General features: G+C 48.3%; 3 protein-coding genes and 3 long non-coding RNA genes across 20 annotated transcripts; 3 read left to right on the top strand and 3 right to left on the bottom strand.

The window, feature by feature from the left end:
* Positions 1 to 30,104: 30,104 nt before the first annotated feature.
* Positions 30,105 to 34,295, bottom strand: Irf2bpl (interferon regulatory factor 2 binding protein like). The gene has a single exon (XM_076921582.1). The coding sequence runs from the start codon at positions 33,299 to 33,301 to the stop codon at positions 30,965 to 30,967; it is 2,337 nt and encodes a 778-aa protein (XP_076777697.1). The 5' UTR covers positions 33,302 to 34,295; the 3' UTR covers positions 30,105 to 30,964.
* A 2,471-nt stretch (positions 34,296 to 36,766) lies between these two features.
* LOC143436932 (uncharacterized) lies at positions 36,767 to 48,818 on the bottom strand. 6 transcript variants are annotated; one of them, XR_013106677.1, is made up of 5 exons: positions 48,557 to 48,818; positions 46,059 to 46,180; positions 39,232 to 39,369; positions 38,303 to 38,764; positions 36,767 to 37,665 (listed from the first exon to the last, which is right to left on the bottom strand). It is a non-coding gene; the product is annotated as an uncharacterized LOC143436932 (long non-coding RNA). The 6 variants fall into 6 exon arrangements; XR_013106676.1 differs by having other exon boundaries at positions 38,645 to 38,764; XR_013106680.1 differs by lacking the exon at positions 39,232 to 39,369 and having other exon boundaries at positions 38,645 to 38,764.
* Positions 43,813 to 50,810, top strand: LOC143436933 (uncharacterized). The gene is made up of 2 exons (XR_013106681.1): positions 43,813 to 44,729; positions 50,514 to 50,810. It is a non-coding gene; the product is annotated as an uncharacterized LOC143436933 (long non-coding RNA).
* Positions 50,811 to 66,695: 15,885 nt separating this feature from the next.
* Positions 66,696 to 90,196, top strand: LOC143436931 (uncharacterized). 3 transcript variants are annotated; one of them, XR_013106672.1, is made up of 4 exons: positions 66,696 to 67,131; positions 77,471 to 77,646; positions 80,738 to 80,865; positions 87,926 to 90,196. It is a non-coding gene; the product is annotated as an uncharacterized LOC143436931 (long non-coding RNA). The 3 variants fall into 3 exon arrangements; XR_013106674.1 differs by lacking the exon at positions 66,696 to 67,131 and adding an exon at positions 74,159 to 74,759; XR_013106673.1 differs by lacking the exon at positions 66,696 to 67,131 and adding an exon at positions 74,822 to 75,735.
* Positions 90,197 to 91,405: 1,209 nt separating this feature from the next.
* On the top strand, positions 91,406 to 110,550 carry Cipc (CLOCK interacting pacemaker). 7 transcript variants are annotated; one of them, XM_076921576.1, is made up of 6 exons: positions 91,521 to 91,653; positions 93,141 to 93,230; positions 97,525 to 97,712; positions 98,776 to 98,820; positions 105,684 to 105,853; positions 106,984 to 110,550. In XM_076921576.1, the coding sequence occupies exons 2-6, from the start codon at positions 93,190 to 93,192 to the stop codon at positions 107,890 to 107,892; spliced, it is 1,353 nt and encodes a 450-aa protein (XP_076777691.1). In that variant the 5' UTR covers positions 91,521 to 91,653; positions 93,141 to 93,189; the 3' UTR covers positions 107,893 to 110,550. The 7 variants fall into 7 exon arrangements, with proteins under 7 accessions (XP_076777695.1, XP_076777692.1, XP_076777691.1 ...); XM_076921577.1 differs by lacking the exon at positions 93,141 to 93,230 and having other exon boundaries at positions 91,473 to 91,653; XM_076921575.1 differs by lacking the exons at positions 91,521 to 91,653; positions 93,141 to 93,230 and adding an exon at positions 92,228 to 92,250.
* A 15,276-nt stretch (positions 110,551 to 125,826) lies between these two features.
* Positions 125,827 to 136,538, bottom strand: Zdhhc22 (zDHHC palmitoyltransferase 22). Of its 2 annotated transcripts, XM_076921574.1 has the most exons (4): positions 135,498 to 136,538; positions 133,212 to 133,751; positions 128,346 to 128,652; positions 125,827 to 126,563 (listed from the first exon to the last, which is right to left on the bottom strand). In XM_076921574.1, the coding sequence occupies exons 2-3, from the start codon at positions 133,735 to 133,737 to the stop codon at positions 128,387 to 128,389; spliced, it is 792 nt and encodes a 263-aa protein (XP_076777689.1). In that variant the 5' UTR covers positions 133,738 to 133,751; positions 135,498 to 136,538; the 3' UTR covers positions 125,827 to 126,563; positions 128,346 to 128,386. The 2 variants fall into 2 exon arrangements, with proteins under 2 accessions (XP_076777689.1, XP_076777688.1); XM_076921573.1 differs by having other exon boundaries at positions 125,827 to 128,652.
* Positions 136,539 to 141,294: the final 4,756 nt, after the last annotated feature.

The following is a 141,294-nucleotide window of genomic DNA, read 5'->3' as shown; positions in this document are numbered from 1 at the left end:
ATGGTTGTATGCTGAAAACTGTTGAGCATCCAAACCTCTAGAGAGAAAAGGTCCTAAAGAGAATTCTGTGCTGCAAATATTCCCACCCATTACCAAGTTCACGCTAGCAGAGGGAGGTTCCTAAAGGTGGAGTTGGGAGGAGAACACACACCCCTCAGCTCTAGGATTCAGCACACCTGCACACGCACACACACACACACACACACACACACACACACACACACACATTCAGTGCAAGCCGATGTCTGGAGAACCCAAGGGGAGGGAATTTGGGGGCGGGGTATTTTTAATATAATTTGCAACTTTTACATAGTTGAGATCCTTCCTTTCCCTCCTTGTCTCTTTTCTTTTTCTCCTTTTTTTTTTTTTCTTTTTTTTCCTAAGATTTATTTTATTTTCTGTGTTTGGCTGTTTTTTTTCCTGCACTATACATTTATACTACACATATGCCTGGTGGGCACAGATGTCTTGTTTGATTGGTTGGTTTGGTTGGTTGGTTGGTTGGTTTTTGTTTGGTTGGGTTGGGGTTCTTTTGAGACAGGGTCTTACCATGTAGCCCTAGCTAACCTGGAACTCTCTACATAGACCAGTCTGGCCTCAAACTCAGTGATTTGCCTGCTCTGCCTCCCAAGTGCTGGGATCACAGGTGTGCACCACCACACCTGATTAGCAGAGTTATCAAATCCTCTGGAAATAGGGTTAGGGTTGGTGATGAGCTACCACACGGATGGTTGGAACAGAACCTAGGGTCCTCTTTGCAAAAGCAGCAAGTGGTCTTAACTGCTAAGCTGTCTCTCTCCAACCTACCTCTCCTTTCTTCCTTTCCCCTTTCCTTCCTCCTCCTCCTCCTTCTCCCCTCCACCCCCTCTTTTCTTTCCACAGGTCTCACGTGACTCAAGCTGGCCATGAACTCCTTGTATAGCAAGGATGACCCTGGACTTCTAATCCTTCTACCGAAACCATTTTTATGTCTTCTCCTTTGGTCTGTGCGGTGCTGAGGATTGAATCCAGGGCCTCGTACAGGCTTGACAAGCGCTCTACCAATCCAACCACAGCCCCAGCTTTCTCTGAGATAATGTCAGAAAGGTGGTATATTAGCACATACCAGGCTTGGGGTTTGACCTCTAGAGCCATCAAAATGAAAATTTTTACAAAACTTGAAATTGTTTCAAGATGAGACGTTTGGATTTTTTATAAGGGTGACTCTCAACTTGATGAACTACATGAAGTGGAATGGGTACAGGGTCATCTTAGGAAGGAACTTCTGTCCCAAGTGTGCAGAGCTGTGGCTAAAGGAAGGTTCATTCGAAGATATCAGAAGGAAAGCTGAGTGGCTGGGGCAGAGAGGTACAGGGGACGATGATGGACAAGCAAAGATCCCAGGGTTTGTGGGACATCCTAGGGTTTGAGTCCCCAAGCCCACAGCAGAAGCCATCAGGGCCCTGTAATCAGGACAGGAGACATGGGTCTATTGGCCTTCATGCCTGTTTGCTCTTCCTGGCCCTCCAAAAAAAGGGCGATGGATTGTGTCTTGTCCAGTTGGCTCTGCTGTCCCTTTCCCCCCAGGGACCTTTTTGTATGATTTGAGCACACAGCACCTGGCAGTGACAGCAGTGACCCCACACCCACAGCCTGTCACATGATTCTAGCTAGTCCACCACCAAGCTCACCTTCTCCCTGCCCAGATCATCTCTCATGTCTCTGCTTTTCCATCCATTTCTGGATTTCATCCAACTGCTCTTTTTGGAAGTCCGGAGTCCTGCAAGCTCGGATGTGACTCCATTCAAGATGGATAATCAATTTAGGCTATTTGATAAAGCTCTCCTGAGCAACCTGCAGGCTTGGTAATGTCTTAGTGGCTGTGGGTTTTTGCTTCTCCAGATGAATCACAACACTGTACATCTGTGATAGACCCTCTCTGCTGGGCAGGGCCAGCACAGTAACAGTGGACTTGCATGCACCTGGCCCGGAGTGATGGGAACTACCTGCAAGCTGAGTATCGCCCAAGCATCAGTATGCACTCCCTTCTTTCCCTGTGGTACCATAGGAACAAGTATACTCTCCCAGCCATGTTGCAAGTGAGCAGACTGGGGTCAAAAGTGTTCCTGGAATATTCAGGTTTGCACAAGTGATTCCTAAGGATGTAACTCAGGCCTTTGATACTCACAGTGTCACTGTGTCTCTGTCTTAGAGTAGACATTAGTGCTATAAGCATCTGGGCCATGTAGACAAAGGTCCCTGCTACATTGGAAGGAGTTAATCCGGATGCCCTCAGTAAGCTCTGGTTTGGAGGGAGGCCAGTTGCTATGGGAACAGGACGGATTGGTGATGGAGGAGGCCAGCACAACAGGCTCTTCTGAATGGCTGTTTGTGGAGTTCGCATGTTTGTTTTACAGCAGATCTTCTGCCATTACACATGTTTTCCAGCAGTGGTTACTGTGCCTGACAAGGGAGAGGGTATGAGTCTCCAGGTGGGCAGATGCCTTGGCTCTGTGCTCACCTCTCACCGGCCGTGCTCTCATTAGCTCTACCCGGACAGTCTCTTCCCCCAGGCAGGTCCAAGTTTCTAGCACTCATCCTTCAACAATCCAGAATAGGTGAAAACCAGGACAGGGCTACAAGGAATCCATCAGTCACTCCCCAGTTTATACATCTGCATTGCTTACCAGCAATGCACTGCACAAAGTAAGGAGAAATATGCAGGCATGACATCAGTGCCTGCAGGCTTCTCACTTTTTCCTTCAGCTTCAGGAAGTGTCATACGATGGCAGAACGGGAGTTCAGAGCCCCCAGGGAACCAGTGCAAGCTACACCTTCAATTACTGACCCAGTTAGCAGATCTAGCATTACCGTCCTGTATCTATGATTTTGCTGCTATTTCTAAAGCAGATCTGACTCTCCACCACTAACGGGAGGCAGTGGGTGGCCAGCACCCGAAAGGATGCTTGGCCATTGTGTTCTACTCTCTGGGCTGACCCCAGATCAGAGGATCCCTAAGCCATTAGAGGTTATGATGTTGGTCTCTCGTTCTAGCCCAATTTTCGTTGCCTGTGGATGGAACCTAGTAGTCACTGGTTCTATCCAAGCTTGGCTTTCCAAGCTAAACTCCCCTAAGCCCCTCCCTAGTCCAGCCATGTAGGACTCTGCGAGCCTCCCTGCTGCAGTTCAACTCATGTCCAGTAAGCCTGAGTGGTTTGCCCCAGAGTCTGAGGTAAGCCCCCTAGCCTTATTGACAAGGAACTTAACCCTCTGAGTAACCTTGCATTCACAAAAAGACCCTTTAGGTCTTTAAGGTCAGCTCTGGAACCTTCCTGTTATAGCCCCAGCACAGGATAGGGAAAACCAGCCAGGCATGAGAATTCCTAACAGATGACAAGGGCATGTGAAGTATTTGACCCACGCAAAGGCAATCATCAAAGGAGGGAATCATCTGAGAATTTCATACTGTCTCTTTGAAAAAAACAAAAAAAAACAAAAAGGAGGGCTGGAGAGATGGCTCAGTGGCTAAGAGCCCCAGTTGCGGTTGCAGGGGACCAAGGTTCAATTACTAGCACCCACATGCTGGCTCACAACCATCAAAACTCCAGTTCCGGGGATCCCATTCCTTCTACTGAGCTCATCAGGCACCAGGCTTACACCCAGGATACACATACATACATACATACATACATACATACATACATACCACACATTCATATACATAAAATAAGACAAATCTTTAAAAAAAAGAAAGAAAGAAAGAAACAAGAAACAAAGAAACAACAAAGAAACAAAGAAAGGCCTCCACATGGTCACCAGGAATAATTTGAAGTTCTGAAGGTTTTCCTCACGTTTACTTAGCACTGATTTTATTCTGTTCTGTTTCTGGCTATGGAGAAACAGTCTGTCTTTTCAAAGCTTAATGCTTCTGAGCTTTAATCAAAGCCTAGGGTAATAGAAGTGGGACAGGCACAGTCGGTGGGCTCCCCTTAACTATATTTCACATGACAACCCCATCCCTACTAGGAAAGGGAAGGTTTTTTTTTTTCCCTCGATCCTGCCTGACTCCAAAGGAGGCCAGAACAATCCTGGCTGGAGGGATGCTAATGGCTTCTCCAGGATTTTTCTTCTCCCAGTCTGGGAGCAGAAGCCTCAGGTGGGTGTGGGGGTCCATGTTTATCTCAGGATAGGGCTTGCAAGCACAGGTCAGAGCTCTTGTTTGCTTATGAAATTCATTCGAGAAGACCAGCAAGCTGACCGGAAGCTGGAGACAGGGTGGCAGCAGGACTGCCTGCCAGGAGGACCACAGAAATCTAGAAACTTCAAGGTGGGGAAAAAAAAAAAAAAAACTTAGCAAGGGATGCAGCAAACTGGAAAGAAAGGACAGACAGACAGACAGACAGACAGACAGGCAAGCCCTGTGAATATATCCATCTGCTAAGGAAGCCAGGACTCCGAACTCAAGGAAGAATGAGAATGGATCCCAGGGAGGAGGTCTAGATTCTTCTCCTTCATCCCTCCCTCCCTGACTCCATTCACTGGCCTTTGTTTTTAAAACAGGGTCTATCATGTAGCTTCAGCTGGCCTGGAACTCTATGTAGACCAGGCTGTCCCAGAACCCACAGAATTCTACCTAACTTTGTCTCCCTAGTGCTGGGATTCAAGGCTAGCTCACCGCCTTGCCCCATTTCCTTTCTTTTAGACAACACAGGCTCTCAGGAATCTCAAGCCGACTCACTATTTAGCCAAGGGTGGCCTTGAACTCCTGATACTCCTTTCTCTACCTCCCTGATGTTGTGATTACTAGTGTGGACTATTACACCCAGTTTATACAGTTTCATGAATGCTAGAAAAGTGTCCCACCAACTGAGCCACATAGCCAGCCTTTTTTATTCTTTTGAGTGAGCTTTGAGCAGTCTACGTTCACAGCAGAGCTGAGCGAGAAGTTCAGAGGTTTCCCACGTGCCCCTTGCCTGCCTGTGTGCCGACATTCCCTGCCAGGAGTATGTGCTTCTTATCGTTGATGGCTCTGAACACAATCAGCATTGCCCAGACCTCATGACTGACATTAGGGTTCACCTGAGGATGTGCACTCTGTGGGTCTCCCAAAGTGCGTTATGTCCTTTGTCCTCCATTTTAGCATCCTACAGAATAGTGTCTTCATGGCCTTCAAAATCCTCTGTGTGTGTGTGTGTGTGTGTCTGTCTCTCTCTCACTCTGTGAGTCGTATGTATATGATAGTGTAGTATATGTGTGTATATGTGCACATACATGCAGTTGAGTGTGTGTGCTCATGTGTGGGGTAGAAGTTGATATCGGTTGTCTTTAAGCGTCCCTTGCCACTCGACACTCGCACTCACCAGCTTATCTTTCTTTTTCCTCACCCTCCCCCAGCTTATCTTTTGAAACAGGGTCTCTCACTGAACCAAGAACTCAGCAGTTGTCTACACTAGAGAGCTTCATCTATCTGTCTCCGTCTCCCAGCACTGGCCATCGATCTTTTTGCTGTCTCCACCGCTTTGCCGTTTCCAGAATGTCATATAGTTGGCTTTGTGTACTATGTCGGCGTTCCAGACTGGCTTCTTTTATTTAGTAACATGCGTTTAAGTTTGTTCCATGTCTTTTCCGGACTCGATAGCTCATTTCTCTTTGGCACTGAATAGGACTTTATTGTCTGGCTTTACCGCAATTTATTTATCCATTTACATACGGAAGGACATCTTGGTTGTTTCTGAGTTCTGTCGATCGTACTATAAACATCTATGTGCACATTTTTGTAGACTTAAATATTCTATTCTGTTTTTTGAGATAAGGTTCCATGTAGCCCAGCTCAGTATGTAGCTGAGAATGGCAAGCTCCTGATCCTCCTGCCTCCACTGCCCAGAAGCTTCCATGACAACATGTACCGTCTTCCCCAGCAAGTGTTTTAGTTATTTGGGCAAATACCAAGAAACATGTTGGCTGGATTGGGTGGTAAGAATGTGTTTATTATATCTTTTTATTAATCAATCAATCAATTAATTGTTGGTTTTTCAAGACAGGATTTCTCTGTGTAGCCCTGGCTGTCCTAGAACTTGCTTTGTAGATCAGGCTGGCCTCAAACTCCTTAACAGAGATCTGCCTGCCTCTGCCTTCAGAGTGCTCGTACTAAAGGCATGCACTACCCCCACCTGGCTTGTTTTTTTGGTGTTTTAAGACAAGATCTCAAAAGCCCACGATGAACTCCAACTCCTATGTTGAATTCTTAGTTCTTATGCTTCCATCCTCAAATTTCTGGGATTACAGTGCCTGGTTGAGTCTTAAGAGTTCTTTGTATATTTTTGGATATCAGCCCTTTGGCAGATGTGTTTTTTACAACTAGCTCCTCCTGGCTGAAGCTCCTTGTCTCATTCTCCCAAACAACCTTGGCTTCTGAATTGGCAGCCTTAGCTCCTGCAGTAACCTTGTCAGGTGGCCACTGTAGTCTGAGGACTCACCCCACTCAGCCAAGCATGCCTTTCCTTTCAGACCTTGCTTTGGTCCAACAGTCAGCCTTAGTCCTGAAGAGGAGCTCACGTAGAGAGGTAATGTGGAGAGGGACCAGGGCCACCAATTTAAACTGGGAGCCCAGAAGCCAGGCAAGGTAGTGCATGCCATAATTAGTCTAGTACTCAAAAAGCAAAGGCAGCAAGATTGCAGAGTATGAAGCCAGCCTGAACTATGGAGAGAGACCCTATTTCAACACAACACACAGAGAGGGGGTGGGGGAGGGGGTGGGGGAGGGGGTGGGGGAGGGAGATATTTGGGGTAAGATCCCACTATTAGCATCTGTATGTTGGGTGGAAGCCGGGATTAGAAATGAAGATAGCAGTCTGCATCAAAGGAATACAGAAAAGAGAATGATGGGTATTAAAGCTCTTGGCAGTGTGGCTGCGGCAGGGGGCTGCCCGATGGATGAGGAGGAGAGGAAGAAACCAAGTCTCAATCACTGGAGTCCTGAAGGCCATATTCCAAAGTTTGATTTATTCTAAATACAAAGAGAAGCCATGATCTTCAGGGGGTTGGGAGGCATGGTTGCTTTTGTTTTTGTTTGTTTTTGTTTTTGTTTTTTCAGGATGAGGTTTCTCTGTACAGGTCTAGTTGTCCTGGAACTTGCCCTGTAGACCAGACTGACCTTGAACTCACAGATCTTCCTGCTTCTGCCTCGTGGGTGCTAGGGTTAAAGGCATGTGCCACCGTGCCACAGCCTATTCTGCACTGTTTAAAAGCTTGCACTGGCTGCTGGATGGGGGACAGATCAAAAAGGAGGAAGAGGGCAGCAGCCGGCATGTGCTTTATAGCTTTGGTGGATGTAAACATTCCAGTAAGCAACTTCTCTTCTGCAAAGATAATCACGGTGCTGGAGTTGTAAAGCTGCATGCACGTTTGTACACACACATGTACACACACATCTCATATTCCTTGCCTGAACTCATAAGTACCCCATGCTAACTTGTACATCCATGTTCCGCACATACTCAGGGAAACATGCACGTCTCATACATGTTTGCATGTGCACATTGCACCAGCAATGATTATTTCTGCACACATATAAGCTCCCCCCCCATGTGTATAGGATTCTATGTATCACACACATATACAAAGCAGTATGCATACATTCAGGGACACACCCCTCTGTGCACTTCCTGCTATACAGAAGGGAGCCGGGCTTACCAAGGACTTGACTGGGAAAAAGAGGTTAGGAAGTTTAGGAGAGGAGTTGGTAGCGGCAAACCTACTTCTTACTTGGTCAGAGAAGCTAGAAGATTCCAGAGAGCCTGTTTTACTGAGCAAGCCAGTTCTCAGGGAGACAGCATTTAAGCCTTTATTCAGCAGGCTGGGGGAGGGGTGGTCCTGCTCTGCAGCTCCTCCTCTCTCAGCTCTGCCTCCCACCTCCATCCGTGGCTGTCATCAGCTCTCTCTGCACTCCTGGCTTCTAGGGCCACTGAAGTCCTAGGACTCACGGGAAGGGAGGGGTGGCAGAGACTTTCTATCAGGGTCCCACCTACAGTATCAGGCAGGGGCCAAGCTGATATGGGTTGGGGACTGTGTTTAAAAAAACCCAGACCTATCAGCTTCTCTTTTTCTTCTTTCTTTCGCTGAGCCGTGTGATATGTGAGTAGTATATATATATGAATGTGTGTATGTGTGTGTGTGTGTACTCAAGGGCACTCCTGTTAGTGCCATGGTGGGTGTGTGGAGGTCAGCTGGTGGTACAACATCATACATCAGTCTTCACCTTCTGCTTTATTTGAGGTGGGGTCGATTACTCACTGCCATGTATCGAGCTAGCTGCCCAGTAACATTCCTCGAATCCTCCTGCCTCTACCTCTCATCTCCTCAAAGATGCACTGGGATCTCAGATGCCTGCTACTGTGTCCAGCTTTACATGGGTGCTGGGGATCTGAACTCCAGTCCCCATGCTTGTGGGGCAAGTGCTTTATCCATTGAGCCATATCCCCAGGCCAAGAAAGGACTTTGTCAGGGCACTGCAGACTCGGCCTCCTTCACACATTCTCCTCCAGTTCAGATCCCAGCCACAGTGACCAGCAGCTGTTGGAAAACACACCTTCAAATCTCTGCAGGACAGTCTCTTGCATGACTGCCCTACCGTGGTACCTTGCTCAGAGTCCCTTCTGTTCTCATTCTGTCTTGGCATCTTACGGCACTGCCCAGACTCCCTGGGTTCTGTCTCCCTTCAGTGCCCAAGCATATCTGTTCTGGGCACCGGCACAGAACGGATGCTTTAAATAGTTCTTTTGTGAATGAATAAATGAGGGTGGCTCTTGTGTGTGAGTGAAGCTAGAAAGATGTCATGCTGGGGGTTGAACTTGAGTCCTCACACTCTCTGGACAAGCTCCGTACCACTGAGTTACACCTGCAGGCAGGAGACCACAGGTTTTCTTTGGGGAAGGCTTCTCTGGACCCAGGAGGCCCTGTGGAGATCACCAAGGCTCTAACATCCACCACAGAGTACCTGTGGCTTCATTTCTCTTCTACTTCTTTGACCAACTGGGCTACATGTTGCTGGATTGTTGTCAGGCTTCCTGACCTAGAATGGGAAATCATACTAGGAGTGGGGTGCCATGGAGCAGAGCCATCCAAGTTACTGTGCGTATGTATCTCCTTATAACTTATTCTGCACAGACAGCACATGCAATGCCAGTCAGTGTGAGTGCGTGGCTTGGATCTGTGAAGGCAGGGAGCATCAGCCAGGGCATCTGAGGATCTGAAAGGGTTGGAGAAGTTCCCAGGAAAGAAGACCTTAAACAACCTGGCTGGTGCTGGAGCTGACTGCTGATTAAGAAAAGGGCTGGAGGGCATCCACTCTGATGAAAAGGAGGTGCTGACCCAGGGGAGGTGGCTGGATGACTCAGGACTTGGACAGCGCTGTTGGGAATGGACGAGAGTGTTCCTGGCCTTTCTGTCTCCAGAAACATCCTTCCTAGGGGCCTAAGAGATGGGAAAATCGATACCTATAGTAAGGGTCTACTAAAGATGCCTAGGACAAGTGTCACCAGCCCACATGAATGTCCCCATCACCCCCAGGCCAGGGAAAGGTATAGAATCCTCCCTCTGCATAGTGCTCCAGGAAGCTCGTCACCAGCACCATGAGCTATTGTCAGGCGGATCTTTTTGGCGGTCACTGGCCTAGTTTATCTTTATTCTAGTGGTGTGTGTGTCTGTGTGTGTGTGTGTGTGTGTGATATTCTACATGTGGAATCCAGAGGTCTTTCTCTATGGCTCTCTCTCTCTCTCTCTCTCTCTCTCTCTCTCTCTCTTTTAACTTAAAAAAATTAAATGTATATAGGTGTTTTGCCTACAAGTCTATCTGTGCACAGTGTACATGCATGCCCGGTAGACTTGCAGGCTTGAAGAGGGCATTGGATCCCCTGGGACTGTAGTTACAGATGGTTGTGAGCCACCTTGTGGGTGCGGGAAGTAGAATCTAGGTCCTCTGGAAGTCGAGTGGGTGCTCTTAACCGCTGAGCCATCTCTCCAGCCACCTGACCTTTGTTGTTGTTGTTTTGATTTTTGGATTTTTGTTTTCCAAGACAGGATTCCTCTGTGTAACTTTGGATGGCCTGGAACTTGCTTTGTAGATCAGGCTGGCCTCAAATTCAAAGATCAACCTGCCTCTATCTCCTGAGTCCCACGACCATCACTAGGGGCCACTTTTTTTTTTATTTTTTTATTTTTTTTGAGACAGGGTCTCTCTCTCTCTCTCTCTCTCTCTCTCTCTCTCTCTCTCTCATTGAAACCTGGAGCTCCCTGTTTCAAGTAGACTGGCTTGCCAGGATCTACCATGGCTCTGCCCTCCCAGAACTGGGTTTGCTGAAGGATCCTTGTGGCCATCTTTTTTATGGGTGCTGGGTGTTTGAACTCTAGAGTCTCACTTTACCCACTGAGTGACCTCCCCAGTGCCTCATGGTCTTTTAGTGCCAACTGCTTAGCGAATCACTCTCATACAGTTCTAGAAATTTGTTTGTTTGAGAAGGGTTTCTCAGTGTAGTCCTGGCTGTCTTGGAACTCACTATGTAGACCAAGCTAGTTTTGAACTTGGAGATCTGCCTGGCTCTGCAAAAAAAGCTGGGAATTCTGTGCCCTGTATCTGCTAGCAACCAGGATGAGAGCACATGACCCGAACCCAGTCAATTAGAAAGTCCCCTGAGGCCCATAGGTTTGGAATTTGAGGAAAGGGCAGGAGAGGCTGGGAGCAAGGGATTTTGGAAGTCCTTAGCCCAAGGTACAGCCTAGAGCTTGCTAGGAGATGGGACCAGAGAGAGTCAGGTGGCTCTGACTTCTTTCCCAAAAACAAACAGAAGGCTGGAAGTTCTACAGCCAATGAAAGCTGACCAGGGGCTTGAACACACATAGTCAGAAGGCCATGGTGAGGGGAAGCCTGAGTGTTTGCTCCCTGCCCTTGGGAATCCTGGAGTTTACAGGGAACATGGTGGGTGAGTGAGGGAGGTACAAACATGGAGCAGGGGTGATAGAGAGGAGGCACCCCTTTTTCCTTCGCCTCCCTCCTTCTCGCTCTCCAGAGCCCATAGATTTTAAAGCCTAGGCCTCATTTCTGCCTGCTCTCTGCCCTGAAAGTGAAACTGGAAATAGGCTGGAGTTGATCTTGGGAGAGCCGCTGAGAAACATCCTCATCCCTAGAGCCAGATGTGTGTACACTCCTAAGAGGGGGGGGGGGGTCCCCAAGAGTTTTGTGTGGAGCCCATTTGCCTGTTCCCTGTGAGACCTTGGAAAAGGCTCAGTACAGTATGTAAGTGAGAACAGGAATGAGGATATGATTGGCCCCAAACCATTTGACTCTTAGCCACCTGTATGCCAGCCAGGAACACCATGCCCCTCCTTGAAGCAGTTGAGCAAAATGTGGCCCCTGGGCAGAAAGGCACCTGCTATTCCCTCTGCGTCGTCCCCCCCCCCCCCCCCCGACTCCCTGATCTGCCTTTCTACCCCAGCCACTGTGCCAAACTATAGCAGTTCAGTCTGCCCAAGCCAAGGTTGGGGTCTGGTCATTGAGGGCCCCCAAGAGCTGCCATCAAGGTTCTACATGTCAGAGGAGAAACCCAAGAATGCAGAAGCCAGCTGGGGCTGAGGGACCACAGAGGCAAAGAAAGTCTTGCTTCTTGGATTTTAAAGGCAACCTGTCCCCCAAGCCCTGGCTGCCTGGCATCAGCATGCGCCATAAGTCTCCAGGATGCCGCAGCTGTGCCTGGGTTATTTATAGCTCCAGACTTGGTTTTTTTTCACAGGAAAATCTCACACAAAGGGAAAGGGATCATAGAAAGGTAGTCTTCTCCTTCCTCACGGCAGATTCCCCACTGCACTCGGCCAGGCTTGCCAGAAGCCAGATGGCTGGGCAGAGGAAGAACAAGCCACTCTCTATTTGATTCCTTCCTCTGTCTGTCTGTCTGTCTGTCTGTCTGTCTGTTGTCTGTCTGTCTGTCTCTGCCCCCCCCCTCTCTCATACACACACACACACACACACACACACACACACACACACACACACACAAAGGCACATACACACACACCACGGGTAGGCACCTCTCCCACCACACATCCTCCCAGACAGGTCTTCCCAGACACGTTCTCACACATCCTCACACACAGCCACAGATTCGGGTTGTTCTGTTCACTTACCTCTTCCCTCTCTGCTTCCTCCTGACTGCTGCCCTCCCCAAGATACTCGCCCTACAGCCCTAACCTTCCCACCCGTCTCTCACACCCACTCTTCTCTCCTGTTTGCTTTTTTGCTTTGTCAATGAAACTACAGGCACAGTAATTACCAGGCTGGTCCTCGGCCGGCTGTGTGTGTCAGCCCTTCGCCAGTCACTAGGGGAAATGTCAGTTCACATTCATCTCCCTTTGCCTTCAAGAATCCCGTGACCATCTCCTTCCCAGGGAGACTACTTTATGTCACATGGCAGGGAAAGACAGGTGTCCCTGGGCTTGACAGGCACAGAGAGTGCAAGCCACTGAAGCCACTCTAAGCTGTGGGCAGATACAGCTAACTGTTCTGTACAGGTCTTGGCCAAGCCCCTCCTACCTCCATGGCTCAGTGTTATGAGGTGGCATTCCAGACCTGGATTACACCAGACACTCTAAAGAGGTCCCTTCACTTATCCTCAGTTCCTGGGTTCACAGAGGCCTTCACAAGAAGGCTGGTCCACCTGACACAGCCTTGGCCTATGGAGGACTGCCACTCACACAAAGTGTACAGTCACAGTTGTCTGTGTATATGAGTTTATGCCAGAATACAGGAAAATCAGTGTTATACCCCGCCTTCTCTACCCCAAGACAGGGTTTCTCTCCAGGCTGTCCTAGAACTTGCTCTGTATACTAAGCTGGCCTCAAACTCACAGAGATGTACCTGCCTCTCCCTCTCCCAAGTACTGTGTTTAAAGGCATGTGCCACCACTGGTTGGTGGTATTATATGCCATTAACTTTGGCACTCAGAAGGAACAAAGTGGGTGGATGTCAGGGCCTGTGTTTGAACCTGGAGCCAAGCTGAAGTACAGATAAAAGTAGGTCCTGGCTTTTGCTGGGTGCCTCCAACCAGGGAAAGGTATGAGGGTGCCCTGTAAGGGGTTGTAGCAGGCCCAGAGGGCTGGAGAGGGCTTGTAGGCTCTCCAAAGGCAAGATGAATAGGTGGCCTCTCTGCTGACAGGAGCGGGGTGGGGCAGGTACCCAGGCTATGGATTCTGATTGCCCTCCACCTCAGGGGCTCTCAGCTACCAAGAAACTGGATGATTCAGTCAAAGATAGAAATGTGATTTGGGTCAAGTTCTCCTCTAGTCACGCCTAAGGAAAAGCTGGAGACCTGACCAGTAGGGCAGAAGCCGAATTATCATATCATATCATCAGATCCAGAATGGCCTCATTTCTGAGTCACGCGGTTCCCTCGCCTCAGAGCACCTCCCACCACTCATAAATTTTGTGCAGGGGCGGTTCCTTACCTTCAGCCAGCTAGATAATCTAGACCAGGGATTCTCCTGTTCCTGTTCAGTGAGCTCCTACTCAGTCATCAAAGCCCTAAGCCAAACTGGACAAACTGAAGCAGCTCCCCCCACCCTCTCCCATTACCAAGTTGCTTATTTGCAGACTCTCCTCCTTCTCTAGACTTGAGCATAACAATAATGAGTTGGGCTTGTTTATGGCCATATTCCCAATGCTGAATAAATGATGATTAACCAAATGGCCTAGCAACTCAAGGACAGTCTATTCAGTGTGACCGTAAGCCTGGTTGTATTTCCTCATTCCTCTCCTGTAACCCAGGGGTCAGCTTCTGCTCAGGGGGCTGGGCATTCCTGTTTGGCAAGGACAGACCAGATTTTGATGACCAGTCACAACCAGATTGGAATTTAGTCCCAGGCAAGGACCCCATGCTCTATTAGATACAGGTCTCTCAGCCCCTCTCCAGCTACCAGACTTCTCTTAGTCTCCCATGCTGACTGGATTAAAGGTCTTGGGTGGGTCGGTGGGTGGGTGGGTGGGGATGGAGCCAGAGTCAAGGAATTGGGTGCAAGCTAGCTCTAGGTTACTCTAAGCCCTGTGGCTCTGCCCTAGGGGAAGTACGTGTCTACAATGAACCCTCAGGCAACGGATGCCCTCAGCTCCCTTCTGCAGGCTCAGGGCCAGAGCACAGCAAAGCAAACCCAAACCTTACTTCCTATTGGCACTGAGCTCTCTCTACTCCCCAGCTCCTCTGTCACTAACTCTATTGTTTTTTTTTTTTTCTTCTTCTTTCTTTTTAAAGTCTTATTTTTATTTATGTGTGACACATAGGGGATGTGTCTGTGTGTAGGTTAGGTATGTGCTCTTAAGTACGGGTGCCTGTAGAGACCAAAGGTATGAGATCCCCTGGAGCTGGAGTTACAGGCAGTTAAGAGCCATCACCTCATGTGGATGCTAGGAGCACTTTTCTCTAAAAGAGCACTGCACACTCTAACTGCTCAGCCTCGGCCTCCTCATACTAGGATGACAGGCCCTGGAAGCTGATAGCTTTGTCCTTTAAGAGGATAACAGTAGGTCTGGGTGTGGTATTATACACCTTTGATCCCAACATTCCTGGAGGCAGAGGCAGGCGGATTTCTGAGTTTGAAGCTAGCCCAGGTCTACAGAGTGAGTTCTAAGACAGTCAGGCTATAGAGACCCTGTCTCAAAACACACACACACACACACACACACACACACACACACACGGGTTGGGGCGGGGAGGCTGTGGGGAGAGAACACAATGATGACAGAGGCATGGTTTCTCCCAGCTCACAACTGTGGAGGGCTTCCCATTCTAGACTATTGCACACGTAACCTCATTTTGTCCCTTCACAAAGCTTCAAAGGATACTCTTTTTCCTACTCGATAGAAAAGAAATTCAAGAAATTCGAGCCAATGTGACTTGCCCAAGGTCATCAGTACAGAGGAAATTTAAACCTGTTCCATTCACCACATTTTCCCCTAAAAATCCAACAATACCTCACAGTCTTCTCTGGAGAGCATTTGCTGAGGGAGAAAGCATACAAGCTAAGCCTGGGACGGTGGTGATAAAATTAAAATTGTAAATGGCTCAAGAAGGGGACAGGTTGCCAGGTGGTGGTGGCGGCTGCGCACACCTTTGATCCCAGCGCTTGGGAGGCAGAGGCAGGCAGATTTCTGAGTTCCAGGACAGCTAGGGCTACACAGAGAAACCCTGTCTCAAAAACAAAAAACAAAAACAAAAACAAAAACAAAAACAAAAAACAAAAAATAAAAAAAAAATAAAAAAGAAGGGGACTGGTATGCATAAGCTCCCCAAGAGGGGGCAGGACTTGTAAGCTCCTAAGCTCAACTCTCAGCCCCACTCAGCCTTCTCCAGAGTCAGCTGTTTTTACTGAGCACCCCACCCCCATCTGTCCTGACTTCCAGGTGACCCCACACACAGTCTTGTCCTCCCTAGGAAGCTGCCAGACACTTCTACCTGAACCTCTTGCCCAAGACTGACAGAAAAAAAGGATGAGGGACAGAGGAAGGACACTGGAGAGATCACTGGCCAGAAGAGATGAGATGAGAGAGGAGAGATCAGAGCGGAGCTGACTGATGAGTCTGGGCTCTAGATGGTGCAGCGATGAAGAGCCTAGGACACTAGGCAGAAAGCCCTGTGTTCCAATTCTAGTTTGGGGTTCAGTTTGGTTGACATGATTCCCTAAAAGAAGAGAGAGGGGCCTGGAGAGATGGCCCAATGGTTAAGAGCACTAGCTGCTTTCCAGAGAACCACTGTTCAATTCCCAGCACCCACATAAGTGGTTCGCAATTCTTTGTTAACTCCAGTTCCAAGGGATCTGACATCTCTGGCCTTCACAGGCACCAACCACACACTTGCGCATGATTAAAATTAATAAATATACATCTTTAAAATAACCACATGTAGCCCTTATTCCCAGTCTCTAGCTCAATTATGTCTCAGTTTCTTCCCTGCTGACTAAAAAGGGGTTTTGTGAAGATCAAATGACCCCACAGCTGGGCAGCATGGTCCCAGCCTTCACACGGTGCCTTTCAGTTCAAGGATGGTGCCAGTGTTGTGGGTGTTTCTCAGGTTGTGAGGTCTCCCTGAGGCTAGCAGCCCCTGTGAGAGGCAACTAGCATAAGGGAAAATCCTCAGCACACACGTTCTCTCCCTTTTCCTCAAGGGTGGTGTTTCCCTCAGACAACAGCCAGCTTCCTGCCTTTGGCCTGTTAGCCAGAGGAACCACTTGGTGTGATACTCAAGAGTACAGGCTAGCAAGGAGAGAGGGACCAGAGGGGTGTTCCACCATGGTGGGGATCACTCCAGGGGGGGAGTTGGAAATCACAGTAGGAGAAGGGAACAAAGACAAGAAGGATACCACCCAATTCCTCCTGACAGCGGCGGCCTTCAGACAGGGTTGCTCTTTCTGGGTGGCAACCTGAAAGGAACCTCCTGCTGGAATTATCCAGGATGGTCCCATCTGCCCTGTTCTCTGGGGTTCATTACCACCGTGCTGTGGAGGCTTGTTCCTCCTGCCTGCTTGTCCTAGCCTCAAGCGGGCTCTAAGCCTCCACCCTCCCCTCTCCTTCCTGGACACGTGGTTTTATTTTTAACCTGAGTTTACAGGCAGGATCTGGAAAAGCCAGTTTGTGGCAGCTCCTAGTCTTTCTGCTTCCCTCCCCCACCTGAAGAGTAAGTGGCTGGACCATGCCAGGAGAGGAAGGGGGGCCTGGCCAGCAGGTGTGGGTAAAGGGCAGCCTGCTTGGCCCTTGCCAGAGGACTGAACATTCCAGTCCAGCTCTTCTCTGACACGCATGCTCCTGCGGCCCCTTCCTCCCCCCCTGCTCTAGTTGGGTGGGGTGGAATCAGCCGAACCTTCTGGGCTTTTCTGATGTAACCTCCCCAGCAGAGGCTGATTGGCCCAGGGCCTCCATGTATCACAGAAAGTCTCTGGGCAGAGTGGCCCAATGCCCTGGTATTTCAGGCCAGCCTCTGGCACTAGAGACAGGGCAGGCAAGGTCAGAGTACCCAAGAGGCAGAGGACACACAGATGTATGGTACTGGTAGAAAAGAGGTATCAGAGCATTTTGATTTCCTTTGTTTTTTTTTAATTGGGTGTTTATTTAATTATGTTTATGTATGTGTGCCTGTGTGGGGCTATGGTCACATGACTGCAAGTAGCCTCACAGGCCAGAGACGTGGGTTCCCCTGGAGTTACAGGCAGCTGTGAGCCACCTGATATGGGTGCTGGGAACTGAACCAGGGTCCTCTGGAATAGCAGAAAGGTTTCTTACCCTCTGAACCATCTCTCTCCATCCCCCTCCTCCGCCCTTTTTTCCTCTTTAGTAGGCAAACTCTCAGTGCTTCAAAAACAGCAGAAGAAGCATTCTCTTCCATCCTGAGAGGTCAGTGCCTGGTGGGCCATCCTCATGGTATTTACTTTAAGGCTCCAGTGTTTCTGCTTGAATTTTCCCTTGAAAGGAGGTGCATCATGATCTCTGGGCTATCAGGATGCTGAGAGTCTTAATCCATCTTAGAAATGTCAAGGCTAAGAATGGAGGTGAGGACCAGAAGTATCAAAGAGAAATAAGCATGTGGCCTGGGACAGAGGGCCTCTGGGAAGAGGGGCTGCACTGGTAAGAAAAGCCAAGAGAAAGTGGATCCGCTGGTCAGGGCTTGCCTACTGTGAACAAGGCACTGGGTTCCAGCCCTAGCCCCACTTAAGCCATGTGAGGTAAGACATCTTTATAATCCCAGCACTCAGAAGTAGGGGTAGGAAGATTGGAAGTTCAAAGTTACCAATTACATAGCAAGTTTAAAGTCAGCCCTATAGATCAGCTAGAGATCCCATATAAAGTACAGACATACAAACATTCGTAATATCTTTAAAAAAGAAAAAGAAACTAGGGGCTGGAGAGATGGCTCAGTGGTTAAAAGGACTGATTGCACTTCCAGAGGTCCTACGTTCAATTCCCAGCAACTACATGGTGGCTCACAACCATCTGTAATGGGATCCGATGCCCATTCTCTGCTGTGTCTGAAGAGAGCAACAGTGTACTCACATATATAAAATAAATACATCTTTTAAAAAATGTGGTGGTGCATACCTTTAATCCCACACTCAGGAGGCAGAGGCAGGCATATCTCTGAAAGTTTGAGGCCAGCCTGGTCTACGGAGTGAGTATAAGGACAGCCAGGGTTCTGTTACACAGAGAAACCCTGTCTTGAAAAAAACAAAACCAGAAAAAGACAGCTGGGTCAGGTATAGTGGGGCATGTCTATAATTCTAACAGCCTGTAGGTTGGGGCAGGAGGATAGCGAGTCTGAGGCCAGCAAAGGCTATCTAGTGAGACTCTGTCTCCAAAATATAAAATAACCTAAGATTTTCAGGAAGTAAAAGATGGCTGGGCCATGGTTTAGTGTCAAGCAATTGTCTACCATAAGAAGTCAGCAAAGGTTCAAACTGTCCTTTTAAATGTGGGTCCCCATGTGACCACAGAACCCAGAACCATGAAGCCAGCTCTTCCTGGAACTCACGGTACTCCCAAACTGCTGCTTGCTTGGGAAATCACGTAGCCTAGACCAAGTCATGTGGGCTTGGCTTCCAGGGCCAGAGAGCATGACTTAGAGAGGCAATTTCCTGGGTGCACAGGGCCTCATGCTCTGTCTTTGTCCTCTTCCAGATCACATATGGAACCTGGGAGACCCTGAAAGCCTATGGTAACAGTGTTGGATGAGGCAGGGGATGGATGGTCCTGTGATTCAGCAAATAAGAAAAGCCCTTCCTCACCCTTTCTTCCCCCTGCTGTATCATCTGATCATTGATTTTCTCTGAAATCACTTGTCTGTTTGTTCGTTTAGAGACAGAGTCTCACTGTGTAGCCTAGGCTGAATCTCACTGTATAGACCAGGCTGCCTCCTGAGTTCTGAGACTAAAGGCATGTATTAACTAATTTCCTTCTTTCCTTCCTCCCTTTTTTTCTTTTGCTTCAAGACAGAGTCTTTCTTAGGCATTTTGGACTGCCCTGGAACTAATTAGGTAGACCAGGGTGGCCTCAAACTTAGAAAAAAATCCACCTGCCTCTGCCGCCAGAATCCTGGGATTAAAAGTGTGCACCATCACACCAGCTTCCCTCTGTTGATTTTTATTTTATGTGCATGAGTATTTTGCCTGCACATAAGTATGTGCACCACATGCATGCAGTGCCTGAAGAGACCAGAAGAGGGCATCAGATCCCCTTGACCTGGAGTTACAGACTATGTGAGCCACCATACTTGGTGCTTGGAACCCAAACCCGGTCTTCTTGCTAGAGCAGCGGGTACTAGAGTCATCTCTCTAGCCTTACCCCTGTTCCTGATCTCCCATCCCCATCCCTACACACACACACACACACACACACACACACACACACACACCGCAAACCAACAAACAGAAAGTCATGGCTAATCATCACTGCTAGCCACAGATCCTAGACTGGCAATGAGCATGAACTGTTTTTCACCCACACTGTTGGAAGGAGGCAATCTCAGTCCCAAAGGAAGACACTAAGGGCCGGAAGAGATTTGTAGTTTGTTCAGAGCTGATAGCAGAGCCAGAATTTGAACTCAGACACCTACCAACAGTTATTTGTTAGAAGTAAGATGGGCTCCTTGATGAGTGTTGGAGGACCAAGTGTGGGGGAAGGGATTAGAGCAGAAGCAACTGTCTTCTCAGAGGGCCACCTCTGCCATCTCAAGGGACCCCTGCCCCGTTCCAGGCCATCGACCACAGCATGGAAGGAGAGAGCCTGGGAAAAGGCCTCAGCAGCAGGTGGGACAGGAGTTGAAAGGATTTAGAAGCCACAGGTCCTGACTAAGCTGGTTTCCAGTGACAAGGGCTTGACCTGGACTGTACAGAACAAAGAAAATGGAGACTGCCCGTGCAGCCCTCTTGCCCGGGATTGCTAGAAGCTGAAGCTGTAGGTGGGCAGAAACATGCTCACCCCCACTTCTGCCTAAGTAGGATGGGAGGAATCTGAGGACAGGCAGGAGTCACAAGACTAGGGGCTGGGTCCCTGAGGCCTACCAGGAGTGGTTGGTACTGGCTTCCTGCCCTAGGGTGGCTTTGTCTCTCCCAGGCCTCTTTCCCAGACACTGTCTGGAGGCCCAACTGGGCAGGACAGGCTTGGAAACAAAGAGGCTGCTTTCTAGCAGGGGGCCGTTGAAGAGGAGGACTACCACCCCCTGCTGCTGCTTCTTTGACTCCCTATCGACCCCCTTCGACTCCCTAGCGACCCCCTTCTTCTTCTACCTCAGAGATGCTCTCAGCCACCGCCCTTTGTCACCCAAAACTCTGTTTCCAGCACTCCAACCCAACCCCACCAGGAGTGAGCCTGTTGGCAACTCCCCAAGGATGGATCAGCTACATAAGTCCTGATCCAAGACCAGTAGTGCTCCTAGCTTAGACTCCAGGAAGACAAGAAGTTAGGGGTAGGGGAGCTTGTGGGAGGTAGTCACACGACAGTCTGGGCTGAGACCCAGGGGCATTGAGTTAATTCCTTCAGGTCCACATGGCCAGCATTCCACAGCCACCTCTCCCAGGGCGCTGGCCCTCAGCACTTCAGGCATCACCAGCCACCCAAACCTGTTCTCAGCTGTGGCCAGGCCTCCTGGAGCTGCTAGAACTCCAGGTAGGCCAGAGCCTGGACCCTGGCTTGGGACTTCAAGTGCTCCGCCTCACAACCAAAACACCTGGCTCCTGGGAAGACTGGGGAGCTAGGCTGGGGAGCAGAGCTAGGGGAGGGTATCAGAAAGGAGTGAGGGTAGGCCTTGGGAAATAGGGAGAGACACTGACAGGACCTACTAGGAATAAACATTACCACTGCCAACCTCAACGATGAATTGTGATAAGAAATTACATATGATGATGGAGAAATTACATATGACACTGTTATTCCATCTTGAGTCTGAAGGTTACATTAGATTCTTTTTCTTTTTTTTTTCTTTTTTTTTTTTTCTTTTTTTTTTTTTTTTTTTGGTTTTTCCAGACAGGGTTTCTCTGTGTAACCCTCGCTGTCCTGGAACTCACTCTGTAGACCAGGCTGGCCTCGAACTCAGAAATCCACCTGCCTCTGCCTCCCAAGTGCTAGGACTAAAGGCGTGCACCACCACTGCCCTGCGACAAGATTCTTTCTTGCCTTCTTGCCCTGTTTGTCTCTTATTGGTGTTCTTAATATACATAACTCAGACTGGCTTTTTAACTTTCTACGGAGCTGAGGCTGACCCTGAATTCTTGATCCTCCTGTCTCCCAAGTGCTTAGAATTCAAACATACACTACCATTCCTGGCTTGCCTTGTTATATATTTTTATTTATTATTCATGCATACATTTGTTTGCTTATTTATCTACATATTTATTTATTGGTGCCGAGGGTAGAATCCAAGGCCTCATGCTTGCTAGGCAAGCTCTCTACCCCAAACCTACACCCCCTCCCTGTCCTTCTTCTCTCCTTTCAGCCAAGCTCCTCCAGTGGTCCCCTGGAGCACAATTCTGCCAGCTGTTGGGTAGTGTGTGTTTGTGTGTGTGTGTGTGTGTGTGTTTGGAGGTGGGGGTGTAGTGGTTGGTGAGAAAGGCTCTGGAACATTGCTGGGGATACCGGACCCTGCTCCATGCCCTGTCCCTGGCCATCCTTTCCAAAGAACACCCAAGCTACCATATAGAGGCTAGTATAAGGAGCCGGACCATACAATATGCAGGTGACCTGTAAACGCACTGGATGTGAGCTGAAGACAGACATATACATATACATACATACATGTACATATCCACACGTATGCATATACATGCACCTATACATACATTCGGGCACACTCACCCTTTGCCCAGAACTTTATAGGGAGTATCAGCTAACCCTTGCTGTGGGGATGGGGACTCCCCAGATTCAGGTAGAGAGTCTCTGTGACCCAAGTCCACTTCTCTATCCTGTACTGTTTTCCTTGTCTCTGGTGTGTGCTAGGCCCCAGGAGAGCTGTACGATAGATCTCAGCTCCTTTGAGCACCCAGTACTGATGAAAGCCCTCACACAGGCCTGCACCTCGATGCCTTCCCTGGAGAACTGAAGATATGGAACAAAAGGAGAAGGCCTACTGTGTTCTTAGTAGCTTTTCATGCTCTCTCTCTCTCTCTCTCTCTCTCTCTCTCTCTCTCTCTCTCCCTCCCTCCCCCTCTCCCTCTCTCTCTCCCTCTCTCCCTCCCTCTCTCTCTCTCTTTCTCTGTGTGTATGTGTCTGTCTCTCTCTCTGTCTGTCTTTTGAGACAGGGTCTCTATGACCTGGAGCTCACTCTGTTGACCAGGTAGACTTCAGACTCACAGAGATCTACCTGCTTCTCCCTCCCAAGTGCTGGGAATCATATTTTCTCTCTCTCTCTCTCTCTCTCTCTCTCTCTCTCTCTCTCTCGCTCTCTCTCTCTCTCTCTCTGTTTTGTTTTTCGAGAAAGGGTTTCTCTGTATAGCCTTGGCTGTCCTGGAACTCACTCTGTAGACCAGGCTGGCCTCGAACTCAGAAATCTGCCTGCCTCTGCCTCCCAAGTGCTGGGATTAAAGGCGTGCGTGTGCCACCACTGCCCGGCTTTTCTTCTCTTAATATAAAAAAGTGTGGTGGATTTTTTTTGTTTGCTTCCTTGTTTGTTTAACATACCTCTTGGTTAGAACTCCAGTAAAATGGCCTCATCTGAGATTTACTGAGTGGAGGGATTGAAGGCATGTAATAAGTTTTAGTTGAGTGCTTTGCCTGTGTGTTTGCATGTGCACCGTGTGCATGCCAGAAGAAGGTGTCAGATTTCCTAGGCCTTGAGATAGGAGCAGAACTCGGGGCTTCTGGAAGAACAATAAGTGTTCTTGACCACTGAGCCACTCTATGATTCTTTCTTAAAAATTACAACACTCAACTGGGAGGTGGTGGCAAAAACCTTTAATCCCAGCACTAGGGAGGCAGAGGCACGGGGATTGCTGAGTTTGAAACCAGCCTGGTCTATGAGTTCCAGAATAGCCAGGGCTACAGAGAAACCCTGTCTAGAAAAACTACCACCACCAACAACAACAAACAAAACAAAACAACACTCCCCTCTTGGGATCAAGAGGCTTGGTCCATGTGCCCAGGATTGGAATATAGCCAAGGGAGATGTCTTCTTTTTTCCTTTTCCTAAAAAACAAACAAACAACAACAAAACTTTCCACTTTAATTTGATTTACTTTTATTGAGACTAAGTTTTAGGTAGCCCAAGATGGTTTTGAATTCCAGAGTTAGCCAAAATGACATTAAACTTCTAATCTTCTTCTACCTCCTAAATGCTTACATTACAGGCTCTCACCACCATGTGTGGCTTTATTCAGAAACCCAGGGCCTCCTTCATACTAGGCAAGCACTTTACTGACTGAACTATATATACCACCCCCTCCAGGGTCTCTTATAGCCCACGCTGGCCACTAAAGTGCTAGTATAGCAAAGGGTGACCTTGAACTCCTGATCTTCCTGCCTCTACTTCCCAAATTCTGGGATTACAGGCATGTGCCACCTATGTCCAGTCTCAAGCAAGGGAGTGACATATTAATATGGAAAAGGATTGACTGCCACAAAATCAAGGCCTGAAGTGGGGAGAGACCAAACAGAGCCATGAGGACATCAGCTGGGAGGCTAGGGGCATGTCTCTCTAGTAGTGTCTAAACTAAAGACTTGAAACTAACAGTTCTTGTAGAAAGGTGAGCTTTCCCAGGACCATCAGAACCTGGACTGTCCTGCTCTGGGATGCATTTCTGAGAGGTCCACTAAAGAGGAAGAATGACCAAATAAGGCCCAAGAATAAATGAGCCAATTTCCCACTAACACAATTGGAAATGTCAGGGATCGAGATGGTCAGTGGGGTTGATGTTCCTCACAGGAGCCATAGCCGTTAGAGTCGAGACAGAGCATCTGCTCCCTGCCCATCTCTGTTTAATCAGACACCACAGTAGGAGTAATGGAGGGAAACTCCAGGAAAACAGCTTGCTCCAGGGACCCAAATGAACCTTGCTGGGACGGTGTGTCACCTCCAGTCTTCCTGAAGTTGGCTCTGAGGTTCACACTGAAACCTGGGAAGAAGGCAATGGGAATGGCTGGAACTCATGCTTAGAGCCTTGGCTTCCAGGGGCCAGAAGGTCAGAAGTAAAAGGTGCAGAACAACGGGCTTAGGAAGAGTGCCGGATCTAGGTCAGCCTGGACTTGAACTTGGGGTAATTCAATCTTTCTGTGTTCTGTTGATCTTTGTATAAAACAGGATGACACATCTTCCTCTCAGGCTGGCCTGAAGGTTGGCAACTCAGTGTGTGTCTCTCTACCTGGCACCTGGTTCGTTACTGTCTCTTTCAGTTCCCTCTTTACAGTGGGAGAATCAGCCAGGCAAAAAGAATGATAAGGAGAGAGCAGAGAAGCCCCAAGCTTGAGAGAGTGAGAAAGAGTCCTCAGTGTTTCTCTCCCTCCCCCTCTTTCTTCCTTACTCACCCCATGGATGTCCCTAGTTGGTTTTGCAGTCCATTGTTGGTCTTTAAACCTCCAGAAGTTTCCAATTAGCAAATGGGGAGGAGGTGTGGCAGTACAGAGATGAAAGGTTAAGAAAGGGCTTTACAATTCAAGCCTGCCTGACATTTATAGTCAGAAATCTAGACACGAATGTTGCTAAGGTATGATCGAAAACCACGAGACTAACGCTGGCTGCCATTTTCTAAGAGTTAACAAAGACAATGTGCCCCACTCCCTGGGGACTTTGCCCACCCATAGTCATCCCTTTTGGTAGACAGCTATGGTTAAACCAAGGATCTTTAAAGGTTTTGTTTGGTCGGTTGGTTAGTTGGTTTTGTTTTCAGTGTCTACTAAGGCTGTTTCCAAATAGGAATCTAGTTCAGTCTCTGCCAGAGTGACCACGGGTAAGCTGTATCTCTTCTCCTTGCCTTGAGTTTAAAAGCTGGATCATGCACAGGCCTGAGTTCTAAACTCAAGTTTCATCGATGGGCTGCAGATGTTCCTAAACCCCTTTATAAACAGTCATGCTGGGCATGACCTTCAATCCTGGCACTCAGGAGATAGAGGTAGGTCGATCCCTCTGAGTTCAAGGCCAGTCTGGTCTACAGCAAATTCCAAGCCAGCTGGGGCTACTATATAGTGAAACACTGCCTGGAAAATTTAAAAAAAAAAAAAAAAAAGGTTTGGAGCCAGGGAGTGGTGGTGCCTTCCTTTAATCTCAGCACTTGGGAGGCAGAGGCAGGTGGATCTCTGTGAGTTTGAGGCCAGCTTGGTCTACAAAGCGAGTTCTTGAAAAGCAAACCAAACCAGAACATGTTTGGATCATCCTGGACATTTAGTGAGTTCCCTGTCTCAAAACAAAGACTAAAAAAGGTGCTAAGGTTGCACCTCTGCAACAGAGCACAGGGTTGCACCTCTGCAACAGAGCACGGGGTTCCATCTCTGCAACAGAGCACGGGGTTCCATCTCTGCAACAGAGCACGGGGTTCCATCTCTGCAACAGAGCACGGGGTTGCACCTCTGCAACAGAGCACAGGGTTCCATCTCTGCAACAGAGCACAGGGTTGCACCCCTGCAACAGAGCACGGGGTTGCACTTCTGCAACAGAGCACAGGGTTCCATCTCTGCAACAGAGCACGGGGTTCCATCTCTGCAACAGAGCACGGGGTTGCACCCCTGCAACAGAGCACAGGGTTCCATCTCTGCAACAGAGCACAGGGTTGCACCTCTGCAACAGAGCACAGGGTTCCATCTCTGCAACAGAGCACAGGCTTGCACCTCTGCAACAGAGCACAGGGTTCCATCTCTGCAACAGAGCACAGGGTTGCACCTCTGCAACAGAGCACAGGGTTGCACTTCTGCAACAGAGCACAGGGTTGCACCTCTGCAACAGAGCACGGGGTTCCATCTCTGCAACAGAGCACAGGGTTCCATCTCTGCAACAGAGCACAGGGTTGCACCTCTGCAACAGAGCACAGGGTTCCATCTCTGCAATAGAGCACAGGGTTGCACTTCTGCAACAGAGCACAGGGTTCTACCTCTGCAACAGAGCACAGGGTTGCACCTCTGCAACAGAGCACAGGGTTGCACCTCTGCAACAGAGCACAGGGTTCCATCTCTGCAACAGAGCACAGGGTTGCACCCCTGCAACAGAGCACGGGGGGTTCCATCTCTGCAACAGAGCACAGGGTTGCACCCCTGCAACAGAGCACAGGGTTCCACCTCTGCAACAGAGCACAGGGTTCCATCTCTGCAACAGAGCACAGGGTTCCATCTCTGCAACAGAGCACAGGGTTGCACCTCTGCAACAGAGCACAGGGTTGCACTTCTGCAACAGAGCACAGGGTTGCACCTCTGCAACAGAGCACGGGGTTCCATCTCTGCAACAGAGCACAGGGTTCTACCTCTGCAACAGAGCACAGGGTTGCACCTCTGCAACAGAGCACAGGGTTCCATCTCTGCAACAGAGCACAGGGTTGCACTTCTGCAACAGAGCACAGGGTTCCACCTCTGCAACAGAGCACAGGGTTCCATCTCTGCAACAGAGCACAGGGTTGCACCTCTGCAACAGAGCACAGGGTTCCATCTCTGCAACAGAGCACAGGGTTCCATCTCTGCAACAGAGCACAGGGTTGCACCCCTGCAACAGAGCACGGGGGGGGGGGTTCCATCTCTGCAACAGAGCACAGGGTTGCACCCCTGCAACAGAGCACAGGGTTCCATCTCTGCAACAGAGCACAGGGTTGCACCTCTGCAACAGAGCACAGGGTTCCATCTCTGCAACAGAGCACAGGGTTGCACCTCTGCAACAGAGCACAGGGTTGCACTTCTGCAACAGAGCACAGGGTTGCACCTCTGCAACAGAGCACGGGGTTGCACCCCTGCAACAGAGCACGGGGTTCCATCTCTGCAACAGAGCACAGGGTTGCACCTCTGCAACAGAGCACAGGGTTCCATCTCTGCAACAGAGCACAGGGTTGCACCTCTGCAACAGAGCACAGGGTTCCACCTCTGCGACAGAGCACAGGATTCCATTCGTGGAGCCCCAGGGATCAATCACCAGGATTGCCAAATAAACAAGGTTTTTCACTAGGCCTTAGGGTCATTCCCCAGTCCAACTTCCTCTTCTTGATGAGGTTTAGGAAGAAACAAAAGAGAATTTCAGAAAGCTGGGCCTGGGGCCTCATTCCTATAGCCCAGTACCCAGAGGCCTAGTCAGGAGGAGGGTCGAAAGTTCCAAGCCAGCATTGGCTACCTGAGATGGTCTAAAGTATTCAAATACTGAATCTCATTTTACCACCAGTCCGGGATACATTGGAGAATGTACCTGGAATATCTGGAATGTTACTATTAAGGGTTTGAAAGTGTGAGTTCTCCCACACACAGATAGAGCGCCCATGGTATTGCCCTCAGAATCAAGAATGGTTCATCTACCCATCAGCTTATTCTTTCAAAAGCTGTTACATTTCCACAATTCCACCCCAACTTCACTTAAGGAATCATTAGGATTGTATTAGACCCACAGGTAAGGCATACAAACAGTACAGTACAGACTGTAAAATGGTGGCCACTGTCTATGGTTCTGAGACCAAAGTGAGATGGATGGGCAGCTCCCAAGTAACACGGGGATAAAAGGAGCTCACAGTCAGCAAGCTAGACACTTGGCTATGAGTCCCTGAAATACACAATAATCCTTGGGGCCAGAGAAGGAAATGCTTCCTAGGTGTCCATTGTGGACCCCTTCAGGGAAGGGAGAATCGACCTGAGACCAAATAGAGAACTGGTTAATGCAACCACACAGGGTGCTGAACAATTCCAGCAAGGAGAAGGGTCTTATCACTCTTTGTGCCCCACCCCAAGAGAGCTAGCCTTTAACAAGCGGCCCATGGCTATTGTAAACCTAAATTAACTGCACCAGTTATGTATGATTCACTTGCAGCCAGAGTTCTGCCCTGACCTCTTTGAGTGCTTCCTCCAGTTTACTGCTCTCTGCTGAGTCTTGTCAAGTCAGGCTTCCTTAAGTGAAACCAACCCAGGCTCCTTTGCTTCATTACTACAGCTGTTGCGTCTCCTAATAATAGCACCCAGCAACAACAGGGGGAGAAAACAACACTGTTCTCAGCTCTTAATGACAGGCCGCTTGCCCATATGTACTAGTCATCAAGGGCTTTGTAATCCTAAAAGTTCCTGAACATAATAGCAAAGCAATGGAGAGAGAGAGAGTGGCAAGCCATTGGGAGCCTGTGTGTGCATAGATAGGTAACAGGACAGACACTACTCACAGCGTTCACACCGGGACAGGCAATCCTCACATCCTAGCAGAGGAGGGGAGGCCCTTTTCCCCGTAGATTCACCCATTTCAAGAGAGCATGTACATTTGGTGTGGGGGTTGGGAGCACCTTGAAGAATCTTCCAGGCGAAACCTGCTCAGGTTTTTATTAATGAGGCTGTAAGAAAAGCCAGCCCAGACCTTTAAGTGATTGGTCGTTGGTCCAGAATGCGTTTTAGAATTAACTCTTCCTACAGTCTACGATGCATTACCGCCACCAAGTTAATTATCCCCGAGGATGAAAATAGGTTTCATGACTCATAAGCACCAATACAACACTTGGCAACAGATGAAAACGCAAGGACACATTTGCAGGGAGCCGACAGGAATGAACATCTATTTATATGTAGGGAGATTCTTAGAGGTGAGCCAGGCACCTCCCATGTATCACGCTGCAGAACCATCAAGAGCACCCTGGATCCTCATTCCCAAACATACACACCCACACAGGCACACGGGGTTCTGGGTTCCACTTCAATATGGTGGCAAAGCGGGAAGCAAAACCTAAAGGGTATTATTAACTGAAATCCCACCCCAATCAAACCTCCATATTGCTGGGGGGCTCGGGACCATCCCACGATTTGATTTCCCCTGGCCACCCATTCCCACCTCCCTGCGCTCCTTCTCCTCCTTAGGGATATCATTTCCACCCAGGCAATCCAGATTGGGTCAGTTCTCTCAGGCAGGAATGGGGAGTGGCTAGGAATTAATTTCAGATCAGATCACCCCTGTTGTTTTGCTTCTTTTCTGTTTTCTAGTCCTCTGTTGCCTCCAGGAAAGGACAAGGTTCAAACCGGGACTGTTTGCTTCACTCTACCTAGATGAAAGGCTGAAAGTCTGGTGTCTGCTGGGGGTTTCTGAGTTCCAGAGGGTGCCTTAGCTACTTCTCTAACCAGCCAGAACCTCACAAATGCCGGCAACAAAGTTAATAGTTGTTTCTTTGCCAGTAAAATGGATTCCATTTGGTGCCTAAGCAACCTTTGCTTTTCTTTCCCTCTTACCCCCATCCCCCAAGTCTGCTCTGATCAGCTGTGTCCTGACTTAAGAAACACTCATTAAGGGGTGGGATATAATGAATGAGGTGAAAACCGCTTTGCAATCAACATGCATTTGCCTCCCAGATGCTCACACCCTTCCCTGCCCCCACTCCTACCTAGGCTTTTTTTTTTTTTTTTTTTTTTAATTTTTGAAGAAAGGGTTTATTTTGGTCTATAGTTCCAGAGGGATAGTCCATTATGGCAGCTTAGAAATGGTAACATTTAAGGAACACATCCATGACAGGAAATGCAGGAAGACAGCTAGTCAGAGTCACAGAAAGCAAAGCCTAGCCAGGTACCTTTTGTTTCAAGTGTGCAATGACAGAAATTTTTGCCCTGCCTGTAGAGGCAAAATAAACTCCCTTCTGTTCCCACTTGTTAAGTCACAGCTGCATTGGGTACCAGGTTATACTCATTGCCCCAGGGAAAGACACCAAAGAGCATTCCTGACAATGCTCTTTGCAGCTGGGTCCTGTATGGGGGGCGGGGGGAAGGATGCTTAAGAAATCGCTTAGTCAGCAACTGTAGATTACAGGGGAGGTAAACTAAACAGGCTGGTACCCAGGGGGGTGGGGCAGCCTGCTCTGAGAGCCTGCCAAGGAACCAGGATGCCTTTTTTCCATCCAGGTAGGAGGTAAACAGTTGTCCCCTTAATTGGAGTAGGGTGGCCTCAACCCTAGAAAGACAAATTTGCTGACTCAGGGCAGAATTAATATCAATTGAATTTATTACAAGTTACTAAGCTCCAAGGCACATTACAGTGTTCTGTTAACTACAGAAATGTATAAAGGACAAACAGAGCAAGTTCTCCATGTCTAGCATTTCGCTCTACTGTTCAAAAGCATCCGTGCATCAATAAAGGCAAAACGAAACGACACGTGAAGATCCAACACATTCAGGTCAGTAGAAACAAACCGAAACATTTTCCCCCTTCACAAACTTGCAACAAAAAAAAAAAAAAACACCCATCCCCTCCCAACACCCCCCCCTTACCATTTTGCAAACAAAACAGGAAAACAAAACAGAACAAAACAAAATCAAGTGAAGACTTCCAACACTTGGGGCTGTTTAGAAGAAGCTTTTACCACTTTATAGCATCAATTTATTTTTTTTATTTTTTATTTTTTTATTTTTTTTAGGCAGCAACACTGGCCTTGGCAAAACAAAAACAACAAAATCTTTTTCTTTTGTGTTTTTTTTTCCTTTCAGAGTGCATAACATTTACAAAAATACACACCAGCGGCAGTCGTGGCTAAGGGCTATTAATTCTGTACCTAGGCAAACACGCTGCCAACCAAATAAATGCTAACGAATATGATGCGAAAGACCCAATCAATATTATACTGCTTAACACAAACCAGCTTATCCTTCAAATGAAGAAGTTACATACCTGTTTCAAAATATAGAAACATACGACGAAAATAATGTCTATACAGAAGACTAACTTTTTGCAGTTATATTCACAATTCTACATCTTGGTGGATAGGGAAGGTGGAGGCAGGTGGGGGGAAGGGCCCTCTAGAGTGAAGAGGTGGCGGTCTAGGGCAAAGGAGGTCGCTGCCCTGCGGTTCAAGGGTCTCTCTCTTTTTTCACTTTAACATCCCCAGCTAAGATAGTTGCAATTTCGCCCTGCATGAAGGCCCAAGGTACATTAGACCCGACTAGGGGGCATTTCTCTCCGCTGGGGCAATATACCTCACCTGTGGCCCCCTGGGCTTTGATACTCTCTCTAGAACAAGGGAAACAAAACTTGTGGCTAGGGACAGACGGACACTGAACGAAATGCGTGTCCTCCAAACGTTCGTGGCAAATGGTACAGCAGAGGGGTCCGCTGTTGGCCATAGGGGAATCCGGAATGTTTTGGGGGTGCACTTGGTCCATGCCCGGGTGGGCGCTAGGCGGCGGGGGCGCCACCGGTAAATTCAGGTCCCCATTGCGTGATGCCAAGCGACGCTGCCCCGGCACGGAGGCGGGCGACACCGGGCTGCTGCTGTTTCGCCTAGCAGATGCAGTGGTAGAGTGCACTGAACTGCCATCCTTGGGCGAATGCGCTGTGCCCAAAGTGTCTGCTACTGACATGAGCGCGGCCATGGGGGACGGGCCGTTTTGGGGGGCTGACTCCGGCGGGGTGGTCCGATTGGAATGAGGTCCCAGAGGTGGAGGGGGCGGAGGCGGTCCCCCTGCTGCGTGTCCCGGAGCCGCAAAGCCCCCAGCGGACATAGTGAGCTTCAGCGCCTCGCTCTGGTTTGCCATCCACTGCTGCCTCTGCTGCTCCTCACCAAGCTTCAGTGCGCTTTCAGCTGAGTCTGGAGGCTCCGGGGATGCCTTCCTTTTGCGCAGGCTGGACGCTGCACCCCGGCCCGTGGGCGCCGCGGGTGGCAAGGCTCCAGTTCCTGGAGGAGCGCTGGGGGCGCGGCTGAGACTCACCAACGCCGTGGGTAGCATGGGACAACTGGCATCTAGGTAGGGCTGGGGCAGCATGTCCGCGCCAGGCACGCCCTCCTTGAAGAAGCGCACAGCCTCGGGCAGCAGGTCCCCAAGTAGGCGCCAGTCGCCAGAGCCATGCTTCTTCTCGTACTCCAGGTACTTGAAGCCAGAGGACAGACCCCGGCCAAAGTCCTTCATGCAATCCTGGTACATCTGTTTGGCCACCCCAGACGCGCTGGAGTACACATTGCCAGAGCCCGTGGGATACTCAATGAACAGCTTTAGCTCGTAGTCCATGCCGGGCTTAGAGACCGCGTCGAAGGCAAAGACGCGACCCAACAGCGAGTGATCCTTCTTGAAGCGCACCTCGTAGGGCGTGCAGCCAGCCAGCGTGAGCAGCGTGTCCCGGACCATCTTGGGCTTGTTGGCCCACTCCTCCGCGCGGTTGCGCAGGCTCTCGCTCAGCTCGGCCAAGGCCTCAGCGTTGCGCTGCTTCTCCTTTAGCTCACGCTCCTGGTCCGTGCTCGACACCGATCCAGGCCTCTTGCCAGCAGCACCCACGCCCACCTCTGCCACCGTCGAGGAGGTCGATGATGGAGCGGAGGATACGGTGGCCGACACACCCGGGGGACCACCGAGACAGGCGGGCCCCCCGGGAGCACCTGGAGGTGCTGGAGTCGGGGGCCCTCGGCTTCCCCCCAACCCGTGGGGCGGAGGCAGTACCGCGGCGCTGGCGGGGCCATTAAGCAGCGTCTGCGGCAATAGGTTGGGGGGCACAGTGAGCTGAGGTCCCCCACCACCACCCGGGTTGGGCAGTCCGGTCACCAGCCCACTATGTGTCCCACGCCGAGAAGCCACCGATGTTGCCGCTGAGGATGAGTTGGGGCTCTGGCGGTTCAGCTCCGGGGGGCCCTCCTCTGGTGCCGGCTTGGGGAAGCCGTTAGGACCTCCCAAGCCGTTGGGCAGCCGGGCGGCGTGGCTGCTACTCCCCAGACTCACCGGGGGAGGCGGATACTCGAAACGGCTGCGTTGTTCCACCGCGGCGGCGGCGGCGGCAGCCGCGGCGGCTGCTGCGCTCAGGCCATAGCGTTCCAAACCGGACGGGGCGGCCAACACTGCAGGCTTGGTGGAACCGTCGACGTGGTTGAGCTGCTGCTGCTGCTGTTGCTGTTGTTGCTGCTGCTGCTGTTGCTGCGCCGCGGCAGCTGCTGCCGCCGCTTCCTTGGCGGACAAGGCCACTGTCTTGACCCCGACTGGCGGCGGCGGCCCGGGGGAGCGGCCGTCTTGGAAGCATCCGTGCGCCCGCTTCAGCTGGCGTGCTGTCTCGATCACGAATTCTATGCGGTCGGCGCCTTCGTAATTGACGCAACCACGGCATACGGGTTCGGAGAAGTCCCAGATCATGGCCCAGGGCATGCGAGGCAGGTCGCACAGGTAGCAAGACTGTCTTCGGGACGAGGACACCTGCGCCGCCGACATGATGCCAGCCTCGGGGAAGGTAGGCCCCCGCCCGGGCTGTCTCCGCGGCGCCTTCTCCTACGGGAGGACTAGCTTGGCTGGGGAAGGAGTTCGGCTGCGGGGGAGGGGGGCGAGAAAGTTCTGCCCCAGGGGCTGGAGGGAGGGATCGCGAGTCTCCACTGCCGGCGCTGTAGTGCCTCTCGGCGGGGGCTCCACCGCCCAGGCGGCCGACGGGTTCCGCACGCTCCTCGCCCCCACCTCCTACTGCGGCTGTCTCGTCCGGAGAGGAGCACCCGGAGCCTTCTTCCTGGTGCGGTGGATCAGGGCTGCGAGCTCCGGGCCTGGGGGGAGGGGGCTAGGGTGTCCGGGACCGGCCGCCAGTGGCCTCTTGGCCCCCTCCCCGGAGTGATTGAAGCGTGGAAGCGCGAAGGGGGGAGGGAGTCCCCCTACGATCTGAATCCTCTCTAAGCCAGGCGCCCCGGGGAGAGGGTTAGAAGGTTGTGCCACCCGGTGCCCAGGTCCAATCTTGCTGAAGCCGCTGATTCCCCGGGAGGTTCCGGGGGAGGAGGTGGCTGCCAAGAGAGGAGCGTTTCCCCTCCGCAGCGACGGCCGTTGCGCTGGCGGCGCCTGGGTTTGCACGCCGGAGGGAGCCGCCGGGGCCACCGTTTCCAAGACACACGAGAGCAGAGGAAAGGAGCGCACGCACACAGGCTCCCACCGCCCCCTGGCCTGACCACCTCTCCGGCCACCAGAGGCTGGCGGCGCTCACGTTGGCTGCAGGGCGCTCGCTCGGCGCCTCCACCCGGGTCGCATCCCTTCCCGTTCGCGCTCGCCTGGAATGTGGGGTTGTGATTGTTACTCTACGTTCCGGAGGCGCAGCTCCGGCTGCGGCTTGCGCTGTCCCCGGCTTGGCCGCGCGGGATGCCGCCCGGGCGGAGCGCTGACGTCACCGCCATGCTCTGCACCAGTCCCCCACCCCCCCTTTACACTTCCTCTGTCTGTGGAGCCCACTTGTTGCTCGCGAAAGGCGCATGCGCGGCAGCATGCCCAGATTCCTCCCTGTCGGCCCCTCCTCCGAGCCTCCACCCTCCCCTCCCCTCCCCCCCCTCGGCCGTGTGTGTACCACAGCTGAGGCCCGGGGAGCAAAAGCTGCAAGTCCAGGGTTTGGGTGCGGGGGAGGGGGGGTTCGGGGCGGGGAGTCGGGATGAAACAGGCGATGACCTTTCCTTTTCCTGCTTGGCTTTCCCAAGTAACAAAACATTTAAGAGCCACGAGTGTTGTTTCCGATTCCCGTTCCCCACCCCACCAAAACCCCAGGCAGTAAAATTAAATGCCCTGTTTGACGAGTCTCACTTTGAATTTCATATAAAGGTATTACCTATTTGATCTGCGATGAGAGCTCCTTCCCCCGTTAATGTTACATACCTTGCCACCACTGGTGCCCAAACACCTGCAGAATTAGCATTTCTCCAATCTTCCAGAAATTACTGTTTAGATTTGCTTTTGCGACCCAGCCTAAGAATGGAATCGGAGTTGCGAGAAATGGCGCTAAATGAGCCACCCCTCTCCCTGGCCGAATTCTAGAAAATATTTTGGCTGAATGTCTAAAGAAGCTATGAGCACTCGGAGGCCTTCTGACTACAGCTGCAGTGGAGGGCAGGGAAGGGGAATGAGGAATTGGCCAAACAGGTGAGTGGTTTTCTGGGTTTCATAAAGGGGGGAGGGGCATTTAATAATACTGAGTGCTAGAGCTGGGAACATAGCGCATCGAGGGAGGGAGCGCTTGTTCAGGATGACCCAGGCTCAGAGCTCCATCCTTAGAACCGTAAATAAATAAAGCACAGTTTTCGAAGTTCCTTCTGTGTGTTGTGATTTCCTTCCACACTGCCCCGGTGCACTCTGGGAGGTCATGGTCTCTTCTCCCTCCTAAGATCACTGCCCATCATTATTGCTTACTGTAAAAACTGATAGGGTTGGTCTTAGCTCTGGCTGGAGCATTTCACTTGGTTTTTCTATTTATTGAGTTTGCTTTTTTCTTATGTAAATTAAGATAATCCCTGTGGAAGGCTGGTGGAGGGGAGGGGGTTGGATAAAGCTGAGTTCAGCCTGCAGGGTTGGAATTTCTTCACTATTACTACTGGCTCTGTAACCCTGAGCTCTGTTTATATAATATTTTCCTTCTGCAAAATGGAATTCTCTCTCTCAGCTTGATGGATTGTTGGAGATTCAGTTTGCGCCTTATGTTTGTGACAGGTTACTCTAAGACAGGTAAAAGGATAGGTACTGGGAAAGTAGTTTCTTTGCGTATTTTCATTATAGCCATTATAGCGTAGATACATTATATAAAGCGATGTTTACATCATTAAACCTGTAATGTCTTCTACAAAGTAGATTCTATTCCACTTTACAGACTAGGAAAATAGAGAGACTGGAATTACTGCAGCAGCTGGCCTGGGGTCTAAATCCAGTAAGTTTGGTTTGAGAGGTGGTGGTGCACACAAAGCTAAGACTCCCAGAGATGGTGTGGGGGGGCTGAGATTTTCCCATCAGCACTCCATTTTTTGTTACATACAACTTTATATCTAAAGTGCTATGCAAATGGCACCTTCATAATGAGCCCCTAGGATCCCCTTCCAGACTGTACTACTGAATTCTTCCGCACAGAGCTGTGTCGCTGTGCAGACTGAAGTATAAATGAACCATACAGTATGAAGATCACATTATTGCATTCACAGGAAACAGCCACAGTTGGACACTAGTGTTGATGATATCGATACTGTCACTGGCTAATCTGTGAAAATATTAAAGTGCATAAGGCATTATGATCATTATTTATGATCACTATTACAGTCGGTTGAAGCAACAAGAAATACTTTTATTTTGACAGAAGCTATTCGGGTGTGTTTTCCCAGCAGCAAGATCTTCATTCTGGGTTCTAAGTGCAAAGGAAAGTAGAGCTCCCAAGGATAAGGAGAAGAGCCCTTAGGGAGCCCCTCTTTCATCTCAGAGCAACCCAGTTTCTGTTTTTGCAAAAACAGTGAGCTCACTGTGTGCTCCAGGGCAATAATAAACTTGGCCTGGCTGGCTTGGAGCAGAGTCCTGTATGCAGAGCTCAGTGAGTGTCTCCGCACCCTTAGACTTCACCCTTCCTCATGCCAAAGCTAACCTTGAGTGAGTCAAAACAATCCATCCCTACCAGCCTGGGACTCCCTGAACTTTGGCTTGGCTGGATGACCCACTTCTTTACATTATTTACCTTTCTCTTTATTAAACCAAAAATACTTTAGAAATAACAGCTTAGCCACAACCCTCCTGCCAAACAACTAGAGAAAGTGAGTTCCTTGTCACAATGTTATATTTGGTGCACACACACACATCTATTCCCAGATCTTTGTCTCCTTCTTTTACCAAAGACACACACACAAAGGTATTTGTGAACACAGTGAGCCAGCCATCAGTATGCATTTAAACAATCCCATTATAGGCCACAGTCTCATAATCCTTTTATTTAAAAATCACAACTCTCCATACCCCCGCAGAAAGTATCACCATCGTTCTTGGTGATAAATTGCTTCTTAACTGCTTGTCTCAGACGACCCTGTTTGGGGATGCATCAGCAATTGGGGAGAAGAGAACTCCAGTGTTTGGAGATCCATTCTGCTCCTGCAGCAGTACTGTGATCTCTTGGGAAGAACTGATCAAGCAAGGTGAGAAGTAGGGGGAGCAGAGACCACAGAATTCTGGTGCTATGTTCTGGGGTGCAACCGGCTGCAGAGACTTGTAGAGCACAAAGTACAAAGTGTTAGCCCGAACCCCAGAAAGCCCAGACAACACTGTTCTAAACTGGAGCAAAAGTCAGCTTTCCCCTTAGCCTTTGCGGAGCAACATAGCCCAGTGTTAGGCGTGTGAACGGTTGTCAGGATCTTAAGCACTTCTATGCATCCCGGCGACTCCAGCCCGTCCTCAAAGGTCCCCATAGTTTGGAACCCAAATGGGGCGGGGTCAGGAGTGCTCTTGGCTTGCTGGCTCTCGAGGCCGAGGCTGAACCTCGCGTCACCCCGCTGCAAAGCGCGCCGCCAAGCGCTCCGCAGAGAGAAAAGCCTTTTTTGGTAACACACAGCCGGGCAGTAAGCAGTGCCCTCTTCTTTGGCCTGCGAGCCGTTTAAGAGTAGATGAAAACAAACGTGTGGGCTGGGCCCTCCTTTGGCCTTGGCGAGGCCAGGAATCGCCTTGCGCCAGGAACCCCAGGGGTGCGGCCGGTTACTGAGCCTTGCAAACCCCGCGCAAAGGGGCCGTGGGTGCTTGGAGGCTGCTGTGTGATTTACACATTTACTCCTCAGTCGGATCCGTGGCGGAAGTATTTGCCTTTCCCTAAAGGATTAATCCTGGTATTAAAAAAAAAAAAAGTATTGAGTTAGGCCAGGGCATAGGGTTACACAAGAGCCGCTAGAGCATGAAATCCCAGGAACAACGTGATTCGCTGAGAAGCCCTGGGGAGCCGAGCCTGCACCGCCCGCCAAGACCTGCCCAGCCTCGGGCGCATGGGCAAGTCGGGCACTCAAAGCGAAATTGGGGAGACGGCAAGGGAGGGCGGGCATAGTGGTTGGGGTTGGCACAGTGGCCGAAAAACCGATCCGGTCTCAGGCTGTTTTCTTCCTGGAGGGGCGGAGACCGGGGAGGGGAAAAAAGGCGCAGGAGATGGGGTAGTCGAGTCTAGTTCCTGCCTCTTCTTGCCACCGTGCCAGGGCTTGGGGGAGCCCAGCGCTGCTCTCAGCAAACGCTGGTGTTTCTTACTTGGAAAAAAAAAAAAAAAAAAAAGCCTGGAATGAGCTGTCCAGGGAAACGGGCCTAGAGGAAGAGGGTGGACGAGCCAGACAAGGGTGCTATTCACTGATTCAGTTGGGACAAAATCTCAAACCCCCAACAAGGAAACTTGAGAGGAAGGAGAGTAGGCGGGATCTGTCGCGGTGGTCAGTGGCCATGAAGACCACAGGTGTGCCTACCCTTGACCCTCTACTTCACCTGTGAGCCTGGGCCCATTAAGGGAGGTTTCCCACCAGTCTACAATAATCCTGGGATTTCCACAAGCCAGACTCTGAGACCCATTGCCGCAGGCACTTTTCTGCTTGGACAGCGAGAAAGTGTGGTCACCAAGCAGGAAGCTCCTCCCAGTCCTCGCCGTTCCTGGGTCAAGGCTGGTACCGGCAGCCATCATTGCTTTCCTTGAATTGGGTCCATGGGTCTATGGGCTTGCCTGTACTGAGAAGTTCAACCTGGAACTCTGGAGAGGGGGAGGGAGGGGAAGAGAGGGAGAGAGAGAAAGAAGGGGCGGGACTTGGTACATATTTACATTATGCTGTTCACCTTGGACTTGGCTGACTTTGAGCAAATCATTTGCACTTCATGTTCTGAGTAAAAGCGGAATTATTACTCCACTTCCTTTGCCTGTTTCATTGGTCTCTGTGGATGATAGCGCATTGTAATCTGTTTAATAAAAGGTGAGAGATTATTACCAATAACCGACATTGGTCAAGGTCGCCAAAAATGCATCTCCAGACATTATCTCACTAATCTCCACACAAGCCTCTGAGGTGTTTAGTTTCGTCAGCCTTTGTACAGGTGAGGGAAGCTGAGACAGAGGTAGTCCAGAGTTAACAAAAACTGGCCCTTTAGGGGGTCCCAGGTTCATCTAGGAAACTTAAACAAGAAGTAAAAACCCTGTGCCCACAGGACTTTACAGGTTAATGGTCCCACTGTATCTTTAGACTGCAAGGTAGGGTGTAAATGAATGCCAGTTGTTTTGGAGTTAAAAATCAATCACCAGAGAGCTCTGAGCAACTCTGAGTAACCACCCTTTCCTGGTAACCCCCAGACACCTTTCTCTTACTTCTCTGTATTTCTATGCCCTGTGTGCAGGCAGGGGAGGTAGAGGAAAATCCAGAGTTCTTGACCTTGCTGAAAGGCTGAGGAAGTCGCTCCAGTTGCCATGTTTTAAATGTTTTAAAATGTACTTGTCTGGGACTAGAGAGTGCAGCTGAGTGGTAAAGCTTAGCCTAGCCTGTGCAAGGCCTGGATTTGGATCCCCAGCACTGAAAGGAAAAAAGAGTAAGAAAGAACTCAATGAACCACATAGACGAAGGAGGAAAATAAGAAACATGGGTTGGAAAACACATCGTGGAAAAGGTCTCTTTCCAGATCCAAAAGTTACATCACGCACACAACACCCCTTTGCTCTTACCTAAGTGCGCTGAAGTGTGGCTGCCTCCGCAGCCTGGGGGGTTGTAGCATGTTAGCCCCCTGCCCTGTATTCAATTAGTCAATGATTTACCTAGTGAGCACTGCCCCCTAGCCAAGGACAGAACCTAGGGCCTGGAGCATGTTGAGTAGTGCCCTGTCTCCAGCCCTTTTTCTAGTTTACATTTGCTTGCTTAGAAATTGACCAGGCTTGCGGGTTGGTGGTGGCGGCACACGCCTTTAATCCCAGCACTTGGGAGGCAGAGGCAGGCGGATTTCTGAGTTCGAGGCCAGCCTGGTCTACAGAATGAGTTCCAGGACAGCCAGGACTACACAGAGAATCCTGTCTCGAAAAAAAGAAAAAAGAAATTGTCCAGGCTCACCCCTCACCCTGAACTCATTCTGTGGCCCAGACAGGTTTTGAACTTGTGGTCTTTCTGCCTGGCCTTCCTTCCACAGTGGCTGTGGTCTAATAGATCTCTTCCATCAGGCCTGGTTTTTAGCACGAGTGCTGGGGCATCTAAAGCCCAGAATGGAGCCAGCTTCCATTGCTCCTAGGTGTCCTAGTTTCCTGATGCAGTAGCCCCCAAAAGCCGGAAGAGGCAGCAGCTCTTGTTCAGGACTTCCTGCAGCAGCACGACAGACTCCCGGAGCAATCTGTTCATTCTCTTGAGCTTTGGTTTCTCACCTGTCCAGTCTTAAATTACGTTCTGCCTTCAGAGCATCCCTGTGAGTTCCTGTCTGCAACGCTGAGGCCTGGAGGGCCTGTAAAAAGGCCAGTCCTGACCCAGATCTCTTCCAGCACTCAACCCTTCCAGGTGAAAGAGGAAAGCCAGGCCTGATGCTACACCCTGTCCACACTCTTTGTCTTGTCCTTGGCAGGTTTACTCGAGGTGACCAGCCTAGCACCTTGTGCCGGGGTGACAGACAGGAGCTTCAGCTTCTGCCTCTCAGCCTAGGAGCTGAAGCGAGACAATATAGCACAGTTGGGCCCTTCCTTCTGGGCTCTCCTAGAGACAAGGGCTTCCCCTCCCTAGTTCCCTAGTTCCTGCCTCTATATTCTCTCTCTCTCTCTCTCTCTCTCTCTCTCTCTCTCTCTCTCTCTCTCTCTCTCTCTGTGTGTGTGTGTGTGTGCGAGTGTTGTGGGGATGACAATGAAGACAAAGCTGTTAAAGGTTTATTTATTTGGTGCTTTTAGGGGTTTTTTTGTTTTGTTTTGGCCAATTTGGAAAGAAAGAGGCAATGACCCCTCTTTAAAAAAAAAACAAAAAACAAAAAAACAAAAAAAAACTAGGCAGGAAGTGTGCAGGGCCTGAGTGGCAGGGACTAAGGGTGTAATTACAGGGTTTTGTTCAGCATTTTCGTGTAATTAAATCCGAAGGAAAGGGAGCCTGGCCCTGACTTCTTGGATACAGGGGAGATTAGAGCTGCCTGGATGTTGGGGCTTGAAAGCAAGCAGTGAGGACTGGATTCGCTTTTCAGCGAAGAGGCGGACTTCTCACCTTCATTACTATTTTTATGTTCGTTTTCCAAAAGGTAGCCTGTCATTCATCTTTTATTCGGTGCCACTGCGCTCTCCTTGGTGACATTTCCCAGCCGTGCGCAGCCTTCTAGGCACTGATTTGCCTTTCCGCCCACTCTCTCCCCCTTCCCACTTTTACATATTGCCAATTTCTGCCTGGTTGCTCACACAATATCCCCGCTGCAAAATCCACAGCCAGCTTTCTTGCCTCGGGAGTTTCGATCCCAACGACCTCCGACTCCGCCGAATAGTCTCTCGCCTTTTGTTTTGCCCACAGCCTGCCTTTCCCCGTTATATGCTTTATAATAAGATCTACAGAGGCCGCCCCAACTCGGCTTTCTCTGCCTCTGCCTCGGTTTCCCTTTATCGCGAGCAGGTTTCTGCGCACACGCGCTGGGGGATGGGATGTAGCGCCTAGAGCAAAGCGTTGTTGATGGTCCGAAACCGCGTGGCGTACCGGCTTTGCTCTCTTCCCTTTCTTTTGAGCCTTCGGTGGCCCAGGGACGCGCCCTGGACATTAGGAACTGGCAGTAAGAAAGGATCCACTGTCTACTCACTCTATTAAGGGCAGGAAACCTGACCTACCCCTAAACCACGGGTGCGGGAGGAGGGGCACTTGCATTTCTCCCCGAGGGCAGGTCTTGCGGTGGTTCCCCGCCTCCCCTTTATTCCCACCCCTTCTCCCATGCCCGCAGATTACCTCCGGCAGCCCCCTTCACCTACTCTTCCCAAGAACAGATTGTTTATCCGGACAGGCAGCCAAGAAGCCTACTCCTGTTTCTGGCCTCTGCCAAAGATTAATCACACTTGGGAACCTCACAAAACTTGACTGTTGGGGCGGGGCGGCGAGAGGGAGAGTAGTTTAAAAGGAGAGACCAATGAATTTGACATTTGACATTTGACAAGCAGACCAAATGGGGCTACTGACACCTCTTTCCTTCTCAGCGTCTAGGACCTAATTGTATTTCGTTCCCACTCCCTCTCCCTCTCCCCCACTCCAACCCCACCCCCTCTCTTTCTCCAAGCCCTCCCTCCCCTTTCAACTCTTCAGATTTGATGCTTTAATAGTACTGACTTGCTTTTAATTCTTATTAACATTCTCAGCTGGTGTTTTGTGTGTGTGTGTGTGTTGTGTGTGTGTGTTGTGTGTGTGTGTTGTGTGTGTGTGTGGTGTGTGTGTGTAGTGTGTGTAGTGTGTGTGTTGGGGCCTGGCAGGACACACTCACAGACTGGACTGCCTGACAAATCCCTTCTTTTCCTTCTTTTCATCCTTCTCTTTGAAATGACATCAAGATGGACTGGGGGGGGGTGCTGGGGGATGAAGGAGAAGGCATGGAAAAAAAAAGAGGGAGGGGGAGTAATTTATGTGCTTTTCTACGGCAGCTAGTAAAATTCCTAAGGGAGAACGAATGCCAAAATTGACTGTCTTGGTGGATTTAGACCCAATCGTCAGGGTGAATCATGGCAGGGCTTTGCCCTGGACCTGCAGCCTGAAAGGGGGGAGAGGGGGTGGCGGGCACAGAAAACATCCCTGTGACTGAGATGAGCCTTTCTGATGAGGGGAAGGGATGGCTGTTATACACTCACCAGGTTTCTCTCCATCAGATTTGTTTTTCTGTAATTCGTTGCAAGATGATTTTTTTTTTTTTTTTTTTTTTTTTTTTTTTTTTTTTTTTTTTTTTTTTTTTTTTTTTTTTTTTTTGGTAAAGGCTCTGATAAAGAAAAGCGAGGGGTAGAGAACTCGCTATTATACATGACCCCCAACGGGAAGGTGCAAACTCATTTGATCCAAGATAGAGATATCTCCACCCCAGATTCCCCCTCCCCTCTGCTTTGCAACTCAGCAGACATCAGGTTAGCAAAAGGTAATAAATAGTGCTCGCACAGCAGGGTCTGGACCAGTGAAAACAGTTTACTGAAATTAATGGGCCTCACTTGAACCAAAACCTCCACTTTGGAATTAATGCCAGACATAGTTTTCCTGAACTCTATCCAACCGCCTAAGCGGCAGACAATTTTTGTTCTATTTGTGCAGGAAATAAAGCTCAAGCTCTTGATCTCAGTGTAGATTTTCATGTAAAGAAAAAAAAAATTAGCACAGTGAAAATTGTGCCAGGTTCCACTTTCTGTCAGTAGAAACCCGGGTGCTCTGGAGGCTCTTGGATGGTGCAGGGTCAAAAGTTATCTGGTAAACTTTCCATTGAAAAAAAAAATCATCTCTCAATTCCCTCCCCATCTCTAGCTTGTGAGCTTTCATCATGACATCTGAGAGAACCAAGAAAGCGCCAGAAACAGTTCGGCTCTCAGTAACAACCCTCTTCCCCACAGCTTAGAAAAGCTGGATGTGGACATTTTGTATTCGTTTCCAAGACTCTCCACACCCCATGCAGCTCCTGTCCATCCACCCAGCACCTCCCCTCCCCCCAGTCTCTGCCCCACCCAGTACTTAGGGTGTTCCTAGTTCTGAAGCTGCTTTTTTATTTTTTTTAAATTAATGCACTTTTTTTAAAGGTTGAAAGGCACACACGCCACGCGTTTCCATCCAGTGGTTATGGGGTTATGGCAGGTACAGCGGGAACCTGCTGTCAGAGTCTGAACCTACCCTAAACCTTCCATTATTGAGAAAAGCCGGATCGTGGGTAGCCGGTGTTCTGGTTCTTATTGTACAGTCTGCACTGGTGACACAGGACATGTGGAAAATTTTGAGAGCACTGCGGTGAATGGTGTGGAGGGGGGAGCGCGAGCAGGGGGAGAAAGAGAAGGGGAGGGAGCGAGTTACTTTTTAGCTTCCGCTAAGTACTTGGCAGCTTGCCAAGCCCGGAGGATTCTGGGAAGTGAAAACCTCCCCAGTATAAACTGCTAGCTTTAAGCAGCCCTGACAGTTCTGCTCCTTCCAAACTTGGCAGCCGTTCAAAGTGCTCTTTCATTTGAAATGCTGGAAGCCTGCCATGTGCAATGCAGATTTGCGGTGCCTGTGCGCAGAAGGAACTGATAAATGCCGTTGCAGTTGCCATGGGGACAGGAGGCTATCAGAATGGCCTTGTGATCCGCAGCCTCTCAACGCGGCAGGCTCTCCCGCCCGCCCGCCAGCCAGCCCCTCCTCCCTCTCTAGTCAGTGAGATGGTGAAATAAATGTTCTGGAAAAAGGTTAACCCTCCCGGCTCTGGCTTGCAAACGGCGAGGAGTTTAACCCCTTAAGACTTCCCTGGCCCTAAATGCTTGCCAGGAGCACAGAGCTGAAAAACATCTTTGGGTGGGTTACCATCCTTCTCCCACCCTCCAGTCAGTCCTTCTGCTCCCCGTAGGCTTTTCGGAAAGCTGTGTTTTTAATAGAGCTTTTCAGCAAGCCCAAGTGTAAGGCTTTGAGTCATCAGAACCCGGATGTAAACACAGCAGCCCTACATTCTGCACAGTTTGCGTGTATTTTATCTTTTTAATAATATTTAGCTGGCAACTTAAAACTGCAAGCGTGCCAGCTATTTTAGCCAGCCGCTTGCATCATGCAGCCTCCATCTTAGGGAGAGTAGTTGCCTGTCCTCGCCTCTTTTCTCAGGTCCCCGCCCCACACTGCAGGCAATCTGGGTCCTTCTGAAGGCATCTTGTTGCCACTTTGCAAACCCAGTCCCTTAGAACATGACATCAGCTTGAGCAACAAAGACAGAGGACAGGTTCCTGTCAGAGACAAGACATTGGGTGAGTCAAGGTGAATCTGATCTGTCTTTTATGCTGCAGTTTCAGGTGACTTCGTGTGAGGGTGCACAAGCCCGGATAATCCCCCCACCCCCACCCCATCTTCTACAAGCTGCCATTTGAAACACAGCCTGATTCAATGTACAGAAACAAAACAGTGTGTTCAAGATCTGGTATATTTTCAGGTCCATAATGCCAACTCTCCGGGTGGCCTGTTTAATGGGGGGAAAATGAAATACCTCAGCCAAGGCCTATGGAAACCAAAGAGCATTAGTGATTTATTTACACTGGAGTGGAAGAGGTGAGCAGGATTTCTTTTTTGCTCACTATTTCCTGAAGGCTTCCTAGACATAAACCTTCGTTAACATCCCAGAAAGAGGACATATTTTTCTCTGTGGTTTTCAATATTTTCTGCTAAATATATTCCAGTGAACTGTTTACCCAGGGTCTCAGCTTTCATACCTTCACGTACTTGTAACACCTTGAGGCTATTCCTCTGGTGGTTAGGGGAAACAGTGTATGTTCATTAAAGAGGACTTTACGTGCTGTGCTGGCCGGCCTAAGGCACAGGGGAGGGTTGTAGTTAGGTCTGTATGCATAAGGTGGTTTCAGAGACCTTTTTGGTTTCAAGCATTGGAAGATTACCACAGAACATGGGACCAGTCTAGGTGTTTCTTCCTAGGTGCACACTGCCATGGAAGCCCACAAGGCAAAAGACTAGATCTGTCCCAGTTGGTGGGGGCTTACCTGCAAAGTCTTTGAACCTGACTCTCTGGGCGGCTGTACATGATTGCCTCTGCTGTTTGGTCGGGGCCATGTGTTTGGTCTCAATGGAATGTTCCCATTCCTACATACCCCCTTCCAAATAAATAATCAATAAAACCCATCTGCTTCACCTTCCTTGGAAATCCAGACTTGAAGGGTTAGTGTTCAAACACAATTTTAGGAGCAATTGGCCCTTGAGACATCTCAAGATGGTTCTGGCATAGAATTACACTAAAGCTGAGGCAGAAGTCAGGTGATTCAGAATCCCCCCCCCCCCCCCCCCCCCCCCCCCGCCTCCCCAGACGGGCCAGGCAGCTGGGATTTTGGCTTGTGCAGCTGCTAAGCTTTGGCAAGCTAAGAGCATCTTCGTGGCGGTGATTCCTTTCCCAGGTTGACGGACACGTTTCTGTACTGAGCACAGCCATGTTTCCTGACTGTGCGTGAATCAGAGGCTGTATTTTTAACTCAGGGGCTGCTGGTGACAGTTTTAAACTGGAAGCAGATCCTGATACGTTCTGTCAACAGGGTCCAGGAATAAAGAATCTGTCTGAGGTCCTTGTCACTTACAGTTTGGGCCTGTTATCATCCTGACAGATGCAGCCAGGTGTCCCAACAGGCAAAGGGTCCCATGTTCACCTTTCTATCTCATCCTTCTCAAATCCTCCTGATGTTTGCTTGTTTGCTGGCATCTGGGAGAAGAATTGCAAAAAAAAAAAAAAAAAAAAAAAAAAAAAAAAAGACAATTTGGAGCCCTAGAGTGACTTCCCAGACAAAGCAAGCTTCAAGATTCCAAAAAGCATCCATACTGTGTTCTGCTTGCTCTGTTACATCAAAAGCCATCCCAGAGGGCAGCCTGTGGTGTGGCCTCTCTTTTACCAGGGGAGAGTTAGATTCCCAGAAATCCACAGATTAGGAGGGTCTGAGGGGCTACTTCAGGAGTGGCTAGGGGAACAATTCCCCTTTGTTTTGTTGTCTGCCATGTGACCAGAATGCTGCCAGCTAATTTTAACCCCACCAAAGGACTGCTGAAAAAAAAAAAAAAAACTATCTTGCATCTGGAGAGAGACTCTGTGGCTGGATAAAAGCTTTCTCAGCCTGTGTTCCTTCCTGTTTCGCTTTCCAAACTTGCATTATCGGTAACCTGAAAAATGATGAGTTTCACCAAATTCCTGGATATTGCACAAGAGGACAATGAGGCTATTTCGGGAGTTGTGACTGTATCTGGCACAGACCCCGGAAGCCATTGTTTTCAGTCAGGGAGAATGTTTTAGGGTTTCCTGGTGCTTTCCTTGTAGGGTCTCAAGGGCTCAGGGGACACTCTCAGAGGGCAGAGGCAAGTGGAGCTTCCATGGGTAACCCTCTAGACTGTATTTTTGAAAGGACCCGTATGGGAAGTGCGTGGTTAGACCAGTGGATTGGGGCAAAACTCTCCTTTTAAACAAAAGAGGGCATATTTGGAGCATTTGAGGTGGGAAAGACAGCAGGAAGGAGTAAGAAGAGATACAGTACACAAAATAGTTCTGTGGCCTGATGTCTCCTGGGACAGAGGCCACTTCTTCTCCATACTCCCTTTCAGCTGATGGAAGAATGTAGAAGACCCCCCTCTCTCTTTCTCTCTGGAAAATAGAGTCCCTCATCCTTGCCCTGATTAGTCCCACGCCTGCTGAGATGGAACATACTTGGGAGAGTGTGGCTGTACATGAGGTTGGACTCCCAAATCACAGGCGATGAATTGTCGCTGTCTGTCTGGGTGGCCAGTGCTCTTAATGAGAAGGCACAGACTCTCAAAATCGAGAATAATCAGCCAGCACGGAGCCAGGCAGCCAGCCACTGCCACTGTTCTAAAGCCAAGTAGTGAAGTAACTGCCATTAACCTGAGTATCCACCACACAGTCCCAGAAGATGGTATCAGGGTCCAGCACCCCCACCCACCCTGCCACCCTAACCATGGGAGGGAGCTTAGTGACAGTTGTGCTGACAGCAGCCTAGGTTTCAGCTGCCTAAAATGCCATTTGTTCCATTCTGCTCTGTCTGGCCAACATCTACATATTTAAAGGACTCTGCCTCCCAGGTCCCTTCCTCATCCACAGGCAAGGGACATTGGGCAGGGCAGTGGATCTACAAGGGGACTGATACTTCCCTTTCTTCCTCTAGCAGAGGCACTGTCACCTTCTGGGAGGAATCCAGATCCATTGGCAAATTAAGGGTTGTGTGTGTGTCTGTGTGTGTGTGTGTGTGTGTGTGTAGAGCAGTGGATTTATTGAGCATATTTAGAGGGCCTGGATAAGAGACTATTTACAGGAGTGTGGGTGACCCCCAAACAGCTGTATCATTGCAGTGCCCCACCCCATCACAGGAGCTGCATCTCAGAGTCTCACTTGCCATTAATCTTCCATTTCCCTCGTTCTCTAGCATCTAGCAATATCCCTTTTACTATCTTGTTGGGTTTTGAGACAGGGTCTCCCTCTGGAGCCCAGGTTCCTAACTCAGCCTTTTGCACCCGAAAGGGGCAAATCTCCAAATTAAGGTTCTGTTTACTGTGGTGTTGCATAGACTTGTTTTTGTTTTGGTTTGTGTTCTCTTATGTTGATGATTGAACCCAGGGCTTCAGGCATGCTGGGGAACTCTACCCTGGAGCTACATTCCCCAGCCCCAAGGACTTACTTCAAGCAAGATGTCATGCTTTGAATTACAAGGCCCAGAGGTTGGGCTGGAGAGATGGTACAGTGGGTTCCTAGGACTCAGAGGACCTGAGTTCAATTCCAGCACCCATACCAAATGGCTCACACAAAGGTCTAAGGGATGACCATCTCTTTTGGCCTCTACTGGCATGTGTACTCAGACACACATATCTATCCGTACACACACACACACACACACACACACACACAATACATCTTTAAAACAAATCTCAGAGTTCATGAATAATCGGAAATATTTCTGAATCTTCCCAAAGAAATATTTGAATTTCACTTTTTGCATTGCCCGTTGTATATAGGGGTGGTGGTGGGGAGAACCAGGCTGGCCATGGCCTTTAAACTCTGTAAGACCTCCTAGAATCCTACCTGTTTTCCGTAGATCAACAGCCGCTCCACAGCTCCTACTGTGGCGTTACAGGCCTGCAGAGGTCAGCCAGAGTCAACTCTGGGCTTCCGGGACTTCCGACAGGGCCTCAGCTGTCAGGAGGCGCATTCCTCCTTACCTTACAGCCTTAGGAAGAATGCCACAGCTGGAATCCAGCTGCTTGGGGTGGAGTAAGCAGAACACTTGGTAGGTCAGCAGGGTGAGCGAGGGGCAGGGACTGTTGGAAGGTTGGGAAAGTCCTCGCCTGAGCCAGAACTCAGGAATGTGCTGGGGCCTCTGCTGAGAAAACCTTCCAGATGGGGGAGGGAAGGGAAAGTGTCTGCCTTCTGGGTAGATTTTTTTTTTAATTGCCCCAGGGAAGTGGACTGTTTTGAAACTGTCTTTTAATGTGAATGTTTAAATTGACCTGGAAACTTCCTCCTTTTTCTGTCCTTAAAGTCGTAATCTGTTCCAGACTGAGCCATAATCAACAGGTTCATTTGCCTTAGGGCCTCTCTTCCTTTACCTCTTTAAATTTTTTTTTTTTTTTTTTTTTTTAAATTGTTGTTGTTATCTTTAGTTCGGGGAAACTTTTGGATGCTTTCCAGCCTTCAGCTATAGAAGTTTCCAGGAAAATGGAAAAGCAACATTAGTGTTTTGAACCTGTCTGGATCGGGGATGTGGGGGGGGGGGGGGCGGGGTAGATGTGTTTTTATTTTTATTTTAGAATGCACACAATAAGGGCAGCCAGGTCCTGTGAGAGAGGGCAGCAAGGCAGAAAGAGCCTGAAGATGCTGACAGAACGACCTGAGAACATCCTTAAGCCTCGAACTCAGAAACCCACCCACCTGCCTCTGCCTCCCAAGTGCTGGGATTAAAGGCGTGCACCACCACTGCCCACCCGGCACGTGTCCAGTTCTTGGTTTTTGTTTGTTTGTTTGTTTTTGTTTTTTGTTTTTCGAGACAGAGTTTCTCCGTGTAGCCCTGGCTGTCCTGGAACTCACTCTGTAGACCAGGCTGGCCTCGAACTCAGAAATCCACCTGCCTCTGCCTCCCAAGTGCTGGGATTAAAGGTATGCGCCACCACCGCCCACCAGATGAATTTTTTTCTTTTTTTCTTTTTCTTTTTCTTTCTTTTTTTTTTTTTTTTTTTTTTTTTTTTTTTTTTTTTTTTTTTGGTTTTTCAAGACAGGGCTTCTCTGTGTAGCCCTTAACGTGTTCAGTTCTTAACCTCTATCTTATGGGTGAAAAAACTGAGACTCCATGATTAAGGAACTGAACTCAGAACACACAACTGGTAGGTGGTAGGCCAAGTTTGAATTCAGAGTTAATTTTGCAGACAGATCTGGGTTTGAATCCTGATTCATGAGACGTATGATTCAGCAAGCTTGTGCAGGGACAGGTGTTCTCAGCTGATTTCATATGTTAAACCGGTGGAGTGGAATGCTGGCCATTTCCTATAACTAGGGGAAAGCTTTGTTACAACTTTGCTGTAGGCATGAAATAAAAACATTCCTCCATCTGGTAGAGTGGCTGCAATACAGTAAGCACTCAGTAGATGCTTGAGCACCCCTGTGCCGATGGAAGTACTCATCTTTGTACAGCATCATGTAAGTCTTCCCATGACCCTACACAGGTAGGTGGACTGGCTCTGAGTTCAGTGGGACCCGGTGTCAATGCCAGGCAGGTGCCTTCTTGTTCTTTCACATTTGTATCCTGCCTGGACAGATCCTCCTTTCCGCTTTAACCAGTCCTCCTGTTCATTTGTGTCTGCTACAATGTTTCCCCCAACCATGCTCTGCAGACAGACCACTTAACCTGCCTGCTTAACAATCGTCCAGTGTCCTCAGCCTGGAGCACGGGGCTCCTGGGAATCCTCCTACAGTTCTTTCTGTTTTCCCTCCTCCTCCTGACCTGACTACTTTCTGACTACATTAAAATTCCTCTTTTTCCCTTTAGCACAGTGGGAACATACCTGTCCTTTGCCTTTCCGTGACTTCTCTCTGCCTGGAAGAATGTTCTCTCCCCGTCATGTTCTTTGAGCAGACCTCTAGACATCTTTCAAGACTCAGCTGTTTAGCCTTTTTGGTGAAACTGGTTTCCAGCATTTCCTGGCTTTGTGCTTCAGTGGCAATCCACATACATCACAAGGACTCTCCCTCACTGGGGACTCCTTGAAGTTCAAGGCTAGGACAAGCCAGTCTATCACCAAGCCCACCTAAAAGGCCCTCAAAAAATAAAACTCAAATAAATGAATCAGGAGGTAATCTTTTCTTTTCCTTCCTTCCTTCCTTCCTTCCTTCCTTCCTTCCTTCCTTCCTTCCTTCCTTTCTTTTTAAATTTGAGACAGGGTCTGTGTAGTCCTGGCTGTCCTAGAGCTTGCTATGTACACAAGGCTGGCTTCACACTCACAGACATTCTCCTGCCTTTGCTTCTTGGGTGCTGGGATTAAAGGCATGCACCACCACACCAGGCCAAAGTAATTTTCAACTGTTGTTTTCAGAGTCTCCTATGTTCCAGACTGGCCTCAAATTTGCTATAAGGCCAAGGATAGCTTTGAACTTCTGATTCTCCTACTTCTGCCTCCAAAATTGCTGAGCTTGGAAGTGTGTACTACCACACCTAGTTTATAAATGTGAGATTTTATAATATACTCCTATTATCAGTAAAACAATACAGGTATTATTAATATCCTCCTTTGTCCCAGCAAAAAATGTCAACAATCATAAATAAAACAGTACAGTAGAAAGAGCTGGTTCTGAGTTCAAGTCCTAGCATGGCCTCTTGCTATGCCTTAAAAATCAACAATACGTCTGTTTTAGTTTTCAGTTTCCTGCCTGTACGTGGCTTTAATAATTACCCATGTGGCATATACTGTTGATCACTGTCTAATAGTCACTCTGGTTGACATAGTTAATATTCATGTCAGCTTGATAGATTTAGTATCACCATGGAAACATATCCCTGGGTGTATCTACGGGAGTATTTCCAGGAAGGTTTAATTTCTAGGAAGTATTTATTGCACTTCCTGCTTCCTGGCTGCCGACACAGTATGACCAGCAGCTGCCTCAGACTGTGGCTGTCCAACCTACCCATCATGATGGACTCCACCTCTGCTCCTCAGCACTGTGAAAGCCGGACATGCTGGTACACTGTAGTTCCAATACTCAGGAGGTAGAATCGGGAACACCAGGAAGATCAAAATCACCATGGAGTTCAAAGCCAGCCTGGGCTACATATGACCTTGTCTTAAGACAAAGCCAAACAAAATCAGAAGAGGCACAGACATCCTCCAGCAAGGGAGCTGGTGAATGAAAACGGGATACAACCACTCCTGGGTGTGGTTGAAGAGAAGGTTTTATTTTAGACTTGAGGGAGAACACACCCAGAAGCATCTGGAAAGGTCCAGACTGAACCTGGCTCTGGGGCAGGGGGTTGGGTAGGGGAGTCCGGGGAAACAGAAGGAAGTGGGGGAAGCTGAAAACCAAGAGGCCCAAAAGAGGGGGGCTGGAGAGATGGCTCAGCAGTTAAGAGCACTGACTGCTCTTCCAGAGGACCTGAGTTCAGTTCCCAGCAACCACATGGTGGCTCACAATGATCTGTAATGGGATCTGATGTCCTTTTCTGGTGTGTCTGAGGACAGCTACAGTGTACTCATATACATAAATAAATAATTCTTTGGGAAAAAAAAAAGAGGCCCAAAAGAATGAATAACCCAAATGACTGAGTTTATTATGCAGGAGAGAGAAGCTGGGGGGAAGTCTCTGGGCTGGAGGGGTTAGGGTAGGGGGCAGGGTAAGAAGTGCTGAAAGGAGTCACAGGTCATAGGTACTGAATCAGACTTGTCCTGGGTTTCTTTGAGACCTAACAGCTGGTACCACACCAGACATCTTGCTGTGAAGATGGCAGGCTACTCAGGAGCATTAAAGCAACACAGTGAACAGGGTAAAACAGAAGGGAGTCTGGGAAGTTCCTTAGTCCCTGTTGCTAGCTGGATTACCCTGGATCCTGGAGCTAACTAACTCTCTGCTGGTCTGTTTCTCAAGATCCATCCGTTGTTTCTTCATTGTTCAGTGAAGCACCCCACCCCCTTCCCATCTCAGTCCCTGGGTACATGGTAGGCCCATAGAGACACGTGCATGGGGATGAGAAAATGAGCCTTCTTCTTTGTGCCTTTAAAAAAAAACATGGCCCAAGTTAAACATCCCAAGTGCAGGCCTTTCTAATTGCTGGCGCCCCACTTTCGAAGCTGGGTGGTCCCTCATCACCCTGGGGCATGGAAGGCCCACCACAGGACGAAGGGGAAATGTGATGTGTTGTTCCAGCAGACGGTGGGATTTGGAAGCTGACCTAATAGTCCAAGGAGATGCAGAAACTTGATTGGAGCCCACTGTGCCCAGAGACTCGTGTAAACCACTGCTGGCTTAGGAGGCCTGCCTTCGGTGTGCTTGGCCGCAGCTTGGCCTTTGGCTGGCTGACCACATTCAACTGTACGGTCTCCACTTCTCAGTTCCTGGAACTCCTGTATCTTCAACTGTGACCTGCACAGCCTTGTGGTATGGCCATGGCTAAAGAGAACTGGTATCTTTTGGATGATATGTAGAGTCAAAGCACCGTATGGGAGAGGGCTAACCCAATGTATGAGCCACAAGAGAACCGGGAGAAGGGGGGAGGGCGTCTGAGGATGCCCTTTCAAAGAGCATGGCACCTTAGAAGTCTGTCCCAGGTTTTTGTCCTGTGGGTTTCCTAAAGCAAACACTCAATTCTTCCCAAGGCTGACAGTATTCCATTCTAGAGTCCATACTCCTCTTAGCCACTGGGGGGCGAGATAGCTACAACGAGCAAGATCAGAGTCGCAAAGGGCCCTCTTGAAGTTTCTTTCTGAACTTCAAAAAAGTCCAAATGTCAAGGAAAGAAGCAGGAGGAGGACTCGGTGGCCTTTGAATGTGGGGCAACAGGGCCACAAATCTCTGGTCTAGACTAGAGGGGAAACTGAGGCACAGCTAGGTTCAAATCCTTCTGTCTGGCATGCCAATCCCAGGTTTGAGCTCTGGAGTCCAAACTAGGTGGTGGACAGACACAGAATAGGAGAGCTAGGAAGTAATTACAGGGATCCAGTGACTCTAACTCAGGGGAAAGACTCTGAGTTGGCACTGGGAGTTTGGCTTGAAGCAGGACAGGGCAGGGCAAGGCATGGTGGGAGTAGAGGGATAGGAGGAAGTAATTCCCCATCCTTCCAAAACATGATTTGCTGGGGCCCAAAGAAAAACTTCCAAACCAGCCTCAGCTTTGCCTCTGAAGTACAGTAGCCTTAGGCAAGCCACCTCCTCACCAAAGGTTTCTTTTCCTCCAAGTCAAATAAATGTCCAGGTCATGAACTAGCTGGCCCCACTGTGAGAATGTGAAGCCTTTCTCTTCCCTTCTGGCAGACCCTCACCTTCTCAGCATCCAGGACAGGCCCCTACTGTGTACCAGGTGGCTGGAATGAACTCCAGCAGGAAGTGCCCTCGGGAGCCCCAGGTGGGTGGAAGTGAAGACCTGGCCAACCTCCTCAAGGTTACCATCTGAGAAGTTTAAGGAGGGTGACAAACCCGGAGGATGCAGGCACTGCTTGGGCATAACTGGGTAGGAACCATTCCTCTGAGAATCGTGGTTTCCTGGATAAAGTTGTGGAGGGGATCAAAGCGAAGGGCTCCAGCTGGGTATTATAAAATGGTATGTAGAATCGTCACATAATATCAGTATCCAGTACCCGTAATATCTGAGATGTTTAGTGAGATAGCGGGGTTCAAGGGCCTTGAGCAGGATCTGCTGTTTGGTCAGCTCCACTCAGAAAGCAGTAGGTCCCCACCTTAAGAGGAGAAGCGCACAATTTGTAATTTCCTGGGGAGGCTGGGGGAGGCTCTCTAGAACACAATGCGCTCGCGCCCCCTACTGCCTGGGATCGAAAGTCCCATCTATTGGTTTTCGGTGGGGTAAATGGCTGCTGAGCACACACCGGCAACCACAGAGCACTCACCAGCTTCACCTCTGCCCCCATCCCTACCCTCATCCCCACCCCTGCATCTGACCCCGAGGAATGCAACTTTAAGATAAAGCAGGTAAGCCGGGCAGTGGTGGTGCACGCTTTAATCCCAGCACTTAGGAGGCAGAGGCAGGCGGATTTCTGAGTTCCAGGACAGCCTGGTCTACAGAGTGAGTTCCAGGACAGCCAGGGCTACACAGAGAAACCCTGTGTCGAAAAACCAAAACCAAAACCAAAACCAAAACCAAAAAAAAAAAAAAAAAAAAAAAAAAAAAAAAAGCAGATAGAGCCCGACTTTTGGAACTAGGCAGTTCTGGAGTCGAGGATTCATTGCTCAGAATACACCTGGGAACAGACATCAGGTATTTGGATTATTATATAATTTTTTCAGTTATTATTATTTTAAACTTATGTGTGTGGGCGGGCACTCGTATACATATAGACGCAAAATAAGAATGAATTTTTAAGCTTCCCGCAGACAACCCCGGCTAATGATCAGAGATTCTCAGCCCAAGTAAGAGCAAGGGCTGGTGAGACTCCTCTGTGGGTGAAGGTGATTATTGTCAAGCTTGAAAGCCTGAGTTTGATCTCTGGGACCCACGTGGTGGAAGAATGAATTGACTCCTGCAAGTTGTCCTCTGAGCATCCAACACATACTATGGTGTACACACATGTACTTACACACACATCACACACCACAAATAAATGTAAACAACAACGACAATGAGATGAGTTGGAGGCCTAACACAGAGGGCATTGGACCTAGAATCTCATTTCAACTTACCTTCGGGCCAGAAGCCTATGCCTGATGTGTACACCAGTCTTGCCTGCGGGTGTCAAAATGGCATGAGTGGGGCTGGGGGTGTGATTCAGTTAGTACAAAGGCCTGGGTCTGATAAACCAGATATGGTGACACTCACTGTAATCCCAGCATTTAGGAGGTGGGGCAAGAGGGTCAGGAGTTCCAGGTCATCCTTGGCTACACAAAGAGTCTGAGGCCAGGTTGGGCTACATGAGGTCTCATCTCAAAACTATTTAAAAAGAAAACAGCCAGGCAGTGGTGGTGCATGCCTTTAATCTTTTAATCCCAGCACTTGGGAGGCAGAGGCAGGTGGATTTCTGAGTTCAAGGCCAGCCTGGTCCACAGAGTGAGTTCCAGGACAGCCAGGGCTACACAGAGAAACCCTGTCTCGAAAAACAAAAAAAGAAAAGAAAGAAAAGAAATTAAAAAAAAAAAAAAAACAAACAAACTGGAGACGAGAACTAGGGCACTTCCCGAATCTCTCCCCATGTAAAGGTCGACCTCAAGTATAACAAGTTTGAGACAGGGCTGGAGGGTGGCTCAGTGGTTAAGAGCACTGACTGCTCTTCCAGAGGTCCTGAGTTCTATTCCTGGCAACCACATGGTGGCTCACAACCGTCTGTAATGGGATCCGATGCTCTCTTCTGGTGTGTCTGAAGACAGCAACATCGTACTCATATTAATTAATTAAATAAATCTTAAAAAAAAAAAGTTTGAGACAGAAGCTAATAGCGAGTTTCAAGAGAACTAGAGCTATACAGGGAGACCCTGTATCACCTACCTCCTGCTTTAATTAGGGTCTTTATGATGAAACAGCATCACCAAAAATCAAGTTGGAGAGGAAAGGGTTACTTTGGCTTTGCTTCCTCATCATAATCCATCATTGGAGAAAGTCAGGACAGGAACTCAAGCCGGGCTTGGAGCTGATGCAGAGGCAGCCTGCTTTCTTATAGAACCCAGGACCACCAGCCCAGGGATGGCCCCACCCACCATGTCTGGGCCCTTCTTCATCAATCACTAATTAAGAAAATGGCTTACAGCTAGACATTATGGAGGCCTTTTCTTAGTTGATGTTCCCTCCTCCCTGATGACTTTAGCTTGGGTCAATTTGACATAAAATTATCAAGCACCACATGTGTGCACACACAAACACACACACCCACACACACAAAGACAGAGACTTGGTATTTCTCATAATTCTGTGGGTGAGGGAATTTGGGCAGAGGAGTCTGCTTCACATGGCCTAAGCTGGTGGCTAGAGTAGGCAGGAAGAGGTGATAAGGCGTCCTTGGAGGCCTGGCACCCCAAGGCCTCTTGCATAGCTCCTTAAGTGTGGCCAGTGCAGGACTCTTAGGACAGATGCATCTCTTCCGTGGCTCTGGCTTCTCAGGACTGTGAAAGGCTCCCTGGGGCTGGTTCCCTATCAGTCACATGCTCCTAACAGCAAAAGCAAGCCAGGGATTCAGCTCAGGTGTGGGAGTTGGGAAAATGGAGTTTACCTCTGAAATAGCAGGCCACGTTTGTGGCCATGTTTTGGAGTAACCTGATGTCCTCTCCCCAGTCCTACTCTGGCTGAAGTCTACAAGACCCCCACCATGAGGCACATGCCATGGTGTCTTGTCTGGTTTTCCTGCCCCATGACCCATTCTGCCCTGGTGACTTGCCATGCAGTAGACTGACACAGGTTTGTCTCTTCTCCTTGAGGGAAGCACTGCTGTTTCCAAATCTTCTAGATTCCCATCCTGAGTTGCCCTGAGCATGTCTTTTTCTTAGGATCCTACAGGAACTTATCTTACCTGGAGAACAACAGCCATGTCACATGTCCCATGTAGCTGCCAGAGCCCATACTGTACCTAGCCTGTCTCAGAACAATTGTCCTATAAACAGGCCATGCTCTTGTTGCAATCTATATATGCTTAGTCCTTGGACACCGAGGAACCTTACTAATGCAGGGAGGACCAGGTACCTTGATCATCATCTGTCACCTGGCAATGCCTGGAAGCATACAGATTTTCATCTCTACCTTCTTCTTTTTTTTTTTTTTTTTTTTGTAAATTTTTAATTAATTAATTAATTAATTTATTTAATTTTTAATTTTTATTTATTTTTATTTTTTTCTACCTCTACCTTCTGACCCAGAGTTTGTATTTTAGCAAAGGCCTGGTAATTCCTATGCAGGTTAGAACCAGAGACAACCGAAGCAAGAGATTCTCAAAATAAAAAAAAAGATGTTGCATGCTTTTCCTGGGAAATGGAGGGCAGGCATCTGTTCACCTCAGATGTGGTACTAAAGACAGACCAAAGAAATTATTCAAGCCAAGTCTGACTTGGTGACCTGAGGGAACTGGTTATGATTACATAAAAGGTGATTCAGGCAGTTGCATTACTAAAAGGCCCAGTGGAGGACAGGTAAAAACCCATGTCATCCATGTCCCTGGAAGCTCCCTGCACAACTTGTAGGCAGCTCCACTAAAGAGTCCTCTTCCTGAGCACTTGTTCCCTGGAGCCTCAGGGAGTGGCCTCAGAACCCCGTAACTCTCTTGTGAGTTCTTGTACTTTGTTATATGTTTTGTGAGCATCCCCCCCTGTTGTGTCTTATAAAAAGATAAGAAGAAATATGTTTGGTGGAGGTGCAATATGGTGTGGGGGAAGGGGGTGCCTCTGCGGGCCCATGCTGAGGCATCCCTTCCCCCTGAGGGACCAGCCACATGGTATAGTATAGAATAAAGTTTATTTAGGGCATGGGGAGAGGAGAGGAGTTGACAGAGTAGAGACAGAGAAAGGCAGAGAAAGAGAGAGAGAGAGAGAGAGAGAGAGAGAGAGAGAGAGAGAATATAGAGGAATAGGCTGGCCATGAGCACATGGAGAGGAGGATGGGGAGAGAGAGAGGGGAAAGAGGGTAAGGGGCAAGCACAAGCACAAGAGAAGAGAGCAAGAGATTGAGGAGGGGGCAAGCAGCCTCTTTTATAGTGAGTCAGGCACAACTGGCTGTTGCCAGGTAACTGTGGGGCGGAGCCCAGATGAAATGCCAACACCCCCTCCTTCCAAGATGGAACATTTAAAATAGTGAGAAAATCGGTATATGTTGGGGGCCACAGATGCTCATGGAGTAAACCTGAGGAAATAAGATGTGGACTGTCAGGGAGGAATATTATGTACCCAGTTCAATAAAATTCAGATATCTAGAGATCTGCCTGCCTCTGCCTCCTGAGTATTGGGATTAAAGGTGTCCACCACCTCTCCCTTGAGATGCAGCTGAGACTGACCTCCATCTTGAGGTCTGTCTTAGTTAGGGTTTCTATTTCGGTGAAGAGACACCATGCATTTAATTGGGGCTGGCATACAGTCTCAGAGGTTTAGTCTACTGTTGTCATGATGGAAGTGTGGCAGCTTGCAGGCAGACTTGGTGCTGGAGGAGCTGAGAGTTCTACAGCTTGATCTGCAGGCAGTGGAAGAGACTGCCACACTGGGCCTGGCTTGATCACTTTAACAAGGCCCCATCTCCTAATAATGCCACTTCTTATGAGCCTGGGGGGTGGGGGGAAGTGGCATCTTCTTTCAAACCACCACAAGATCCTTCTACCTCTGCTTCCTTTGTGCTGAAATTACCTGTGCCACCATGCCTGGATGCAGTTTTTAAACAGCCATCTTGTTTGTTTATTTATAACAGCTATCCTATTTATTTATATTTGTGTGTGCGCACCCACACACAAACACCACACACAGGTGACATGCACCCCATGGTCAGCTTCGGTGCTTCTAGAGAGTCCTGTCTCCACGTTCTTTCGTCAGGAGTGCTGGAATTACAAACACACGTTACAGGCCTGGCTTTCTGTGGGCTCTGCTGAAGTGAACATTAGTCTGTGGTTACACAGCCTTCCAACACTTCTTTTCTTTCTTTTTATCTTTTGGTTTTTTCAAAACCAGGGGTTTTTAGTATAGCCTTGGCTATCCTGGAACTTGCTCTGTAGCCCAGGCTGGCCTTGAACTCACATATTTGCCTGCTTCTGCCTCCTGAGTGCAGGGATTAAAGGCATGTGTCACCACACCTAGCTTGCAATGGTATTTTTAATTTTATGTGCTATACATAGTTATATGACAAATTTTTAAAAATACAAAGGTGTTATAACAGGAGACAAAAAAAAAAAAAAAATGCCATCCTTTTACGGTCTCCAGAAGATTAGAGGAAACCTACAGAGGAAGAGAAAGGGCCTCTTTCTTCCCTCAAAACTGCCACTGGTGGCTGGGGTCGTCTGTGATTTGGGCTCTGTTCTGCTGGCAGGGTGGAGCCTGTCATCTGGCCCGGACAGAATTATTGCCTCCAATTACATGGTTGATTATCAATTACTTGTGTCCATGGGAGAGCATGTGTGCATGTGTGCCTTTGCAGCTCATTAAAGGTCGTAATTCTGGATTACCGTTGATTAACGAGAGGGAGGCCTGGTACCTCCAGCAGCCGGCATGGCAGCCCCACAATTACGTCCCAGCTGATCGGTAATTGGTGCATCACGAGATGATTTTTCTCTCAGCTGCCTTCTCTCAGCTTCTCCTGCCGGCTCCACAATTAGCACTATTGCTCATCTCTTCCCAGCCCGGGCTGGATTCAGAGAGCCGCTTCCTGGCTCGGAGAGGCGGTAGGGCAGCATGATAGACCCTGCTCCCAGGCAGGGTGCTGATAGCAGGGTTGGGGGACCTGGCACATGCGCTGTGGTGGGGACGTGGGGCTGGCCAGAGCTGTCTGAGATCCAAAGCTGTCCCCACTGGCTTGTTCAAGCAAGTAGGACCCTCATTTCCCACCCCTAGCAGGAATGTGAAATAACAGAGACCCGAGGAAGGGAAGTAGCACTTTGGGGACAGGTCCTCAAACAATAGTCTGTACTGGTGTGGTGACAAGACAGCTGCAGAGCAGGTCCTCCTGTCACCACCAGCCTGCAGGTTCTTGATGGCTGTCTCAGGTTTCCTAAGCTTTTGTATTCTATAGATTACAAATAAACCCTCCCCCTGGGCGGGGTGTGATGGGGTCGACCACATCCAGGAATGTGCAGAGATATTTCACCACCACAGTCTGGATCGTGGCACCTGATCCCTAACTGCCCTCTTCACTTCCAGCCTGGATCCCTAATGGGCCCCGCCACCCCAGATGATAAGCCACTTGTTGTCCCCAGGATAAGGTCTTCAGGTACTTCCCTTGCCCCGTGAGTCTTATCTGATCCATCAGTCCAGTCGTAGGCTCCCACCTCCTACCCTAGCAGAACCCCATTTTTGCCCCATTTTTCCTTCCTATTGTTTCTACTTGGCAAGAGTCACTAGTGCTCCGGAGCTCCACCTGGGCCCCACCCCTTCCTGAGAGCCAGAATGGCTCCACCCTCTTTCCATCCCCAGAAGGCACAGATTCCAAAGCAGAACTTTAAGGGATGCTTTTTCTGGGAATGGGGGAGGATGCAAGGGTGGGGCCGCCCAGAAACCTTTTGCATGAGAGGTTCCTGTGGCTGCTAAGCCACCGAGTAGGGTTTCCGGGCCTCACGGGTGCCTCAGCCCCGTTCTTTTTTATCTACTTCGGGTGGTCAGCAGGGTCGCGGCAAGCGGGAGGCACAATGCTAATGACCCTGGCTCCACGTGGCGACTATTCAGGGGGAAAAAAGCTGCAATGTTCTCTCTGCCACATTAATCAGAGAAACACATCGAGAGCCGGTTGCATGGAGACAGCTGTTCTCATGGTACCTGCCCTGCGTGCTAATCACCTCCTCTTGTGAGTCAGCTCGCAGCCTTGACTGGTGCCCATGAGGACTGGCCAGAAGCACCAGCTCCATTCAGGTGTCTTAGCCTTACCCAGATGCTTCTCACCCTAAAGCCCATTGTCCACCATTATCCATCCCTTGGCATAAATTCTGAGCCTAGGTCTTACCTAAGACTGCTAGAGAGAATTCTCTAGAAACTGGTTTCTGAACAGAGTCTGATAAAAGTGAGAGAGGACTCAGTGTCGGGCACTTTGAAAACAATGACGTCACCTTAGATGGTGTTGGGCGTGTTGGCAGGCACAAACATAAAGCAGTCTAGACAGAATAGCTCATTTGATCCTTATGTAATCTTACAGATTAGTCACAGATGTGACCCCTCGTTTACAGGTGAGCAGGTGGAACACGGAGAGGTTAAGAAACCAATCCAAGGTCACACACCTAGTAGTAACCCCAGGAGACTGTGCCGTTGCTTTCCATGGCCTCCAATGCTCTCCCTGCGCCCGCCAGTCACCTGAGCACAAGAAAGCCTCTGAATATGTTTACATAGACAAGGCATTTCATTTGTTTATACAATGACTGTTTTCGGAGTACAAACTGTGTACCAGGCACAGAACTGGGCACCAGGGAGACAATATGACTAATGACTGAATGAAATGGACCACACGCTCAAGGAGAGGTTGGCACTAATTCCACATCTGCATGGGTTGGTAGTAAATGAAAACTGTCTGAATGCCGTGCAGAAGCAGTCCCCGTGAATGTGTGTATTTGTGGGTTCCTCGTTTCTCTTCAGCGGTCCAGGAGGCTTCCGTAAAGAAATGACACACAGCAGAGACAGATAGTTCTCACAAGTGCAGTCGGTGTGCTTGGGCCGTGGTGGTGGTTGCTATGGCGGCCATAGCAGCAGCTACAAAAGCAGATTCCCTAGCTGGTGTGGCATGGTATCAAACACTTGTTATCCCAACATTCAGGAGTGGAGGCAGGAGGATCCAGAGTCCCTGGCCAGCCTGAGCTACATGAGACCCTCTACCAAAGAAGAAATTCGAACCTCTCAGGCTCCACTTCAGACCTGCCAAGAACCACAGGCTTGTACAAAGGCCTTGTGCCTTGGCCAGGTTGACTCCAACTCCACCCCAGGTCTGAAGCAGAGACAGGACTTGTGGGAAAAGAGGAACAGAAGGCAGCCAGAGGGACAGTGTCCTTCTGGAGACCCTTGCATGTGGAATTTCTCCAGTCTCCCTTGTCCCTGCTTGGGGCAGATTACCTTTACCTCAGCCTGCAGGTGTTGGGGACAGGGACTGGCCTGTAAGTGTGGGGGACAGTTCTGCCCTGTGTCATCTTTTTCAACCGGGAAGCTAGAGCTTGGCTAGAGGGGAGCCTGGAGGAGCAGCAAGTCACCTGGTTGGATTTTCAGCTGCCTGAGGTGGGTAAGAGGGTGGCCGTAGCTAAGACTTAGAGGCCTCCAGTCACCTGAGGAGATGGCACTTTGGTTTCCAGGAAGCAGCTGTTAGACCATGAATTCCCGTTGCTGGGGAAGTTTCTTTCCTAAAGTCAAGAAAGGACCCCCAAAACAGCTCTTCCTTGTTCTCTACAGTTTTCAGTTGGCTCTCAGAAATTAGTTGCTGGACACAGGGTCTCTGGAGGTGGCCTCTCCCCTCCTCTGGAGACAGACCTGAAAGGGATGTGGTTGTAATAGACCAGGTCCAGCAGAAGGTAGGCGGCGTTCTGCAAGGAAGAGCCATTGGCGCTGCTCTGAGCAACCGAAGCCATGAGCTTGTGTGAAGCCACGAGTTTGTGTGAAGCCCCTTGTGTGCCAGCTCTGCAGCTGTTTTTCAGATCCTGTCGGTCTGTCCATAGTGTGAGTTGTTCATCTCAGCTAGCAGCACATCAGGATGTGGAGGTGAGACAGGCACGGAGGTTCCAGAGAAGTGTTCTGAGGGCTAGGTATGATGGTTGAGTGTATTGTTGTTGTTGTTATTATTAAGACAAGGTCTAGTGAATCATAGGAGCACAGACTGACCTGGAGCTCATGGATGACCTTGAACTTATTCAGTGGAAGTGCTTTGCCATTGAGATAGACCTCTGGCCTTTAGCTAGGCAAACACTCTACTTCAGTGCCTTTTTTCTTTTTCTTTTTCTTTTTTTTTTTGACAGGGTTTCTCTGTGTAGCCCTGGCTGTCCTGGAACTCACTCTGTAGATCAGGCTGGCCTCGAACTCAGAAATCTGCCTGCCTCTGCCTCCCAAGTGCTGGGATTAAAGCCGGTGCACCACCACCGCCCGGCTTTCAGTGCCTTTCTAAAGGAAGAAAGAAACCAGGAGAAAAAAAAAACTGGCTTGGGAATTCACCCTGGCTTTGTGGACAGCTTCAGTGAAATGCTCTGCCCCTGCCAGGGGTTCAGTGTGTCATCTACAGCCTGGTGTGTCTGTCAGGGTATCCTTCCTTTCTCTGCCTCAGTTGCCCTGGCTCTGTACTGGACTTTCTACAGGACACTGACAGCACAATGGGTATCAGAGAACATAGATGCTGAGGATACGTAAAGAAGAGAAAATGGAGCATTTGAAAAGCCCTGACTGTTTCTTCCAGTACTGACCATCATCCGTACTGGCATATGTACTTGGTCTTGTCTCACCCAGCTCCGGGAATAGTTCCATCTGTCGTGTCATAAGGCCACAGCCTGCCTCCTCTCTAGACCCCTCTGATTTCCTCCTAGCTGTGTACCGACAGAATAATTCATTCTTCTCAGCGAATGGAAGACAGGACCAACAGTGGCAGAGACGCCCAGAGTGCTGACGGCAGCCGGGGAGGGTCTCTGATGATGGGTGTGTTGAAGAAACTGACAGAGATATTCAGAGATGTGTTCCAGGCCACCTGGCCAGAGGGTGGCAGAGACAGGGATGTTTTTGTTAATGACTAGCCTTTGCAGATTGCTACCATGGGATGAGTAAGGTTTGAAGGGGTCTTACCAACTGGCTGAAAGGGGGTGTGATGCCAGAAGTGAGAATAATGAATCCAAGAGGAGGGCCGTAGCCTGTTTGACCCCAACTCTGGCAGGGCCAGCACTATCTGAGAAACAAGGTGACAAAGAGCAGGAAGAGCCTGAAGGTACCCAGGGTTGATGGATGCCCTCAGGAAGTCCTGGAGGCTAGATTTCCCCTAGGCTTTCCTTGCCTTGCCTGAGGCCCAACTCCTCTACCACAGGCTGCCCTGAAGCTTGCCAGCAAGGATACTGCCACTGGGTATGGTAACATGTGTTGCCCTTGCAGTGGACAGACTGGAGTACAGACTGGTATATTTGTTTGTGTGCTCATCTTGCCCCAGCCCCAATTGTGACTTCATTTATAGGGTGACATGGGCAGCAGTCGTGAATGAGATAGTGTGACCAGAACCCAGCTAGACACACCAAGCTAGGTGCAAAATAGGCATGTGGCCCGTATGTCCTGTCCCTTGTCCTCTCTCTTCCTTCTGGAACAAGGAAAGAGGAAGCAAAGACTCCTTGGAAATTAAAATTGGGTCCATTATAGCCCTGGTAACCACACAGGTCTCCAAGACAGAAGGACTTTTTTCTTAGAGCAAAGAGACGTGGAGGGCAATAGCCCTTGTATCCAGCATGGCAAGGCAGCTTACAGACTGCAGTGCTAAGCAAGGAAAAGGGTTTACGAGTCTTGGCCTAACACTGAGGATTTGTGCATCCTGACTCCATTAAAGGTAGGCTTGGCATCAGCCAGAGGCCAGGGTGCTGGCTCTTGTCTAGGTCTGACAGTGGTCCAGCAGCCGACACAGAGGCAGGAAGAAAGCTATTCCTACTCCTTTCTACCCTTCTGGGGGTTGGTGGGGAATGAGGACCAGAAAAAGCAGCTGAATCTGATGTCATGATGCTCCTGCTTAGCTGGGTTCCCTTTCACCTGAGGGCCCCAGTGAGGGGTTCCCCTCTCTGTTGGCTGCCTCTACACAGGTGCTCCTGGATGTGGAGCAGAAATTCAGCATGACTTTGGGGTGCCATTGGTCCCTCCAGTGTGGCAGTGGCCTTTTGATATCAGCTCAGGTGACATCCAACCATCTCAGGTGACAGTTCCTCCTTGCCTGGTGGAAGCTGGGTAAACTTGAGAGAGAGCTGTCTTCCAAGAAGGGAGGCTTTGGGAAGCCATCAGGCAGCAGACAAAGCAAACAGAAGACACGTCCATGCTCCAGCTATCTCGGCTCTTTGTTTGAGAATGTAAATAAATATAGAGAGAAAAAAGTGAGCTCCTGATTTAAATCTATAATCTTAGTACCCGGAAATCTGAGGCAGGGGGATCACCATGAGTACAGGCCAGCCTGTGCATCGCAGTGAGACTGGTTTTAAAATAAACAAGCAAATAAACAGTGAGAAAAAGCAGCAGCGGCAACAACAACTCAGTTCCTTTCCATCCTGATCTGACCGGTGTTAACCCTGCCACCACCCAGCAATAACCTTATATAGGCAGTGTACGTGTACTGTGTCAGACTTCCCATGTATATAACATACATGTGCACACACATGTGTGAGGTCAAGATCTTTGTTCCTTGGTGATTTTTACACAAATGGCTGACCACATTGCTCTGTGGTTGTTTGTCTGGAATAGTCCAAGCTGCCCTTCCCCTCAGGGGAAAGCATCCTTGCTTGTTTTTCTAGCTTTCTGGATAATACTCTGTGTGGGGATAGGGCATCCACAGCTGGTTCTGTAGCTTCCTGTCCTCCTTGGCTCTCACTGGGGAGAATGAGCCAGCTTTTATAGTCAATGGCATATGACTGCCTAATTCTAGGGGCCACCACCCACTCTCAGAGTGTGTTAGCCCTGCCTGCTGGGCAGTCGGGGTGTCTCCAATGGTTATCACACAGATAATCCTGCAGGGACCATGCTGTCCAGGCCTTTCTGCATGCCTGTGAATAATTTTTCGGGCATTGTTTCCTCAGGTGAAACCGGTGGGTGGACAGAAATACATGCACACTCCTCTTGCTGGACTGGGCCCCAATGTGGGAGGGTGGCTTAGGGTTCCCTGTCTGCTCAGGCTTAGCCCAACCCATCCCAGTAGCACACATCTCCCACGTGACTGCTGGCTGGGCTGCTGTTTCCAGGAAATCGATTGTAAAGAGCGCTGAGTGTCACTGGCTCACTAACTGGAGGCCATCCAGGGAGTAGATTAAATTGTAGGGGAAAAAAAATCTTATCCTGAGCTCAAGATGGCTGGTAATGGGAGTCCTGTGGTGACCTTCCTGGAGAAGTTAAAAGAATACAGGCACTTTTAACCACTCCCTTGTTCACCGTCTCTAATCCACCTGGCAGAAGTGTAGTTCCTCGACCCTTGATGAAACCTCTCTCATGAGCAGGCCTGGCTGCTAGGGTAAGGCCTGGTCTGGGGTCCAGACTGTCTTTGTAGCCGGAGGCTATCAAATCCTCGTCACCAAGTCCCAGACTGGTGGCTCCTCCTGGCTGGGTACAGCCGTATCCTACCCAACACAAACCCAGGTGCCAGGACTGATTCCTGCCTTTCCTGACATTCCAGAACAATCAGGTCCTCAGCCTGCCTGCTCAGTCTAAGGACCAGAGAGCCCTTAGGCGGGGCTTGTTTCTTTGGGCCAGGTGAAGCAGGTTTTTTTTTCTTCTGAGAAATGGTAGGCTACATTGCAGAGGGGCCGCCTGTCTCCCTTTTCCCTAAGGGGAGAAGAGGGATGTGGGTGGGGAGCTGCTGAGCCGTGGGCGCCGCCTGATCGCATCCGCAGTGGTAACGCAGCCCATCACCTTAAGTGCAAAGGCAGCCGCGTCCACGTCCACGTGCTTCATCATCTGCAAATTCCCTCATCGAATCTTTACCCTCACGCCAGCATGATTAGTAGCTCTCATTAGTTTTACACATATAATACGAGGCTGGGTCATTTGTTCAGTTGTCCCAGCTGGTAGGTGACAAAAGCAGCCTGCTATCTGATCCCAGAGCCCCGTCACTGGATGGAGCTGCTTCTCTTCTGTGACCAGTCCTCGGCCAGTAGGATCTCCAGGTAAGCCTGCATTAGCCTCTCAGTGTGGCTTTGCCCCGCACACTCACACCACACACACACACACACACACATACACACGCACATGCGCGCGTGCACACACACACACTCTGGTCGGTACCCTGCCTCTGAGATCTAGGGGAACTCAGGGGTTTGGTCCTACTCGGATTCTGCATCTTTCTCTTAGAACAACTCTGTGCCTGGTACAAGAGTCCAGTGAATGAAGACAGAGTAAACCCAGCACTTCACACAGTCTGCTGTCTCCCCCAAGCCCTGGTACAGCTGCTCAGGTAATCTCCACTGCTGAGCAGAGAATCCTAGGGGTGAATTACTGCTTTTATTAAGACGTGGCTTTTTCGTGCTGTGGACGTAGCTTATCCAGTAGAACGTTTGCCTAGTATTCGTGAACGCTCTGGGTTTGACCCCCAGCAGGTCACAAACGGGACACAAGTAATACACACTTGCAATCTTGGCTTTAAGGAGGTGGAGGCAGGACGATCAAAGTTCACGTTCATTGTCAGCTACACGTGAGTTCACCGCCAGCCTGAGCTACATGAGACCCTATCCTTTAAAAAATATTTTAATGCACTTTTATTTTTTAATGTGTATGGCTGTTTTTCCCCTGTGTGCATATGTCTGTGCAATACATGCATGCCTAGTGCCCTTGGAGGCCTGAAGAAGGTGTAGCATCCCTTGAACTTAGGGGTACATGAGCTGTCGTGTGGGTCCTTAGCCAGTATCTGGGTGTGGCTGTTCACACTTTAATCCTGGGCAGAGGCAGGAGGTGGATCTCTGAGTTTGAGGCCAGCCTGGTCTACAGAGTGAGTTCCAGGACAACCAGGGCCACACAGAGAAACCCTGTCTCAAAAAACAAACCTGAGTCCTCTGAAGAACCACAAGTCCTCCTAATGGCTGGGCCATCTCTCCAGCCCCCGTAAGACCCCATTTCAGAAAGCGAAACCAAAACAAACAGCAATGAGCAGTGGGTGTTTATGTGTTGACCTGGTCTCCTGGGTTCAAGCAATCTTTCTCCCTGGTAGCTGTAACAACAAGCATAAGTCGCATGTCTGGCTCATGATGTGAGTGTGAATAATTAACTGTCAGACAAGAATACCATGGTACCAATCATACCAATCGATACAAAGATGCCCTACATCTTTTTTTTCTTTATTTGAGACAGATTTCTCTATGTAACATAGCCCTGGCTGTCCTAGACTTGCTTTGTAGACCAGGCTGGCTTCAAACTCACAGAGACCTGTCTGCCTCTGTCTTCTAGGCATGTGCCACCATGCCCAGTGGGATGTTCTATTATCTTATTCTAGTAAAAATAAAGCAGGTTAGGGCTGGTGAGATGACTCAGATGGCTCAGTGGTTAGGAACACTTACTGTTCTTGCAAAGGACCTGCATTCAGTTCCTAGCACCTGCATGGAAGCTCTCAATCATTGGTAACTCCGGTTCTAGGGTAACTTGACACCCTCTTCTGGCTTCAGTGGTATCAGGCCTACACCTACAACAGGCAAAAGACTCCACAGATAAAAAATAAATACAGCAGGTCAGGGGCTGACTGGTCAGGTGACTCCAGTGGTCACGTGCTTGCTGCCCAAACTTGAGCACCTATGTCATTCCTAGCACCCCTGTGAAAGGATTGGAGTGTCGGTTAACACTTGTAATTTCAGTGCTTGGACCTGGACACAGGGGGATGGATCCCTTGGGCTTGCTGGCCAGCCTACCTAATTTAATTGGTGAGCTCCAAGTCCCGCAGAGAGACCTTGGCTCAAAAAAATCAAGGTGGTTGGGGCGGTGGTGGCACACACCTTTAATTCCAGCATTTTCAAGGCAGTGGCAGGCTGAGCTCTGTGAGTTAGAGGCCAGCCTGGTCTACCTAGGGAGTTCCTGAACAGCCAAGGCTATACAGAGAAGCACTGTCTAGAAAAACAAAAAACAGACAAACAAAAAGAACAGTAACAAAAAATCAAGATGGGTGGCATTCCTGAAGATGATATCTGAAGTTGACCGATGTCCACACCCTGCACTTAGAGGTGTAGATAGATTTATTTAGTGTCTGTATGTGGTGCAGGTATTGAACTTGGGGCCTTGCCCATGTTAGGCAAGCACTCTACCATTGAGCTACACCCAGGCCCCCATCCTGTACACACACACACACAGACACACACACACACATACACACACACATACACACACACACACACACACATATACACATACACACACACACACAGAATAAACATACAAGGTTATAAGGCTATAACAGTGAGACACCATTTTATTAATGAAACAAAAAGATTCTCTGTGAGGTGGTTAACAGATGATTTTCATTGTTTTCCTTGGCTTATCTGTTTCCTGCTTCTTTTTCAATGAATATCAATTATTCTCACGATTTTAAAGAGCAATAAAAATAAATCAACTCCAGACTGTTTGTGCTTTTTCCTCCCCTCATCCCCCAACCCAACAGCTCTCAAAAAATATGCATATATATGTCAATCATTACAACACTCTCAAATATTCCCTTCCTCTCCCTCTGTCACTTTGACAACTGGGTTGAGGGGAGGGGCCCTGTTACTCCCAGAAGCCCCCTGCTGACTAGTGGATGGAGAGAAGGCTGTGGCCTTCTGAGAGCACCTGAAGGTCTCCTCCCCTCCCTCTCCACTCCCTTCTTCTCTGGCAAACCATGTATACCTGGGTGGTCTTTCTAGTTATTATTTGTTTCTGTGATGCTGGCCTTAGAGGTCAAGGAGCTCTGACCCTCTCTGGTTGTCTTGCTGGTGCCAATCTGGAGCCCGGGAACACATGGCACGGTGTGGGACTCTTCTCCACTGCTGGAATGAAAACTGGCCTCATTGTGGTAAAATTAAGTGTGGCAGATTTGCAGTCGCAGGTGCCTGCCCCTCTGCTGTGCAAGCAAAAGCAATGCCTTAGGGCACAGCCATGCTGGTCCCTTCTGGAAGGCTTCAGGGAAGGGAAGGAAACCAGGAAACCATGGAAACTGGTTCTTCAGAGCATCTATTGGACATGTGGCTGGAGCCTGTATTGGCCCACTCTTGCCTCTTAGTATACCTTCCCAAGGTACATAGGAGCAACTCAGGCAGAGAAAGCGCACGTTCGAGGAGGTTGACTCTAGAGAATCTGAGGGTGATCATCTTGAGAGAGAAGTGAGTACTGGCTTCTCCCTAAGAGTAAGTACACTGCCTGGGCACCCCAGAACACTGACTCCTCAGGATCAGATCATTTTGGGGGAAGGAAAGGTTTTCTGAAGTCTTGCAAGTTTAATGATGAGCCACTGAGTTTTCATTCCCACCGTCAATACAGAGCTGTTCAAAAGAGGCAGCTAGGATCTAGGACACCTGCCTTGGCCCTGAAAGACTAGGATTCAAGGAAAGGAACAGCGGGCCCTTCAAGTCACTCAGACCCCACCTTTCAATAAAATCCCTGGAGATATTGGGCCTGGCCACCTGGAAAGAGCTCCTGTCTCCTAAGGCTTTTTACAAACAGGATGGATGGAGTTGGTACCTGGCATTCTTCTTAGCTCTGTTCCCAATTACCAGGCCATCTTGGCCAAGTGACTCCTCCCAACCCCCAGACCTTCTACCCACATAGTGTAGTGCAAAGACAGGCTTGAAAGAGCGTGGCTGAAGAATGCCCAGCTGCCTGCCAACAACATTTCTGTTCTACATGGGAATATGGTGGTAAAGTTCTATGACCCAGTATAACCTGGTGTGGCTGCAGGACTCAAAGTGTGATCGGTAGTGACACCATGTGGACACAGTGGGTAACTGCATTGGCTTGCACAGACCCTCAGGGTGACTTCCAGCTTCCTTCATTAAGGGAAGAGGAGCTGATTGCAATTAATCACATTCATCATCTTATTCGGGGAGCTGTCTTGGAGCTGGCAAAGAAAATCCCAAATCAGAAGACAATCTTCCAGCCAATATCTCCCTGCTGTAAGCCTTCAGCTAGACACCTGTTTTGTTTAAATTTTCAAATACCGGCTTGATAGAAGAGTCTGGTGTAACGAAGGGAGAGTAACGGTAATCACAACGTTAATAAAAATTTAACAGGCTGTTTACTCTTGCCACGATTCTCACTGGCATCACCTCATTTCAAGTTCCCAACAGCCCTGGGTGGTACTTACTCATGTCCCCAATTTTCAGATGCAGAATGTGAGCTGTCTGGGAGGGAAAACTAGATTTCAAATCTACACAGTCTGACATCAGACTCCATTTTCCTCTTTGTCTTGTTCTGAGTCAGAGTCCTACCAGGTATCTCAGGCTGGCCTCGGATTCAAAATCTTCATGCCTCAGTCTCCTGTGTGCCAGGACAAGAGGCTCTTGGGACAACGCCCAGATGGCCCTAGTTCCCTCCTTCTCTTCCTCCCTTCCTCCTTCCCTCCTTAAAAAAGTTGGGCATGGGGCACATATTTGTAATCCCAGTTCTTAACAGGTAGATCCCTGGGGGCTCACTGGCCAAGAAAACTGACCCTGACCAAACAAAAAGTAAGAGGCTGGGGAGAGAGCTGAGTCGGCAAACAGGAGGACCTAAGTATGAATGAAACAAAACAAACAAACAAAACCAAGGATGACATGCCTTGTAAACTCAGTTCTGGAGGTAGAGACTCCTAGAGCGCTTACCAACCAGCTTAAGCTAACTGGTGAGCACCAGGGCCTATTGTAAAAACAACAAAAACAAAACAAACAAACAAAAACGAGGTCTCAAGACAAGGTAGGGGGCTGGAGAGATGGCTCAGCAGTTAAGAACACTGACTGCTTTTCCAGAGATCCTGAGTTCAATTCCCAGCAACCACATGGTGGCTCACAACCATCTGTAATGGGATTCAATGCCCTCTCCTGGTGTATCTGAAGACAGCTACAGTGTACAATAAAGAAATCTTTAAAAAAAAAAAAAAAGGTAGAAATTATTCTTGTGGATGAGATCCAAGGTTGACCTCTACCATCCACCCTCATGCACATCTGTTTACACACAAACACACACACAAGCACATATGCACTCACGCACACATAAAAGGGGTGTGTGTGTGGAGTGAGATGGCTTAGCAGGTAAAGAGTGCTGCTTCAAAGCCTGAAGACCTGAGTTGTTCCCCATGACCTACAACAAAGAAGGAGAGAACCGACTCCCCCAAGTAGTCCTCTGAGCGCCACGTGCACACCTCAGTGCTCACCTCTCTCCAGATACATAAAACATGTAATTAGAAGAAAAGCAAAGAAGAAGCAGCTTGGATGTTTGAGAGGCAGAGGCTGGCAGGTCTCTGGGAGTTCAAGGTCAGCCTGGTGTACATAGCTTCAGGCTAGCCCAGGGTGCTCTAGTGGTGGAACTGTTTGAGAAGGATTAGGAGGTGTGGCCTTGTTGGAGAGGGTGTGTCAGCAGCTTTGAGGTTTTAAAAGACAAGCAGCATGCTCAGGTAGCTCTCTTTGTCTGCCTTTCAGCTATTGCTGCTGCACTATCCCTGTCTGCCTGACGCCACCCCGCCATCCTCCTCATCATGGTGGTCATGGGTGCTAAACCTATAAAATCCAAATTAACACTTTTTTGTTTGTTTGTTTGTTTGTTTTGTTTTTGTTTTTGTTTTTCGAGACAAGGTTTCTCTGTGTAGTCCTGGCTGTCCTGGAACTCACTCTGTAGACCAGGCTGGCCTCGAACTCAGAAATCCACCTGCCTCTGCCTGACAAAATTAACGCTTTCAGTTATAAGCTTGTCTTGGTCATGACATGTTTTTTAATCACAGCAATAGAAAAGCAAACAAGGAAAGGTCAAAGCTGTTTGCTGAAAGCTGTATTCCCAAGGGCTTTCTGGTCCCACAGCCTTCATTCTCAGAGCCATTCAGAGCTGAGAGTCCCATGGCTCTGTTCCTGTAGAAGGGTCTCATTGGGACTGGCCCTGTGAGTGCCTCCCACAGACTTCCTGCAGAGCACGGCTGAGCCAGTCACTGTGGTGTCTTTTTGGGCTCTTGGAGTGCCTCCTGGAGGAACAAGGGGCTCTCAGCAGGAAGTTGGAAGGGATGCTGAGTTTTAGGGAGAGCAAAGATGGAGCCCAGATTATTGACCTGTATGGAGATGCATTTGAAGAGGAGAGAACCACAGAGAAGGCCTCTGCAGAGCCCAGGGATCTCCTAAGGAAGACATTTCATTGTCTGACACAGCCAGGGAGGGCAGTCCTGTTTCCTCCATTCTCCCAGCTCCTTCTCCTTTTCCTCTTCCTTCTCCTCTTCTTCCTCCCCCTCCTCTATCACTTAGACCCTGAAGGCTAGTAGCAAGTGGGGTGGAGGTGTTTGTATGAGAGACCGACAGAACTTTTTATACCCACATCTCTAGAGACCAGTGGCCTCCAACGCCATGCCTCAACAGGGCAGGAGCAGATTCATCTCTGAAGGAAGATGAAAGTTGTCACTTGCTGTCTTTGACTGGATGCTTGAACACCCTGAGGATCAGTGGATTTTATGACCTGAAAGGTCCATGGACTGGGAGTGAGCATGGACCAGCTAAAACAAAGGGGTTGCACTAGGTCACATCCCAGGCCATGGGGGTGTGGGGTGTGGGTGGGCGCCTCAGACTTTGTCAAATGAGCCTGGTAGATCTTCACATTTTGTACCTGTGGCCTCCAAAGGCAGGGCCTTCAGGTTCCTGATCTCTCTCAGCTGTCCTTTAGAACTGAAGAATCTTTACTGCTTTTATTTATTTATTTATTTATTTATTTATTTATTTATTTTTATTTCCTATCTGTCTGGAAATGACAGAGATCTGTGGTAACAAAAAGAGGACTCCTTGTTCCAGTGCAGAACGCCCACACCCTTCGAACTCTTCACCCAGCCTTGGCCTGACTTCACCCGGGAGTGGGAGAGGGAGGGGACAGGGAGGCTGGGCCCTGGCCTGAGGACAAGAAGCTCCTCTGCCTGGGAACAAAAGCTTTTTTTTTCTGGAAAGCTTGGTGCTAGTCAGGCAGATGGGGGAGGGAAGGCAGGAGGGAACGTGGGGACAGTTCTAATGAAAATGTCCCCAGGGTGATAGAGCTGTGATCTGAGAGTCTTTTAAAAGTCTGGTTAGCTATTGAAAAACAATTGGCTGGCTCCTAGTCTTCCACTCTCCAGTCCTTGCACCAAGCTGAGGACTGACTCTGTCCTTAAAGTGGCAGGCATTATGGCTGGAATGTAGTCAGCTGGCTGGGTGCCTGCCAGCTGTGCTAAAAGTCCTTTGTTTGACCCCCAGGATTACGTAAACTGGATGTAATGGTACATGGTAATCCCAACACCCAGGAGGTGGTGGAGGCAACCAAGCATTTAAGGTCATCCTTGGCTACACAGTGAGTCCCAGGCTAGACTGAGTTACATGAGCCTCCATCTCTCAAAGACAACCAAACCAACCTACCAAGTAAGCAAACAAAAAAGAGACAGGGCTGGAGAAAGAGCACAACGTTGTCTTGCAAAGCACCTGAACCTAGTGGGAAAAGCAAAAGCTGGGTGTGTGCTCAGGGAGCCTTATGGAGAGACAGGGGATCCCTGGGGTCCACCAGCCAGGCAGCCTTGTCTGATCAGTCAGCTCCAGGTCCCAGTGGAAGACTTTGTCTCAAAAAACAAGGTGGATGCCTCCTGAGAAGTGATATGGTAGGTTGTCCTCTGCTTCATGCATTTGAGTACAGACACAGACACACAGATAGACAGACATTATCTATCTATCTATCTATCTATCTATCTATCTATCTATCTATCTATCTTTAAAAACTAGATACTTTTATGTGCATGCTTGTTTTGCCTATATATATATATCTGGGAAGCTCTTAGGACCCCTGCTTCCCAGTGCAGTCAGAGCAGGGACTCTGGATCTCCCCTTTGTTTCAGCAGAGTATCAGTTAATCATGTAGACAGGACAGTAAGACATGCATGCAAGAGCTAAGCAAGCTCATTCTGCATAGCCTGCTAGAGAAGGCACCTACTTCTTAAACCTGTCTCCCTAAGGTTTCAGGTACTTAAAATCTTTGTCATCAGAGCACCGTGTGTGTGTGTGTGTGTGTGTGTGTGTTTGTGTGTGTGTGAGTGTGTGTGTGTTTGCTTTTTTTGTTTTTTGTTTTGTTTTCTTGGGTCTTGGCACAAAGAAGAGTCCCCACCCCCAGGAAATGGATTTCAGGTTAGCTTCTGAAAATAGCTTAATAACTACCTAATTGTGAACAAGTGGCTGTCAGTTGGCTTGGCCTGAAAAGCCCAGGAGAGCAGCAGTGTGGCCTTTCTAGGGCCCTTACTCTCCTGGAGCATGTTTGTCTTAGGAACATCTCAGGAGTAGATAAGTTAAATGGAACCAGCAAGGCATCATGGTCTGAAAACTGGTGCTCCTCCCAAAGTCGTATGTGGAAAACTAACCCAGCAATGCCATAGTCCCAAGAGGCAGTTCCTTTGAAAAGTAATTAGTAATTAATAAGTTCTGACCCAAGGAATGGATTTAGGCCCTTAAATATGAGGCTGAGGGAGGTTGCTGGCCTCGTGTGCATTTGAAGACCTATGGAAGGTATTATATATGAGAAATGAAGCCCTTGGCATAGAAAAATCTGCTGATGCCTTGATTCTGGACTTTTCAGCCTCCTGAAAGGTGAGCAATAGTTTTTGTTGTTTGTTTTTAAATTAATTAATCAAGACAGGGCTTCTCTGTGTAGCCCTGGCTGTCCTGGAACTCACTCTGTAGACCTGGCTGGCCTTGAACTTAGAGCTCTGTCTGCCTCTGCCTCCTGAGTGCTGGGACTAAAGGCATGCGCCACCACTGCCCGGCAAGCTTTGTTTATAAGTCCTTGCCTAGTCTAAGGTAATTTGCTATGGTAGCCTAAAGAGACCAAGATACATGGTGCTAAATGTTTTGGGCTAGATAATTCCTCATTGAAGAGGCTGTGCCACATGTTGGAGGATGCCATGTGTCTCCCTGGCTTCCATTGGTAAAAGCCCAACAGGTGCTCCTTCTCATAAACTCAAAACTATGGCTAGACACTGCCACATGCGCCTTTAGGGTCCAGTAATCTGTTTGGGGACCATGGCAATTAGTACTGCCCGTTCAGTGATCAGCTGAGGAGATCCAGAGAGAAGCTGGGCTACACATTCCCAAAGGAAGTTGAATTCCAGGCAGAAGAAAGGCTAAGTCTAGCAAGCTCTGTGACAGTTTCTGCTCTTTTAGTTGTAACGAATGGTACCCAGGAATGCTGGTACAGACCTTCGATCTCAGCATTTGGGAATTCAAGGCCAGCCTCAGCTGTGATGAGGACAAGGCCAGCTTATACTACCTAAGACCCTATCTTAAACAAACAAACAAACAAACAAAGGAAGAAAAGAAAATTCACCTCAAAATGGCTTAAACGTGGGGAGTCAGATGGCAGGGGTTGGACAAAGCTCTGGTTGAAGCTGAACTTGAAGCGACTCAAATGTCATCTCCAGAACTTCTTTTTATCTGTGGACTCTGGTCCTCTCCATCTGTTTCCTTCAAGGGGTGGATGGTTGTGAGTGTTCCAGGCCTAACTCCCACCATTTGAAACTTGAGTGGGAGCAGTGGTGGCCTAGACCTTTAGTCTCAGCACTTGGAGGCACAGGGTAGCCTGGTCTACAGCGTGAGTTCTAGGACAGCCAGGGATATGCAGAGAAACCTTGTCTTGAAAAAAAACAACCAAGAAAGAAAGGAAGGAAGGAAGGAAGGAAGGAAGGAAGGAAGGAAGGAAGGAAGAAAGAGCTAATGAACTTGAGAACACAAGAAGTGGTTTTTTTTTTCTTCTTCTTCTCTTTTCTTCATTCTGTTGCCCAGTGAAGTTTTCATGGTACCTGATTGGCTAATTTGAGCATAGATCTAACTCAAGCAAAACACCCTGGCCGGAGAAAGTGATGGTTTAATTGGCCTAACAAGTTACATGGTCTCCTCTGGACCTAAGAGTAGAATTATCTCTGCCTATAGGGCATCAAGGATGTTCTGAGAGGAAAATCAGGTACAACATCTAGAAGATGGGTGAAGGATTTGAGATGACAGAGACAAGAGGCAGCAACTACTGTCTTTGTAAACAGTTTCCTCTGAAATGGGTCAAGGTGAGAGCTGACAATGTATGGTAGACCTCACTGTGTAGCTATGTAAGGTGTGTGCCAGAAGCTAACCAAAGCTGCCCTCAGATGTCCCACAAATTCTCTCATAGGTGTCTTTGGGATAAATTAGCAACAAATGGCCTTCATCCAGATGTGTCTCCACAGCAGACTCTACCAGAAACTTCCCTTTCTTTTTCCATAGGTGCATTTAAAAAATTAAAAAAAAAAAAAAAAAAAAGAAATGTACATGGGTGTTTTGTTTTGTCTGTTTGTAGGTCTGTGCATCACATGCATGTCTGGTACCTGCAGAGGCCAAAAGAAGAGCAGATCACCGGGGACTACAGTTACAGATGGTTGCAGCCTGCCTTGTGGATGCAGGGAATTGAACCCAGGTTCTCTGTAAGAGTAGCCAGTGCTCTTAATGGATGAATCATCTCTCCAGCCCCTGCAGGTGCATATTTATAATGGGACCAGTAGTTATCCATCTGGGGCTAGCAATCTCTGGCCTCCCTGCCAGAGATGTGACCATGGAACTGCATTACACTGTATGAGCCGAAGAGATGGGAATTCCTGCTTCTTAAGTCTCAGTAGTTTGTCTAATCCAGACATCTTTTCCTCTCCTTGAGTCAGAGGAAGGATTTGCCGGAGGGAGATCCAGCTTTGAGCATGCAAGTGAAATATATCCTAGAAGATGTAAAAACAAAATAAAACAAAACCTGGTTTTCTGAATGACCACATGGAACAGAGGCTCCTGCCAACTTGGAATGAATTCCTCAAGTGAGAAAGGCTTTTCGAAACCATTAAATTACTGTGCTTCATCCATTCTAAAAATCCGACTTTCCCCCTTACTTGACTGTCTTTGAAAGTGTACCACCATTGGCCAGACAGTGACCAGAGTCCACTCTTAAAATATGCCAAGTCCTAGGACATTTTAAAAAAAACATCTATCTATCTATCTATCTATCTATCTATCTATCTATCTATCTATCTATCTACTGTATGTGAGTACATTGTAGCTGTCTTCAGACACACACACCAGAAGGGGGCATCAGATCTCATTACAAATGGTTGTGAGCCACCATGTGGTTGCTGGGAATTGACCTCAGGACCTCTGCAAGAGCAGTCAGTGCTCTTAACTGCTGAGCCATCTCTCAAGCTCAACATTTTTTTTTTTTTTTTAAATGAGAGTCTTGGTGGGAAAAAAAAAAACAAACTCCTGTTTGTGTAAATAAATTAATATGGAGCCAACATATAAAATGCAGAGATCCTTGTGAGGAACAGTAGTTTATCAATAAAGATTTAGAATACTGGGTAGAGAAGAACTGTGCCTATATTTATTCCAGTGGCCAGGCACTCTTTTTCTCCTATTTCAATCCGGAAACTATCTCTTGATTACTTCATAACTCCCACGGGCTAATACAATAGCAACACATCCCCTTGTTAGCTAAATACTGTTGTGTGTGATATTATTCTTTTTGGAGCACCACGCCATTGTCCTATTTCTGCCCTTCCGCAACTGGGTTTCCTAATATTATTTGTTTGTTACCGAGGCTACGTGTACATCCTGGTAACTGCATTTCCCATGAAAGTGGTGTTTTGTCTTCTTTTTATACAGAGCCTATGTGCTCCTTATCTCAGAGACTGTCTTTGGCCAAAGGTAATGCTGAAAGAGAGACATTTAAACAAGTAGCCATGGTACCAAAGCCCTTTGGATTTTGAACTAAGCCATTTTCTAGTTTCTTTCCCTGGTTGTAGAGGGAGTTGTTGCCTTGTTTTCCAGACAGCTCAGTCAAAGTCTGGTCCATGTTCATTGCTAAAGAACCCCGTGTTCTAGTCAGTTCAGAGACATGTCCTTCATCTGGGGCCACAGATATTCTGTGAGAAGTTCTTGCCAACCACACCCTTTATTGGCTGTGTCATGAGCATTTCCGATGCTGGAATCAGTGGTTTGCAAGTGGAAGCTTACTCATGGGTCAAGTATGCAGTGTAAAGAAGATGAGAGGGGACTGGAGTGGAGGGGTGTGGCACAAGAGCGTGCAAGCACACGTGGCCAGCCTGGGCACACATGGGAGACTGATTATACTGCTTTTCCCCACCCAGCCAGGAAAACCACAGAGTCAGCAGAGAACATGGGGATAGGGGAGCAGAGGCTGCCAGATGGCCAGGAACAAAGTATATAGAAAAACACCAAACAGAGCCTGGGCTGTACAGCCCAGCTGTAAGACTATGCACATGACGTTTGAGAGACCCTGGGCTCATTCCCACAGTACAAAAACAAAACAAAAACTATTTATTATGGTCCAGCACGTGAGGTAGAGGCAGGGGGGTGAAGCATTAAGGGTCTCAGTGGTACGTAAGACCTTCGCAATAGCAGAGGGACACAGTTCTGCATGGGAAGTGGCAAATCATGGGGCCAGACACTGTATCATCAAAATCTTTTTCTCAAAACCAGTACTCAGAGGAAAGAAAGGCACCAATCCATCTGCTATTGTAATGTTAATTGTTACCCAGGGTAGAGAATGATCTAGCCGAGGGCTACCTTGGCTGCTAGGTTTGAAAGCCAATTATGCCACAAAATATTTTTTAACTAACGCCATAGACTGTGCTCGTTGGTTGCGAAAGTTAACATTTGCACCAATAGTGAATGGGTTTCCTGCAGAGAGGCGAGTTCTCTCTGTATGGGCTTGAGTGGGTTTGGTGCTTGTCACTTCCTGAACATGTTGGATCCTTCTGGTAAGACCAAAAAGTTCTTACCAGAACAACACTTGAAGAATGTCTGAAGGTTGAGGGGAGGACCCTTAGTTTATGAGTGGAATATGGGTGGAATATTTTATAAAAAAAATATGTTATGTCGGGCTGGAGAGATGGCTTAACAGTTAAGAGCACTGACTGCTCTTCCAGAGGACCTGAGTTCAGTTCCCAGCAACCACATGGTAGTGCACAGCCATCTATAATGGGATCTGACGTCATCTTCTGGTGTGTCTGAAGACAGCGACCGTGTACTCACATACATGAAATAAATAAATAAATCTTCAAAAAAATATATGTTATATCACCTAAGTTCCTGTTAGGAAGTGTGATATCATTAGAGGACCCACATCAATGATTCCAAGATGAAAAGTGGCGTGGGAGAGTTGGGCTGTGTGATGCTGAACCAAAGCGGGATCCTTGGCAAAAGCAGCAGGGACTCTTAGCTGCTGAGTCATGTTTCCAGACCCTAGTGTTTTATTTAATGAATTTAGTACGTGTGTGTGCGTGTGTGAGTGTTTGCCCACATGCACACTTGCATATGTGGAGGTCAGTGGAAAACTTTGAGGAGGCGGATCTTGCCTTCAACCTCACTGCAGCAGGCCCTCTTTTGTTTCTCGATTCTGAACCTGTACTGAGGATTCCAGGCTTTCAGAACTGTTTTTTTTTTTTAACCTCTGTCTCCTGAGTGCTGGGATCAAAAGTGTGTGCGCTTACATCTGGCTTTGTTTGTCTCCTCATTGTGTATAAGAACTAAAGCTGTATCCCACCGCACCCTTTCTCTTTCCTGTTAGGTGTCTTGCCACACTGATGGATGGAAAACTATCCTAGAAGGAATCCAGCCCGGAGGTAGCAGGGCCCGCCTCTGACATGAACACATGAAGCGCCACACTCTGAGTTCTCTGTCACACCGGCTTTCTTGGTCAGTCACTCACTGACATCTACTTTCAGGGAAACCACCTTTCTATCTTTGTCCTTTGTGTTTTCTGGATATAAATAGCCTGTTCTGTGTTGGTTTCTTTTCTGGGGGGTGGGAGTGGGTATTTCTATGGGGCAAATTCTCATCGCACAAGAATACAAGGCAGCGTTAAGCTTGGAGCATAGCCATTGTTAGCTCTCTTTGGAGAGCATCTCACAGGGTTCTCTGAAGTGACGCTTTTCTACACTAACGTCTATTAGAAAGCATCTCTGTTTTACATCTTCACCACTATTTTAGGGTTTCATGTACTCTAGGCTAAGCCTCAAAGTCAGTCACTCTGTAGCTGAGGATCGTTTTTCACTTTTGACCCTCTGGTCCCCAGCTCCCAAGTTTCATGAAGCCCAGCTCCTAAGAGGAACCTTTAAAGAGTGGGGTGGTGTACTTCATGTAGGTTGTTGGCCTCATGTAGCCAAGGTTGGCCCTGAACTTCTTATCCTTCCGAGTCACCTCTTGCTTGACACTTGACATCATCTTTTAAGTTCAATTTTTTTTTTTAACATTTATTCTTTTTTTTTTTTTTTTGGTTTTTTGAGACAGGGTTTTTCTGTGTAGTCTTGGCTGTCCTGGAACTCACTCTGTAGACCAGGCTGGCCTCGAACTCAGAAATCCGCCTGCCTCTGCCTCCCAAGTGCTGGGATTAAAGGCGTGCGCCACCACTGCCCGGCAACATTTATTCTTATATACATTTAGTTCTTATACACAATCAGGAAACAAAGCCAGATGTAAGGGCACACACTTTTGATCCCAGCATTCAGAAGGCAGAGGCAGGTGGATCTCTGTGAGTTTGAGGGCAGCCTGGTCTACCTACATAAAGAGACCCTGTCTCAAAAAAAAAAAAAAAAAAAAAGTTCAGAAAGCCCGGAGCTCAGTACAGGTTCAGAATTGAGAAACGAAAGAGGTCCTGCTTCAATGAGGGCATATGGGTGTGTGTTCTGCTTGTATAGATGCCTGTGTACCTTGTATATACAGTGCCCTTGACGACCAGAAGAGGGCATTGGATCTCTTAGGACTGAAGTTATAGAAAGTTGTGAGCTTGGGGCTAGAGAGCTGGCTCAGTGGTTAAGACCACTGACTGCTCTCCCAGAGGTCCTGAGTTCAATTCCCAGTAACCACATGGTGGCTCACAACCATCTGTAATGGGATCTGGTGCCCTCTTCTGGTGTGTCTGAAGAGAGCCACATGACTACTCATATATAGTCATATACTATTAAAATAGATAATTGTAAAAGAAAAAGAAGTTGTGAGCCATGAATATAGGTTCTGTGAACCCGATTCAAGCTCTCTGGAAGAGCAACCAGAAACAGAGAGGGAAAAGGAGAGAGAGGGGAGGGGAGGGGGAGTGGGGGAAGGAGAGAGGAGGGGGAGGAAGGGAAGAGGGGAAGAGGAGGGGAGAGTAATTATATAAGATTTGGAGCAATCACAGGGCAGTGGTGACGCACGCCTTTAATCCCAGCACTTGGGAGGCAGAGGCAGGTGGATTTCTGAGTTCTAGGCCAGCCTGGTCTACAGAGTGAGTTCCAGGACAGCCAGGACTACACAGAGAAACCCTGTCTCAAAAAACCAAAAAAAAAAAAAAAAAAAAAAAAAAAAAAAAGTAGTGTTTCATTCCTTTTATCCCAGCAGTCAGGAGGCAGAGGCAGGAGAATCTTTGTGAGTTTGAGCCAGCCTAGTCTACATAGGATGCTCTAGGACAGCCAGGACTACACAGAGAAATCCTGTCTCAAAAAACAAAACAAAACAAAACAAAAGAAACAAAAAATATATTTAAAAAATAAATATATAATAAATGAATAGTTAAAAGCAAAAGCTTCTCTTCCAGAGGACCTGGGTTTGATTCCCAGCACTCACACAGCCACTCACAACCACCTGTAACTCCAGATCCAGGGGGTCCTGTGCCCTCTTCTGACCTTCCAGACACACAGGGTACATAGGTATACATGTAGGCAAGACATCTATACACATAAAATAAAAATGAAATTTAAAGTAAATACATACATTTACAAGGAGTTTCCTTCCTGGGCAGCCCATCCACCCACCAGGTGGTTGCCCAGCCCACTAGCTACTTGAAGGGAGGAAGGAATCTCTCAGGAATGGTCCCTACAGCATCCTCTAGAGAAGTCTAGCCGCAGGGTTTCTGAATGAAGAGAAGATAGGTTTTTGTTCTGTGTTAGGGACAATGAACCAGATGTGCCTGGATACAGGCTTCTGAGATTTTTTTTTTTTTCTTTTTGCTATTTCACCTGAAGTCTGAAAGAGAAGACACGCTGAACAAATTATGGCATACACCATATAGATTAAAGCAGTTAAGGATGTGCCCGCATCAAAGGGCAATGGGGTATCCGACTCAGGTCCACTTAAAGAAATTTTTTTTTTCAAAAAAATTTGTTCCAGGGGTCAGTTTTGGGGAAGGAACTTAGGTTGTCAGTCTAGACTCTAGGCAGCAAGAGTCATTACCACTGGGGGAGGGAGGGAAGGAGGGACGGAGGGGGGAGAGAGGTGGATGCTGGGAAGTCAGTGTCGATCCTGGTCTGCTGCAAGATCAGTTAAGTGTTCTTAACCTCTCAGCTGGCTCTCCAGCCTCAGGTTGGGTTTTTTGTTCGCTGCTTTTTTTGTTTGTTTGTTTTTATGACTTTGATGCTAAGCACTCAGCTCTCCTCACACTGGCAGTCTGTAGACTTGCTTTGCAAACCTCCCCATCAGGCTTTCTAAGAAAGTACATGGGTACATTCCTTACTCCTTTGGCCCAGGCAGTCTTTTGAGCGTGGTGTTAATGTACACACTTAGGGTCCCCATCTGATTCATAGCAGACTTCCGGGTCGCTCTGAATGTCCAGGGGGCATGGGTCCTGCTATCCACTCCGAGGGCTCCGTTATGAATGCCGATGTGCACTCTTGGGTCGCCACCTTGTTGGTGACACAACAGTCCTCCCTCCAGCCTTCTCTGCTGGTTGGTCTGAGTCAGGAGCAAGACCTTCCTTAGCTGGAGAGAGGCAGCCACGTTGCTCCAAAGCAGACAAAGAAAGACGAGGACGAGGATCCTTTAAACTGGAATGTATAAAACAGAGGTGCAGGCTATGAACACCATGCAGCAATTATGTAGAAAGATTGTGGCACAGGCTCTGGCTGGGCTGCGCCAACCTATCAGACACTGGCAGTGACACGTTCCTACAAGAGCCTTTTAAGAGCTGCTAATTATTTAGATTCCGATAGGAGCTGGGTCTTAAAAGTGATTTTGAACTGATTACAGCTTTTTGAACTGATTGCATCTGTAAGCTAGAAAGGCAGGAATCTATAAAAGCAAAAAAAAAAAAAAAAAAAAAAAACCTTTGATCAAACACAAAGGAATTATCCTAAGTAAAAATATCGTCATTTCACATATACACAGTTGTTCCACACATGTAAACAAGCAATTTCTACACATATCAAAAAGTAAGCAATTATATTCATTATCTCCCCCCCTTGGAACCACACCCTGGATTTCCTTGTATTGCTAGGTATAGCTCCATTGCCGAGCTGTGCTCCCAGCCGTTCCACACCAAATTTCAAGTTGGCTGAGATGAGGGGCCCCTTATAATTCCTTACAGTGTACAGAGTGTTATCAATTCAGTAAGAGAGTATTTACTGAATTGAATTGGTGCATTCGCTGTATTAATAACCAGAGCAAATAATTGTCATTTATTGTGATAATGAAGTGTAGACTGAATGCTGGGGAAGGGAAAGACAAAAGACCATTTGAATAGCTTCAGGGCTGGGGAGACATACCTATTTTTTCCAGAGACCCAAGAGAAATATGCAAATGTTCTTGAGAGGAGAGCCAACCACTCTACATTCCACAGAGACCGTGTTGATTGCTCTGTGGGAGTTGCTAGGCAACCACTTGGTAATTCCCCTTGTAATAGAGATGAGCCTGTCACGTGCTTTCCTGGCTGTATCTGACATGAAGGGACAACAGGTAAAGGACAGCTAAGAACACCTGCACCTGGATGACACAGTCACTCCTGCTGAAGTGTGCCGACACCGGGGAAGATCCTCATGCCCTGTCACAAGTTGCTGCAGGGAGAATTTCATTAAACTCTTAGTGCATGACATTGCAGTGAGTTTTCCCCGATTCACCCTGTGGGCAGATCCTGCGGGTGATCCTGTTATCCCTGACCACAAAGCCTAAGACCAAAAGCATTGCAATTCTGCATGTGCATGGCTGTCACTTCAATGAGGGCTCCAGATCCTGTCCCCTGGCTCTGGCTGGGATGAGGCCTCACTAGATAAAAGCAGCTTTTTAAGTCTTAAAAGGAACACTGGAAACCACAAAGAGACCCAAGTTCTGGGTGAGCAGACTACACTTTTTACACACCCGTAGAAAAGACCTCTTAATAATTCCTTTGTTTGAGTATGATTTCCAAGAAGTATGAGTCCCATAGACAAATAAATGTCTTGTAAAGAATCCACTCCACCATGGGTCTTGACACCATCAACTGCCTTCAAAATAGGTTGAAAGCGAGATAAAGCCTTGGAGGATGGATGTTTTTATCATGTCTCAAATCTTCTTTGATATTTAGGAAGGAATAGTGAATTTGAATTTAAATTAAGAGGAGTGGCTTATTCACTCAAATTTTCAAAAGGTTGCCCTCTTCCCCATTAAAAAGAAAAGCCCTTCATCCTATCACATTTGAGTCTTTGGAGACTGACTGCTGGCTTCTCACTCTTCCATTTGAGTGAGATCTTGGGCTCCAAGATTAGGCAATCAGCCGTAGAAAAGCAAGTTTTAGACTGAGATAAAGCATCCACTCTTGATGAACAACTGGTCAAGACTCCACCCAAACATTGGGGACCCACTAACCCAGCCTGCTGCAGTGGCAGGAGACAGTCAAAAGAGACAATTGAGTCCCTCCCTCTAGCTATCGGGCTGTTGAAACAATGAACTCCAGATAATTAAAATTTCTCCAGGAATCCCCTGTTGAGAGAAGGGAAAGGCTGAAATCCTGACACCCACCACTGTGAGAACTTGCTTCCCAGGAAGACCTTTCACATGGCTCTCAGGGCTTCTCATGTGTATATTTCCTGGCTTATTTAGATTTTCCTGCAGAGGAAGTGGGGAGAAACTAGAGGTCTTTCTCTTCCTGGTTCAGGCAAACTATGAATAAACTTAATTCCCTTTATTAATTTACACACACACACACACACACACACACACACACACACACACACACACACGGGACTTTTGGAAGCCAGAGTTTGAGTGTTGGCCAAAAGCCTCAGGGATGGTTTGACTGAGAATGGCCTCTATAGGCTCATACATTTGATTCCCAGTTGGTGGACCTGTTTAGGGAGGATTAGGAGATGTGACCTCATTGGTAGAGCTGTGTCATTGGGGGTTGGCTTGAGATTTCAGAAGCTCACATGGGGTGGGGGTGGGGGGCGTTTCACTATCCTCACTCTCACTGCCTGCAGATCAGGATGTAAGCTCTCAGCTACAGTTCCAGCACCATGCCTGCCTACCTGTTACCATGCATCTCACCACGATGACCACAGACCAGTCCTCTGAAACTGTTAGCCAGACCCCATTTAAATGCTCAGTGCTTTGTTCCTTTGGGTCCCTTGGCCATGGTGTTTTCACAGCAATATAATAGTGACTAAGACCTCTGTGGTGCTGAGATTACAGGGCATCACATGCCTGGCTTTTTACTTAAGGTGCTAGAGTGAACTCAGATATTGTGCTTTCATGCCAAGCCCTTTCCTGACTGAGTTACCCAGTCTCCTAGTCTTCAAAGATGCAGGGGAAACGATGAAGCAGGTTTGATGAGCCTAAGTGTCCCAGTAATGACACTGCCTTAAACAGGCCCAGCTGGCCAACCCTTAGAGTGATGCCTTCGGGGATCCAGCCTACCTCCCCTTGGAGTGCCGTATATGGAATTCTTAGGAATGCTTGGTCTGTCACACAGACTCTACACATGTCCTCTCTTTTGACATTCTCCAGAGATTCTAAATACCTCAGCCATGAACTAAATCAAATTTAAGGAGGCAATTTTTTTTTTAGAAATTAATTTTTAAAATTATTTTAAAAAAAGATTTATGCCGGGCAGTGGTGGCGCACGCCTTTAATCCCAGCACTTGGGAGGCAGAGGCAGGCAGATTTCTGAGTTCGAGGCCAGCCTGGTCTACAGAGTGAGTTCCAGCCAAGGCTAACAGAGAAACTCTGTCTCGAAAAAACAAAAACAAAAACAAACAAAAAAAAAAAAAAAAAAAAAAAAAAAAAAAAAAAAGAGATTTATTTATTTATTTATTTAATGTATGTGAACACACTGTCCCTGTCTTCAGACACATCAGAAGAGGGCATCAGATCCCATTATAGACAGTTGTGAGCCACCATATGGTTGCTAGGAATTGAACTCAGGACCTCTGGAAGAGCAGCCAGTGCTCTTAACTGCTGAGCCATCTCTCCAGCCCAGCAGATTATTATTTTTTTTTAAAGATTAAAAAAACATTTATTTGTCTGAGTGTTTTGCCTGTGTGTATGTCTGAGCACCGTGGGCGGCCAGCATCTGTGGAGGAGGTCAGCAGAGAACATCAGATCCCCTGGGACTAGAGTTAGAGCTGTCTGCTATGTGGGTGATGGGAATCGTACAGAGGGTCCTCTGAACCAGTGTCTTAAACCTTTGAGCCGATCATCTCTCCAGCTCTTTGAGGGCATTCTTACACAAAAGATCAGGATGGTAAGCAAAAACAAAAAACAAATAAGCAGCCCACAAACGAGTGTTTCCTTCCTTTACTCCTTCCCATCCCTCACCCCTTGCAGGGTCTCATATAGCTCAGGTTGGCCCTGAATGTTCTAGGTACTAGAAGCTGAGTATCTGAGTGTGTAGGGTATGTAAAATACCATCAAGGGGAAAGAAGGCAAGCTAGTTGTTTGGAGGAGTTTCCTGTGTCCGTGTACTCAGAGCTATGCCTGAATGTTAACATCCTGACTGTATCTAAACATGGTCTTTTTCATGATTCTGCTCTTCCAGATTCCCACCTATGAACGCCAGTCAAGAAAAACTTGGTTGCTGAGGGGAAAGAGGCTGTGAGTCCTTCTACTTCTGACCTGTTCATATCTCCATCTGTGTGAGATCCAAGGTCTCTCTTGCCTGCCCATGCTGGAGAGCTGCTTCTTCTCTCAGTATGACTCTGGCACTCCAGGGTGCACGTGTATCCACCACACCATCAAATCCTCTTTGAGAACTCTATGAGCTGGCCAGCACTGAGAATGCTAGGTACTGGTTCAGACTAAAGAGTCTTACAGAGGCCAAGGGAAGTTCAGACAAATGAAATTACTGGCTCCCAAATGCTGGTCCAAGAACGGATCCAGTCCTTATGTTTTTACTGGTCCTCGGTAAAACTGGAGAAACGAGAATGTGAAAAGTTTTGCATGACTTTGGTTTTTGGAGACAGGGTTTAGCCCTGGATGCCCTAGAGCTAGCTTTGTAGACCAGGCTGGCCTCGAACTTAAACCCTCCAGTCTCTGCCTCCCTAGTGCTGAGATCAAAGGTGTGTGCCACCATGACCAACTTAAAATTATCCAATTTTTAAATTGTGAAAATATATCTTATCCTATGTAGATGAGATTCCAAAATGCCCTATCTTTTATAAAATGATAGTGGGGGAAGCTGGGATTTCAAACTTGATCTTTTAGATGCTTTCCTTGATTCCCATTAAAATAACTTCAATATAAAATTCAAGTTTATGCCAGGTGATGGTGGCGCACACCTTTAATCCCAGCACTCGGAGGCAGAGGCAGGTGGATTTGAGTTCCAGGCCAGCCTGGTCTACAGAGCTAGTTCCAAGACAGCCAGGGCTACACAGAGAAACCCTGTCTCGAAAAACAGAAACAAAACAAATAAAGATTCAAGTTTATTTGTCAATTTCCTTTCTTCCCCTCCCTTCCTTTCCTTTCCTTTTTCTTTTTTTCTTCCTTCCTTCCTTTCTGTTTTAGCACTGGGATCTAACCAGGGCCTGGTGTGTGCTAGGCAAGCTCCCTACCACCTTGTCCAGCCCCCACCTCTGTGGTAGCTTTGAATTCCTCTGCTCAAATTATCCTCTGTCTCAGCCTTTCAAGCAGCTAGGATTACAGGAATGCACCACCAAGTCTGGATAAAATTGTTGTTATTTATAAGTACTTGAAAGTATATCACTTCTAGTAGCTCATGCCTGTAATTCCAGCATTCAGGAGGCAGAGGCAGGACAATCACTCAAAGTCTGAAACGAGGTCACCCTGGGTTACAAAATGTGTAACAGACTAGCCAGGACTACATAGACAGACCCTACCTATACATTTTTTTAAAAAGTAAAAACTGATTAAACATATATGCACATACATACTACATACATACATGCTACCTTACATGAGACTAAAAAGTCAAATCCTGATATGGATAGGTGATAGTTTATTGAAGTGGACTGGAAGAAGTTGCTGTTTCTGATTGGCTCTGCTCACAGGGGGAAATCTATTCCCAAACCCTAAAGCAGCATTTAAAGTAGCATGTCTCCCCCTGCTGGAAATGGTGTTGGCAAACTAGGTCTTGAGTTTTCAGAAGTTCTGGGGAGGATTCAGATTGTTAAGACCTGAAAACCAGAAGAGAAACCTGTTCAAAATCTGTTTTTCACCTCAGGGACCTTAGCTCAAACAGGAATCCATGTCCAATGACTACAGGCCTCGGGCACAGGAATCTATCCATACAGGGGCCAATTTACAACCCTAGAATCTCAGTTTTAAAAAGGAAGAAAAAAAGATTTGGCTACCTAACAGTATCTACTTTCATAGACTTCTTCATATAGAATTATAGAGTAAAATAATCATAAAACTATGCCTATCCATAAACACCACTGATTTATTTAGAAATTCAAAGTAGTTGATACAGAATGACCATCTCCTCATATGCAAGGGAAATCTGATTTATTTTCCCTTTTGAAGTTTAAGACAGGTCATTCTTCATGGTTCTGCATATTTCATTTGTTTTTTTTTTTTTCTGCTTATATTATTTCACCTCCATAACTGTAAATCCGACTTTTATTTGTGCTTAAAACTTTACCTGGTTTCCTTCTTCTTCCAACAATGACTCAAGCTGAATAATTTTTCTCCTTTGCTTTTATTGATTTGTCCATTTTTCTGGCACTAACATTCATTCTCTCATGTTGGTTATTAGACCATTTTATTTCATGTGTTTGATTTTTGAGGTGTTTGAGAGCCAGGCTCATTTTAGTTAGGAGTGTCTTCCCGTTAAGAGTTCGGGTTTTGCTGTGTGATGGGCACAAACTTCAGTTCTCTTATTTATAAACAAAAGCAAACAGCACCTATGTCCTACAATTGCTGGGATGTCCTGAGAGAATGCATGCAAAACTACAGGCTCTTAACCATTTGATAATTGATAATGGTTTGATAATGGGAAATGTTTTCATTTCCTCCATCTCGCAAACAACAGCCTTACAATGTGTAGGCATTTATCTACTACTTGTCGGAAGGGTTTATGCTAACAAGTACATTCATTCTAATACATTAGCATTATCTGTGTTTGGATGAATAATGTGATTAGCTATGACCTTTAAGCTGCTTGGATTACCAAAGCAGGGCCATTTGCCATTTACATCTGCAAGGTGCAATTTAACTTTCTGCAGAGCTAAGAAAGTGGGATAATCTTCTTGGTCCAATAAAGTAGTCATTAGCTGCAAGTGGCCACTGAGTTCTTGTAATGCAGCCAATACGGCTGGAAACTTAACACCCCCCATTTTACTGAATTTTAACAGCTTTTCCTGGAGTACCGGATTGGAGAGACAGGAGCAGTTCCAGAACTAGCTTCAAACTGTCAACAACCTAAACTCGCTCGTTTTGACTTGTGAAGCACTTCCCTTAGAGATTACGCTCATCTTGTCATTCCCTTTCCCTTCAGCGTGCTCGAGGGGCAATTTTCCAGGGCCGGGGATGGGACATTTATAAAACGGGACATTGCCCGTTGCACGGGGCAAAGCCAGCCAAACATCAAAATGCATGAAATCATCTCACTAAAATACTCAATTGCTTCTAGTCCCCAGTGCACGGTCTGGGGGATTGACAGGAAATCAAACCAGGCGACAAGCGTGGCAAAAAATGTGAGTGAGCTGCCGGGACACCGCGCCCGGCTGCCAGCCCGCGCGAGTCCTCCCACGCTGGGCGCCGCAGCCCGGCGCGTCTAGTTCCGGTCCCCACCCCTAACGGCGTCAAGGGGGGGGACACACCCCGAGAGCGGCTTCCCCTCAGTGTCCCCAAACGAATCCCAACGCCTGCCATGTGGGTGCAAGCCACTACCCACGCCTTTGAAATCCAATCGTGAGACCTTGCCCTCCACACAATAACTCAAGGAACCGGACAAAATGGCGGCGAAGCCTTAAGTGCCAACCATAGAGAGGACCATCGCTGTGGACAGAGCGTCGCTCTCTCTCCTCGGTGCTCCGCGGTCTTCCGGCTAGAGCGGGAGGTGGGGCTGGTCTCCAAGTGCCCTTCTAGGAGCGCAGCGTGCAGTCTCCATGGTGCTGGGTCCTCGGAACAGGGCCACGTGACTGGCGAAAGCCGTCGTGGAGGCGGAGGGAGGAGAAATGGGCGGGAGGCTTTGGGGATAGCTAGAGACCCGGCGGATACCAGGTTGTCATGGAGTCGTGGGGCCCTGCTCGCGCATGCGCCAGCTAACCAGCCGGGCTGGTCATGGAGCGGCGACCCTGGCCCTAGGTGAGAAAGGCAGGGCTCGCTAGGCTCCCGGCACAGGGAGAGCTGGGATGGGGGTGAGACTGAGAGGTTGGGATTGGGAGCCCCGAGAAAGCAGGTGGGAGCAGGTGAAAGAGGACGGAGAACGAAGTGGGCCCGAGGGAGAACCAGGACTTTAGGGGGACGGGAGCGCCAAAAATTGGGAGCAGAGGGACGCGCCATTCCTGCTTTCCTTTTACTTGGTTTGCTGTGAGGGTCCGGCCCGGTGTGGGGAAGGGAATCTGGGGTGAGGTACAGATGGTGTGTAGGGACCGGGTTTGTCTGAGGGGCAAGTGGTGTGAGTCCCTTCGAGCATGTGTGCCTTGGCTTGGCCCTGGATACCATTGCTCCCGCTGGAGGGGGACCTGAAGGTCTGTGAATGGGCTGGTCAGTGGGCATGAGGGCTGCTTACAGAGTGGGTTTCTAGGACCTTCTTTTAGGAGCTATGCCCCAGACACAGGTGCACTGTCTATTTCAGAGGCCTGCGGTTCCCTACTTTTACTGGTTATTTCTCCTGGATGGCCTGCTAGCCAGGCGTGGTGCCAACGATAGGGACATGAGGAAGAAGGTGGCTTGTGCCAAGTAAGAAGTCAATTGTTAGTGGGTGGGCAGGACAGTTTTGATCTGGACCCAGGGCCAGAGCCAGGCTTTCTGTTTATTGCCCAAGTTCTGGCAGTAGGTATTGCCTGGGCATTTGCCCTGGAGACTGGTGGTATGCCAGTCACAGCATAGTCCTGGGGTCTGCCCAGTTCTGCCCTGCTGAGTTGGCAGGCTGGTTGATGCCTGGAGGGCTCTCATGCTGCCTGGCGCAGATGTCCTGTGGGCTGGTGCGAATGGATAGGTGGGCACCGTTCCTGCGAGCCCCCTTTTTGAAGTGATCTGAGAACGTTTTCTAATCACATGACCTCCCCTTTGAAAGGTGAGGATAGAGAGAGCCGCGGGAAACTGTATGGATCAGGGCAGGGTCCTCGACATGACTTTTTCAGCCAGTTTTGAGAAGCGGAAGGAGTGTGAAGGAGAATAAGAATAATAGACACATAGGTAGGTGCAGTTTTCCACTGCTAAAATACACATTCTTCCGGAATGGCATTTCTGAAAATGCAGATTAAAAGAAAAACCGACTTCAGAGAAAACCTAGTCATACATTTGTGGTTCTAACTGGGGTTCCTCACGGGTTTATGGCTGATAAATTCACTTTCTACGTCCTTATCACTTTATTATATGTAAGCTTTCACCTCACACCTCTCTGCACGCATGTCATACACGTGACACATTTAAAGGGAACGTGAGCTCTCAGGAATGTTGCCAAGTAGCTATAAAAGGAGAATGCTAAAAGCTGGTGTCGAGTCTCTCCTCTTAACCCTTTGATCAGTCTTTTCATCCCCAATCCAAAACTCCCCAGAGATTGTGGGTCATCACACCAGCTTTTAACTTGGTTGGTATACTTGTCCTTATGGTTTGTTTCATCTTAGAATAAGGAGTATATTGGACTACACCTGATGATTAGACCTTGAGGTGATTATGGTATTTGAAAATGCTGTCTTGACCTTCAAGTTGTTCAGGTAATTTGGTGACTACTAAACTGCTTGTGTTGCCAGAGACTCTGCTGGACTGAGGTTTGTTAAAATTTATTATTCTCTTGACTACCTCCCAAGTCTGTTGCAAAGTTGAAAATAAAATTAAAGCTAGAACCAAGGACTCTGAGGTTCTAGAGTGGTGGTCTTCAATCTTTCTAACACTGGGACCCTTTAATACAGTTCCTCATGCTGTGGTGACCCCCAGCCACAAAATAATTTTGTTGCTACTTTCTAACTGTAATTTTGTTCCTGTTATGAATTGTAATGTAAATATCTGTATTTTCTGACTCTTATGTGACTCCTGTGAAAAGAGGTCTTTTGACCCACAAAGGGTTTGGGACCCACAGATTGAGAACCACTGTTCTAGAGACAGATAATGACTAATGTAAGAAGTGAAAAACCGGAAGTGAGCAGCAAGTGCCCTGAAGCACACTTCCGAGAATGTCATTCTCTACCAGCTTATGTGAGCCTTTACTGGTTCCCATTATGAATCCTACTATACACCGTCTTAAGGGCTGCTGGTGGGAAATACCACCTCTGTTTTTCTGCCCAGAGCTTCCTCTGGAGCGCTGCATGTGAGTCCACTTCCTCCAAAAGAGGAGAGGTGTGTGTAGCCCTCTGTTCTTCTCACATGGGCTTCCTCGGCTGGAATACTAAAGCTTTTTTTCTGCTTGAGCAGAATGTTATCAAAAACAGAGACTCTCATATTTTTAAATCTTTTTGTGTCTAAAATAGACACTTTACCATTTTAAAGTCAGTTGTGTGGGTTTTGTTTTTCTTCTAAAACGCCACCAATTCCCCAGGATACAAAGTTTTAGAATCTAATGGATTTGTCAAAGTTTTACTATTTTTTGATTCTGTGGTCAATACTCTGTAAATTCCCCGTGAACCAGAGTAAATTCCTAAGTGTTTTTCTGTGGCTCCACTGACTACATTTTAATAGCTAACATCTTTTTTTTAATTTTTATTATTTATTTATTTATTTATTTATTTATTTTGTGTAAGTACCCTGTAGCTGTCTTCAGACACCCATATGAGAGCATCAGATCTCATTATGGATGGTTGTGAGCCACCATGTGGTTGCTGGGATTTGAACTCATGACCTCTGGAAGAGCACAGTCAGTGCTCTTAACCACTGAGCCATCTCACCAGCTCAATAGCTAACATCTTAATAATTCTTCATAGTCTTGTGTTAGGATCATAGAGACTAAGTTGGGATGCTTTCTCTAAAATGCCTGTAAAATATTCTGTTTATTATTTGTGACGTTTTCTCAGATTCTTAGTTGCCACTGCCTTGACCTGCCCTTCTAATCTGGATCAAGGCTGGTCAGACCTGTGTTAGTCTGAATACCATCTGGAAGCCACTTCTAGTTTCATTTTAAAGAAGGTTCTATTCACTTTCAAACAGTATTATTTTAGGAAAATCACACTGTGCACATTTGTTAGGTTTCATACAAAAGGATCCTGCTTTAATTAGAGATACAGCTTTACATTTCCATCTGCTTTTTAAACAGGATTGTCCAGGCTATCAAACATCCTAGTTGTCAAACGTCGTCGGGCTCTGTAAGACGTGCAGTGTCACTGCGTGTGGAGGGTTAAGCATGTGACTGGTGGGAGAGTCACATGGTATGGACTGGACCAGGCTGACAAACCCTAATGAGTTAGATGTGGGGCAAAATGACTTTTTCTTGGAGTCACGTTTAGAATTTCCTCCCATCCAGATCAGTTTGTGTCCCGTTAGTCCACTGCAAGTCTATAAGTGTGTGAGCAAGAGTTTGCTCAAGAGTGCATGGACTTGTGTCCCTCATGAGGCTCTGCTCTGCTGTTTCTCACGAGGTCCTGAACTAGCAGAAATGTTCAGTGTGCCGCTTAAAGATATTCCAGGCCAGTGCCACTTAGCTGAGGTGTGTGGTTTTACCGAAGACAGCTGCATGGAGTCACGAGTAGATTGTGAATTCAATAATTTCTAGGCTTTTTGTACTCCTACCCAGTTTCATCATTGTTTTCCTTGGTGCTACCCTCTTTTCTTACCCCAGAAGTCCCTTGTTTTTGTTTTAAGACAGGATCTCACTAGGTAGCCCGGGCTGGCCCAAAGCTCACTATATAGACCATGTTGGCCTCAGACTCGGAGATCTGCCTGACTTTGCCTCCTGAGTACTGGGCGAGTGCCACCACTCCCACGGCTCCTTAGTTAATATCCAGTCTTTTCCAGCATGCGTGACTGTTTGTCCACTCTCCCTTCTCTTCCCCCACCCCCATTGTCTATGCACAGCATTCTGCTCTGACCTCCTTGGCCATTTAACTTCTGAGTATAATCAAGTTCTTTCTCCCTTCAGCCTCCACATTGGCTTGGAACACACTGCACAGTCTACCTATGGCCTTTGACCTCACTACTGTGTGCCAACTCCCCATCCTCCAGATTCTAGCCACACAGCACTTTTCTGCTGCCCCAGACAGTTAGCCTCACACCTTCATCGCCTGTCAAAGCAATCATGAGTTGTATGACTACTTGCTTAATATCTATTGTTTGCTCTCTAGATCACAAGCTCCAGGAAGCACACAAACACAATTATTCTATTCTCTGAATCCTTAGTATAGTATAATGGCCAATTTTAGGGAACACTTAGTACATTTTTTTTAAACACACGTTTTTGAATGTAATGTATCTAAGCCTTGCCTCTTCCATTGCAAAATGGGGTCACAACTGAGGAGGGTATTGTAAAGCTGGAGAATAACATGAACAGCAGTAGATGTTACATACCTTTATGCAGTATAAGTACTTACATTTACATTTTTTATTTACTTTATGTGTGAGGTGTTTTGTTTGCTTGTATGTCTGTGTCCCCCTTTGTGCCTAGTGCTCACAGAGGCCAGGGAGGGCATCGTGACCTCTAGGGCTCCAGTTGTTCTGAGCCACCATGTGTGGGCTAGGACTCCACCCTGAGTCCTCTGGAAGATTGCCAAGTGCTCTGAACTGTTGAGCCATCGTTCTAGCCCACCCCTTGTAAGCACTTTTTACATTAAAATATTTTTTTATTATTTTACTTTTTCACTTTATAGCCCACCTACTGCCCTCTCCCAGTTACCTCCTCTCACAATTCTTCCTGAGTAAGCACTTTTAAAATATGCTGTACAGTGTACATAAAAGTTTTTGCTTTTATGTGGTGATGCTGGGGATCAAGCTTAGGCTATAAGCATGCCAAGTAAGTGCTCTACCACTGAGCTATACCTTCAGGCCTGTAAAAGGTTTGTGGGTTTTTTTTTGTTTGTTTGTTTGTTTGGTTTTTTGTTGTATAATTTAAGTACAAAAAGTAGCATATAGAGGTATAGAGAGATGGCTCAGGGGTTAAGAGCTCTCTTCCAGAGGACTGGGGCTCTGACACGCTCACACAGACATTATAAGGGGAAACACCAATGCACATAAAATAAAAATAAATCATTAAAAAAAAAGTGGTGTATGGGGCCAGTGCGATAGTTCAGCAGGTGAAGGTGCTTGCCGCCTGACAGGACCCACAGGTGGAAGGACATGACCAACTCTTGTCAGTTGTCCTCTGACCTCTACATGTGAGTCACGGCACATGTGTGTTCATACACATGTATATGTGCACACAAAAATAAACCAATAAAATAAACGTAAAGAAGGCTTTTGAAGTAGTGTGTGTGTGTATCTCTGTGTGTGTATCTCTCTGTGTATGTATCTATGTGTATATGTATCTGTGTATGTATCTATGTATGTATGTATGTATCTCTGTGTATGTGTATCTGTGTGTGTGTGTGTATGTGTGTGTGCGATATTGGTTGTACTCTGCTTAGTACTTTATTCTAAGAACTGACAGGTTTATTTGAGAAACTCTGTACTGTTGAGCGGTGACACTAGGTCACAAGTCACATATGTCCACTGGGAAAGCATGCCTTGCTGGTTGATGTTACCTCTCCTCTCCTCAGGGAGGAGGGTGAGTTTATTTGGTTACCCATTTCAAAAAGCCTAATCAAATGTCCCTTTGTTAGCAGCTCACAAAGCTCCTACTGAATGTGGTTGCCTTGAATGCTTTGAATTCTGAATGGAATTAGAGGGCAGCAAGGGGCCGGTGAATCTCCTTCTGGGTGGAAACCATTCTGTTTGGTAAACTTGAAGCTTGGTCAGCTAAGAGCACAGAGAATTTGTGGCTGAAGTGGGTGAGGCTAGTGTTCTTTGCCCTTACTTTCCTCACCTCACCATTTGGTTCACCTCGTTCATGCTCCAGGTAATGAGTGCTTATGTAATTGTTGTTTTTCATAGAGCGATCCATACGCAAAGAGTGCCTGTGATCCAGCTTCCGGCCCTCTTAGACATGGAGAGGAAAATCCCATCCAGAGAGAGCCCCAGAAGACTCTCTGCTAAGCCAGGCAGAGGCACGGAGATGAAAAAACTAGCCCGACCACTTGGCGTGGTGGCTGCTGACTCAGACAAGGACTCTGGCTTTTCAGGTTAACCATATCTTACTCTTCTGCCTTTTACTGACCGATTTGCATGAAAACCTTCCTCCCTGAAACTCATTAGTGTAAGAAAAACAAGAAGCTTTCCCACACAGGATAAATAACTTTATCTGAGCTCTCATGAGTAGTAATTCGGAGAACGAGGGTGGCAGTGGAGGTGACTCTGTGGTTCTATCACAGCACCTTGGAGTTAATTCTGAAAAAATACGTGATATTCTTTTTTAATTAGACTTTCAACTTTTGTTTTTGTTTTTGTTTTTCGAGACAGGGTTTCTCTGTATAGCCTTGGCTGTCCTGGAACTCACTCGGTAGACCAGGCTGTCCTCGAATTCAGAAATCCACCTGCCTCTGCCTCCCGAGCGCTGGGATTAAAGGCGTGCGCCACCACTGCCCGGCGACTTTCAACTTTTAATCCTACATTTCAAACTGTAGCTACTAGAACAAATATTTAAACATGGGCTGGAAATATAGTTCAGTTGTGGAGTGCTTGCCTAGTATTCAGGAAGCCCTAGGTTGGATTCCAGCACTTTATAAAACTGAGTGTGCTAGTTCTCTGTTCCTGTAATCCCATTACTAGAAGGTTGGAACGGGAGGATCAGAAGTTTGATGTCGTCCTTAGCTACATATGAGTTCAATTCTCCTGTTTGAATTATAGGAGATCCTGTCTCAAAGACAAATGTTTTTAAAAATACTCAGAATTCTGTTATGTTAATTTTTTTTATATGACAGGGAAAAAGAAAAATACTACTGCATCTTGTGCCATGTAACAGTGTGAAGGTCAGTTAAAAGTAATACAGTCATTATTATGTAACAAGAAGCTGGTTCTTATGTGATTTTTATCCTTGTGTGAATACTAGATGATATAGTCTATTATATTCTTAGACTATATGGTATAGTCATTATCACATATGTGGCTTGTCATTGTCTGAACCTTCTTCATGTAGTAAGTGATTATCATCTGTTAAGATAACACTGGCTTAGAAAGTAATTTTGCTATACTTAAAAAAAGTCCCTTCTTTCTAACTTCTTCCTAATAACTATATTTTGTGCTTAGACTGTGAGCCAGCTGCATCTGACCCAACTGTAAACCCTGTTAGAGGTAAGAAAGTAGGACGGGGCTGGAGAGATGGCTCAGCAGGGAAGAGCACTTGGTGTTCTTGTAGAGGACATAGGTTCAGTGTCTAACACCCACTTCAGGTAGTTCACAGCCACTTGTAACTCTAGTTCCAGGAGATACGACCCCTCTTGTTGTCTCTGAGGGCTCTTGCATGTACATGGTGCATGTATATACAGACTAGTAGGCAGGCACACACACACACACACACACACACAAGAAAATAAACAAATCTTCGAGCTGGGTATGGTGGCATGCACCTTTAATCCCAGGACGTTTGATGCAGAGACAAGATCTCTGAGTTTGAAGCCATCACGGTCTACAGAGTGAGTTCCAGGCTATGAGGGCCACATGATGAGGCCTTACCTCAAACCAAACCAAACCAAACCAAACCAAACCACAACAAAAACCAAACCAACTGAACAAACCTCCCAAAACAAATTTATCATTTATCATTAGTAATTCCTTTTCTTCTCTTTTCTTTCTTTCTTTCTTTTTTTTTTTTTGTCTTTTGAGACAGGGTTTCTCTGTGTATCCCTGGCTATCCTGGAGCTCACTCTGTAGACTAGGCTGGCCTCGAACTCAGAAATTCGCCTGCCTCTGCCTCCCAAGTGCTGGGACTAAAGGCGTGCGCCACCACTGCCCCGCTCTCGCGCTCTCTCTCTCTCTCTCTCTCTCTCTCTCTCTCTCTCTCTCTCTCTCTCTCTCCCTCCCTCCCCCCTTCCTTCCTTCCTTCCTTCTTTCTTAAAGATTTATTTCATGTATGTGAGTACACTGTCGCTATCTTCAGACAAACCTGAAGAGGGCATTATATCCCATTACAGATGGTTGTGAGCCCCCATGTCATTGCTGGGAATTGAACTCAGGACCTCTGGAAGAGTGGTCACTGTTCTTAACCGCTGAGCCATCTTTCCAGCCCTTTTTTTCTTAAAAAAAAAATTTAAGTTAAAAAATTTTTTTGACACAGGGTCTCTGTGTAGTCCTGGCTATCCTGGAACTTGATATGTAGACCAGCTGGGCCTTGAACTCATAATGATCCTCCTGTCTCCACCATGAACAGGTAGATGGCAGAAGTACCATCTCACATGGTCTCAAAAAACAAATCTTTGAAAAAAATATAAAAAAAGAAAAAATTGATAATAGAGCAACATTCATTGTTAGCTGTTGTCTTAGTTTGGGTTTTACTGCTGTGATCAGACATGGTGACCAAGGCAAGTCTTATAAAGAACAACATTTAGTTGGGGCTGGCTTACAGGTTCAGAAGTCTAGTCCATTATCATTAAGGCAGGAACATGGCAGCATGTAGGCAGACATGGTGCAGGAGGAGCTGAGAGTTCTACATCTTCATCTGAAGGGTGCTAACAGAAGACTGGCTTCCAGGAAGCTAGGAGTAAGGTCTTAAAGCCCATGCCCACAGTGACACACCTACTCCAACAAGGCCACACCTCCTAATAGTGCAGCTCCCTGGGCCAAGCGTATTCAAACCATCACAGCTGTCCTGAGCCTTACCCAAACAGGCTGGCTGCATCCCACCATGAGCCTCTTAATTTTGTGCTGACGCTCTTCTTTTATTTCTAGGTCTGAAGGTAGTCAGTGGCTTGAACTACCCTTACTATGTAACTAATGCCAACAGTGTTGTCCCAGGAGATTCTCAGGGTGCTGGGGGGACTCAGGCTCACTATCCTGAGAATGGAGCTTTTTCTAGGGAAATGTTTATCCGCAGGCATACACATATTTCCAGGTGTTACTAGGTTCCACCCATGTTGCTGATTTACTAATTTATAGTAGGAAATGCTGCTGTTAGGAAATCTAGGACTCTTCCCTTCTTAGATTGGTATGCTTCGTCTCATAGTCATGCTGAATGAGACGCTAAGTTATAAATAGACTCTTACTCAGAGAGGGGCAGCACTGACCCAGGGATTAGAACAGAGGAATTAGTGTCCTACCCAGGGCCAGGACAGTCCAGGACAGGGAAGGGTGAGCCAGCCTGCAGCACTGTGTCTTCCCTTCTCTGAATGTAATTGTTTACTAGGCTTGCCTCATGAGGCTTACCTGGAGCAGCTAGTAACGATTTAGATCCCTAGGCCCTCCTAGAGACTGTGCTACTGTGCTGGGCTGGGGAAGGGCCTGGAAAGTGGGGTCTAGAAAACAAGGTTGAAGGTCTGGAAAACACTGAGGGCTCTTTTCTCTTTCAGTTTCACACGTGCTTTTGCTCTATTTCTAGATCATATGGTAATGGATGCTCCTTGTAAAAGTTTAAACACTTGGAGGAGTCAAAGAAGAAAACAAACTTTACCCACAGTCTTTCAGTTTGTAATTCCCAGGACCATTGGCTTTCAGCTCCTTCTTCTAAAGTCTGTAACTGTCATTCCAGTTTTAGTAAGTACTGTACTGTTGAGACACAATGGCAGGAACACAGTTGCTCCCACTCCTGTTTTAGAAGGTGGCTCCAGTGAAAGCTACTGGTCATTCTTGGGGCAGGGTCCAGGGAGATGGTCACTACCTGAGTTAGTCCAGCTACCTTGGATATGATGAAATTTGTACTTGATCTTAGCCAAAAGGCTGAAAAGCACTTTGGTAAAATTTGCAAAACTAGGGCTAGAGAGAGGGCTCAGTGGTTAAGGGCACTGTCTGGTCTTCCAAAGGACCCAGGTTCAATCCCCAATACCCACATGGCAGCTCATAACTGTCTGTAATTCCAGTTCCAATGGATCTTACACCTTCATACCAATGCACATAAACTAAATTTTTTTTTAAAAATTTCAAAATCAAGATGGAGTGTGTTTTCAATTTTAAAATTATTTTCCCAAATTTATTTTGAGAAAATTCAAATCTAAAGTAAAATGATTGAGTCATTGACCAGAAAGATACTTTCTTCAGATCCACGGGAATTACTGTTTGAAGTTTACTTTATTTACACCCCTTCCCTGCGTACATTTCTTAACTGTTTGAAAAGTAAACTTCAAACAGTTAGCATTTATTGCTAAGTCTTTAGTCTAAATTTCGGAAGCAAAGACATTTCTCTATATAATTATAATGCCACCATCACACCCAGGAAAGTCAGCCCTTGTGGGAGACTGTCACCACAGGGTGGCTGAGTTTCCCCGCTAGCCTGGGGAAGTCCCTATAGCATTTGTCACGGTCTCTTGGCTTTTGGATCAAGCATCCAGTTGCTTTTTAATCTTATTTAATCCAGAGTAGCTGTCCCATCTTTTCTTTCCATTTCTTCATGACATTGACATCTTTGAACAAGACAGAACTGTAGTTTGATAAAATGTCCCACGTTTTGGATTTTCTGATAGCTTTCCCACGTTTGGAATCAGTAGCGCACCACATGGTTGATCTTGTATACTTTCCATTGCAAAACACAAGGAAATTGTTAACTTTTCTTATTCTGTTTTTGTTTGTTTTGTTTTAAGATTTATCTATTGTATTCGTGTGTCTCTTAATGAGTTTGTGCAGTGTTTACATGCAGGTGCCTAGGGGGCCAGTTCAGGGCATCAGAGCTCCTGGTACTGGAGTTACAGGAGCTTGTGAGTCACCTGATGTGGGGACTGGGAACTGAACCTGGGTCTTGTGTGAGTGCTCTTAACTTCTGAGCCATCTTCATTCTTGAGGATACTCTGATCACTTGGTTAAACGGTACCATGTACCAGATTCCTTTATTGTAAAGACAGCCTTTTAGTCAAGCTTGGTGGCACATGTCTAGAATCCTAGGTTCTGGGAAGGCTGAGGCAGGTGAATTACTTAGTCATGACCTGCCTGGCCTCCTGAGTGCTAGGGTCATAGGAAAGTCTCATTACCCCTGCCTTCTAGCAAACCCCTGGCAAAGCCCGTGTCTGTCGTCCACTGATGATCTTTGCTTGAACTAGTTATTACCCCAGTGATTTAAAGGCTTTACTTTTCTAGTGCCGTCATTTTGCCAACCGAACCTTTCTGTGAAAACGATATTTTCCTCTTTCTGTTTTGTGTTGCGTATCATCCTAGATTTCTGAGATTCTTTAGTGACTTTGTTGGTCCATTATCACCATTCTCTGTTATGTGTGTTGTCTCATGTGCCACCTCCCAAAGTGTTTGAGTGAAAGGAACAAGGGGTCTAGGTCATCCTATGCCTTTTTAGTAAAAGACTTGCAGTGACTCTTTGTCCAGGAGACCTGGTTTCTCTTCTTTTTAAAGATTTATTTATTTGTTTGTTTTATATGAGTACACTGTAGCTGTCTTCAGACACACCTGAAGAGGTCATTGTACCCCATTACAGATGGTTGTGAGCCACCATGTGGTTGCTGGGAATTGAACTCAGGACCTCTGGAAGAGCAGACAGTGCTCTTAACTGCTGAGCCATCTCTCCAGCCCCCAACACCTAGTTTCATTATGCATAGAATACATTTCAACTCCAAAGTCCAAGAATCACAGTTGTTTCTAGTCTAGTAGTTCTTAATCAGAAGTATCCACCTGGATTAACTGTCTGACCAAGGGAAGGACTCCAGCAGCCATGATTTTTGACAAGTGTCACTAGACTTTCTGAGTTACACCTCTGCTGATAAATATCTTTCTGATCACAGTCTTTGCCAAGCTGTACAAAAGACATTTACAGTTTATCTTTCCTCATTCAGATTACTCTGACATATGTATGGGGCTCTGTCTGTCTGTCTTCCTTCCTTTCTTCTTTCCTTCCTTTCCTTTTCCCTCTTCTCTCCCTTCTTCTCTCCTCTCCTCTTCTCCTCTCTCTCTCTCTCTCTCTCTCTCTCTCTCTCTCTCTATCTCTCTCTCTCTTTATTTGTTTATTTCTGTATTTAAAGGCATTGGATGCCCTGGAGCTGGAGTTACAAGTGGTTGTGAGCCACCCTATATGGGTTCCTGGAAGAACAAGTGTGCAACTAGTGCTCTTAACCACTGGTTTCTCTCTCCAGTCCCTGTTTTTTTGAGACTGGGTCATTCTGTGTGTAACTGAAGCTAGCCTTGAACTTCTAGTCCTTCTGGCTCAGCATTCTAAGTGATGAGGATTATAGGTATGTGCCACCACACCTGGTCTGTTCTGATCTCCCCCACTCCCAGCCCCCAATCTCTCTCTCTTGGTAGTACCTCATATGTGCCTGGTCTCAGACTCACTGTGTAGTCACAGATGATCTTGGACTCCTGATCCTCCTGCCTCTACCTTTTGAGTGCTGACATGATAGGTATGCACTGGACCTAGCTTATGTACTGCTTGAGATGGAACCCAGGGCTGCGTACTTGCCAGGAAAGCTCTTTGTTAGCAGAGCTACATGTTGCTGAGCATTTAGAGTGGTCCCAGATGTTTCTGTAGAAGGTGCATGGTCTCTGGGTTCATTGTAGCAGGTACCTGGTTGTATTCCTTCTATATGGAATTTACATGGGGAGAATATCTGTACCGTCTCCCATCATCATAACCATGATACCTGACAGGAAGGTTTATGTTGGTTATAGTTTCAGATGGTGTCAGTCCTTTGAGGCAGAAGCTACAGTGGAGATAGAGGTGTGCAGCAGTGGGCCAAGAGCAGAGAAAGCAGGACAAGCCAGAGCCTGCCATAACCTGCAAAGGCCTGCTCCCAGCCATTTACAGCCAAGTCCTACTCCTGAAAGCTCTGTGCCTTTAAGACAGAGCCACAAGCTAGGGATCAAGCATTCAAAACAAGGGCCTGAGGGAGACGCCTCAAATGCAAACCATAGCAGCGTCCCTTGACGCCCTGTTGTACAGGATTCCCAGTAAGCCCTCGTGTTCAGGACGTCAGCCAAGTAGGTACTTAACAGGGTGGCCGGGACAACAGGAGGGACAGTTTAGCTTCAGCTTTGACAACTGATGTAAGTTTCTTTTCCTATCACTGTGATAAAATACTCTGACAAAAGCAAATTATGGGGAAAGAGTTTATTTCAGCTCACAGTTCAAATTATAGTTCATCATGGCAGGAGAGTCAAAGTCAGGGCTTGAAGCAGTTTCTTACACATACCCACAGTCAGGAAGCAGGGAGCAATGACTGTTGGCCCTCTGCTCACTTTCTTCTTTGTACATAATCAGGGCACAGTCCCTGCCCTGGGAGTGCTGCTGCCTGTAGTCAGGCCTTCCCACATCAATTAACCTAGCTGGTAATCCCTCACAGACATACTCAGAGGCTAAACTTGATCCAGGTAATCCTTTACCTATGGATGTCTGGAGCCTTGTCTCCTAGATAACTGGAGTTATTACTCACCATTCACATCAGAAAATTCAGGACAGAGGTATTTTCATTTTAACATGGATAAAAATTTTAATTGGCTTTGCTTTTTATATTTTGTATCTTACGGCTCCAGAGCCTCTGAGGATCTTAAGAATGTTAAACTTTCTCCTCATTTCTCAAAAACAGTTTTTAAAGTAGTGACCTGGCTCTGGTGAAATGGCTCAGCAAGTAAAGTCACTTATCCCCAAGGCTGACAACCTAGTAGCAGAGAACTGACTCCCACAGGTTGTCCTCTGTTTTCTACATGTGCAGTATGACATGCACACCCCACCCCATCCATATATACAAAATGTAACAAAAGGTTGTTAAATTAAGAAAATAAAAATAACCATTTAACTTTGCAGTCTTCAACTAATTTCTCTTGTGATCTGGTGCTGATACAAATCCTGATTGACACAGGGCTTTCTAAGAGTTTTGAAGAAAGTCAAGCAGAGTAGTTAAACCTGTGAAGAGGGAAAGATAGTTATTGAACAGCCAGTGAACTTTCCAACCTTAGAACATGCACAGAAACACCTATCAACGATGTTCCTTTCTATATTAAGGAGTCCGTGGCTCCTTAGGAGCTGGGTTATGAGCCATTAGCTCAAGTGAACTGACCGCTTTTCTGTCCACCAGATGGGAGCTCAGAATGTTTGAGCTCCGCAGAGCAGATGGAGTCGGAAGACATGCTGAGCGCTTTGGGCTGGAACAGAGAAGACAAGCTGAGGCCGACTTCCAAAGCTGCAAACAATGCCTTCCCTACGCTGTCCCCTATGGTTGTCATGAAGAACGTGCTGGTCAAGCAGGTGAGGAGACACGTGGATCCAAAGTCTTTGCAGATGAAAGTTTCTGAGCTTCCCATGTGCTCATGTGCAAACGCTCCCTCTTTGAGGAAGAAATTTCAGAAAGTGCTAGAGTCACCTTCTGTCCAGGGAGAGAGACATTGTTGACTTTTAGCTACTGATGCTGTTGGCTCTTGTTTTCTGATTTATTTTTTTTCTTTAAGCTATATTTGTGTGTGTGTGTGTGTGTGTGTGTGTGTGTGTGTGTGTGTGTGTGTTATGCAGGTCGTCTACCATGCCTTCCTCTGACCTGAGGGCACCTGAGCTCACATGCACACACACACACACACACACAGAGAGAGAGAGAGAGAGAGAGAGAGAGAGAGAGAGAGAGAGAGAGAGAGAGAACTGAAAATGTGCCGCCACATTCAGAAGTGAGTGAGGTAGCTTCTCCAGCAGAGGGACACAAGGACAGGACTGCTGGTCAGACTGCTAGGCTGGTCAGGAGGTAGGAAGCTTAGGGACCAGCTACCTTCATGGAGTCACTTCTGGGTTTCATTTAGTTTTGGAGTTTCTTAGTTTTTGTTTTGAGATAGGGTCTCCAGTAGCCCAGGCTGACCTTGAAATCCTTGTGTAGCTGAGCATGGATTTGAGGAAATTACACTCTCTGATCTTACTGCCTCAGTCAGACCTACTGTGCCATTATTTCATCTGCCTCCAGTTTCTTTTTCTGAGTGATAGCTCTTGATTAAAGCCAGATATTTCAGGCTGGAGGGATGGCTCAGCAGTTAGAAGCACGAATTCTTCCAGAGGACCCACGTTTTGTCCCAGTACCCATGTTGGACTGCTCACAGCCATCTGTAGTTCCATCTCCATAGGATCTGACACGGGGGCCTGCGCTCAGGTGCACATACTTATTCCCCAGATTTTTCCTCAAGTTTTCCCTTAGGAAAAAGTTTTGTGTTTGTTTTTGCTTTTGCTTTCTTTTGTTTTAAAGTATGATGCAGATGTAAGTGGATTTCAGAACACTTCCCCCTGTTCTCAACAAGGTCTCCCCTGTGTATGAGGGAACACAGCCATAGCTGAGCAGCCTCCTCCTCTGCCTTGGGTGGAATCCTCCATTGTGGATGCAGCCTCTCTTCCTTTGTTTACAGGGCGGCAGCTCGTCCCAGCTCCAGTCCTGGACCGTCCAGCCCTCTTTTGAAGTGATCTCAGCTCAGCCGCAGCTCTTTGTCCTTCATCCATCTGTGCCATCTCCTGTCAGCCCATGCCATGCTGGTGAGAAAAAGTCAGAACCCAGAAACTACTTGCCCATTCTAAATTCTTATACCAAAATAGCCCCCCACCCAGGCAAAAGGGTCCTCAACTCAGAAGACAGAGGAACAAATGGGGTACCCAAGAAGATCTGCACAGAGAGACTGGGGCCAAGCTTGTCTTCCAGTGAGCCGGCCAAGACTGGCCGTGTGCTATCCAGTCCTTCCACTCCAGCCCCACCCAGCTCCAAACTCACTGAGGACTCAGCTCTGCAAGGAGTCCCCTCCCTTGGGGCTGGCGGAAGTCCACAGACTCTTCAGCCTGTGTCCAGCAGCCATGTGGCTAAAGCTCCCAGTCTGACCTTCGCTTCACCCGCCAGCCCCGTGTGTGCATCAGACAGCACTCTGCACGGCTTAGAGAGCAGCTCCCCTCTCTCTCCACTGTCCGCCAGCTACAGTTCACCTCTGTGGGCTGCGGAGCACCTCTGCCGCAGCCCAGACATCTTCTCCGAGCAGAGGCAGAACAAGCATAGGCGCTTTCAGAATACCTTAGTGGTCCTCCACAAGTCTGGTTTGCTGGAAATCACTCTGAAAACCAAGGAGTTGATTCGTCAGAACCAAGCAACTCAGGTGGAGCTGGACCAGCTGAAGGAGCAAACCCAGATGCTTATAGAGGCCACCAAGAGCAGGGCTCCTCAGGCATGGGCCAAGTTGCAGGCATCACTGACGTCTGGGTCTCGTCGTCCCGCCGGTGACCTGGACACATTGTGTGACCGCCCAGACACACAGCACAGAAGCGTGTTCCAGTGATGGGAGTTACGTCCTTTGCCATTACAGCGGCACTGTTCCCACAGCCTCCTTAAGAGCTCTTCCTTCTAAACTCACCCACAGAGCCACGCGCCAGTCCCTGCCTGCTGTCTTAGTCTGTGGTCCACGCACAGGTTAAGTGTGTTTCAGTTCCTCTGAGACCGCCAGCTGGAGGTATCTGAGTCCCTTTTCCTTAACCTGCGGGCACTTAGCTGGATCATGGGACAAAGGAGAGATGGCAGTATGTGTTTCTTCCAGCTGTTACTTCCCATCTTCCTCCTCACTGTCCAGGATCAGGGTACAGTGACATGGATGGGTACACAGGGACACTTGTCTAACCAAGGAGTAGGTGACCTAAGGGTCCCTTCACTGTCCTCCCTCAAGTATGTTAGTCACGGAGAAAAAGAAAAGGATCTGTTTTCATTCTACCAGGTGGTGTGCCTGTTGAGGGAAACCTAAAATGCTTTGGGCACAGGTGCCTGGGTGCAAGCATTTTTACCACATAAGGCTTTGTACACTCGAAAGTTAAAGGAGGCAGGGCAAAGCCGTCTGACTCACACTGATCACACAGATCTCACTTACACAAGTAGGCAGTACTTCAGAGTTTTAAAATATGGAATGGATTTAATACCATCTGGAATTGTATTTGATGAATTGCTTTTTTGATTAAGGGTCAAAGAAGCCAGCATTTTTTGGTCACTAGCTGGAAGGTCTTGTTAATTTATACTTGAAATAGCACAACCTATCTAAAAGGCTTGAGATGGGGCTGGAGGATGGCTCAGTGAGTAAAGGTGCTTGCTGCCAATGACCTGAATTTGATCCCCTGAACCCACATGATAGAAGGAGAGAACCCACTACTGCAAATTGTCCATCCCATGTGTGCGCACATGCATGCATACACACACACACACACACACACACACACACACACACACACACACGACAAATAAACAAATATAAAATTAAAAATACAAGCTATCATCAACATCAAAACAAGGTAAAACAATCAAAAGCTTGAGATGGCTTCCGTGGATCCTCAGGGTCTAGTGTAAGCCCGCCCTCTGCTGTCTCTTGTCTGTACCTCACCCAGCTGTTTCCATGAGAGAAAAATGATTGTGCTTATAAATTCAAGTTAAATAAAACTCCAAGGCCACGGCAGTCAGAAAAGCTTTTTCCTGTTTGCACATCTGGGTTCTCACGCATGCCCTGTGATGATGTGGGCAGCAGAGCTGAAGTGTGGTATCTTTCTCTGAGGCTGGTCTTAGGGTGGAGAGCCTGAGGAGTTGTGTCTTCAGCTTCCCTGTGCTGGTAACTAAGTGTCTAAATGGTAAAGATCCTCTCTGTTAAAATTTTCTTCCTCCTGGAGATCTTTGTTCTTTAGAAACTAACTTGGTTTCTATGACCAGTGTCTTTTTCTGCAGCGAGAATGCTCTTGGGGCTTTCCTAGGTCCAGAGCTAAGAATCACATTTATTACAGAGTTGGTTGTAATTCTAACATAGTTTAAAACGTGTAAGACTCAGGGTGGCTCTACTGTGCTCATGAAGATGTATGATTTAGATATGACTGGTTTAAAAATAACCAGCTTGGCAAAATCTCTATTCTTTGGTCAACATAGAATTATTACCTGCTGTTTGCTTTCTGAAAGTTTCCAAAATCAGAGTCAGTTTTTCTGGGCAGACTCGGCTCCTCGTGATATGCTTCCCCTAAATCTGTATGGTATTGTGGCCGTTCGTTCTGCACTCCAGTAGGGAGCATCCTTTCTGGCAGAACGGTTGGCAGGAAAGCTATAGAGACAGGTGCATTCGGAGCAGCCTGGGCACCGGCCGTGAGTCCTACCGTGTGTCAGAAGGCTGGAAGCACTTGCTGGGAGCCAAACGTGCTATCCACTGGAAAAGCCCTCTGTGGTGCTGTAAGCCTCTTGAACTCTTCCAACTAGATTCAGGTTTTCATTTCCCTTCCTGTCCCCATAAAAGATGTTGAAAGCCACCATGGATCCTCACTGCTGAGTGGTGGGAGGGCTAGCCCCCTCAAGTCACTACTCCTCTGTGATCTTAGAGGCACAGCTTGGGTCTCTAGGCTGTTAGCATAGCTCTGTTCCTGGTGCAGCTGGAAGCCCCCAGACTCCAGTAGAGAAGCTAGGTCTTAGAAGGAGCGCTCCTTTGAGGCCCGAGGCCAGACCGGCACTTGGAGGAAGTCCGGAGTGGAGGAAGACTCTTCACTGATTACCAAGGCTGTAAGTAGCAATGGCCTTTGTGCATGCTATGAGCTCTTAGGAAGCATTGCGAGGGGCTGTTGTCTGCCCAAGGCAAGAAGTCAGTTTTAACTCAGCAACCATAGAGAACCTTTGTCAGGTTGTATTGGCAATATTGAAACACATTTAGAAAGGTTCCTGACTGAAATTGGTTATAGAATTTACTGTCATTTGTAATTTACTTCACTGTTTTTACTGATTATGGTATCATCTGACTCTTCTTCTCTAGTATGAGTCCCTCAGCAGACAAGTTACTCTTGCACATATACTGAAGTGGCTTTTTAGCCACCTCCTCCTTAGGGTAGAGACTATTTACCAAATGTGAATTCTTCTAAGAAAGTGTGAAGTTCTGTAGAAATTGACTGTGAAATGTCAAAGAAAAAAATAAAAGCCACTTACTTGAAAGCCATTTGGTCTATTTGCTTTGTAACTGCTTAAAATATCTAAGGCCTGGGCCTGTAGCCATGGGCAGAGTGCTTGCCTAGGGTGTGTGAGGCTCTGGGCACTACCTCTCGAGCCACTGCCCTCGTTCCCACTTCCTCAAAAAACCTTGAAGTTTCAAACATTGTCTTGTGTTGTTTGGGATATGGCATTGTGTGCTGAGTGTTGGAGTCTGTCCAGACTTTGAGTGCTGTGTACAGCGGCCTGAATCTTCTGCCAAGCTTGCGGGTTTTTAATGCTGGGGGTGGAGGAGCAAGAAGGCCATCAGTGGCTTCCTATGTCTGGCATGTCACAGAGAGAACTCTGAAATGACAAAACGGCTATGGTTGCCTACTGGGATGAAGTAAAGTCGTGTCAAGTGAAGTTCTTGCTACAACCAAGGGGTCCTTAGCAGGTATTCTCAGCCCTCCTCTGCTTCCTCCAGGGATATGTCTTCCCTGCTTCCCCATCCAGCCGAGAACTGCTTCCTGGCATGTTTGACACTGGGAGTGTAATGAGCTTGCTCTCGTGAAAAGATCTGCAGGGTTGGCAGTGTGAAGTCCTGTAGAAGTAATTCTGGCCCACACAGTGGTCTCAGTGACTTTACAATATGGTTGTAAAGCCACTAAAATGAATTTTAAATGGATAAAGATGGCTCAAGAAGGTCCTTCTGAAATAGAGACACCATCCTCCAGAAGTGGTGTTCAGAAAAGAGAGAGTGAAAGGTGACCCTGTGGGTCTTGGGAGAGCCCTGTCCTTGATGTACATCCACCATGTGAGGATGCAGCCCGGCTTCTAGGACTGCCTGTTTGTGAACATGCCTGTTTAAGCAGGATCTCAGAGGCTTACACAGTTCATAGTCTGGTGCAGAAGAGACGAAAGCCTGGTATTTGTGTTATTTCTGTTTAATTTTTGTGTTTCCATGATGCTGAAAATTGAACCTAGAGCCTCAGGAATGGTATTGGGTTAAGTCCCCTCCATACCTGTTACTGGGTGACTTTGGCTAACTGTTTGCGAGCTAAATGATAAAGAGCTAATTACCTCTAAGGCTCTCCCCAGGTACCTCTTGTGGCACCTGTGGTAGCAGGTCAGCAAGACAGCTCAATGAGTACAGGTATTCACTGCCAAGCCTGATGGCCTGAGGTGACCACCGAGAACTGGCCCCTGAAAGTTGTTTTCTGGCCCCCACATGTGCACCATGGCGCACACTCCCCTTCCCAAACACACAAGTAAATGAAATGTCATTTTAAAAGGTTTCGTTTTTAGGAAAGATCTGTAACTGCATTAGATGGCATAAATAAAATCACCAGACTCGAAAGAACTAGTGTGAGGACCTTAGAAAGTGGGTCGCCTGCGTTCTAGTGAGGCGACTTTATATATAGTAGGGTCCGGTTGGGTCTTACGTCTGGTATGTGACTCCAGACAAGCATGCTGCTTCATTGCCTTTCTCATAAGTACCTGATTGCAACTTGCATATCCACTCAGTCCCATATAAAAACCGCCCTCATCCAGATGTGGTTGCCCAGGCCTTTAATCCCAGCACCCAGGAAAGCAGAGACAAGTGGATCTTTGTGAATTTGAGACCAGTCTGGAAAACAGAGTTCCAGAACAGTCAAGACTACACAGCTGTCTGAACAGCAACAAAACATTGCATTCAGACATTCAGACTTTATATGTGTGTGTGTGTGTGTGTGTGTGTGTGTGTGTGTATGTATTGTTTGTTTTGGGGCAATGTCTTGCTATATATAGCCCAGACTGGTCTTGAACTTCATTGAACCTAGGGCCTATTAGACAAGCACTTTGCTACATTGAACTATATCCCTAGGCTTTCAAACAAGGAATTATTTGTGTACATGTGGTATACACAATGTATGTGTACATGTTTGTAGGTGAGTGCTCGGGTGTCCTCCTCTGTCATACTCTGTGTTACTCCCTTAACACAGGCTCACTCACTGAACCTGGAGCTCTATGATTTTTGGTTAGACTGGTGGCCAGCAAGTCTCTGTAATTCTGTCTCCACCATGAACTGGTGCTGGGTTTACAGGTGCACACAGCCACACATAGCTTTTTACATGGATGCTGGGGATTTGAACTCAGAAGCACTCTTACCCACTGAGCCATTTCTCCAGCCTCATTTTTTTTTTTTTTTTTTTCCCAAGACAGGGTTTCTCTGTGTAACCCTGGCTGCCCTGGAACTCACTCTATAAAAAAGACTGGCCTCAAACTCAGAGCTCTGCCTGCCTGTGTCTTCTGAGTGCTGGGATCAAAGGTGTGCTGCCTCAAATCCTTGTTAGCTAAAAGTAAGGGCATTTGGGATTAACTTACACCACGTTCTTTGCTGGTCAGCTATCTGCAAACAGGCCTTTCATCTGAGATGAAAGAAGTGAATTTTAGTGGGTTTTTTTTTTTTTTTTTCAATCTTTTTAGAGCGTATCAGTGGCTTTTTATTTCCTTTTAGACTTCTCTTCCCACAATCGGGATGAAGTTTCCCCATGTATTGTCAGGAGCTGCAGACCGAGTGAACATTTTTACTCATATCAGTAGTCAGGGCTACACAGATGCTATTCCGCTCTGTGAGGTCTTTTATTCTTGTCCCTGCCTTCAGGTGTCGCCTTTTGTTAGCTCGGAAAGAGAAGGGAGACGAGAAGAGCCTGTGGCCTGGCACAGGCAGACTGGCTGAGAAAGGAGCACCCGAGTATCCCGGCTTTTGTAGCTTTTATCTCTGGCACTTTTAGTTGAGAACAGGGTGGGACTCTGTTGAGAACAGGGCTGAGATTGCAGTGTGAAAGAATGTCATCTTAGGTTTTAAAATTGCAGAGCAAGGCCACCTTCATGCAAATCCTATGATGGAGTCCAGCCTCAGAAAGGCTCTCACTTGCTTGGGGGTAATTAAGACTACTGCCAAAATGTATAGTTATAGTTAACTCCAAGATAGCAAATGGCAACTCAGGATGGTTATTCTTCTGCCTGGCTTCCTGGAAGGACATGTTCTGTGGGTTCACACGTGACTAACTTGGGCTTCTCTCAGAATCCCTCCTCTTTCTCAGAACTCGTGGCTTCCCTGTTTTTCTGAGGGCTGGTTATGCAAGACATTAGAGAATTGCTTGAAAAAAGCCTGCACGATTCCTGCTGCACATTTCAGCAGCTGGAGATGAGCAAGAAAGTGAGAAAAGCCCATGGCATACCAAGTGAACACAGCAAGTGGGTGGAAATTTGTAGGAGACAAGGGGGGGGGGGGCGTTAAAAAAAATGAAAGTTGGATTTTGAGACTGGCTCTTCTGAAGGCCTCGGTCAGGATGAATGCCTGTGTTCTCTGCACGGCTTTCAGGAGTAGCTTGAGAGCCTCAGTAAAAATAGATGCTTTTAATTTTTCTAGAGTTTTTATCTCAGGAACTGCGGTGGCCCTGGAAGAGGCCCTTCATCCTGATAAAGGCCCTTGTAACAGCAGAGCTGTAGCCTCTGTCTCTGCAAACAGTCTAGAAGCGATGCCCAGCAGGGAAGCACACAGGAGCTCCTGGCACCCTTTGTATGGGGGTAATAGCGAAAAATCAGAAGCCCTGAAAAACTGAGACCCCCCTCTGACGTGCTGGTGCTGATGTGTCTTTACAGAGAAATGCATTAAAGTGACCATCTCCATTCACTTTTCCTAAATGAATAAATTGTCTCTGGAGGGGCCAGAGGAGTGCTCCCCTGGCGACTCCTGAAGGGTCACTGGAATGAGCTGAGAGCAGACGTGAGGAGAAAGGCCATTCAGTTTATTATGGGAATCTCAGAAGAGCACTGGCTCAGTAGGTAACCTATCGAGGCGCAGGTGTCTCTGCCCTTTCACACAGCGTGTGGGAGAGAGGGAAGATGCAGGAACGTCCAGGAGTAATGATATTTAAGAAGAATGTAGCTTCTATCAGAAGGTGACATTCCCCAGCCTCCCTTTCCAGGAGATGACTTGGGAAGGGACCTCTGACAAGTCTGGGCTTTCAACAGATAAAGGAATAATGGAATAAAGGCCCTTCTAGAGTCTGCTGTTAGCTAAGAGCCTGTGTGTGTGTGTGTGTGTGTGTGTGTGTGTGTGTGTGTGTGTGTGTGTGTGTGTGTGTGTGCTGTGCATGCACACACTACATACAGATGTGCAAGTGAAGAAACTTGAGCAGGAGAATCCTGGAAGTCTTCCTCTCTTGCACTGAGCCTTGTTGCCTTAATACAGGGTCTCTCACAGGATGAGAATCTCGGCGGTTTGGTTAGGCTCGCTGGTGAGCAAGCTCAGAGATAGAATCTGCCTGTCTCTGCTTCGACAGTGCTAGGGTCCTGGTCATGACTTTTTATATGAGAGCTTAGGATTCAAACTTGGGTACTCATGCTCGTAGAGCAAGCACCCTGACCCACCTGTCCCCTCCGTCCCTGGGGTGAAAAATGTTGAGGTAAAATTCCCTGGGCTTGTTTACTTCTCACATCTGCTCTCAGCTCATTGCAGTGAGCCTTTAAAGTTAGGAAGAAGGCACACACAGATACAGCAATCCTCACAGAGCTGGCATTCAGGGAAGGCTGGCTCTAAGCCTAGGAGCCCCCTGTGAGTGTCTCATTCTCCCGCCCTCTGGTTTTAGGCAGGCCTCTGTGCCTCGCTTTCTTGAGGGAATGTCCACAACCTAAGCAAACTGGAAGGGCAGCAGATACCACAGCCAACCAACAGCCACATACTGAGCCTGACAACACAGCAGGAGACATGGCCCAAGCGATTGTCCCCTGACTTCCACAGGTAGCTAGGTCACGGCGACCCAAAGTAGAAAGGCCTCTTTCAAGGCTTTCCCAATAGATAGTCATCAAGCCAAGGCGTTGGTAGGTAAAAGCGTTTCAACCTTGCCGTGGTTTGTGATTCTTTCACAAGGCGTCTTACAGGCGTCAGCTGTGCTGCGAAGCCCACATTACTAACATTGTTGATTAGTCCAGTTAGGTCAGGTCACAGTAAGAGTACCAATTCTGCTTATAACCAGGATGGGCTTCCTTGACCTGCCAACTACAGGAGAATTAGAATGATTGGACCTGATTCGGGTACACTGTTTTTGTTGTTGTTGTTTGTTTTGTTTTTTAAAAGATTTATTTATTTATGTGAGTACACTGTAGCTGTCTTCAGACGCCCCAGAAGAGGGCATCATATCCCATTACAGATGGTTGTGAGCCACCATGTGGTTGCTGGGAATTGAACTCAGGACCTCTGGAAGAGCAGTCAGGGCTCCTAACCACTGAGCCATCTCTCCAGCCCACACACTATGTTTTTTTTGTTTGTTTGTTTGTTTTGTTTTATGAGACAGGGTTTCTCTGTGTATCCCTGGCTGTCCTGAAACTCACTCTGTAGACCAGGCTGGCCTCGAACTCAGAAATCCGCCTGCCTCTGCCTCCCAAGTGCTGGGATTAAAGGCGTGCGCCACCACTCGCACACTATGTTTTTTACTGTTGCTATTGTTTTGATTCAAAGGAAAGAGGAAAAGGGCATAGAGTCAGTGAGCAGGCACCGGCAGTACAGGCCAGCCCCAGATAGATTCCACGTTGAGGAACCTTAAATATCCTCAAATGTGGTCATTCTTCAGATGTGCATTCCCTCCCTAAAAGATTTGTATTGTTCCCCCCCTACCCCACCCCCCACCCAAGACTTGTAGTCTCCAGGGCTGGTGATACACAGTGTTTGCCTCAAATTTGCAAGGCTCTGGGTTTGAGCTTCGGGTCCTGAAAATAAGGTGTTCTCTGTTGGGAAGCCCATCTGGCCCTGAGCAAGCTTGGCTGAGGTAAGTCACATTTTGAGGTACTAGTTCTAAGCTTAGTACCAAGAGTGGTGCTACAAGACTGTAACCCTGGTACTTAGAGACTTAGGGGAACAAGAGAGCCAGGAGTTCAAGGCTAACCTGGGCTACTCGATCATTTTCACTTCTGAAGGTTTTCATGATCTCTCAACCTCACGTGGCCAAAGCAATGGCACTATTATTTCAGGGCAATAGATCCCTTAAGCTGTCAAATGTGGTTTGTGTTCCAGGTGCTGCCTTAGCTGTATGGTATAAAATGTTGACTATTTAGCTTTCTGTTGCTGTGATAACCATCATGACCAAAAGCAACTTAGGAAAGGAACAGGTTTATTTGGTTTACACTTCCAGGTCTTGAGAACTAACTCATCATTGAGACTAACTCAGGTCAGAAACGCAAGAAGGGACTGAAATAGAAACCGTAAAGGAGTATTGTCTGCTCCACCACCTTTCTTATACAGCCCAGACCCACCTGCCTAGGGATGATGCCACCCACAGTGGGCTGTGCCCTCCTCTATCAGTCTCTCACATACATGATCAAGCCAATCTGATGGAGACAGTTCTTCAATTGAGGTTTCCTCTTCCCTCTTCTTGGTTAGACCAAGTTTACAATAAAAACTAACCACTGCCTGGCGGTGGTGGCGCATGCCTTTAATCCCAGCACTTGGGAGGCAGAGGCAGGTGGATTTCTGAGTTCTATGTCAGCCTGGTCTACAGAGTGAGTTCCAGGACAGCCAAGGCTATACAGAGAAACCCTGTCTCTAAAAAACAAAAAACAAAACAAAACAACAACAACAAAAAACCCCCCCAACTACATGCCTTTGATCCCAGGGCTCAGGAGGCAGAAGTAGGCAGATCTCTGTAAGTTTGAGGCCAGCAAAGAGAGCTCCAGGATAGCCAGCGCTACACAGAGAAACCCCATCTTGAAAAAACCAAACCAAACCAACCAAACAAAAACTGACAAGAATAATGACTAACAACAGAGGAGGGTGCCAGGGACTGTTAAACCTTTGATGGTTTCGGTCTCAGTAGGCCTTAGACACCGATGCTGGGAGAAGTGATGCCTCCCACTTGCCTTTTATTTCAAAGACCAGCCCTTTGATAACCTTGGGGTAACAACAACCATTGATGAGGCCAGAGGCCTCAGCTCAAGCTCCCAAGCTAAGACCAAAAGGCAGGCGCTGCCACAGGTACAAGCCTGGTTGGTTGGTAAGTTCACCCTCACTACACCCAGAGAGTTCTCAGGTAGACTGTCCTGCTGGGTGACTCTAGTCTTCTACATTCCCCAGAAACACAGCCCTATCTGACCTCGGCAGCTGCCAGCAAGGGCACCCACACGTCCCAGCTTGTATCCAGCAGTACCAAACACTCAGGAGCACTGTTGACCCACCCTTGGAGCCCTGACACCTGAGCCAGGGGCACATGGGGATGAGAGTGACGTGAGGTGGTGCCTGGTGTCCAAGGCACTTCAGTCTGGAGCTGTAGGAATTCTGCAGGGCCTGGGGAGAAGGAGCTGAAGGCAGGTGGAAATTTAAGCTCAGGCACAGAGTGAAGCAGATACTAGGGAATGGTGTTTGGTTTGATTTAATTTTGCTGTTTTGTTTTCTTTTTCAAGACAGGGTTTCTTTTTTAGCCCTGGTTGTCTTCAAACCCTCTTTGTACAGCAGACTGGCCTCAAACTCAGAGACCTGCCTGCCTCTGACTTTCAAGTACTGGGATTAAAGGCATATGATACCATGTATACCTTAATTTTGATTTTTAAGAAACATCTTTATGAGTGTGTGTGTGTGTGTGTGTGTGTGTGTGTGTGTGTGTGTGTCTGTCTGTCTGTCTGTCTGTCTGCCTGCCTGCCTGTGTGGAGTCTGAGGGACAACTTTTAGGAGTTGCTTTCCTTCTACTAGGTGGGTCTGGATATCAAACTTACCTCACTACACTGAGTGTCTGTTACCTGAAGAGCAACTCAGAGACCCAATCTTGATTTTTTTTTTTTTTTTTTTTGAGACAAGGTTTCTCTCTGTAGCCCATGCTGGCCTCAAGTTCTCTCCAATCCTCCTGCTTCAGCCTCCTGAGAGTTGGATTGCAGGTGTGTGTCCCCATGACTGGCGGGGACAGTGGTTTAGTCACAGAAAGTGCATGAATGGAGGGATGAATGGAAGAGAATGTGGGGCCAGGCCTTCACCCTGTCTGTCAGAGCCTTGCTAGCTGCTTGTGTGTTGGGTTGCTTCTGTCAACATTAAAAGATTGATGGGCCTCAGTGGGAAGGAGTTCAGTGTGAGCCCGTGTGGCAAATGCTCAATTTCAGTGATTCCTGCAGGTGAGCTGCGCCGGTGAAGAACATGAGGGCTGGGCGGGCTGTACTGGTCTTAGTCCAAGACCAGCTTTCTGCTTTGTACTTACAGTCAGTTAGTCAGCAAATCGGCCAGCTCCCTGCCTGCCTCTGGCACCAGGCCCAGACACCCAGAATGCAGCCTTTCCTGGGGCCTTTCCTGGAGAATAACTGCCAAATGGTTCTGTGCTTTCCAGCCTGTCCCAGGCCTCACCCCTCTTTATAACCATCCAGGCCAGGTGGGAGCTAAGGAACAGGACCAAGGTTGTCAGCCCCACCTTAGCTAGGCCTCACCTCTCTGGTGATTCAACCTCCTAGTTAGTGCGGTCTGTCCTTCACACCTGTGATAACCCCCTTCTGTTCACACCTCCACCTTCAGATACACCCACTGAGCTGCAGGCTCGGCTTCAGAGCAATAGTCTTTAGGACCTCTTAAAAAAAAATCCATGACAGGTCACACCCAGACCAGTTTTAGCAGCCTCTCCAGGAGGGAGGGCACCCTGTTGCACACCCATCAGTAGTTTCTGAAACTCCTTGGATGACTGCGAATATGGAGACCAAGTGGGAAGTGGGGACCAACGCTCCATGGAATAGTGTGGGCAGAAGCAGCTTGTGAGAAATGTAGAGTCCTGCTGCGTTTTAATAAGATCCCCAGGGCTTTCCTGAACTGCCAAGGGTCAGGGACACCACCCTTTTCCCTGTCCAAGTGCACTGCCAGGACACACACACACACACACACACACACACACACACACACACACACACACACACCATCTCATGCAATTCGCACATCCCTCTCAAACCAATAAGAAAACAAATCTGCAATTCATCCGGGAGTTCTTATTTAATTAGCACCTATGTGAGACTGCACCAGAGGCTTGGGCTAAAAGCAGGCTAGGTAGAGGCTGGGGAAGGTCTCAAAGGCTAATGGAATGTAGGTGGCAACTTCTTCACTCACCAACTGTGTGTTTCTGGGCAACTTTGAGCCCGGGTTTGTTTGTTTCTTTCTTTCTTTCTTTCTTTCTTTCTTTCTTTCTTTCTTCCTTCCTTCCTTCCTTCCTTTCCTTCCTTCCTTCCTTCTTTCCTTTCTTTCTTTCTTTCTTTCTTTCTTTCTTTCTTTCTTTCTTTCTTTCTTTCTTTCTTTCTTTCTTTCTTTCTTTCTTTCTTTCTTTCTTTCTTTCGAGACAGGGTTTCTCTGTGTAGCCCTGGCTGTCCTGGAGCTCACTCTGTAGACCAGGCTAGCCTCGAACTCAGAAATCCGCCTGCCTCTGCCTCCTAAGTGCTGGGATTAGAGCCCGGGTTTCTATCTCAGAATAATAATCACACTGCACAGGGCCGTGGCCATGATTGGGGGAACTTCCCTAAGCCAAGTACTCACCAGCCCTGGGACTAGGCTAGAGCAAGAAAGGACACTATTGTAACAAAGCCACAGGGTGGCAGTGAGGGAGGAGGCTACAGGTTGAAGAGCGAGGAAGGCTCAGTCCAGGAGCGTGCTCTACTGGGAACCTGCTGATGCACAACCCGGATGCTGCGGACCAGGTTGCTGGGTCCCCGCCCCTCTTGGCAGGCTATCTGTCCCCTGACCAATGCAGAGACGGGTCTCGGGTCAGCCTATTTTTGGTAGCATGGATCTGGGCTACAGACTGCGTTCTTTCCCTGCTAAAGCCCTTTGTGGCTTGGAGATGCAAACACACAGCAAGCTCTCGGGCCCTGGGGTGGGTCTCTTGCGGATGGTCCCCGAAGGCTGTGGCCTCAGGCGCGGCGGGCGGCGTCGCCCCCTCCCGGACGACGCGAGCACTGCATCTCCCCCTGTGTGGCCGGTGGCGAGGTGGAAACACCACCCCCAAGCGTGGTCTGAGTGATCGGGGGCTCCAGGATCCTCCGAGTGTTCTGTTGTCTCCTGTAATTTAATTGTCTCTCCCGAACGCGTTGCTAATTAACTCCTTTCTCTGAGAACCGCCACACTCTCTCCCCTGCTGTTATGGATTAATTACGCTGTTCCAATGAGGGATTTCTCAGCCTCGGTGGGCTCTGTGGATGGGCCTCGCAGCCTAGGGCTGGCCTGCCCCTTCCATAGCCATGCCTGGGCCCTGTGAGCAATCTCTACAGTCTTGGACTAAACGCAAGAATAGTTTCCTCCTGTTCGTGCGACCTCAGCAGCTTGTATCCATCAAAATCAAATTTATGTTATTTTATCTCCCGTCTTTCCAGCTCTCAAACTATACACACCCTACTGCTTCTCCTCTTAGGCTCGATTTCTGCTGTTTTACCCACTGTCCACAGCACAACAAGCTAAGTGGAAGGTTTGCGACAGGGCAGAGTGGGCCAGGTCACGCCGCACATCCACAGCACAGATAGGACTAGAACTCAGTTTTCCCGAAGCTTGGGCCAAACGGGGAAGGGTGTGGGGCAGCAGTCTGTGGCGAAGGACGCGCAGGACCGCTTTTTACCCTGAAGGTCTAGCTCTCAGTGGTGAGCCCTGCTCCCCTCTCCTTCGCTGAGGCTCCTGTTGAGGAAGTGCCGGGCCCCCTTGTGCAGAGTTTTGCATCTTCGATTTCCTCAGCCTGGAGGACTTAGCTTGTGAGCCACACCAGCTGCCAGCCAAGATTCTGCAGGAGGCCTCTTTCCTAGCATAGTAGATGAGTTCGTGTAGAGGCCCTGGAAGCCTATTCCCCCTGACAGCCGAGCCCCCCAACTCCCACCCCAATGCTTCCTCTACCTGAATCTCCAGGTGCTAGCCCTCTGACTGTTTAGTCTCTGTAGGGATGTAGCCAGAAGGAGCCTGGGCCTTTCTTTAGAGAGAAGTGTCATCCTAGAATCTAGAAAGCTGCTTTTCCCCCAGTGCAAAGTGGTCACTCCCCCCCCACCCCCCCCCCCCCCGGTCTGGGGAGGCCTGGCACATCACCAGCAGACCAGTCGTGAGCCTCCAGGCAGAGGGTGTGCCTAGTTCTTCCGTACCACTGCTTCCTGTGACATCCTAGCTGTTCGATGCATATGTTGAAGGAACGAACCCAAGAATTACCAAGGGAAGATTTGATTCCGTCTTCTTTTCAGCAAAGAACTTGTTGACTGTTTACAATAATTTACTGTTCAGAGGCTGGGGCTTGGAGGCAGAGGCTACACTCTGGATCAGGCAACAGGCTGTGAAGCTAGGCTCTGCCACTCACGCCCGTGAGCCTTGGGCAAATTAATAACTTCTCTGTGCCCCTCCCCCTCTTTTTTTTAAACTTGGAAAGTAGGGTTATAACAGAGCTGACTTCACAAGGTTGCTATAGGGACTTAATTAATATAAGTAAAGTTTGTGAATGACAAGGGCCAGGCAATGGGGGCTGCCCAGCTAATGTTAGTCATTATTTATCCTACTAGTAAAAATATGTCAGTATAGAGGGCTGGAGAGGTTAAAAGCTCGGGAGTAAAGGCATCACAAGCAGGCCAGAAAGGGGCCCCGATTTCCAGAGGTTCTGAGTTCAATGAATTCCCAGTAATCATCTCATCTATAATGAGATCTGCTGCCCTCTTCTGGCGTTCTGGGATACATGCAGAGAAAACATTTTACCCATAACAAATACATCTTTAAAAAAAAAAAAAAAAAAAAAATGTCATCATGGAGTTGGGGCCAAAACACCACTTGCTCCATTCCTGCCCTCCGAGGTGTGTAGTGCAGGCAGGAGACAACCCCACAGGAGGAGGCCAGAACAGCAATGGAGAAGCAGGGAATTCGAGCAGATGGTTCCAGACCAGTCTGGTTCAGGTAAGGCAAAGTCCTGTAGAGGACTGAGATGTGGACAGGCTGGAGCCATCTAGGCTAAAGATATCTGGGCAAAAGGAAGAACTATAAGAGGGCAGTAGGTCCTTGGACATAGATAGCCACAAGGGAATGCCTGGCCACGCAGGAAAAGGGTGATGGACACAAGGAAGGGTCCGCCCTACACTTCGGGGTTCTGATCTTTCTATAAGTGTTGTGGTAGGAAGGCTTCCTTTTTTTCCCTGTTTACTGAGGCTGTGCAGGAAGGCAGGAGCGGTAAGACACGCTCATGATCCCGGCTTTGGGCACAGGGCGTCAAGACATTTTTATGTTCCCACCTGAATTCCTCAGTAGCTTTGGACAGACTCCTTCAGAAATGGTCTCCAATATGGGGGCCATTCAGACATCAACTGGCACTTTCTTTGCCCAAAGGGCACCATGAGTGGAGGTGAGGCATGGTTTCATAAGAAATTGTCACAGATGAGTCAGGGTCCCGGGAGAGCATAGCCTAAGGACAGGATCCTTAACTCTAGCTTCAGGAGGTAGCGCTGTCACTTCCAAATCCTGACTCTGAATTCCCAGAAACCACAGGAACCTCTGTCCACACACAGCCTTCCATCCTCCGTGCCTGGTGTGCTTCTCTGGATCCTGCCTGATCTACACGTCGCCTCCTCTGGGAAGCCTTCCAGCCCACCCACGTTTGAGGGGGTGCCGCGCTGCCCTCCAGGCTTCCGTAGCACCTTGTCTTTCCTTCAGCCTGCTCCTACTGCTGAATCACAGCCGTCTGCAATTTGTCTTCTTTCCCGTAAGCTCCCTGAAGTCTCATTCATCTTTGCTCTTCTGGTTCTTGGCATCGTGCCTGGTACAGAGTCAGCCTCAGTGAATGTTTGAGGGATGAGCGGAGTAGCCGGGCCTGCACTGTGTACACGGAGAACATGGAGGGTAGGAGGAGAGGAGCCGTTCCCAGGCACCTCCTGCCCCACACAGCAGACTCTTGGGACCCAAGCAGTTGGATCCTTAGTTCCCGCACATCCTGTCTTTAAAGTTGTTTAAAAATTACTTTTAATTGCACGAGTGTGTCTGTATGTGTGTGTTGATGTGTCCCTGTGTCTCTGTGCATGAGTGCAGATTCCTGAAGAGGCAGTGGAGCCCCATGGAGCTGGAGTTACAGGTGCTTGTGTGAACCGCCTCATGTGGGTGCTGGGACTTGAACTCAGATCCTCTAGAAGAGCAGTATGTCTTCTTAATCGTGGAACCATCTCCTCAGCCCCTTCTCACCTTCCCCTTCCCTCTTCTCTCCTCCCCTCCTCCCTCCTCTCTGTTCCCCCTCCCCCTCCTCTCTCCTTCCTCTCCCCTCTCTTCCCCTTCCCTCCTCCTCCTCCACCCCCTTCTCCTCCTCCTTCTCCCTATGGAGGACATATCTCAAGCATCCCCGTGACTGTACCTGGAGGCAGAGCAGGACCATGTGAAAGACACAGGACACAAAGAAGATCCAAGGCACTTGAGGAGCAGGCAAAGGTACAGACAATGGCGAAGACCATGGAGGTCCTAGGGACAGAGGTTATTTCCTGGGAGCTAAGGGCCAGCTATTTGCAGCAAAACGGCCATACGTTCAAAATTTTCTCAGGCTTGTCCCTTTCTCAGAGTTTTGTGTGTTCCTGGACCTAAGAGTGAGGTTGCTTTTACCTTGCTTGACCAGCGCTAGGTTATGAGCTGAAACAGTACACACACTGTCTGAGGGGATGGATGCTCAGGCACTGAGTGGAAAGAGACAGGTGCCTCCTTCCCTTCATCATTGAATGTAAAGCCAGAGGACCTATGGCTTCTTTCTGAAATAGGCACCTGGCCGTCACCCTGCTTTGGGGGCTAAGAGTTGTGCTGCAAAGTGTACTTGCAGATGCCCTCCCAGAATTCCTTTCTCCACCGAGGTGACAGAGTGGCTGGTTAACTATGACATTATCAACTGCTTGATAAGCCAATGCTAAAGGCATGTACTCCTGTGGCCCAGAGCCTCAGCATCCTGCCCTCCCTGGCCCAGTGTCCCTGTCACCCTGTCCTTCGACATCACCTGATTTACTCTGTTTCAGCCTGCTGGCCACCTTGGATCCTCTCTCTGTGGCCGTTCCAGTCATGTCGCGTGTCTGAGAATTGCCTCTCACCCACCATTCCTCTTTCCCAGCCCACAGCGCCACCTCCACCCAGATTATATGTTCAGGCCACCCCATTTCCTCTATCCTCCAAGACTCTTTCTTTTTCTTCTTTGCAGTCTAGTACTGATCCCACCATGCCAAAATGTCTGCGTTTCCCTATATTGTCCTTCAAACTCGTTACAGATACCCTCACTTGGTGTTCAAAGCCTTTCCAGTCATACAGCAGCTCTTGGCTTTCCCTCCCTCTCACCGTGATGGCCTCTGTGCTCCAAGGCTCCAGGCATGGTCTCTTACCCAGAAAATCCTTCTTCATCTCAAGCTGCCGAAATCTCATCCATCTACCCAGGCCTGCACAGATGAAAACTCTACCCTATCCTGACAACTGAGCAAAACCCCAGGAGCCTCTCCCAGAGCAAAACCTCCACAGCCTCAGAGGTTTCTGAGCCTGCAATACTCAGAACATGGCACTGGGGAAGCAAGCACTCAGTATTAATTGTTGAGCAGTGACTAGATACCTCACCTCAGCTAAGCATCAAGGGTACAGGGCTGACAGGGGCAGCTGTGGTGTTAGCCTGTGGGTGACAGGCCATGTTCTCTAGAACAAGCTGACAATGGGCTTCCTGGTCTATCAGGATTTGGCTTGCTGGCTGCATGTTGGCTGGGGCTTTGATAGTTCACACAAGATCAACATTTGTCCTTTGTGCCCCATCTGTCCAGGTCTGCATGTCTTCAGGATGTTTCAGAGGCTATAGTCTCAAGAGCTTGGTATCCTCTTGGCAGCCCCCAAGGCAGTGAGCCTGAGAAGTCAGGAGGCCCTGCCTTGTAGCTGAGATGAAGAGGCAGATGGTCTCCCTTCCTCTTCCCTACCTTCCCCTCTATATCAAGGAGGAGGAGGGAAAGGAAGAGTCTCAGGTGAGACTTTTCATTCCTGGTCTCTGAGGTACCATAGACCTACTGCCCACAAGTGCTAAGAGTCACACTACCACACCACACAACAGGCCTTGACCAGACACAACAGACATGGGTGTGTGGGCAGTGAGAGAAATTGAAGCAGAGTCCTGGATTAGTGCCAGATTGTTCAGTGAACCTGAGGTCATAGGGAGGACCAGGGGCTGCAGAAGGGCATTGCTCAGGGAAGCCTGATGTAGTTACTTACCCACTGGAGCAGAAGTATTCCTAATCACTGTAAATCTGTACCAGCACATGCTGACTGTGCAGTCCTGATACCAACCAGACAGACAAACCACATACAGTTGAAAACCACATATTTTATTAATATTCTTCATTAACAACAGAGGCCATGTGTTCAAATGCTACTCAAGTACCACACCTGGCAGTCTCCCCACAGCCTCTCCATCCCTGACCAGCGTTTAAAGGGCTGGCCACCGGAAGTATTCCCTTTTCCCCCTGGGATGTCAGGCTCCGTAGTACTGAGCCTGGACAACGTAGGGCTGGCTTTCAAGTTTGGATTCTATGGTCAAGAGAGCTCTAAGGCCTGAACTGTCCGGACATCTCCCCTCCCTTGTTTCTTCATGTTGCTAAAGGAGTGCCCAGAACTGTGAGTGGAGATACCTCGAGTGGCTCTTCCACTGAGGAAGCCTGGGCTCCCCTTCAGCCCTACCACAACATTCTTCTACAGGGGGCCACCTGCAATGACTGCCAGGAAAACAGAGTGCAATGGCAGGAGTCATCTCCCCTCCCCCACCCCCGATGGTGGGCATCTGGATTGCCAGTGCTTGATACAGATAGCTAGGATGAAAGGATAGAGTATGAGCAAACGGGTGGGGGGGGGGGGAGGGAGGGCCCGAAAGAATACCTGCTGAAGTAGGACCTGTGAGCAGGAAAGCCATTACTACATTAGCCCTCTGGAGGGCGCCAAAGCCGAGCCTGAGTAATATCCTTTCACTCCAGCAATTCACACTCTTCTTGGGCAGTGGCTGGGGTTACTGTGGCCACCCACTGGACATTGCAGAACATCGGCTTCAGTCTCAGCGCCTGTGTGGATGTTATATTGGGCCTGGGACCAAGTCAGGAGAGGGTTTTCATATGGCTCCCACCCCTTCATATGCCCCAGGGGTCTGTCTGGTCCTCTGGGCCTCAGGATACAAGACTGTGTCGTTATCTAGAGCTAGCCAGACTGGCCAGGAATGGACTGGCAATTGCACCCCAATATTCTGTCATTCCCACAAACTCCTCAGGGCTAAGTGTGACCTCCAGGTTTTTCTCTCCCTAAGCTAGCTGCACCAACCTGGCTCTAACATAGTTGTATCTCCCTGTCCTCCACTGCTGCCCTCCCCCACCCCCCAGCTACTGCTAACATCAGGAAGGCCTCTTGGTGGCTGGATTGTGTGCAGAAAGTCCGTGTCATGATTTTCATACTCTTTCCATGGTTACCCTACCTCCTGCCCCATGAAAGCAGGTAACGCTCTTGTCTCTAAAGATCTTGTTTTTTCTTCTTTTTTTTTCTAAATATTTATTTATTTTATGTATGTCAGTACACTTTGCTCTCTTCAGACACACCAGAAGATGGCATTAGACCCCATCACAGATGGTTATGAGCCACCATGTGGTTGCTGGAGATTGAACTCAGGACCTCTGGAAGAGCAGTCAATGCTCTTAACCTCTGAGCCATCTCTCCAGCCCAAGATCTTGTTTCTAATGATCTTGTCCCTGGGCCCGGCAGTATCAAAGAATACATTGAAATCAAGAAGTGGAAAAGGATATCTAAGTTCATCTAGAACAAACTAATATAAGAAATCTCTTCTGGTAGATAACCACCTAGATCCCTGTCAAATACCTCCAGTGGCTAGCACTCACTCCAGGTACCATTCAATCACTGGCTGGTTTTGGCTGCAAAAGAGTTAACCCATTTGCCCCTCCCTCCTTCCCCTCTGATACTCTCTCTCTCTCTCTCTCTTTGTCTCCCTCTCTCTGCTCATAACAACACTCCTCACCTCCGCCCCTCTTACATACACACACACACACACACACACACACACACACACTTATATAAGGCTATATAAGAAACACAGGTCTCTTATTACTTATGGGTAAATAACTCCCTCTTCTGTCTCCTGTCTTCCCTCCCCAATATCTAGCAAAAAATTCTGGAGACTGGAGACCAAAGTGAAAGGCCAGAGAAATTCCAGAGAAAAGAACTATCCAGCTAACTCCTGGGCTGGCCAGATGGGGCAGAGGACAGGTTTAAGAACACCAGGCCATTGATTGCTGTCTCTAGGGAAAGGGCCTCGTACTTGAGCTAAGCAGCAAGGGCCTGTGCTCCCCCCTCCCCAACACAAATGCTACTGACTATCCCTCATGGATGAGGGTGGATCCCTATCCCTTCCCATTCTCACTAGAGGCAAAGCTTACTTGACTGTCTCTCATGCATGGTTTAACCACCATTTACCAGCCTCTCCGATCTGTGGAATCTCCTGCTAGCAGCAAGAATGTAGTCTCCACCATCAACACAAAGAGAAGGGCTTTAGCAAAAGCAGCAATGACCTGAGACCCAAGAGTGGATGGGCCAGGTGGGGGCAGGGAAGGGCTTCTCCTCACCCAAAACCTCAAAGTTCAAACACCCTAACAATTTAACAGCTCCCTACCTGGCTGGCCCTCGAGCAGCCTAGTGGTGGCCAGGTAGCCATTTCCCTTCCATGTCAGGATGCACCTGTTAATATATCCTCTGAGGACTGAAGACCTGGGGTGGCTATAAGGCCCTTCCTAGGGGAGGGTGTGATGTGTCACAGCTGGAGACAAGGGTGCTTGTGGTCTTACGTTCAGGAGAAACTGAGAGAAATGGCAGGAGTGCTTGCCAGCTATTTGTCCTGCTGCTTCGAGCTCTCTGCGCCGACATTGAACATGGGGACCAGCAAGCCAAGCAGCCACCTTTTCCCGAAGACCTCTTGTAAGTTCTTGCGCCAGGGCCGGGATCTCACAGCCACGCCCTTTCGAACCTGGTAGCGGGTTTGCCCCCGGAGGATCAACAGCAGTTGGTGGCAGCAGAAACCGGCGCAGGCCAGGCCGACAGCAAACCAGAGGTAGAGCATGAGGATGACGAACATGTCAGAACCGAGGACAGCTCCTGCGTGGGGGGAGGGGAAACACCAGACCGCTTTACACCCAGGCCACGTACCCAGGCGCTCCGCGCTCTGGCGCTTTCCGCTGCGAGACAGGGAGAGAGGCTCACGAGTTGGAAGTTGCGATTTGTAGCATTCTCAGCTCTGCAGCCTGGGAAGACTGTGGCTGAGCTCCTTGGCCCAAGTTTTCCTCAGTGCTGATGGCTCCTGAAGAGAGAGGGGGGAGAACCGGGTGCCTGGAGAGATGGAGAACAGGCTAAAAGAGCTCTGTGTAAAGTGCCCTCAGCAAGCCTAGAATCTGCACGTTTCCCTGCACAGTGCCCTCCCCCACCCCCATTTCGCTTTCTGGATTGGAAGCGGGTGGAGTGGGTCACAGGAGGAAAGAGGAGCGAGTTTGGGAACCTAAAGAGGGAGCTGGCACCTGGGCAGCTGTCTAGACTGCAGCCAGTTCTCCCTGTGAGGCTGGGAGCACTGTCTGGGAGGATCTGGGAAAGTGACAGCGTGATGGAGAACAGAACCTAGTCATGGGAACAAGTCACGAGCTCAGCCTCAAGGGCAGCACACAGAGCCGACTTAGAGAACAATTATCATCAGTCATTAATGTTAATGAGAGAAGGAGACACTGGAACATTCAGCCAAAGCAGTCCGGTCAGTCAAGTCAAAGAAACCCTTAAGGCCATCACTTCAGCACCCTGGCGCTGGACAGCACCCTCTCTACACCGGCTATAAACCGAGCACTTCCTGTGGCTGTACTTTCTAAGAGACCTCATGCGTCCTTAGAGTTTGAGGTGGGGGGATTGGTCCATGCTGGGCTTGAATCTCTTAGCTGTGCGTTCCTTAACCTCCCTGAGCTCTAGGTTGTTCATCAGCAACGTGGCTACAAATGCTTCATAGGTTTTCGGGATTACAGGTGTTTGGAGTTGCCAGAGTTGTGGTTTATACCTGGTGCTGAATGCCATGACTTAGAGAAGGAGACTACATCTCCATATGTTTCATGTTTAAATCCCAAGACTCTCAGGCATTCCCCCCTGCTGCCTTTCCAGGGTCTGGAGCTCTGTCTAGGTTGTAGCTTTAGTGGCTGTAGTAAACACATCTACTTTGGCATGCTTAGCAGCCAGAGCAGTGGGTTGAGAATAGAACTTGGTTCCCTTTCTTATCTCCTGGGCAACACTCCACCTTCTCCAGAGAGGCTTGGGTGCCCGTGTAGGGATGTCAATGTACAAGCTACCTACAAAAATCCCTACTATTGTCTCCCCCCAAACCCCCAGCCTCTACTTGCCACAGCCTACCTCTTCCCAGGCTCTAGTTTCCTGACTCCTGAGACGTAGACTTTAACACCTGTCAGTCTGACAATCCATGATGGATTCATCCATGATGGATTCGGCAGCCAAGATGAATCGATCTGCTGGCTTCCTCACTGGAAGTATTTTCCTCAACCCTAGGAGCTTGGGCAGCAGGATTTTCTTTGCAAAGTTAGAGACAAATAGCTGCCTGGAGGACAGAAATCTTGTTCCAGCAGGCATTTAGAGAAGCCCCTCCACCATTGTTGGGGGCAGCAAAGAGACAGACTCAAGTAGAGCCAGGCCATCCCTTGACCCACTTTTTCCTTGTCAGTACAAATTAGCTTGGGCGGCTATGTGCAGGACAGAGACTCCTGGGGCCGTGGTGCTTTTCCAGCCTGAGAAATACTGATGTTCAAGCTATCCCTCAAGCTAGGATGTGAGAGACTCGGAGCTGTCAAGCTTATGCCTGGCTTGCAACTCAGCCCCAGGAACAAGTCAGGCAGACAGGATCCATTTACCACAAGTTTCTAAATCAAGGCATGAGGCAAAGACCTTTTGGCCTTTTGCTGGCTCCATGTAGCAGCTACAAAAGGCTATTCTGGGGACTTTCTTTCTTTCTTTCAAAGTGTTTGAAGTTACCTGTCCTGGCTGCTTCAGTGCCTCTAAACTATGTAATAATAGTTTCTCTTTCAAAAAAAAAAAAAAAAAAAAAAAAAAAGCACACAGGTTTCTTAAAGGATCTAAGAGATTACATCATCTAATTTTCTCTCTCCTTGCTCTCCCCCGACAACCATCTCTAACACTTCTGCCAAACCATCCCCCAGCATATTCTGTAATACATCTGGGCATAGGCAGTCCCCCCCCCCCCCGCCCAAGAGGCTCACTCAGCATGTAGCAGGACTAGACAGGCAGGGTGGAAAAGAATGAATCCAGAGTCCAAAACTGGATGGCTCAGAAGCAACTTAACCTTTGGCTCCCCAGTTTTAAAAAAAATAGCACAATACCTGCCTCCCAGATTTGTCCTAAAGATTGAATGCAAAAACACATGTCTAGGGGGACACAAAATAGATATTCAATACATTCTACTCTCCCCTTTCTCCTATGGGGCTGTCTAGTGCCGTCTACCAACCGATACTAATCCAAATGCCAGGGTGCATGTTAAACGGTGCCACTTCCATTCTTTAGATAAGAATGAGGCTCACAGAGGTGACACAAAGCCAAAAGTAAGGAAACCCTTTCAAGACTCCTCAACAGATCCCCTCTCTTACCTTTGGCTTTACCTGGAGTCAGTGGCCAGTAGTGTTTTGGAAGAAGCCCCCCTCCCCCCAAATAAAGGAAGGGGGTTTTCAAGGCCCCATTCAGAGCCATCTCAGGTGCTAGCGGCAGGTCCTGACTGCAGGGATAATTTTTGGATTAAACAACTGTCTTTGGTGTAGCCTCCTGCCCTCCCGTTCTCCTGAGCAGCTAGCTGAGAGGGTATGCTGTGAACCATTTGGACTGGGAACGGGGGAAGAAAAAGTCTCAAAGGAGAAGGCTGAATAGAGGGTCATATGTGTGTGTGGACAGGGCCAGGGAGGGATGTGAAGGGTGAGCGAAGAAGAAAGATGAGGTGGATCTGGTGATGAGAAGCCTTGAATTCATTTTTCCTGTGGGTATGGTGAAAGACGGTGAGGATCATTCTAAAGCCAGCACAGATGCTTGGGCCTTGAGGTGGGCATGGGCTGGCTTCTTTTTTTCCTCCCATTAGATCAAAGTGAGAGGCTCCCTCCCTTCCATATTTCCCAAACCTAGCACATATGGACAGGCCTCACGCCCAGACTTAAATCAAACCATTTCAAGGCCCTCCTTCTGGAACCACCCATTTTTATGGTTGGAGAGACTACTTGGAAAAGGATGTGCAATCAGGTTCTCTGGCTCGCCTCATCGCTGGCTCCACCTGCCTGCTCTCACACTCCACCCCCAGCCCACCCACCTACCCTCCCCCACCCTGCTTATTTCAGTCTTGGCAGCCTTCTATGCCAGCACCAAGATCCAGAAAGCCCCAGAGCTCCAAGTTCTGGGCCCAGCTTAACCACCAGCCCTCCAGAGATTTCTCATGGCTGGTCCTCCCTGGGCTCTTGTGTTCCCACTGCCAAATGGTACGGTAGTTCTGTCTGTGAAGAGCTGAGCTAAAGATACAACTGAAATGAGGGTTCCCCTGGGGTACAGAAGAAAATTTTAAGTACCCAGGCCAGGCCAGGCCAGGCTAGGTGTCAGGTGTCAGGCTCTCAGTAGAAGTAGCTGTCTTTCTTTGACCCTGGAAGGTGTTTTGGAATATGGACCCCGAGGAAGAGCATGGAATTGTGATTTAAGCACCTAGATACAAGCCAGAGACAGCCATTCCAGGGAAGTAAGACACTAGACAGTTCACTTAGCCCCAGCTAAGACTCAGTTTATCCAAGAAATGGACCTACAAACACCAGACATACATCTTTGTGTCCATAGTACTAATTATAGAGATCAAATTGGTCGGAATTCAAGGTCAAAGGTGAGGAAAGAGTGGACGGCAAGGAAATAGAGACATGTGCCAAGGTCAGGTAAGATAGAACTGCCACCAGAAACAGAGTCTCCCAGGGCCAGGTTATCTCAGGATGTTCTTAGAGACATACATTTCAAACTACAGTCCTCACCACGGTGCCTATGTGAGCATTATCAAGGACTCGTGTGCTTGGCTCCAGCAGGTGTCAGAGCCTTCGAGAGGGTCAGATCCCATGCCAGGCTGGATCTGTGGCATGTCAGCTTGTAGCCAGTGAGGTGGCTCTGAGCCTCCAAGAGTCTGGTTTAGTCTAACATAGTGGGTGGGAGGTTAGAGGTTAGCCTCCTGCTCAGCCCAGCCTGAAGTCAAGTTTAGCCTGGGTGTGGTTGTTTGCTAAGAACTCCTGAAGGAGTGTGTGAGTAGGCCTGGGGTCCAGGTCCATGGAGAACATAGCATGAGCTCTGAGGGGATATGCCTGGCCTGAGAAGTGTTAGCTTGGGTACCATAATTTTATGAGTAATATATAGTATGAAAGACGAGGAGGGTGGGATGCCTGACAAAATAGAGCATGCCCAGTTCATCCTAATCGCTGAGAGATTACAATCTGTTCTCTTAGTATGCCTCCTGGAACACTGGGGCATAATCGTACCAAACAACTGTTTAATCTGACTGTTTGAGCCGAGTATCCTGTGCTTTTATTTGAGAAAACTTGGGGTTGGGCTAGGAGGTCGTGTTTGGCGAAACCTGTCTGCCACAGCCCACTCACCGGAGAAGAATTGGCTGATTGAAGTGGGCAGGAGCGTGAGGAAGGCCAGGGGGTGGGCGAAGGAGATGGAAAGGACAGCTGAGATGTAGGCCACTCCGGCCACCATGGAGTAAAGGCAGGCCAATGAGGTGTAGAGGCAGAACAGGATGAAGTTGCGCATGTTCCGGCTGCCGATGCAGTTGCCGGTGAAGAAACAGTGATGGTCATGCCTCAACGTGACTCGGGAGCACACTCGGCAGAAGTGGGTGCTGGGTGGTGGGCACTGAGGTCTCTGGGACGAGGTTCCCTGGCAGGCACCCAGGTCGTCTGGGGAGTTCTGGATGACCAGGACGTAATTGCCCAAGGCATTGGCTGAGAGGAACAGGAAGAGCGCCCCGTGAAGTACGGCAGGTGAGAAGAGCTGGGTGGCTGTAGGGTCCTCACGCATGCTGGGCAGGAAGAGGAAGAGCTGCAGTACGAAGGTCACCAGGGAAATGCAAAGAAAGTAGGCGGGGGCCACCACGTTGAGCAGCCGCAAGGCCAGCATCCTCGATTACATTCCTAAGGGGCGCAAGGAGAGAGGAAGCCTTACAGCGTTGTCCAGGGCGTTGTCATCATGGCACTCTTCTCCTTGGTCGAGGGTTCAGAGGGCTGAACACAAATCTCCCAAACCCTGCCCTTGGATCACCCTTTCCAGTTTCCCTAATTTGGGACCAAACATAGCTGGTCAGCATCTGACCAGACCTACTTTGGCTAAATCCTTGTTGCCTTGGAGTCTGGAGAGGTACAAGGAGGGAAGGACCTGTTTGCAGTTTGGAGTGATTGTGTGTGGGGGAGGGGAGGGGTTTGGGAGCTGAGCGGTGAAGCCGCTACTGTATCACAGTAGTGGATACAACCCACTTTTGGGATTTCTGGCTGAGGCTTCCCTAGCAGAAAGAGAAGGATGGGAGTTGGGGGTGGTGGGGGAGAGAACCGGTTGACTCTGGGAGATCCTGATTCATTCCTCCCCCTACTCCTACCTTGAGCAATATTCTGTTACCTCACCCGTTACCCACAGCTCTCTAGAAGTAGCCATGCTGTGGATCATGCTATGTGTTTCCTTGTGTGTGACTGTACGTGCAATTTGTGTGCGTCTGGGTAGTGTGTGTATACCTACTCCCTGACACCTGGCTTTTCTCTTAAAAAAAAAAATCAGTTAAAACACTGGATACAGTCACACCTGTTCGGGTGCTTGGGTAGGGTGGAGGAGCCAGAGTACCTGAGTCACTGAGTCCTGGACAGTTCGTTTTCCAGCCGCTGGTTGCCCTGACTATTTCTATAAAATCTTTGCAAAGAGTGTTTTCCTTTGAGGCAATTAAATTGAAATCCCCCATTCGCACCCGCCTTTCACTTTCCTGGCGGGAGAAACCCAAACAATCCCCAAGGCGCCGAAACCCTTTCGATGCCAAGAAGCCCGTCCTGGGTGGACTAGTGGATGCCTGGCAGCTTTTTCTAGGATGAACTCCCCCCCCACACACACACACACAGAGCCGAACGCAGCCCCACCCCCTACAGCCCGGGCCCCTTCCCAACTTCGGATACCACTGGGAAATACGTTTCATGTACCGAGAAGAACTTTCCAGTGATCTAAGTAATCGGCCAGAAGGAGACACGAAAAAAGTTCTGGGAAGGTGGTTGAACCCAAGATGGATGGATACCATGGGGGCCTGGGGGCCAGGCTGTCCCGTCCGGGCCGAGACATTGGTCACCTTGAAATCTTTTCAGGTGACAGTGCCCGAGGATCTGGGGACCTGCGGCCTCTCTGCACTCTTGGGGCGTAGTTCAGGGCAAGCCTGGGGGCGACTGCTGGGGGCTCACCCCCGCCCCCGTAGCCATGCATCCCCGGAGGCCACGGGGGCGCTGCCCACTCCATAGAACCCTAGGTACCGGGCTCCAGCGAGGGAAGCAAGTGTCTTCCCGGCGCCAGTCGCCAGGGGGGTGCGGGAGCAGCCTCCAGATGCGCCGCGGCTCTGGGAAGGCAAAGGACAGGGGCTGGGGGGGGGGGGGAGTGCGGGGCGCAGGGTGGGCGGCTGCAGCCCGGGCCCTGTGTCCCGCAACGGTCCGCAGAGTGGCAGGCGGCGGCGAGCGTGGGGAGCTGTCCGCTCAGCACCGGCGTCCGCCTCTCCGGCCTCCGAGGGCGGCACCGGAGCCCTGCGGACCCAGACAGCGCGGGCACCCACCGGTTCCTCAGCCACTGCCTCCTGGACGCCCGGGCAACCGCCCCCCGGAGCAGCCGCAGCGCCGCAGAGGGCTGGGGAACGAACTCACCGAGCTCCAGTCGCGACAGGAGGAGCCCCGGACGCCAACCCTGGTCTTCCCCGAGGCTGCAAAGTTGTGGGCTCGCCCGACTGGCTCGCAGCCTCCTCACGCTTCGCTTCGGGGGACTGGGCAGGTAGCGGGGGTGTGGGAGGAGGGAGCGGGCAGCTGCCGCCCTCCTACTTGGGTGCGAGAGAATGGGGGCCAGGAGACTGCGGGGATGGCAGCTGGGTACCCCCCCCCCAGCTCCGCCACCCCTCCCTCCGCTCCTGGGGGCGGTGCTCTGGCCACTGGCTCAGCACTGAGGACTTGCCCCCCACACTCCCGCCCTTCTCGCTCCCCCCCAAGGGAGGATTGTGGCGCCCTGCCTTACTGCAACCCTGGTTCCAACCGTGAGATGGGGATTCAGCCTTCATGCATAAGCTCCAGCCATACCCTGACCTCCCTTCCTCCCCTCTTCCTGTTTGTGACCCCTCCCTGCTGGCGGCTAGGACCAAGGAAACCTTGTGTGTAGGTGGGGGATGGGGTGGGGGTTATGTTAAGAGCTCAATTTACCAGGGTAACACCCATGAAGATCTCAAAAGGGCTGTGAGCTGAGGGGTGAGAGCCAGTCTACCTGGGTGTGGGTATCCACCGTTTACCACTTACTGGGTAAGCCTACATTCCAGTGTGTTGTGTAGAACAGAGGACTGGATGACAGGAGCTATAAAGCCTGCTTGGGATGGGGACCATTCATACCCCAGGTCATCATCGTTAACCCTACAGACTGGCCCTTTCCTTAGTAAGAGGCACAGTGCTGAACCCACGACACAACGGCTGCATTCATCCTCCAGTGTGATCCCTGAAGCTAGCTGAGCACCATTCTAGGGACAAGAAGGTGACACTAAGCCACATGCCCAAGGTCATGCAGCAGGTGAGGGGGTGGGCTGGGTTTGAACCTGGTTCTAGCACAATGCTCCTGCTCTCAGCCTCTGCCCATGACAGCATCACTCGAGGACAATGGGGTTTATACACAGAGCTGGGACTCTGAAGCTCCTCCTGTTTCTGTCTTCTTTTCATGCTTTCTCATGTGTGTGCCACGAGACACCAAGAGGGTCGTAACATCAGTGTATGGCAAACATGTGTGTGTGTGTGTGTGTGTGTGTGTGTGCACACTCACGTACCCACCCATGTAGGGGGAAATCTAAGACCATGAAACATAGCAAGAGTATCAATGCCTTTACCAGCCTCAGTTTCCCAAGCTGCCATGGCTCTTCCATCACTGCCTTCTCCACTCCTCTCTGTGTGAGTAGACATAATAAATGCTTATTGCTATCTCTACTGGTTGATTAAAACGAGCAATCCTTTGAAGTGAAGGCCATATGCCGATCGGTTTAGCCTCTATTTTGGAATCATCAGACACTGTTTTCTCTGTATTTTATCAGCATACATAAAAATAAAAAAGGGGCCAGGAAACCTTTTCATGTTCTAAAAGAATCTTATATATAAAAGGAAAAACAGCATGCCAGGAGGCAGCTTCTGAGACTCCAGTGGCCCCAGGACAGACACGAGGAAGCACAGGAGTCTTTTTCCTTCCACCGAAGCTTTGAGTCACAAGTTGCTTGGCCCCTTACACAAGCTCTGCCTGCCTCTGCCTACACACAGGCCTGGGATTGAGGGGGTCCAAAGGGCTCCGTCTGGGCCATACTGATTAAAATATCTCCATTCTTTAAATACCTTGGGAGTTGGGCGTATTTCTAATTTTATTTTGCATAGTGGTGTGTGTGGGGAAGGTGAGTGTGTGTGTGTGTGTGTGTGGTGTGTGTGTGTGACTTTGTGTGTGAGGGGTAAAAAGAAGGATCTAGGCATGTGAGAAGATGTCAGTGGGGGAAGGGAGTAATCACTTAGGAGGGAGGAGACAGGTGGTTCAGATAGGAGTAGACCGGATAATTATTTATTTAGAAACCAAACTTACCAACAAGAAAGGCCACTAGAGCTGGAAGTCTAAGCCTAGTGATTCCTCGGCCCCTTAAAGAACTGAGGGAGAGAAAGAATGGTCAAGTGCTTTGCCCTTGACAGAACCCCATAGGGAGGTCAACTTGAAACTTCACTTTGATACTGCCTTGAGTCAAGCAGAGAAAAACGTGATTGTCACTAGGCAGCCGGCTGAACCTGAGCAGGTGCTCTAGCCTCTCTGTTCTCTGCATCCTCATCCTTAACGGGAGAACACTGTCCAGGCTTGTGATGGCAGCCACGCTGTGCTGGAGGTCAGACCCGGGGAGAGGCTATAACTCTCTTCTGCATCTGCCTTCTCTCTTCTGGGCTCCCATCTTTAGCCTTCTGTCTTCTTCTTTTTAAAATGAGAGCTTCTGTCCTGTATTAGAAATATTAGGGGTGGGGCATGTCTCTGATTTGCCCTGAGAAGACCAGACCAAATATTCTGGCTGACGAATCCATACTGGTCTCCCTGGAAAGAAAAAAAAAATCTGTATTTTGAGGTTTTGAAATGTCTGGTGAAGACACATTTGCCCTTGATTTTTCCATCCGGCCGCCACCCACCCTGACGATAGTCTTGCTCTCCACAAACAGTGTCAGAAGCCCTCTCTGACACTTCTGGTCCCCTTCTCATCTGCTCTCATACCTGAGCTGTGATGGCACCTGCAGGGGTTCCTGAGGGGGCAGGGACTTGGGCAAGCGCCTGATTGCTGCCTAGCACTCTCCTGGAGATGTGTGCTATAAATCTTTCAATTTAGCAGTATTATTTGAATGAAGTAAATTCCCTTCCAAGTGGCAATCATTCCATTTTTACAAAATAAATGTAGCATCCAGAGGAAGAAACTCCACAAAGTGAGCAGTCCCTTCTCCCTGGGATGACAGACCTCCCACCCCATGTCTGTCAGGCTCCCCACATGTAGATGGAGGCTGTCCCTTGATGCAAGGAGCTGGGGTGAAGAAGGCTGATGGGTAATGTTTCATTTTTATGCTCTTAGCACGGGTAGATTGTGGAGAATGGAAACTGGGGTCTCAAGGGTAAGCAATAGTCTGAAATGAAGACGGTAATAGATATCCCTAGACAGGATGCTCTCTACAGCCAACAACTAACCGCAGCCACGAGCAACCACAAAGTGCTTCCAAGCCTCAGGAAGCTTAATAAGAAGACGCCATCCCTGCCCACCCAGATTTGGAAACCATCTTAATGTGATCTTCATCTCAGCCAGCGGAACACATCGGAATTGGATTATCACAGCACTGCCTTCATTCTACAGCAACTGCATTACTTTGATGTAATAAGGTAGTCGCTTCTCAAAATTAAAATTTCATTCCACAAGTCTCTCCATAGCCTCATAGCTGGGAGGGAAAGCAATATTAAACCCATTTTTCTTCCGAGAAAACTGAGGCGCAGAGATTTGCCACAGGCTAACCCATAAGCCTCTCCTGTGTAGGATTTAAAATGCTATGTGAAAGGCTGGGCATGTTGGTGCATTCCTGTGATCGTGGAACTTGGGAAGTGTTAGTAGGAGAATCAGGACTTTGAGGTCATTTATCCTCCGCTATGCCTGGCCCATCTCAAAAAAACAAAACCAAAATAACAAGCCAACCAATAAATGAACCTCCCTCAATATGATTCATCAACGCTTGTCTTTTCAGGAACACGACATTTGAATAGAGAAAGCAGGCAGGTCACACGCTCTCTAGAACAAGACCCCACCCTTTCCTTTAGCTAAAGCTGCACTGTTCTTCACACATGTCCCACCAGTTCTGTAACAGGTATCCCCGAAACACTTAACACCACATGATCATAAATCCTGTTTACTGTTTGTCTCTCTTGATTAGAATGTCAGCCCCCTGAGAGCCGTATGTGGACTCTTTATCACCCTGTGTCCCCAGGGCTTAGTGCAGTGTCCTGTGTGTAGTGAGTGTTCAATACACATTAGCTGCCCAAATGAGTGGACACTAGGCAGGACACAGACACACTCACTCACATGATGCCCCCAAGTGCTCTGCTGTTCGTGGTGCTACAAAAGGTGGGTATGACACAGACATAGGTGTCCAGCATCCAGGCCCAAATGTCAATGTAGAAACCACAGGTTTGGATGACAGGTAAGCCCACAGGCCTCTATGATAGGATGCCTCGGGGTAAAAACCTTTGTTTAGCTTGGAAGAGCCCTCTTTGCTGTGCTCAGGCCTCAGAAGGATGCATGAAATCCTTCCCAATTAGCCACGCTTTTCTGGGACCACTTAAGCAGCTCTGGTAGGGATGTTGATAGCCAGGGACCAACAAGCAGCTCAGCTCATAGGTGGGGGGGGGGCGTAGCAGGATTAATTGGCCCTTTTATCTCCGAGCATGAAGGAGGTGGGAGAGTAACCGGGTGGGAAAGAAGGAGGAAGCAGAGGGTAGGGCAGAGGGAAGGGGCAAGGAGAGGAGAGGAGTAGAGATGGGGGTGGTGAGACTGTGCTTGTCTGGCACCCCACAGTTTATGTCTTCATGATGGAGGAGGTTCTGGAGTCACAGGAGGGAATCGTTGGCCTCTACTGAGAACTCTCCCATGCCAGGTGTCCAGAATGGGAAGGAATGAGGCAGAAGCCGACATCTCAATTAGAAGGGGGAGGGAGGGAAGACATGAGCAATGAGGTCACCACAGGGCCCTTAGCTGTTCAGAGACCACTTGCGTGTGTCCTTGCAGCCCTAGAGCAGCAGGCAGCACATACCTGGAATCTCTGATCCCTTCTACCTCATTCATCTGTCCCAGCAGAGAGGACACGGCTCAGGAGCGAGGCCGTGTGGTCTGCCGATAAAAGCTTAAGTGTTTGGTGTTCACTGACCTGGACTGAATCGCTTTATTCTTACCCATTGTCTAACCTTGGCAAGTTCTTCTGCCTCCCTGAGCCTCCAGTGACATCTCCACGACGTGTGAACCAACACATTTAATTAATTGATTAATTAATTAATTCATTCATTTAAAAAAAGATTTATTTTATTTATATGAGTACTTTGTAGCTGTCGTCAGACACACCAGAAGAGGGTATCTGACCCATTACAGATGGTTGTGAGCCACCATGTGGTTGCTGGGAATTGAACTCAGGACCCTTGGAAGAGCAGCCAGTGCTCTTAACTGCTGAGCCATCTCTCCAGTCCTATTTCATTCATTCTTTATTATTTACTTGTTTTGAAATAAATGTAGCCTCAAACTTGATGTAGCTGAAGACAACTTTGAACACACAATCTCCCTGCCCATAACTTCTGAGTGCTGGGGTTACGGGTGCCACCGTGCCTGGTGTGCATGATGCAGGGAGTCAGAGGCAGGGCCTCTTGCACACTAGGCAAGCATCAACGCCTTATCTCTAGCCACCATCCTGAGTTTTAAGCAGCAAAAGAGTCATGTCAGGAATAGCTTCCTGTCTACCTGACATGGCCTCTAGCTTGCTGTCCACACAATCCTGTCTACTTTGGGGTACTTACTCTGGGTATCTTTCATATGCAGTGTCTTTTCCCCCTTTTCTCTTTCTCTCCCTTTCATTTTGAGACAGTCTTACCATGTGAAACTTTGGCCAGACTGGAATGCACTCTGTAGATCAGGCTAGCCTCCAACTCAGAGAGGTCCACCTGCCTGTGCATCCTCAGTGCTGGGATTAAAGGCCTGCATCCCTCTACTGGCTGCTATACCTTTGTTTATTGCCTCTTTCTGTCAAAAGCCTCATTGGCAGGGTCTTACCTGGCAGCAGTTTTGTAGCCTACACCCAAACACAGAGTCTTGGGGTACGGAGGAGCTCGGTAAACCTTTGAATGAATTACAAATAAGTACAGTCATAAATAAATAACAAACTGTAC

The sequence above is a fragment of the Arvicanthis niloticus genome, chromosome 23 (assembly GCF_011762505.2).
Source record: "Arvicanthis niloticus isolate mArvNil1 chromosome 23, mArvNil1.pat.X, whole genome shotgun sequence".
In the NCBI taxonomy this organism is placed as follows: Eukaryota; Metazoa; Chordata; class Mammalia; order Rodentia; family Muridae; genus Arvicanthis; species Arvicanthis niloticus.
This window is presented reverse-complemented; position numbering and strand designations above follow the sequence as displayed.

Excerpts from the sequence above, each read along its gene's own strand:
- Irf2bpl (XM_076921582.1), bottom strand. The coding sequence starts at position 33,301 with ATGTCGGCGGCGCAGGTGTCCTCGTCCCGAAGACAGTCTTGCTACCTG.
- Cipc (XM_076921576.1), top strand. The coding sequence starts at position 93,190 with ATGGTATTTGAAAATGCTGTCTTGACCTTCAAGTTGTTCAG. Across the intron at positions 93,231-97,524 it reads TTGACCTTCAAGTTGTTCAG|AGCGATCCATACGCAAAGAG; the intron begins GTAATTTGGTGA and ends TGTTTTTCATAG. Across the intron at positions 98,821-105,683 it reads AACTGTAAACCCTGTTAGAG|ATGGGAGCTCAGAATGTTTG; the intron begins GTAAGAAAGTAG and ends TCTGTCCACCAG.
- Zdhhc22 (XM_076921573.1), bottom strand. The coding sequence starts at position 133,737 with ATGCTGGCCTTGCGGCTGCTCAACGTGGTGGCCCCCGCCTACTTTCTT. Across the intron at positions 128,653-133,211 it reads AATCAGCCAATTCTTCTCCG|GAGCTGTCCTCGGTTCTGAC; the intron begins GTGAGTGGGCTG and ends CCCCCCACGCAG.